At 34.0% G+C, this 132415-nt stretch overlaps 11 protein-coding genes, 2 non-coding genes and 1 pseudogene across 16 annotated transcripts; 7 read left to right on the top strand and 7 right to left on the bottom strand.

Annotated features, from left to right (window-relative positions):
• The first annotated feature begins 9156 nt into the window (after positions 1-9156).
• On the top strand, positions 9157-13900 carry LOC124921718 (high mobility group B protein 15-like). 2 transcript variants are annotated; one of them, XM_047462409.1, is made up of 8 exons: positions 9157-9277; positions 10017-10201; positions 11830-11908; positions 12060-12222; positions 12344-12421; positions 12489-12904; positions 12991-13408; positions 13758-13900. In XM_047462409.1, exons 2-8 carry the CDS (start codon positions 10059-10061, stop codon positions 13787-13789), a joined length of 1329 nt encoding a protein of 442 aa, XP_047318365.1. In that variant the 5' UTR covers positions 9157-9277; positions 10017-10058; the 3' UTR covers positions 13790-13900. The 2 variants fall into 2 exon arrangements, with proteins under 2 accessions (XP_047318365.1, XP_047318364.1); XM_047462408.1 differs by lacking the exon at positions 9157-9277 and adding an exon at positions 9336-9838.
• Positions 13830-14495, top strand: LOC124918781 (ubiquitin-conjugating enzyme E2 D1-like). Its single transcript, XM_047458827.1, has 2 exons — positions 13830-14180; positions 14256-14495. Exons 1-2 carry the CDS (start codon positions 13830-13832, stop codon positions 14493-14495), a joined length of 591 nt encoding a protein of 196 aa, XP_047314783.1.
• A 1335-nt stretch (positions 14496-15830) lies between these two features.
• Positions 15831-16942, top strand: LOC124918770 (xyloglucan endotransglucosylase/hydrolase protein 2-like). Its single transcript, XM_047458817.1, has 4 exons — positions 15831-16017; positions 16096-16196; positions 16282-16469; positions 16552-16942. Exons 1-4 carry the CDS (start codon positions 15831-15833, stop codon positions 16940-16942), a joined length of 867 nt encoding a protein of 288 aa, XP_047314773.1.
• Positions 16829-19314, bottom strand: LOC124919295 (elongation factor 1-alpha-like). The gene is made up of 3 exons (XM_047459518.1): positions 19173-19314; positions 18278-18755; positions 16829-17880 (listed from the first exon to the last, which is right to left on the bottom strand). The coding sequence occupies exons 2-3, from the start codon at positions 18737-18739 to the stop codon at positions 16993-16995; spliced, it is 1350 nt and encodes a 449-aa protein (XP_047315474.1). The 5' UTR covers positions 18740-18755; positions 19173-19314; the 3' UTR covers positions 16829-16992.
• Positions 19315-22978: 3664 nt separating this feature from the next.
• Positions 22979-26634, top strand: LOC124918761 (cysteine-rich receptor-like protein kinase 40). The gene is made up of 3 exons (XM_047458807.1): positions 22979-23097; positions 25814-25922; positions 26341-26634. Exons 1-3 carry the CDS (start codon positions 22979-22981, stop codon positions 26632-26634), a joined length of 522 nt encoding a protein of 173 aa, XP_047314763.1.
• Positions 26635-42288: 15654 nt separating this feature from the next.
• Positions 42289-45311, top strand: LOC124922105 (alkaline ceramidase-like). 3 transcript variants are annotated; one of them, XM_047462833.1, is made up of 4 exons: positions 42289-42561; positions 42690-42709; positions 43301-43604; positions 44447-45311. In XM_047462833.1, exons 3-4 carry the CDS (start codon positions 43351-43353, stop codon positions 44961-44963), a joined length of 771 nt encoding a protein of 256 aa, XP_047318789.1. In that variant the 5' UTR covers positions 42289-42561; positions 42690-42709; positions 43301-43350; the 3' UTR covers positions 44964-45311. The 3 variants fall into 3 exon arrangements, with proteins under 3 accessions (XP_047318789.1, XP_047318787.1, XP_047318788.1); XM_047462831.1 differs by lacking the exon at positions 42690-42709 and having other exon boundaries at positions 42290-42561; XM_047462832.1 differs by lacking the exons at positions 42289-42561; positions 42690-42709 and having other exon boundaries at positions 42831-43604.
• A 1068-nt stretch (positions 45312-46379) lies between these two features.
• LOC124918742 (protein NO VEIN-like) lies at positions 46380-58255 on the bottom strand. The gene is made up of 12 exons (XM_047458787.1): positions 57868-58255; positions 56421-57156; positions 56149-56253; positions 55663-55825; positions 52973-54609; positions 52164-52376; positions 49562-51832; positions 49128-49240; positions 48439-48838; positions 48032-48352; positions 47654-47908; positions 46380-47467 (listed from the first exon to the last, which is right to left on the bottom strand). Exons 2-12 carry the CDS (start codon positions 56706-56708, stop codon positions 46439-46441), a joined length of 6795 nt encoding a protein of 2264 aa, XP_047314743.1. The 5' UTR covers positions 56709-57156; positions 57868-58255; the 3' UTR covers positions 46380-46438.
• Positions 56749-58239, bottom strand: LOC124918730 (protein NO VEIN-LIKE). The gene is made up of 4 exons (XM_047458780.1): positions 57868-58239; positions 57368-57705; positions 56805-57156; positions 56749-56754 (listed from the first exon to the last, which is right to left on the bottom strand). Exons 1-4 carry the CDS (start codon positions 58237-58239, stop codon positions 56749-56751), a joined length of 1068 nt encoding a protein of 355 aa, XP_047314736.1.
• Positions 58256-65839: 7584 nt separating the features above from the next.
• Positions 65840-65931, bottom strand: TRNAY-GUA. Its single transcript is given in 2 exon segments — positions 65840-65875; positions 65895-65931. It is a non-coding gene; the product is annotated as a tRNA-Tyr (tRNA).
• An 865-nt stretch (positions 65932-66796) lies between these two features.
• Positions 66797-71191, bottom strand: LOC124921690 (TBC1 domain family member 13-like). Its single transcript, XM_047462381.1, has 9 exons — positions 70685-71191; positions 70348-70440; positions 70118-70222; positions 69180-69332; positions 68630-68728; positions 68424-68552; positions 67658-67837; positions 67316-67432; positions 66797-67190 (listed from the first exon to the last, which is right to left on the bottom strand). The coding sequence occupies exons 1-9, from the start codon at positions 71012-71014 to the stop codon at positions 67035-67037; spliced, it is 1362 nt and encodes a 453-aa protein (XP_047318337.1). The 5' UTR covers positions 71015-71191; the 3' UTR covers positions 66797-67034.
• A 3887-nt stretch (positions 71192-75078) lies between these two features.
• LOC124920068 (eEF1A lysine and N-terminal methyltransferase) lies at positions 75079-80497 on the top strand. Its single transcript, XM_047460470.1, has 16 exons — positions 75079-75524; positions 75629-75730; positions 75846-75912; positions 76085-76275; positions 76637-76897; positions 77547-77630; positions 77704-77748; positions 77841-77902; positions 78368-78416; positions 78781-79048; positions 79163-79284; positions 79380-79460; positions 79539-79613; positions 79715-79848; positions 79929-80079; positions 80168-80497. Exons 1-16 carry the CDS (start codon positions 75129-75131, stop codon positions 80366-80368), a joined length of 2289 nt encoding a protein of 762 aa, XP_047316426.1. The 5' UTR covers positions 75079-75128; the 3' UTR covers positions 80369-80497.
• A 585-nt stretch (positions 80498-81082) lies between these two features.
• On the bottom strand, positions 81083-83777 carry LOC124920800 (probable magnesium transporter NIPA2). The gene is made up of 8 exons (XM_047461363.1): positions 83298-83777; positions 82623-82679; positions 82428-82518; positions 82185-82345; positions 81988-82112; positions 81750-81887; positions 81547-81639; positions 81083-81453 (listed from the first exon to the last, which is right to left on the bottom strand). The coding sequence occupies exons 1-8, from the start codon at positions 83428-83430 to the stop codon at positions 81250-81252; spliced, it is 1002 nt and encodes a 333-aa protein (XP_047317319.1). The 5' UTR covers positions 83431-83777; the 3' UTR covers positions 81083-81249.
• A 3150-nt stretch (positions 83778-86927) lies between these two features.
• Positions 86928-87043, bottom strand: LOC124923258 (annotated as a pseudogene).
• Positions 87044-95094: 8051 nt separating this feature from the next.
• On the top strand, positions 95095-95165 carry TRNAG-GCC. The gene has a single exon. It is a non-coding gene; the product is annotated as a tRNA-Gly (tRNA).
• Positions 95166-132415: the final 37250 nt, after the last annotated feature.

The raw sequence follows: 132415 nt of genomic DNA, 5'->3' as shown, positions 1-132415 counted from the left end.
AATGTCGTCTTGAGTAACACAACCATTGGTGATAAAAATCTAAGGGTTTATGTCTAAAGGTGTAATTAAATGTTGAAAAATGCACCCTCGAATTTAGTTATTAAATAATCAAAATCATTATAGATATTATACAAACTTAAATGAGTTGGTTAGTTGATTTTTTTAATATTTTTATTTTTTAAATAAGTATATAATAATAAGTAATATTAGACCCCATTAGATAATTTATATAATAATTCAAAATTTAACTTACAAAATATATATACATACACAAAATTATAAAATTATTTCAACAATCATAAGCGGTCTAGCGGTTAAAGTGTTAACATTTCATACTAAAGATCGGTGTTCGAAAATATTGGTAGATGAATCGGAAGCGATAACGTTGGCTTGAGAAAACTTAAGGGTTTGTCCATGGAGGAAATGCGGGCTTGAGTAACGCAGATATTTATGAGAAACCTAAGGGTAATTTGTCCATGGAGGAAATGTCGGCTTGAGTAAATTTGGTTATTAAATAATCAAAATCATTATAGATATAAAAAATATAAAAACTTAAATGAATTGGTTAGATGATTTTTTTTAATATTCTTATCTTTTCAAATAAGTATATAATAATAAATAATATTAGACCGAATAGAACTTTATATTTGATTGATAATTTGATCCAAAAATTAATGTTTGAAGATTTATTTTATCGAAACTACTTTTATTTCCATCCAATGAATGTTTTCAATTTACATATTTTGGGTAGGTTTAAAAAAATAACAAAACAATTTTAAATAAAACGAGTGGATAAATGTAAGTTTTGTCATATTTTTTAATAATTAGATAAAAAAAACATATGAGTTAAATTATAAAGTCAAAACAATTTTAAATAAAATGAGTGGAGAAATGTAAGTTTTGTCATATTTTTTAATAATTAGATAAAAAAATATTGAGTTAAATTTTAAAGTCACATTTTTAACGTATTTTTTTTCTTATTTTTATATATCATTTCTCGTGCATATGCACGGGCTACATTTTAGTTATCTAATTTTGATAAGTGTTTAATTTTATCTTTGTACATATATTATTTGAAATATTTATCTTTGTACTTATATTATTTGAAATATGGTTGTAAATGAGGCGAGTCGAGCTCAAACTCGACTCGATTAAGTATTTATTAGTTCGACTTGAACTCGAACTAGTTTATAAATTTGAGTTCGAGCTCGGTTCAACTTGAAAGATTGAACAAAAAATAAATTTTCAAGCTCAAATTCAAGCTCGAATTCAAACCAATATTTATTTTCAAAATGAAAATATCAAACTTTCATATCTATTCAACATTAAAAACATGATATTTTAAAATGAAAACATGAACCATCATAACTATTCAAAATTTCAAAACATGATATATAAAAGAGTTTGTTTCCTTTTTGTCGCCAATTTCCTTAAAACAAAAAGAAATTTGAGTTATCTAAAAAAAGATAGTGATTTAAGAGAATACTACACTAGTGAATAAATGAAAGATAATATGAAAAAATGAAGCAACATCTTCTGAACGAGTGAGAGAAATAGTGTAAGTGAGAGATAATATGAAGAAATAAAGAAACTCTTATGAATGAGTGAGAGAAATTGTGTAAGTGAAAGATAATATGAATAAATGAATAAACTCTTGTGAATGAGTGAGAGAAATTGTGAAGAGGAATTAGAGTTTTGATTTTTAACTTTTGGATAATAAAATATAATAATGTGGATTATGGGCCTCATATATGGACATTGAAGAGAGAATAAAAAAATTTGTTTTAAGTTTTTAATATTAAAATAAATAAATAAAATATATTATATATTATCAGGCTCGAAAAAGTTCGACAAATCATCGAACAAATATTATATGAGTATTCTCTCTTCTAGTTTAGCAGAAATAATTAGGGATGTAAATGAGTCGAGCCAAGCCGAACAGTATCATGCTCGAGCTCGGCTCGTCTAGTATATATTCGGGCTCGAGCTCGGCTCGAGCTCGTTTCGAGTTTTTACAATCGAGCTCGAGCTCGGCTCGTATGGATTTATTTGAGCTCATGAGCCGCTCGTGCTCGGCTCGTTTAAAGCTCGTTTAGAAAGCTCGTTTAGAAAACTCTATTTATTAACCCTAAGTTTAATTATAGCTTTATAGGTTATTATTATATTAATATAAATATAATCATGTAATAATATTAATCATTATAATATATATTTATATATTACTGTTTTTTAATAATTTACAAATTATATTTAAACAATATTATAATCGAACGTGTTCGTGAGCCTATAAACGAACTTGTTCGCGAGTTTATAAGCGAGCCTATAAACGAACATGTTCGTGAGCTTACGAGCCGAATATCGAGAAGTTCAAGCTCACTCGTTTAAATTTTCGAGCTTTTAAACGAGCTTGAGCTCGGCTCGTTAAGACTAACGAACGAGCTCGAACGAGCTTTTTGTCGAGCCGAGATTCGAATAGCTCGCGAGCATCTCGGTTCATTTACATCCCAAACAATAATAAGTGGATATCCCCAGCCTCTTTGGGAGGTCCTAGGTTTAAGCCCGCTAGACAACAATATCTATGCCTAGTTAAATGATTAAGTGTGTTTGCGGGCTATGTGATTAACCCCTTGTGACCACATTTTTATCCCCTCTTCTAGTCTAGCGGCAATAAGAGGTGGATATTCTCACCCCTAAGATACTAGATTCGAGCCCGTCAAGAGGTAGGTTTTGTGCCTAGTTAAGTGTGTTTGTGGGATATGTGCTTAACCCCTTGTGACCACATTTATCTTTATTTCTAGCCTAGAGGCAAATAGAAATGGATATCCTCCGGTCTCCCTGAGTTTTTGGGTTCGAATCCGTCAAGCGGCAAGTTCTGCGTCTAGTTAAATGGTTAAGTGTATTTGTGGGTTATATGTTTAACCCGCGATGATTAGAATAGTAGATTTGAGCCCCTCTAAAAGACAAACTCACTAAAAATGTGGAAGAGGTGATCGATCTCAAATTCTAAGTCAAACTCTCGAAACATCATTCAAGCATTTAGAAAAAATCGGCTAACCTTTGTACATAATATTATAGGTGTACAAATGACTTTGTACAACACACATCATGTACTACCTCAAAATAATAGGGCGATGTGCCCAAGATCATAATCAATGCACGTAGAAAATAGAAAGACGAAGTTGGGTGATATACCATTTTTCGTCTTTATTTATTATTATTATTATTTTAATTTTTGATTTTTTTGGTTGAAGGTGTAAAACATTATTCTTAAGAATTGTCAAAAGTTTATTTCAAGTTAAACATTGATTACTCCCCATCATAGTCGCCAGAAAAGTTGTAACGCCACAAATCAATCATTTTTGTAAAGGGGTTTTAGAACTCGATATCCGTGTTCCATAACTCAAAGGGTGCTTGGTTCAAATAAGGGAATGAAAGTAGGATTGAGATTGATAGATGTGTGGAATGAGAATAAATATGATTGATAGAAGTGTAATGTTTGGTTAAGAGTTTTAATCATTCCCATTTTCATTGATAATGTTTGGATTTATAAAAGAAAAGTTATAAATATAATTTTGTTATTAAAAGTAGGATTAATATTTTAATTTTATTTTTATTTTTATTTTTATTAATAAAATATAAAATATTATTATTTTTATAGTATAATTGTTTAAAATATATAAAATATTTAAGTAGCATAATTTAATAAAATATAAACATCTAATATTTTATCATATTAATTATATTTTTTCAAAATAAAAATAAAAATACTTATAACAAAAAATGTTGAATGTTTCAAATTTTTTATTAATTATAAATAAATAATTATCTATTAAATATAAATAATATAAGACAAATTCATTAAAATATTATATACTAATAGTAGATAAATACATTTAAATTAAATATAATATTTTATTTAATAATATATTATAACATGGTGTAATTTTTTTAATAATAATTTTTATTAAAATATTTCATATTTAACTTTTTTAATATTTTTTATATAAAATTGTTATTTTATTTTTAGTTTTATATTTTATATTTTAATTTATTTATTTTAATTTTATTATTAATATATAATATTTAAAATTAATTATATTATTATTATTAGTGATTGTAATTATTACTAAAATTTTATTTTAAATGATTTATTAATATTATTTATATTATTTCTTTAATAAAAAAATATAAAAATATTATTATGTTAATTATAAAATAACGTATAATATAACTATTTATATATATATATATAATATTATAATTATAATTATAATTATAATTATAATTATAATTATAATTATAATTATAATTATAATTATGAGAGGAAGAAAATATGAGAGAAAATGTATATCGGGATACCTCCCAATTTAAAGAGGATTGAATGATTCAAGAGTATTCGGGAATCAAATTAATATCCTGAAATCAAAATCACCAACCAAACATTTTAATTCATTCCATTTCCCATTTCTGAGTACAAAAATCACATAACAAACATGCCCTCACATTTCTCTCAGTCTCGAGTGAGACAAGAAACCAGAATGGTAAGTTTAACTAGAGTGCATTTAAAAACGTCGATTTAGACTATCTTTGATTTTTTTATAGTCACCACCTAATTTACTTCTCAAGAAATTAAGAAAGAAAACATTTTGCGTGTTCAAATGCGTTACACGTGAGAAAAGACATCAAGCTATGTCTCACGTGCTCATCAACTGATGGTCTATATACTTTAAACTTTTGGTCATTTAAAAGAATATTATTTTATACCTTAATTATTTATCCAACCCTAGAGCAACCCTAGAGCATGTCTGTAAAGGTAAATCTAAGTTTAAATATTTGTCTAGTTTTGTATCATTTCGTTAATATAACATGCGTCTAAGTCATTGGTTCTAAATCTAAAAAATAAATACTAATAGTACTTGTAGATGAGTAGCGAAACTGGAAAAACGAAGATACCTACAAAAGAAAATAAAAAGAAGTTAGTTTTAAAAAAAATTAAATCCAAACAAATTCTTATTTAAGTTTTTTTATTCATATATATATATATATATATATATATATATATATATATATATATATATATATATATATATATATATATATATATATATATATATATATATATATATATATATATATATATATATATATACTTTTTTGTTTTTATTTAAAAATGTTTTTTTATATTTTATATTATATATATTTTTTAAAATTTTGTTTTAATAGAAATAGATGTAAAATTTAAAAAAAAAAAAAAGAACTAGACGGGTTCTAAAAAAAATATATTATGTTATGTGTTTTTGAAAATAATATTTTAGTGTTTTATAAAAAATATTTTAGAATTTTTTAATTTAACTAAAGCATTTAAATGGAAAAAAAAATGGAAAATATAATTCAATATGGCTTAAAGGCCAATTGGCTATGGGTGTTGATCAACTAAAACATAGGCTGGCGGGTTTAGAATCATGTGGGAACCTAGTTTAGTTGGCTAGGTAGTTTGAGTGTGGGGATTTAAAGCAACACTAGGTGTCAAATTCTTGGAGTTGCACTTTATCTTTTATGTTTTTTTTGGGCAGTGATTAAATTGTGCTTAGTGCATCACAATAAGGTCGGACATAAGGCAGATCATAAGCAGATCAGAGCAAACTCCAAGTTCGATTATGGATAGACACCCATATTTTACATCCTATTTATAATTTAAAATGAATTTTATCTATTTAATTATTTTTGTGTTTAAATCACCAAGATAGTCGAGGGATTAGAGTCGATTTAAGAGACCAAAAAATAACGGGTTCGATTCAATCTGGAAGCGCTTTGTATTGAAACGGATGCCATTCTAGTTCTCCTTAATTAAAAAAAAATTATTTTTGTGTTGGTGTGTTATTTTGTTTTGTAGATGAAAATAAAAGGAATTAAAAAAATGTACGCGAAGTATAGCGCGTGAGTCCTTTTTTACATGTAACCAAGCACGAACTAATAACAGAATCTCTAAAACGCGTTTGAACACGCAAATTTTTTTTCTTTTCTAATTTTTTGAGTAGTAAATTATGTGACGAATCTAAAAAGTCAAAACTAATCTAAATCGATGTTTTTAAATGCATTCTAGTCCAATCTATCATTTTGTTTTTCGTCTCACTCGAGACTCGAGAAGAATGTGAATATGGGGCGTGACTATCGAGTAATGAAAACCCCTTTTCGGGAAGAGTCAAGTTTTGTTTGGCGTTACACTATGAATATCTTTTATTTTAGCAGCCACACAGTAAAAATTATTTCAACAAACTTTTTTTTTTTTTTTTTGGCTTTTGTCAACCTTAGATCGACCCTAAACAATAACACAAAAGCCAAATACAACATTTCCAACGTGGTTTTAATCATCATACCAAGTATCAGCATAAACATCAAAATTTTCAAACAAACAAATATGAAACAACATATAACATTTGAATTCAAAATCAAACACTATGTCTCTCTAACAGTCACCCATATATTAAAAACTATTTCAGCAAACCTTTTTTCTTGCTTTTTCCAACCTTGGATCAGCCCTATATTATAACACAAAAGTCAAATAAAGCATTTTCAACATGGTTTCAATCATCATACCAAGTATCAACATTAACATCAAAAATTTCTAACAAACAAATATGAAACACATATAACAATTGTATTCAAAATCAAACAATATGTCTCTTTATTTAAACAGTAAAAACTATTTCAGCAAATCTTTTTTGCTTTTGTCAACCTTGGATCAACCTTAAACTATATCACAAAAGCCAAATACAACATTTTCAACATATTTTCAATCATCATATCAAGTATCAGCATAGGCATACAAAATCTCTAACAAACAAATATGAAACCACATCTAACATTATCTAACATTTTGTAGAAATTTGAGAAAGAAAATATGTAGAGAATTATATTGTTTGCCATTTTTACATAAGAAGTCTAGTGTTAAATAATAAAAATTATATTGACAGAAATGAAATAATTTAAACAATAAATTAAATAAAATCATATGAATTATAATTTATTTGACAACCAACAAAAAAAAATCTTTAATCAATTAGCAAATCAATTAATCACATAAATTTGCTACTGATAACATTCTATTCTCGAAATTGTTTAACTTTCCATATTTTTTTCAAAAAAAGATAGAAAGATAATTCTACGTATTTGTATTTAAAATCAAACCCTATAGCCAACCCAATCACAGACTGAAATCTTTCGAACAAACTAGAACTTTGTCAAGTTTATTTGAAACAGAAGTTTAACTCATTTTCTAAGCACACAAAACATTCCTAAAGTTAAACTAGAACATGCCTGGTTCATTAGGAACAAAGAAATATATCAAATATCAAATGGCCTAAGAACAAGACCTGCAATACCAAATTCTAAATGTTTTAAACAATTCTCATATCTTCAATTCATCATAAACGTTAAGATTAGTCTATAAAACTCATACATCATATATATGATTGAAATGGAATGCAGTATCAAAGACAACCATACATACAAAATATAGTTTTCTTTCATTATCGGGTTTTTGGAAATTTTTCCATTACATAAGTAATAACATTGGTGTAAGAACTTACATGACTTACCTAAAGGCTTAAAGACAGACCCCGACCCTCACCCAAGGAGAATCCCTGAAATAAGAAGCCAAAACAAAGAAAAAACCCTTCAAAATTTCCAAAGAACAAGACCTTCACTACCAAGTTTTTGTTTTTACCAACCTTGGATTTGCCCTAAACTATAACACTCAAATACAGCATTTTCAACATTTCTAACATGGTTTCAATCATCATACCAAGTATCAGAATGGACATCAAAATTCTCTAACAAACAAATATGAAACCACATATAATATTATTCAAAATCAACAACACTATAGCTAACCCAATCACATACTCATATTTTTCGAACAAGCTCGAACGTAATTATAACTTAAAAATTATTTTAATGTTATTATAATTATAATTTCAAATCCAATTCATTATTCGAGTTATCAAATAATGGACCCTAATTTTAATTTTAAATCCACAATAACCAAAAACATAACTAATAAAGGTGGTTATACTTAAATTACATTAGTAATATAAAGAAAATATAGTAAATATTGATATACTATTATATTATATACACAGAGTAATAATAAAAGTAACAAAAAAAAAATTATAAAAAATATTTCATAAAATAAATTAAACTTATCTAATGTAGTTACAAAAATAAATAAAATAAAATACTAAGCTTACTCTTTCTTTATTTTTTTATTAATAAAATAAGAGAATTTAAATTTTATTATTATTAAATATCTTAATATTTTAATTAAATAATATATTATATAACAAACTTAAATATATTTATTTATGTTTATAATTATTTTGAAATATATATATATATATATATATTAATTTATAATTTAGGCCTTATCTAACAGAATAATTTATTTTACAATTATTGTATAGAGAAATTAGGAAATGGAAATACCAAAGATCCTTGTATAGTCTAAATAAGGGATAATATTCACACCAAATCCATTCAAAATCAATTGAGATATACAAATTAATTGTAAGTTTGACAAAATGTGTTTAAATATTTAATATTTGACCCATGTATGAAACATGAGTCTTGACCAATTGATATAATTGAAATTTTGACTAATTAATGTTGTAAGACTTTATTTCATTTTACTAGAGAAATAATAATCATGAAACATGTATCAATTTAATGTCCCAAGTGCTGTTACAACACTTATATCTTTTCATTCTTTACTCCTTAACCACAAAAAAAAATCAAAAAATAATAATGTGATTAAAATGCCAAATAATAATAATAATAATAATAATAATAATAATAATAATAATAATAATAATAATAATAATAGAAACCCCTAAATGTAGGGAGTAAGATTAAAATGGGCCACTTGATATCTCTGCCATTAATTATTTTATAACTCAAAATGCGCTTCATATTTCAGAAGATTGAAAATGAATGATGATAGCTTAATGAGGTGAAATTTAGATTTTATTTATTTATTTGTATTTATTTATTTTAAGTATTGGGAATTTAATGTATGGGTGTAATATAAAGCTGAAAATGGGGAAAATGAAAGGTCAGTTAAATTGCATTTTCATTTATATCCAAGATTTGGGTGTTAGCTTTCATTCATTCATCAATATCATCTTCATCTTCTATTGTTTGTTCTTCAATAATATATATATTGAAATCCAAAGGAAATTAAAACAGTTGGGTTATCAAAAAGCTCCCTGCTTTATTAAGGGTTAGTTTTAAAGTTCCATTCTTTTATATTTTGTTTTCTCTGCATATGCATCTATTTGTCTATTTTATTATTCTTTTTCTATCTGGGTATGCTTTGTTTCATCCTTTTTCTTATATATCTAATTACATTTTATCATGTTACAATGTTACATTCATTCATTCATTAGTTTATATGTAAATAATATTCATCACCTCTTGTGTCCCATACCAGACAGAAGACAGAGTTGGATTGGGTTGTTTAGATCGGTTGATTTATTGAGGATGAACAGTAATAGTAGTGTATAATGCTTGTGCCCAACCGGATTTAGGGTTCATTTTAACTGATAAGTTTAGGGTTTCTTCTTGTTTCGCTTCCTCCCAGGCGCTGATGGTGATGTGTTCTCTGGAAGATAATGGATTTCCCATGTATGAGTATAATATTTTCTGGGTTCTTGAATACCTTCTACATTTGGCACTAGGAATTAATCATTCTTCAATGAGAGACAGAGTGGTTAACTTCAGACTCAGGATGGGGAAATCCTTATTCTTGTCTTCATCTGGTTCAAATAGGGCCGGTACTTAGGTTAGCTTTTTATGATGTATAACCTTTAGCCTTTTTATCTTCTTCTGACTGCTAATTTCTCTCATCTGAACAGCTTTGTATATGTATATTATAAATATGCATGTAATCTGTGAATCTTGCTTTTACATTTTATGGTCATCTTTGATTGAACTTTCACTTTCCATTTCTTTACACACAGTGATAAGTTAAATGATTTCTGTTTGTGCTCGAGAATTCAGCAATGGAGGTTTCTTCTTCTTCATCTGCATTACAGTGCCGGCCTTATCCACCACCTCTGGCTAGATATGAGGATGTCATGGTCGATAGGAATCTGTTTATGGATACATTAGAGAAACTCCATGTCACTATGGGAACTAAATTTATGTAAGTTTCATTTCCTTTTATTGTTTGTTTGATCTTGTGTATGGTAACAAATTTATGCTTGTTTTTTATGAAATCATGTTTGATCTCTTACCAAGAAGAAAAAAATGTAGTTTTTGTTTGTTTTGCAACAATGGGCATGTTTAATACCAGTTTTTAGGTTGATTCTGATAACCTAATTGATTCTATCATAGAGGGAAAAACAGAGGCTTATTGATGGATAAGAGTTATTGTGTATGAGTATCCTCATCCCTCTAGCTTACACTTCAACTTAGTTGAGTTGACTTCTCTCAACTTTCTACTCTCAAACATAATGGACAACTAACATCATAAATATTCATATATCTTTTCAGCCAATCTTTAATCTATAGCCATCTGTGAAAAGCCAAACAAAGTATGAACTGGTGTCTTGAGGCTATCTTTGTTAACCAAGCATTTTTTCAACACTCAACATCATTGTCACGATTTCGAATTTTCATGCTTGAGAAGTTATAAAGAAGTCAATTTGCTCAACTTTTCATTCCCAAACATTATGGAGTTGTCCATAGCTTTGTTCATGATCAATCCAAGCACTTTTTGACCTTCTCTTGCTACCGATGATGCCATGCCACTTCCCATTTCACGTCTGCAACTTTTGTTTCTTTGCAAATATATCTCATTTGAACATTTTTAATTTCATCTCTAAGAATAAGTGCCTATCTATCCCTTGTCATAGCAGGCCTCATCAGCTCGCCGAGAAGGATAGAGATACCCGGAGATTTGTTAAAATCGTAGGGAATCCGAATCCATTACACCAGCTGCAGCACGTGAAACTCTTTCATTTCATAGAAAGTTCATTCTTATTCTTACAAAGCAAATAGCATTTCCTATTGATTTGTCCGGACCTATTCTGATTCTGAATTATCCGTCGCTACGCTGTTCCCAAGGACTAGCAAAATCGAAATAGCGAAATTCTTGGGTCATCTCAATGGGTTCAGAAACTACACGTTTCTCTGGATCATCATAGCGTACTTCCACATATCCACTCAGAGGCGGAGGAGTCCCATATAATGGAATTGGGATACATCTTAGTAGTGGTAATCATTGTGAATTTGATACAAAGTTAGGATTAGTGTGCCATCACATGTGAATTCTAGAATATGAGGAGGCTTTGTGATGGACATATAAGATAGTTCGGCTAAAATCTTAATGAACTCGGTTATTAGGTTATATGGTGACCTGTTCGTAGGGCAATGTGTCCCATTTGCAAACACTTGTAATTTAGGTTTTCGGAAACAACCTATAAATTTGGACAAAGTTTAGTTTCTAAACATAATCTTATCGAGGTGTTTTCAAATCGAGTCATTAACAACTTAAAGTTGTTTGAATAATATTGTGTTGAGAACATGTTTGGCTTTTGGGATCTGGATGGTTTTATAATTATAGTCTTTAATGGCTTCCTCTCTATCTCAATCCTAAATTTTTAGGTTCTGTTTTTTTGCCCTCTACTCTTTTTTTTTTTTTTCCTTTTTCTGAGTTTCCATCTTAGTCAAGATTTTAAAACCTATAGAATTGATATTCTTTTACACCACATGAAAAAGAGTACCCAATTTATCTAAAGATTGACAATGTTCTCCGGGTCTTTAATGCAGGATCCCCATAATAGGTGGAAAGGACCTTGATTTGCATCGGCTTTTTGCAGAGGTTACTTTAAGAGGTGGATTTGAGAAGGTAATAGCATATTTTTGTACTAGGAATAGGAAATGAACCAATGTTTTTGTTTCATAACATGATTATAGATGTAAAAATCTTAAATAATGTTTGCAACTTGTACATATGTTCATTATGTTTATGGTTAGTTTCATTGTGGGTGGGCTGACAGATAATTAGAGAAAGAAAATGGAAAGAGGTAACAGCCATTTTCAGATTCCCAGCATCAGCTACAAACGCGTCCTTTGTGCTGCGCAAGTATTATTGCTCATTGCTTCATCATTACGAACAAATCTACTACTTTAAGGCCAAGAATTTCATTCCTATAGCTGTTGGTGCGTTTTCATTTCTTTTTTGTACAAACAAAAAGACTTGTTTTGTCAAATCAGATTATTTGAAAATAATCTTATTTTATGAAAAAAATAATTATTTTTCTTTTAATTTGTTCTTTTGCAGATGCTTCAATAAGGTCATATACTTCCTCACTTCTTCAACAGGGGTGGACTAGAGCAAATAATCAGCTGAATTCTCCAGGTTTCCGAATCTTTTTAACTGTCTGGTCTCGATGAACATTCATCATATATACATTTGATTGATGCAGATGTCGAAACATCTACTGAAGGCCCTCCGATATTTGGGGTGATCGATGGAAAATTTGACAGCGGTTATCTGATTACAGTTACAATTGGTTCAGAGAAACTAAAAGGTGTTCTTTACCAGCAGCAGATTAGACAGGAGCCAGTTACAAGCCAAACTCATCAACAGGGGATAGTGACTGCCGCCAGCAACTTGGGAAATCCGATTGAGGTGCCGCCTGTCGTGTGCAGACGAAGAAGGAGAAAGAAATGCGAGATGAGGAAACGCGATCCAGCTCACCCCAAACCCAACAGAAGCGGGTACAACTTCTTCTTTGCAGAACAGCATGCCAGGCTTAAACCGCTTTATCCCGGGAAGGATCGAGAGATTAGTAAAATAATAGGGGAATTATGGAACAAGATGAAGGAAGACGACAGAAAAGTATAAATAATAATAATGTTTTGTTTGTTTTTTTGCTGTTTCCTTGGTGTCTTGTCCCCAGATTAACTGGTTTGTTTTGGATTCAGGTTTATCAGGAAAAGGCAATGGAAGATAAAGAGAGATACAAGTTGGAAATGGAATGTTACAGGGATGGACAAAGAACGGGTAGTATCATAAGCTACGCTGTGCCAATCCAACAACGGCCTTTTGAGCCAGACAATGAAACAGAGGACCCGGAAGAGGAAAGTAGTTTAGGAAGCGAATCGAACGAGGATGAGTCAGAAGATGCGTTTCCTTTGGCTACTGATGAAGGAGTGTCTGAATTTCAGAACACAGTTTATAATTATGGAAATGCGAACAATTTGGGTGGTGGTGGTGATGGTGGCAGCTCGAGCAATTTTACAATGGAGATCGAGATGATGGAGAAACTGGTTAGGATGGATGGTGGTGAAAAAGAATCGAATTCTCGGGAAGGAATGGAATCAGAACCGATCGAAGCCCGAGGTGTATAGGAGTTCTCTACGAATGCTTTGATTTATGCAGAAGTTAATTTTTTTTTAACTGTTTTACTTCAATTTTAACGTTGGATTGGAGATCTTTCTATGTTTATAGGTGTTTTTCATAATTTAAACAAAAAAATGCTGACTTTTTGAACTAGTGACAAGTCTTCTTTTCACACTTGGAAGAAAATTCCACTAAAGTTCCCAATTTCCCACATTTGGATTCTTAAGTCTTCTTGGTCCTTCCGTCAAGTCTTCCACTAACAATCCAAGCCAGTTGCCTTTAAATCTGAAACCCATCAAACATAATTCAAAAGAGAAAGCCCACATTGACAATCTATCTTGTTGATCAGATGGAACATCAACCAGAAGTTGCAGAGACTGATCAATCATTACAAATTAGGGAGTCTCTGTTTAAGATCGACATGTTTGATGGTGATGATGATGATGATGATCAGAAGGAAAGTTTCGCGAGAGATCAATCATTACAAATTAGGCAGTCTCTGTTTAAGATCGACATGTTTGGCGATGAACAGAAGGAAGAGACAAGTGAGAGTTTTGCGAGAGAGAGGCTTGAGATGGAGATGAAAGATATAAACGATAATCCGCCTACCCATATCAGCTACGGTCCTGTTGATTCTGATGATTTGTTCAATTGGAAAGGAACCATTACAGGGGCATTGGATAGTCCTTATGAGGGTGGAATTTTCTATCTTTCTCTTCATTTCCCTCTTGATTATCCTTTCAATCCTCCAATTGTCAACTTCATCACCAAGGTTAAATTCATTTCAATAATCCTGTTGTTTATGATAATAATATCATTGCGATAATCGTCTTCAATTTGATTTCAGGTTTATCACCCATGTATTGATGAGAAAGATGGGAGAATTGATATGGATATTTTGTACGAGAAATGGAGTCCTGCACTAACAGTAGAGAAGCTGATGCTTTCTATCGCTTCATTCCTATCTCATCCCGATGTTACCAATGCAAATGCAAATGGCAATTACATTGCTCAAATCTATCTTAACGATATGAAAACTTTTCGAGAAAATGCAAGGAAATGGACTTTCCAGTATGCCATGAGTTAGAACAAATATTTTATATTTTTCATTGTTAACAAATGGGTGGTCTAATCCTTTTGTTTGTTTATTTTTTGGAATTATCTTTTTGTTTGTTGTAATTGCTTTATTATTCTACTTGTAATAAATAGTGTCTTGTATAAATGAATGAAAAAAAAAAATCAAAAGTATATATTATTAAAAAGCTCAAGCAATGAAAACTTTGGATTGAAAAGAGCAAAACCCAAATATGAACTTCTTCCTCTATGAAGGATTTCCATCTCCATATTGACATGAACTCATTTCATGAAGTAATTAATATAAAATTTTAATAGATAGCCTATTTTGATTACATAAAATAATAATAATAAAATGTTAGCTTCATTATAAACAATAAAAAAAATGCATAACCTAGCTTATTAAATTAGAATCTTTAAAGAAAGGATGTTAAGAATGGAATTATACAGACATCAAAATAAACCTTACCCAGATAAATCCTATATGGGGGCATAAATTTATGCCAAGAGGATTAGATGAAAATAATATATATTATTTAATTTGAGAAATTTAATATTATACTACTATTATATTAATCAGACTTATATAGGAAATAAAAAGTTAAATTGATTTATTAAGTTCCAGTAAATAATGTATAGAAGGAACTTTAATTATGAGTATTGATGTAAATATTTATTTCAATAATATTTTCATACATAAAAGTTAATAAGTAAAGCAAAAGTGATATGAACAACTAATTATGAAAGTGAAATAATTAATAAGAATAAAGAGTGATGAGAAATTTAAAGAATAGACCTTAAAAATATTTTTAAATGCGTTGGTGACCAGCGCATAAATTAAATTGCGTAAATGATTACTTCAAAATATTCTAACGAAATTACCCCTGTCTCACGCGAAGGGCAGGATCGTCACGCGAAGGGCAGGATTCTCACACGAAGGGCACGATCATTCTGGACTTCTCACATACTTTTCTTTCGCGAGACGATCCCGCAATTAGTAATACGCGACGAAGCTAATTTCGTAAATTTATGAGGAGTGACCAACGTATTTAAAGACCTTTTTAGGGTCATTCGTCAAATTTCTCTAAATAACTAGAGTTAGTCTGATCTACTCATTCACTACATTTTAGCTATAAATCTTGGAAAGAAAAAATAAAGTGGTCATGAAACTAACATTCCCTGTAATATAGGAAGATATCAAGGAAGGAGAACCATTAATTGGAGCTCGGTCACACTTTCAATAGACTGATTCAATATCTCAAATCACCATACTTTTTTACAGATCGATCAGAGAAATAATCATACTTAGATTAATTAAATAATGGGTTCAAATTATAATACCATTACCATGCTTCTTCTCATGTCAACTGTGACCATTCTCTTGTGGAAGAAAGGATTTGCCACAAAAGAAGAAGAAGGCTTCATATTCTATAGTCCCTCTTACGATGTCAACTACAAACTTGATTTCGGAGCTAAAAATGTTTTCATTTCTCGACAAGGCACAGATGTTCTCATCTCCCTAGACTCCTCCAATGGTAATAATTCATTTACCCATTTTCAAATAACCCATATTAATAATATATATGTCATTTTGATTTCTTCCTGCTTGCTAGGATCTGGGATTATATCCAAACTCAGTTATTATTCTGGGTTTTTTCACTTAAACATTAAGTTATCACCCAAAGACACTGCAGGAGTAGTCACAACATTCTATGTATGTTATTCTTTTCTCAATTTCCTTTCTGCTTATAAAAAATATGTATATCTAAGGTGGTTTAGTCTTTTTCGGGGTTACACAGATGACTTCGAACGAGGGCGATGAGTTAGATTTCGAGTTCCTTGGGAACAAAGAAGGGAAACCTATATTTTTACAAACAAATATCATTCTGAATGGAACAGCCGGGAGGGAGGAAAGGATTCGCCTATGGTTCGACCCAACCTCGAGTTTTCACACCTATCGAATTCTATGGAACTCGCACCAAATTGTGTAAGTAGTAAGTAAGTAAGCCTCTCTTTGTGTAATTTAGTATTCAACGCTTAATATTTGAAAATTATACCACATACCACAGATTCTACGTGGACTCGATTCCGATCCGTGTCCTGAAGAACTTGAACGACGGGCAGGTGAGGCAGCCGACAAGGGCGATGAAAATAAAAGGCAACATATGGAACGGAGACAGCTGGGCGACGGATGGTGGAATGACGAAGATCAACTGGACACATTCCCCTTTCGAAGCGAAACTGAGAAGCTTTGGCATAGACGGATGCTCTTCGGCTAGCTTTAGCCAGTGGTCGTGCAAAGCTACTAGGCTATGGTGGAACAGAGAAAGGTATTGGAAACTGTCGTCTGATGAGGAAATAAGCTATTGGAATGTTAGAAATCAGTTCATGGAGTATGACTATTGTACCGATAAATCTAGATATTTAACTCCGCCACCTGAATGTTTCGATTCGAATTAATATAGTTACTACATAAATTTTAGACACGAAAATAAGATGAGAAAATGAATTCACTTGGCGCCTTTTTTAACGGCAGCTTTGGTGACCTTAGCACCAGAAGCATCCTTCTTCTCGACGCTCTTAATAACACCGACAGCAACTGTTTGTCGCATGTCACGAACAGCGAATCTCCCTAGAGGAGGATATTCCGAGAAAGTCTCGACAACCATTGGCTTTGTGGGAATCATCTTCACGAAACCAGCATCCCCGTTCTTCAAAAACTTGGGCTCCTTCTCGATCTCTTTACCAGATCGACGGTCAATCTTCGTTAGGATCTCGCCAAACTTAACCGCAATGTGAGACGTGTGGCAGTCGAGGACCGGTGAGTAACCGTTTCCGATCTGACCAGGGTGGTTCATTATGATCACCTGCGCTGTGAAATTGGCAGCCTCCCTTGCAGGATCGTCTTTCGAGTTAGACGCGACGAAACCGCGTTTTAGATCTTTAACCGCGACATTCTTAACGTTGAACCCCACGTTGTCGCCTGGTAGGGCTTCCGGCAGAGCCTCGTGGTGCATCTCGACAGATTTTACTTCAGTTGTGAGACCGGTTGGGCCAAAAGTGACTAACATTCCGGGTTTTACTATACCGGTTTCGACCCTTCCAACTGGCACAGTTCCAATACCTCCGATTTTGTACACGTCTTGAAGTGGGAGACGGAGAGGCTTGTCGGTTGGTCTCTTAGGCTCTGAGATTAAGTCGAGAGCGTCGAGAAGAGTTGGGCCTTTGTACCAGTCGAGGTTTGCAGACCTCTCGATCATATTATCGCCTTCGAATCCAGAAATTGGAACGAATGGAATCTTGTCTGGGTTGTAACCAACTTTCTTCAGGTAGGAAGAGACCTCCTTGATGATTTCATCGTACCTTGCCTTGGAGTACTTGGGGGTGGTGGCGTCCATCTAGCATAATTGATAATCAAGCATCAGTGAATTTCCCAATTTCAAACATATACAAATAACTTGTTGATATATGAAATGTGATGTTAGATCTAAGATTGTCTTCGGTTTCAGATGTGGTTCAAGGAGGTTGCAGGTAGGTAGAGTCAGATTTGTTTCAAAATAGGTGGGAGTTTCATCTTCCACACCAGCGAAATGGAAGATCAATGACCCAATACAGATCTCACTCGGGTTTGGATTGGATTGGATTGGATTGGATGAAGCTTACAATTTGAATGGAAGTTCTTACAGGTGGGGCATCTTAGTTCAATATGTTTGGTTTAAACGCCAGTTGTTTACTTGTTAGATTGACTAAGAATGAAATGCAATTTGACATTAAAAAACAGAAGAGAGTGCAGACCTTGTTGCAGCAGCAAATCATCTGCTTGACACCAAGGGTGAATGCAAGAAGAGCATGCTCACGAGTCTGACCATCCTTCGATATTCCAGCTTCAAAACCTCCAGTAGTTGAATCAATGATAAGAACAGCACAGTCAGCCTGAGAAGTACCCGTGATCATGTTCTTGATAAAGTCGCGGTGACCAGGGGCATCAATAACAGTGCAATAGTACTTGTTGGTTTCAAACTTCCAAAGAGCAATATCAATTGTGATTCCACGTTCACGCTCTGCCTTAAGCTTGTCAAGAACCCAAGCATACTTGAATGACCTCTTGTTCATTTCCGCAGCTTCTTTTTCGAATCTCTCAATCACACGCTTGTCGATTCCTCCAAGCTTGTATATCAAGTGCCCAGTAGTTGTCGACTTGCCAGAGTCCACATGACCAATGACCACAATGTTAATATGAACCTTCTCCTTACCCATTGTAGCTTGGCTTCAACTGTAACACACCAACAAGACCAGAAAATCTATGTCAATCGATCCAATATCCTACAATTTTCACAAGTCAAATTGCTATTGCACTAACAAACAATGCTTCATCTCAAAATACTGCAAACAAAATGAAGCTAATAAAAAAAAATATCAACAGAAATGACAACAGATTAACAACAGAAGCTAAACTGGAACGAATCCAGAGCATAGTAACAGGCTTGCAATATAAGAAAATGATATCCGATCAATTGAAGCCTACAGAGCACATTAAACGACTCATCTATGCAGATTATTCACATAAAACACTACAAATTAAAGTGATAATCAGGTATTACAGATCTTAAGCGACTATTTTCTCCAAATATTAAAATGCTTGGTTTAGATTGATCCCAATCAACAAGTAAAAGGCAATCAAAATGAATACCTGCGTAGAAAGAGGCAGACGAAGCTAGGTCGGAGACAGACCAATTAGGCAGAACGACAGAAGTGATCAAACAAGGAGACTGATAAGTTGGATGAGAGAGAGAGAGTGAGAATCGTGTAATGTTTATTCAGAATTAGGGTTTCGGCGGTTCGCCCTAAGGAAGCAGATAAGTTTACGTAAATACCCATGCAACTTACCTTTTTTTTTTAAAAAAAAAAAATTAAAAACAATTTATTCAACTAGCCGTAGTTCTTGCATTTGCGGAAAAAAAAAATTATATACAAACCGAGAAAAAAAATTACGATAAAAATATGATAACATATTTAATTTGAAACATACTTATAGCATTTTTAATTTTATTTTAAACCGTTTTAAGTTTATGGGCGGGTCAACCTACAATCCGTTTACTCTCACATATATCCAAATTAACCATAGTTCTTGACCATACAATTCAGGCACTTTAAAAATTAAACATTATTATATATATATATATATATATATATATATATATATTAGTTAGATAAAAAATTGAACTTATATTTTTAAAATGTTCCGCGTTCATCTAGTTTTGTGTTAAATTTAAAATATAAAGTGTTATTATCCTTGTTGGTTAAAATGTTGTACTTATTTTTATTAGGTTACGAGTTCGAAACATACATTTTTTTTATTTTATTTTAAACCGTTTTAAGTTTATGGGCGGGTCAACCCACAATCCGATCCAAGTATACATTTATTCTCACATATATATCTAAATTAATTACAGCTCTCGATCTAGCAATCCGGACACTTTAAAATTATATATATATATATATATATATATATATATATATATATATATATGAGAGGGCGTGCAGTTAGGAAAGGGGACGATAGAAAGGGGGAAGTTGCCCCCACAACTGTTGAAGTCTATGCGGTCTATGCTCAAGGGGTTTGTGCGCAGATTTAAGGGACCGTTTTCAATCGAGAGACGTGTGGGAAACATTTAATATCGGTTAAGGTTGGCGACCAGAAGTGCACCCGATGCCGCGACGTGCAAGGGGGGAGGAATAGCGCTCATGGGACGCTAGAAAGAAGATCACCATGCACCGGTCTAAGGTCGTGCCGAGGACGGCCACGACTTAGGTGGGGGAGTATGTCACGGTCCATTTGTATGGGGTGCAAATGTCAAGCCACGAGGTGCATTTCCAGAATGCAATTCTATGCAATCTGTGCTCAAGAGGCTTGTGCACAGATACGAGGGACCGTGTGGGGAATGTTTCAAGGAAGAGGTTGAAGAGTATCAGGCCAATGTCGAACCGAGTACAGCCACGACTAAGGTGGGGGAGTATGTCACGGCCAATTAGAGTCACGACCCAATCCAGGGGATATCGAGGCTAATTAAAGTCTTGGCCTGATAGTGCGCTAATCTTCTTAGCCCAAGGGGAGACCCAATTGCTTATGTAGGCCCAATGAATCTTCTAATTAAGAAAGAGATTAGAAGATATTCTAATTAAAGAAGGAATTGGAAGATATATTTTAATCAAGGAAGGGATTAGAATATATATTCTAATTAAGGAAGAGATTACTAGAGATATTCTAAATTAGGTAGGAATATTCTTGTTTTTGAAGGATATCCTAAATTAGTGTAATTAAATTGTAATTAGAAGACAATTCCTAATTAAATACGTGTAAGTTCTATAAATACGATGAAGATATTTCATTGTAATTATTAAGTATTCTTTCAATATAATCTTATTCTTAAGAGTTTTCTCTCTCTAAGTCCGTTGTATTCTTCTTGCGTCGTTTAAAAAAGCTTTCTAAGTTAGAATTAGAGTCGATTTAGCTTAGTGGCGCACGGGTCGAATTTTAACCCGTATTTTTTTAGTTGATAAGATTAGGCTGGGGGATATTATAAACAAAATGTTGTAACAACTTACACCACTAACCAAATAAATAGAATAAGTCAACCTATATAATTGTAGACTTTCATATTTTATAATTTTTAAAAAATATAGTATTATTAATATTTATTATATATATATATTAATATATTTTTTAAATTCTATAATTATATATTTAATTTATGCATATATTTTAAGGGTAAGGAATAATGATAGTGGAATTTAAAAAATTTGAAACAAATAAATGGAATACTGATAATTAAGACTTGCTAACTAATAATAAAATTATAAAAAATCTTATTCTTTCCATTAATAATTATTCTTTCTTCCATACATTAACCATTTTTCACTTTTATCTGGTAAATATATATTTATATATTTTTATTAATTAACTTGTTTATTTATATATTTTTTGAAAGTAAAATAGGGAGGATGAACAAAATAAATAATAAAATATATGTTTTAAAATATATAATATAATTTTTAGAGTAATAAAAAGAGATAATAAATAAATCAAATAAAATATTATTATGTTTTGAAATGATGATTGAAAAAATAAAATGATTATACTCATAACTAGTTATTTATTTAGTGATAATTTCAAAATGCATCACAATTAAAACAATAATGATTAATTTTGATAGTTGAAGTATTAAAGTTTTTGCAATCTCTCAGTCTATTATTCCTATCATTTAGTATATTTTTTTTAAGCCACAAATTAATTTTTTTTCATACCTGTAAATATACTAGAGTCTAATGTTTTCTTACTATTTTGACCATAACTTTATTTTTCAAATAGTTATGATGTGAAGACTTTTGTAATATATTTTTTTCAATGGGGGAGACGATCTATAGAAGGTGAATGAGTTAGTCAACAATGTTTTTTACTCAAAATTACGGTCCACCTTGAGAAAGAGGATGAAGAGAATACAAACATTACTTACAATTGTGGTTAATGGTGTTAATTGGTTACTACTAGTTACTTAGTTAATTATTTTAAGTTTAGGGTCGGTTATTCAACTTATAAACTGGATTATGGGTAGGGATGACAATAGGTATATATATGTCTGGTACCCGTGGGAATGGACGGACCCAAGATTTGGTGGTGGGGTGGGCTTAAATTTTTTTTAGAGTGGGTTAAAGTAAAAAAAGGATTTTTTTGTATGGATAAAACGGGTAAATAAAAGTAAGTTTTACCATTTTTTAATAATTAAATAAATAAAATAGTGAATTTTATTGAGGTTTTTTAATAATTAAGGGGTAATGTCACATTTTAACTGTAAAAAAAATAAAAAATTTCGGGTTGAGTTTCAGCCCACCCGAGCCCCTACATAGATTCGTCCCTGCATGTGGGTACTTGATAGTCGGGTTTGGGTATTTTAAATCGGGTACGAGTTCGAATTGGGTATGAGGAGAGGAGAAGCTACCCGATCGGGTACGGAGTCGGGAATAGGGAGTGTGTGAAACCCAAATCCGATACTCAATACCCGACTCAATATATATATATATATATTTTTTTGCTAAATATGTGACATTTCACACCCCATCGTTATCTTTATCAAAATTATATAATTTAATTTGATCTTATGATCTACTCTTCACTCTTATCCATGTTTTATTATTTTTCGTAAATTTTTTTATTATAAAAAACTTATTTCTCTCCTTAATCACTCTTTATCCTTCTCTCTTTATCTTCAATTAAATTTTTTTATCAATCTCTCATCTTTTAGTATTTTTTAACATTTTCTCATCATTCCTTCTTCAATTATATTAAACAAATTTGTTAGGTTCTATATGGGTAAATAATGTTTATATTTTTTTATATTTCGATATTAATAGTTTAAAGTTATTTATTATTTAATTATTCATCAATGTTTTTTTATCTTCATTATAGTAAAATATATAAATTTACACTTTATTTGGGTAATGGGCTACCCGTCGAGATCGGGTACCCGACAAATTGGAGATGAAGAAGAAATGGAAATATCCGTCGGGTACGAGTCGAATAATAAAATGAAAATTGGGTTCACTACCCGTCGGGTAAGGTAACTGTTGTCATCCCTAATTATGAGTGTTAACCTAATAATATGTTAGAATAATTTTGCATAATAAACTAATGCAAATCTATCTAAGTCACTTTTTTGTTAGATTATCTAAGTGACATAATTTTACATTCTTCAACTTTAGCACTTATGCTTTCTAGAGAGATAACACACTCTTTTCACTTGTAGGTTAGATGCTCGCTATATTGCTTGTGTCCCGCAGAATCTCTCTTATGTCACTTGTTGTCCCACTTTTACTCTTCCTCAGCTGCTCCTTTTATAGGTGAAATATGCCAACGATCATATTTCACTCCCTTGAATCTGATTGGCTGAGCAGAGGTTCAGTGATTCAGACCCTGCGGTCATCTTTTCAGACCTGGCGGTCAACTCTACAGACTGTGCAATCTGTTCTTCCGGTGTGTAAGACAAACCTGCTAGGTTTGTCTTTTACTCAATGTGGTAACTGTTGGTTAGACAGTTGTTTGTACTTGGAAGATTGCCTCTGATTTATCTTGAAAGTGGAAAGATCCTGTGGGACTGTCTTCTGCAGCCTGCAGACTTTCCTCAGACTTGTATGGATATGGAAATGTTGAGTCTGTTCCTTTGGTATCATACTCAACAGATACCCGAATTGTCTTCTTATACTGGTCGGTCATTTGACTTAACCGAATGGCTTCCGGTGTGATTGGTTTAACCGGACAGCTTCCGGTTATTGCTTTGCCTTGTGGCTGATCGACTGTCTGGTGTTTCCGGTTTTTAGTTCTGGCCGATCCTTTCTTTGTGCGGTCATGTTCCGAATGTTCCTGGTCGGTTTGATAGCTTGACCGGTTAATCTTCTTAGCCGGTTCATTTGTTTAACCGGTCCGGTTCCTTGTTCCTGCATGGAAGGTTTATTTATGTTAAGTTCTGTGAACCGATCTGATTTTATCTAACAATTTCTCCCCTTTTGATTATTTTATTTAAAATTATCAAAACCATGTAAGTTTGCAAACGTAGGCCGGTTCTTTGTTTGACCAGATTTTTGAAACTAACTTGGGAGAATTTTTCAAGAAAAGAACTCGGAAAGATTTTGAGAAAAATTTTGGAAAATTTATTATCTTTTATCTTATCACTTTTTAATATTTATTTTTCATTCTATCATTTGTTTCATTTTTTTATTATTTTTAATTTATATAAAATTATTATAATAATAAATTTAAATTTAAATATATATACTCTTCTACATTTTTACACACAAGTATAAATTCACTTTATAAATTTTATTATATTTATATATTTTCTTCGCTTTATTTTTATTTTTTATTTCAAATATTATAATATATATTTTTTTTAATATTAATTATTATTTTTTTAGATAACACGTGATAAATAAACTATTAACAAAATAAAGATAAAAAAATGTATGCTAGAAATTTTACAACTTTATTATAATATATATTTTAATTTTATAATTATAATTTTTTATAAAGAATAAATTAAGGAATGAATAAAAAATAGACAATAAAAGAGAATATATAAAGAATATAAAAATAAAAAAAGTAATTTTATTTATTTACTTAATTTAATTTTTAAAAAGTATAAAATAAAAATGATATACTAAACAATTATTTATTTTAATTAAAATTTACAATTATATAATAAAAACTTGTAAAAATTAACATATTATATAATTTATTTTAAAATAGTATATTTTCTAATTAATATGTTGGTTTTCATTGCTGGTGCCTTTGATCAATTGTTTTTGGGAATATGTATGGTGAAGTGGAAGGAAAAAGAATTGTTGAAATTGTCAAGAGTGCATTGTATTGTATGAGCTATTTAATGAGTATAAGAGAATTCATTCTAATAATGTTAAGTCTTCATCGTCTGCTTTGGTTTTGAGTACTTATGCCTCAGTTCCAACTTCGCTTAAGATAGGTAGTGATATCGATCTTTTGCTGAGAATGAGAGAAAAAAATTGGCTTAATTGAAAAGGAGAAAGGCATCATCTGGTGCAATTAGTGATACAAAATTAGAGTTAGACAATTATTTAACTAAGGATAATGAGGAAGATAAACTTTGGTTTTGAGTACTTCTGCCTCAGTTCCAAGTTCGCTTAAGGTAGGTAGTGATATCGATCCTTTGATGAGAATGAATAAAAAAAATTTGGTTGAATTGAAAAGGAGAAAAGCATCATCTAGTGCAATTAGTGATACGTTAGACAAGTATTTAACTGAGGATAATGAGGAAGATAAGCGAATGCTTGAGGATCCTTCATTTAATATCTTAGATATTGGTGGAAGAAAAAAGCTCAACATTACCTATATTATCATTACTAACTCGAGATGTTTTGACTATTTCAGTTTATACTATTGCTTCAGAATCTGTTTTTAGTTCCGGAGGAAGAATTCTCGATTCATTTAGGAGTTCTTTAACTCCTATAATTGTAAGAGAGGATTGATATGCACTCAAAATTGGATTCGGCCTCATGAATATTTAGTAAATGTGGAAGAAAATATTAAGGAGCTAGAAAAATTTGAATAAGGTAACTTTTCATTATTTCTTTTAAATTAACAAATTCATTAAATTGTATATTTTTAATGTTCTTTAAGTGCGTTTATTTAAATTATAATTTCATTTTGTTGTAGAGTTGAAAGAATCTATGGTTGAATCCACTTTTATTGATGTTTAGAGAAACAAAATCCTAACATTTTTTGGTGAATTAGTGATGGAATATTAGGTTTTTGATTGATGATGGAATTGGCTGGAGCCTGGAATTTGAAATGGTGAACATTGATAGAATTGGAACTAGTGTTTCCATTTTTGTGAACTTGAGTGTGGAGTCTCAAGTTGGAGATAATCTTTTGTTGAAGATTTTATGCTTTTTCTAATTATTAGAAAATATGTATGTGTAAATTGTAATGATGGATGTAATTATTACAAGGCTGGAGATGAACTTTTGAATGATGGAAATATTCTTTTTGAATTTTTGATGTAAATGTAAAAAAAGGAAAAATGTAATTGCAAATTTATTCAAACCTAAAATTCAAATTCAAATTCGGTTCGATTTTTAAAAAATTATTCGAATTTGGTTTTCAAATTTAAGTTAAAATATTTTTATTCGAACAACCTGAACCGAGAAACCTGAATAACCCGTAAATCGACCCGTTGAAAATCCCTAGACACAGCCAGGGCTACGAGCAACGCATAGATCACTTCGACATAAAGTCCCATAACATTCTCTTGAACAGTAATTTAATCCCGAAGATCTCTGATTTTGGACAAGCAAAACTATGTTCGAAAGAACATGGCGCTGTTTCAATGAACACGGCAAAAGGCACGATTGGATACATTGCTCCAGAAGTGTTCTCTAGAAACTTTGGTAGTGTTTCTCACAAATCTGATGTGTATAGTTTTGGGATTATATTACTTGGGATGGTGGGAGGGAGGAGAAGAAGGACGATGTGGAATGAATATATTATCCGGAGTGGATTTACAACCATTTGGATGGTGGCAAAGAGATCGTTGGAGTCCAAGTTAAGGATGAAGGAGATGATTTGATCGTCAGAAAACTGGTTATCGTTGGACTTTGGTGCATTTAGTGGTATCCAATAGATCGACCATCGATGAATGTTATGGTGCAAATGTTGGAAGGGAATGTAGGGAGCTCACTTACCATACCTTCTAATCCTTTTATGCATAATAGGAGTCTTCGTTGATGTATTTATGTAATAACAATTTGATTAACCAGATCATAAATGCAAACGGTTGCACTCAATCAATGAAAAGAATCGTTAACTCCTTGGAGAATTACTCAAATCATAATTAGTGAATTTCATAAATGAACCATATCTTAGAATAAACTGATGACTGATTTCAATCAAATATAAAACAGAATCTAAACTTTAGAATTAGATGATTATACCCTATATATAATCCTATTATGCATCCATTTATTCAAACAGATATGTAATATCTTCATCAACTAAATATAATTTTTGACAAATGAGGTAACAAGTAATTTAAAATCAGTATCTAAGAGACGAGATAAATACATACATATGAGCCAGGTACGAGAAGAGGTCTTGCAGCTCTATACTGAATTTTGAAGAAGAATCCCGATTCTAGTGCAGTGACGATGAATCCCAAATCCCGTTTCTAGTGCAGCATCGAAGAATCCTAAATCTCAATTCTAGTGTAGTGGCAAACGAGAGACGGGTTATCAGATATATCTGAAGAAGAAGATCGAGTCTGGTGTAGTGGGGGACGGGAGACGGTTTAGCAAATTTAACTGAAGAAAAAAAGACTACACATGCGGGATAAAAAATTAATAATCTACCCCAGTTTAAACCTACTATGATGTAGTCAAATAAATATATAAACTTTGTTACTTATTCTTGGGTTTAAGAAGGGTCAATGGTTAAGACTAATGTTACACGTGGCAACAAATATATGGAGGGGCACTGCCTAAAGGGTAGCATCGAATTAACAAAGAGGGTTAATTTGACGCTACCCCTTTAGGCATTGCTCCCTCCATATATTTGTTGTTGTTATAACGGATGCGAGAACAATGATAATAATAATAGTAAAAGACAGAATGAAAGCGATACCCGATTTAACGTGGTATCCAGCAAAAGTGCTGATTAATCCACGGGCAGAGCCACTGAAAAATATTTCACTATAATCGTTAACACGGATTACAGATACTCAAAATAGTTCAAGAGAAAACTAATACCCAAGCCCTTTATTTATAGGGCCAGGTCAAGACATTTTTCTTGCTCACTTTCTATGTGGGACAAACACCCAAAAAGAATATTCTAGGCAAAAAAACTAACAAATCTCCACCTTGACTTGAATATTTTCCCAGATAGCCAGATGCAACAGATGTACTTTAAATACCAGATGTGCCAGATGCATTATACTGAATGCCTAGATAAACAAAACAGATGTATTACACTAAATGCCCAGATGTGACCTGCTCTACCTCAGGCCTTGCCCCTTCAAGGGCAATCAACGGCTTCTGACATTGAGCAAGTTCAAACAGTGTTGAAACTTGCTCTGCGGAAAAGTCTTGGTAAACATATCGGCTGGATTGTCTGCAGTCCCCACTTTGTTTATCTTGATCCTCTTCCCACTTCTCAGAAAATGGTACCTCACATCAATGTGTTTTGTTCTTTCATGGTGAACTTGATCATTGGTTAAGCATATTGCACTCAAACTGTCGCAGTACACTGAAGCCTGATCGTGGTGTAGACCCAAGTCACTAACCAATCCTTTCAACCAGATTCCCTCCTTAACAGCTTCTGTCAAAGCCATATATTCTGCCTCTGTAGTGGACAAGGTTACTGTCGGCTGCAGAGTAGCCTTCCAACTCACAACAGAACCACCAAGCGTGAATACATAACCGGTCATCGATCTTCTACTGTCTACATCTCCAGCATAGTTAGAATTTGAGTAACCAGATACTAGACACTGACTATCACCACCATAACTGAGACCAATATCAGATGTACCCCTGAGATAGCGAAAAATCCTCTTCACTACTTGCCAGTGTTCCTTACCAGGGTCTCCCATGAACCTACTGACAACACTAACATCATGTGCAAGATCCGGTCTAATGCAGACCATAACATACATCAAGCTTCCCACTACACTAGCATAAGGAACATGTGACATGTATTCCTTCTCCTGAGATGATTTAGGTGCAAATACTACAGACAAATGTGCATTTGAAGCACTAGGAGTATCAATGGGCTTAGCAGTAGCCATTCCAAACCTCGATAGAACTTTCTGAATATATCCCTTCTGTGACAAGAATAGCTTCTTATGACTTTTATTTCTGTAGATCTCTATTCCCAGAATTTTCTTAGCAGCACCTAAATCCTTCATTTCGAATTCTATACTGAGTAGTCCCTTCAACTTTTGAATTTCAGACTTCTTCTCAGCAACTAGAAACATATCATCTACATACAATACCAAATAGATGAAGGAACCATCTTTGAGCTTGTTGTAGTAGACACAATTGTCATACAGACTCCTTGAATAGCCAATCTTAAACATGTAGCTATCGAATCGCTTATACCACTGCCTCAGAGACTGTTTCAGTCCATATAAGGACTTCTTCAACTTGCAAACATATTCCTCTTTTCCAGATTCCTGAAAACCATCTGGCTGAGTCATGTATATCTCTTCTTCCAACTCTCCATGTAAGAAAGTTGTCTTCACGTCTAGCTGTTCGAGTTCTAGGTCCTGATATGCAACTATAGCAAGTAGCACCCTGATGGAAGTATGTCTGACTACTGGTGAAAATATCTCATTATAGTTCACTCCCTCTTTCTGACTGAACCCTCTTGCAACTAACCTAGCTTTATACTTGACCCCCTCAGCTGGTGACAACCCTTCCTTCTTCTTGAACAACCATTTACAAGTGACAACCTTTCTCCATGGTGGTCTTCTAGCTAATTCCAAAGTCTGATTATTTTGAAGTGACGCCATCTCATCTCCCATGGCAGCAAGCCATTGGACAGACTCAGTACCCGCAATAGCTTCCTTGTAGGTGGATGACTCATGAGGATCCACTTCCTCTGCACCTGTAAAGCATAGGAAACCATGTCCTCATAGCCATACATTATAGGAGGTACACCAAAATTAGCTCTTCTAGGGAGATTAAGAGCTAGATTTTGATGTTCTACAGATGATGATGGAGCAACTGAAAAATCTGCCGCTGAAAGTGGTTGAGAAAAACTCTCATTTGTTTCACAACTAGCCTTAGTCTTTTCCTGCTCCACCTGTTTCTCGACACCACAATCTACCGGAATGGTGAACTTCACAGTTGGGTTAAGCATGGAATTTTCATCAAAGACAACATTCTTACTCAGAATAACCCTCCTCTTAGAAGGGGACCAGATCCTATATCCTTTCACACCATTCCCTTAGCCTACAAATACTCCATTCTTTTCTCTTGGCTCCAACTTCCCCTCATTGACATGATAGTAGACCGTGCAACCAAAAGTTCTCAAAATAGAGTAATCAGCAAGCTTCCCAGACCACAGTTCATAAGGAGTTTTCAGATTTATACCCGTATGAGGTCCACGATTAATCAGATAGCATGTTGTGTTAACTGCTTCAGCCCAAAACATTTTGTTAACCCATCATTTGAGAGCATACACCGAGCTCTCTCTAGTAGTGTCTGATTCATACATTCTGCTACACCATTCTGCTGAGGTGTATTCTTAACCGTATGATGTCTGGCAATCCCCTTAGTCTTGCAAAACTCATTAAACTCAGACCAACATAATTTTAAACCATTATCAGTTCGTAACCACTTGACCTTCTTCCCAGTTTGATTCTCCACTAATGCCTTCCACTGCTTGAAGTTCTTGAAAGCATCACTCTTATGCTTCATTATGAATATTCATGTCATCCTTGAATAATCATCAATCAACGACAGAAAATACCTGTGACCCCCCAAAGACTCTACACGTGATGGCCCCCAACAATCAGAGTGAATGTAATCAAGTGTGCCTTTTGTTCTATGAATCGCTTTGGGGAACTTGCTGCGATGTAGTTTTCCAAAAACACAATGTTCACAAAACCCAAGATCCTTTATCTTATGCCCACATAGAAGATCATCTTTAGCCAGAATTTGCATCCCCCTCTCACTCATATGCCCAAGCCTCATGTGCCACAACTTCGTCATGTCTCATTGGTCAATCTCGGAGGAAGCAACAACATCAGAATCAGATATCGTAGTACCTTGTAGAAAATACAAAGTGCCCCGCTTCACACCTTTCAGAATCACACCTGAACCCTTGTAAACATGTAAGACTCCACTTTCACCTTTGAAACTAAACCCCTTCGTCATGTGTGGAACATGTCTAACTTCGTTCAGTGTACGGAATTTTCCATCATGAGTCCTAATATTGATCGAGCCCATCCCAACCACCTTGCAGGTAGAGCTATTGGTCATAGAAATATTTTCACCATCTACCTGCTCATAGGTTGAAAACCATTCCCTCATAGGATAAATATGGTAAGATGCTCTAGAATCCAGAACCCACACATCAGTGTAATGTGTGTGACCATCAGCAACTAAGGCAATATCCTCTTCGGAGTTTGTACCATCTTCAGCAACTGCAATAGTACCTGGTGCCTTTTCATGTTGACTTTGTCTTTTCTTTGGACATTCATTCTTCCAATGTCCCTTTTCCTTACAGTAATTGCACACATTTGTTGGTTTCGAACCCCTACTGACTGGTTTCTTGGGGAACTTCTTTTTCCCCAGTTTACCATATCCCTGATGGTTGTTTGCAACTAGCCCAACAGCCTGACTATCCGAAACATTGCCACTACAGCTATGTCGCAATTCTCTACTGTGAAGGGCAGATCTAATTTCTTCTAGAGCCAATGAATCTTTACCACTAATGAAAGACTCCCTAAAGTTTTCATATGATATTGGTAAAGAAACTAACAGAATCAAAGCAGCATCCTCATCATCTATCTTAATATCAATATTACACAGATCTAATAATATTGTATTTAATTGATCTAGATGGTCTCTAAGAGGTGTACCTTCCTGCATACGCAGACTGAACATACGTTGCTTAAAAAGCAACTTGTTGGTTAAGCTCTTCTTCATGTATAAGGTCTCCAGCTTAGACCATAAACCAGCAGCGGTTTCCTCCTCAGCCACCTCAGTAATGATATCGTCTTCCAGAGCCAAGAGCAATGTTGTGTGTGCCTTTTCTTCTAAATACTTCATATCAGCAGGTGGTGGGACAGGTGCAGGCTTCATCAAGGGAGTCCATAGGCCGTGTTGTTTCAACAATGCCCGGACCTTGATCTGCCACAGACTGAAACTATTCCTCCCAATAAACTTGTCGGCTTTCAAACTTTTACCTCCAACCATCGTTCTTGTCTGAGCAGATCTGAACAACCCTGCTCTGATACCAATTTGTTATAACAGATGCGAGAAAAATGATAATAATAATAGTAAAAGACAGAATGAAAGCGACACCCGATTTAACGTGGTATCCAGCAAAAGTGCTGACTAATCCACGGGAAGAGCCATTGAAAAATATTCCACTATAATCGTTAATACGGATTACAGATACTCAAAATAGTTCAAGAGAAAACTAACACCCAAGCCCTTTATTTATAGGGTCAGGTCAAGACCTTTTTCTTGCTCACTTCCTATGTGGGACAAACACCCAAAAAAAATATTCTAGGCAAAGAAACCAACAGTTGTCACGTGTAATATTAGCCTTATTCACTTTTTAATAAACCAAGAAGAAGTAATTATAGTTTATTTATTTATTTGATTGTAGCATAGTATGGTTTAAATTGAGATAGATTATTAATTTTTTATCCCACTTGTGTAGTCTTCTTCTTCAGTTAAATCTGCTAACCCAAAAAACTCACACGCCTAGAGAGAAAGAACAATTTTTGGCGAAAATCTCACTTCGGTCTCCCTCGGTCCGTCGCTCACCGCCGGTGGGATTTCGACGTCGGAATCGTCGAGGCTTAGTCTCTTTGGGTGCGTCTCTTTCTTCCCTGCGTTATGACTGAAGGATTTTCAAATCCGGTGGAGGAATCAATCGTTCTTGCAAAAATCAATTTATGGCGGAAAACTAAAAAATCGTTGCTCTAGTCGCGACCTTGCTCACTCGCTGGGAGCGGGTCTGGAACCTCTATTGCCTTTGGTCTGATTGCTTGTGCATCTTTGTAGATCGCTAAAGTGTGCATATCGCAATTGATCGTCACTTTGCTGGTTCGTTAGAAAACAGGATCATCAACCTCGGTCGGGACCGGCTGCTACTTGTAGTTTGATCAAACCTCACTCCTCGTCAATTATTTACAATTTAGGCTAAGATCTCGGTCTTGGAATTGGTCCTCACCATTGTGGTCGTAGGTCGGACTCTAGTATTACATCTACTTCGTCGTTTGATTTAGTGGTCGGTCCGGTGGAAGTTGTAATAGCTATAGATCGGTCCAAAGAGGATTATACTTGTTCTTGTCTGATCTTCTACATTCAAGCACTTGTTCAGGCATAGTAGAGATCCTTTCTACGTCTTATGACCTACCCTTACTGCTGCAGTACTCACACTACTGTTGTTCCTTTGTAGATTAGCCTAATTTGTGGTTAATCTATCATATGTTCGGCACACGCTCATTCAGAATTGTAACTTGGACAAGAAGGGCTCTTCTAAGTCATTCTACTAACCTAGACAAGGTGCCAATGGGTCCCATGACCGGCAACAAGACGGTGAGGGATAGAGCTTCACTGAAATGGGTCGGATGATCAAAGACAGTTCAACAGGTGATGGGGACATGAACCCTATGGATTTCAAACATAAACCGCCCTCAGATTTAATGATTAATGAGGATAAAAGTTTGGCATTTTACGGTGGAGTTGATGAGGAAACAAAGGCGCAGATTCACAACATTATGGGCATTAGAGAGGGTTCATTTCCGGTTCAATATTTGGAAATTCCTCTCACGGTTAGACAAATTCAGATCGTTCATTGTAGACCACTTATCGAAAAAGTTAATAATGTTATCGTGGGTTGGGCGATGAAGAAGCTTTCTTATGCGAGCATAATTGAGTTGGTGGGGAGTGTCGTTATGGGATTGATTGACTATTGGTCTCAACATATTGTTGAAGAAGGTTATGAAAGAGCTTGACACATTGATGCACAACTTTATATGGGGCAGTCAAGGGCATAGGGGTAAGAAAATTAAATTGATCGATGTTTGCAAGCCAAAAAACGAAGGGGGAATCAGATTGAGAAGTTACGTGGAATGGAACAAAGCGGTCATATATAAACACTTATGGACGATCCAAGGGAAGCAAGAGTTGTTGTGGGTAAAGTGAGTTCACTCGAGATTCATGAAAAGAGAACTTAGTATATGGACAAGTAAAATGAAGGATGACATGGCATGGTCTTTAAAGAAGATTTTGAAGTTAAAAAACAACGTTTCATCAATCTTCGACATACGATTTGTGAATGGACGGGTACTCTTTTCTGGCATGACCCGTGGTTTGAGAGGCGACCATTTATTGATAGAGAAGAGTTCTGAGGTTTGAGAATAAGGAGAGATTGTGAAGCTGCCACGTTTAAAGATATACATGACGGGCTTTAGGATTCTATCATTAGGCGGGTTCCGGTAGGTAGAAGGGTACTTGATCATTTGAGTGGCGTCTAATTAAATGATAGGGCCAATGTTCATTTATGGGATGCTGAGAATAGAAATTTAAAGTCTAGAAAAATTTGGAATGTCATCAGGTAGAGGAGTAAAGTTGTTGAATGGGTCACCCTTGTTTAGTTGTCTAAAGTCATCCTGAGGCATCGTTTCATACTTTGGTTGGCTTTTCATTGTAGACTTAGCACTCGGGGTCGAATTCAGGCTTATATGAATATTCCGGATGATAGTTGCTTACTTTGTGATGAAAATATGGAGTCAATTGATCACTTACTCGGGGATTGTCCATTTTTCAAGCTTGTGTAGAATAAGTTTACTTCGACTATAGGGATTGCGCATCTACTGGGAGTATGGGAGGAGATCAAGGCTTCTGCTCAAATCAAAGCCAAGGGTAGTAATTTTCCAACAAGCGTCTTCAAATGCGGGTTTGCATCTATTGTCTACCACATTTGGGCTAAGAGGAACGCACGGGTCTTTGGAAGAGTGCGTCGAAGTGTTGACAAAGTTTGGACCGATATTATTTTTTATTGTGGGGCGTTAATGAGAACTTGGAGACGAATTCCTCAAGGCAAAAGAGAATGGAATTGTGCTATGAGTGGAAGATCCCATATGAAGAAATCACGAGTTTTGAAAAGGTTAAAGCGAGATAAAACTTTAAGTGTTTGCGTTTCTCTATTGTAATTCATTGAACTTGTAAGTTTGGATGTATATTTTTCTTGTCTTTCATTTTTGAACTTTTCTATCTTTTTAGGTTGTTAGAAAGATAGAGAAAACTATGTCCGTTTTTCCCGTTTTGGGGATTTTTTTAATAAAATGACAATAAGTTGTTTTTTCCAATAAAAATATGTTAACCCGTCTCTCGTCCGTCGCTGCACCAGACTCGGTCTTCTTTTTCTTTAGTTATATCTGATAATCCGTCTCATGTCCGTCGCTGCACTAGAATCAGGATTCATAATTCTTAGTCGCTGCACTAGAATCAAGATTTATGATTCTTCGCCACTGCACCAATTGGGATTCAGAATTTTTCATCGTTGCACTAGAATCACCGCTGTACTAGAATCGAGATTCAAGATTCTTCTTTAGGATTCAGTATAGAGCTGTAAGACCTTCTCTCTTAATTAATTATTTGTTTTTTAATTAATTTTCCATTTTTCTTTATTTAATTTAATCTAACAGAATTGTTAACTTCTTAAAGAATTACTAAAATTATAACTAGTGAATTTCATAAATGAACCAGATCTCAGAGGAAACTGATGATTGATTTCAATTAAATGTAAAGCATAATCTAAACTTAAGAATTAGATGATTATACCTTATATATAATTATATCATGCATCATTTTAATCAAATAGATATGTAATATCTTCATAAGCTAAATATAATTGTTTGACATATGAGAAAACAAGTAATTCAGTATCTAAGAGACGAGATAAATACGTACATATGAATCAGAAAAGAGAGAAGGTCTTGCAGCTCTATACTGAAGAAGAATCATAAATCTCAATTCTAGTGCAGCAACGAAGAATCTTGAATCTTGATTTTGGTGTAACAACGAAGAATCTTGAATCTCGATTTTGGTGCAGCGGTGGACGGGAGATGGGTTATCCGATATAACTGAAGAAGAAGACCGAGTCTTGTGTAGCGGCGGACGTAAGACGGGTTAACAAATTTAACTAAATAAGAAGAAAATTACACATAAGGGTAAAAAATTGATAATCTACCTTAGTTTACACCCTACTAATGATGCAGTCAAATAAATAAATAAACTTTGGTTACTTCTTATTGGGTTTAAGAAAGATCAATGGTTAAGACTAATATTACACGTGTAAACAAATATATGGAGTGGGGGCACTGTTTGAAAGGGTAGCATCGAATTAATAGAGAGAGGAGAGTGATAAACTTTATTATTTTTTCAGCCAATTAGATTGCGTCTCGTTATTCCCTTATTCATTCTCTCTTCCAAATTTCCTCATTCTATCATTTCTCTTATTAATTATGATAATTATTATAATTTTTTTATTATTTATATTTTATTTTAAATAATTCTTTGATATTATTTAAATAATTAAAATAATACTTCGTTAATAAATAAACTATTAATTAATTTTATTATTATTTTAATCATAAAAGAATGAGTAATATAATTATAAAAAAATATATATTATAAAAGAGAAACCCATTAACCAAATACTTCAATTTATTTCATTTCCCATTCCTAAATATAAAAACTAAGTACCAAAAATTAATTAGTAAACAATACAAGATAAAGTCTATAAATTCAAAATTAATAATAATTTAGATATTAAATTGCATAAACAATTTACAAAAACAAAACTCACATTAGAAATTATCCAACGATTATGCGATTTGTTGATGATTTCTCTAAAGACGAACTCTTTTGAGTTTTGAATGATAATTATTGTAGTAGAGCAAGTCGAGCGAACCGATGAAATTGTGTCGAAAGAATCTCTGTCAAAGATTTTAAGCAGCAGATAATATTATCATAAGCCGATGAACAACGTCGGAAAAGATCATGCCAAACTAAATGGACTATATACATATATGGCCGAAATAGTGAGATATTCGTGCAAATCATGAGAGGATACGTGTAAGAGATCATCCATATGAAAGATCAAATTAAGTAACTTTTTATTGAAAAAATAAAAAATAACTTTAGATCCAATTATGTCGTTTTCTTTGCTGCACGGACTCGAAAAAAGATCACAAACACAATCGGAGGCTATGGACGGCAAACGACCCAAGACGATTGAAAGTATTATTCAGATGATAATAATTCGAAAAGAAAAAACTGATCCGACTAAAAAGGATGTCAAACCAAACCTAACGTAACATCAACTCAAAATTGAACGATGAAAAAAAAAATTACTATGTTAAAAAAGTCATTGAATGAGTCAATAAAATTTGAAATATCAATTTCTCTATAGATATTTGTTTTTTTAATAGAGGGAACACTTATAATTCTAGTTTGATACTTATATATTACTACTATCTATAATCCATATATATAAAAGTCGTTGAATTAATGACAAAGTGTGAAGATGACAATTATATGTATATTTTCTATTAAGATGACGTAATATAATATAGCATATAAGCAAAGCTTGAAGATGACAATGGATTTGTTGTTGTTTTATTTATAATATAACTAATTAATTATATCATTGGTTTGACAATGTAGTACTTATTATTTAATATTTTATTTGGTTGTACCAAATAAAATATTGGTGATACCAAATAAAATATTAAATAATAAGTATTACCAATCATTCTTAATAAATAAAAAAAGAGTTAGTTAGAATTTGTTAGAATGAATTATTTAAATATATTTATATTTAAAAGTAAAATTAAAGTAAATATATTTTAATTAATAAATTAGTTAAAAAATAGTAACATGATACAAATACTAAAAAAAAAAACTTTTAGAATTGAAAAAAAAAACTTAATTGGTTAGTGTGCAAATGAATACTTATGCCTCGTTCTAAATATTGGATAATTTTGTAATTAATCATTTGGAAAGAAAAAACATATGGGTAGATGACACACCACTGATTATAATTCAAATGACTAATATAGGCTTCTTCTTCAATTATAAAAATTGTAGGTCCAGTTTAACATTATATTATTAAAATATTTATTTATTTTTTAGAAATTAAATAAATAATCATTATACCCACCTAAACTCAAAAAAATATATTTAAATGTTAAAACATACTAAATTATAAAATAAATAAATAAATAAATAAAATAGAGAAATTAAGATGTTCTTTTATATTATTAAAAAAAAAACATAAGTCTAATACAACCTTAAGTTTTATAGAAAAAAAATTATGTTACGTTATTATTATTTTTAATGATTAAATCATTTATTTTATTAATTAAAATACTTTTATTTTTATTTTTTTAATTTTAAATACAAAAAAATATTTTAATAATTATAAACTCAAATAATATATTTTTTTTTGTTAAAAATAAAATATAACTTTTTGATAAAATAAATTATAAAAAAAACTAAAAACTAAAATCAAACAAGTTTATTATTATTTTATTGAAAATCTTATCTTCGTAAATATATTATATATATTTAAATGAGGAGTAGGTTTGTAAATTTTTTTGGTCTTAATATATACATGAATGGATACTTTCAAAATTTTAGATTTTCTTAATTCGTATTGAGTCAATAAAATAATGGAATTTTTCAATTAAATGTATTTCTCAATAGTTGATTTTTTTCTAAGAATAACAAATATACTTCATTATATTTAGAGTCAATTTTTTTTAGAAAACTAACATGACGGATACATATTATCAAATTAATTAAACTATATCTCTATATTAGAGTCAATAAGTTAATTTTATCATATGCATATATTTAGATATCTAACCACTGCTTACTTATGATGAATATTTTTAAATTTAATTTTAAAAATAATATCTTCCCAACCTAGTTAACTAGCCATTATATAATTATATCAAATATATTTATTATGTTTATCTAAAATTATAATGATATATATATAATAATTTTAAAAAATCTTAGTACTTCATGATTTAATTATTATATATATCATTACAATTATTTATAATGATATAGTAATTAATTAAGAAAAAAATACAAGGATATGAATCGCGATTCAATAAAGTAATTAATATATATATATATATATATATATATATATATATATATATATATATATATATATATATAAAATCTAATTCATGATTTATATACTAAATAAATAAAATAAAATAAAATTTATATCATAATCTATAATTTAAAAATTATCATAATATTTCTAATTTTATTAAAAAATTCTATTTATCAAGTCACTAATACTATTATTATAATTATTTAATTTATTAATTAAAATATTAAAATATCTTTACTTTACTTTTATTAAATTAAAAATTTTAAATATAAAAAATAATTTATCATTTTATTCTACAAAAATTGTAAATAACCTATTTTCATTAAATAAACTTTTTCAAAAAAACTCATAAAAATCCAAGATCAAACAAACCCCATTAATGTGATGTCTGACAATTTTTTTAAAAAAACATTATTTTGAACCAGTTTTCTTTGAATTTATTTGGTAAAAAGATCAAACTTTAATGTACAACCTTTCCTTATGTAATAAAAGAATTTGGCTTTTTTATAGATTGGTCAGTATTTGTTGGATTCAATTTTAGTAGTTTATTTGCATAAATTATCAATCAAGTATAGTCTTTTATATTTTTGTTTATCTATCTCACCACTTATTTTATAATTTATTTATTTTTTAAAATGATTTTTATTATATAATTAATATATTTTAAATTTTTTATCAAAAAAATTCACTTTTCCAAAATTTCTATTAAACAAATTTATTTAAATAAATTGTGATTTTCTCAAATAATTATACCGTTGTAACTATTTTTTTTATTACCTTTGTTCTTTAATACTATTCATTATATATTAGTGGAACATTTTAAGTTATAAACATTGACTTAATATTTTTTATTTTTTAATAAAAAAATACTAAGGGTGACAATTTGGGTGAGTTTTAGGTTAACAACTTCGGCTTGCAAAGTTAACGGGTTGAATGATTCTAATTTAAACTTAACTTGCTTAGTAATTTGGGTTAAAATCTCTAATCTGAACCTGACCTATTTATTTGTGATTGATCAAAACCTGACTAATTTAACATGATTTACCTAACTCAACTCGAACAAAACCCGATATAATTAATTAATATATCTCTTTTTCAAATTAATATGACATCAATATAAAACAAAAATGAAGTTAATTCACAAATTTGTTTATAAAAAATTTTACAAAAGAAAATGAGTGAATGAATAAGAAATAATAACACAAAGCTCAACAAAAAAAAACTTATAAACGAGTTATCGGATCTACTTTGGGTCATATTAGATCGACCCGATTTTGACTTATTTATTAATCAGGTTAAAAAGTCGACCTAATTTTTACCCGAACAAAAAAATACATGACCTAACTTGATTTTTTCATGTTCGGTCCGGGTCATATTTTTATATTGGATCCAAAATTGACAACCCTAAGAAAAACTAACTTCACACATTTAAAATTATTTAAATAATTCAACTTAATCAATTATCATTTTATTTCTAGTCAGATCCAATAAATTATTAAATTTATTAATCAAAATATTAAAATACTTTTTATTTTAAATTATTATTATTTTTATTTTATGATTATATATATATTTTTTACTAAAATAATAACTTCTCAAAATTATCACTTTTTAAATAACAAATATTATTTAAAAACCCTAATTCTAACAAGTCCTTTAATTATTGATGGTGATATTTTTTTTTTTATCAAGAACAATTTTAATTTCTCATTAAGACAATTGTTTTTTCAAACAATTAAATAACAAATATATGAAATAATGTTTTTTTAATATTATTTAAATAAAAAAATACATTTAAAAAATGAAGTTAAGAAAAGGGAAATTTGATGAAATGGTCATGATAAGACCCCTAATTCCAAAAAAGGACCCCGCCTAATAAACCTTGCAAAAGGGGCTTTTTCGCCTTGCGAAATGTCCGTCTTGCCCCTCTCGCTCCTACTTACAGCTCAAAGACGCGACATACCACTCTCGCGTTTTTATCTAAAACGCGTTTATGAACTCACACGTTTTAAATGAAACGCGTGAGTGATATTTCACATTAATGAAAAGATTTATGTTATTACATAACTCACGCATATTATAATATACGTGAGTTATGTTGTAATATGCGTGAGTTATGATATACCATACTACAACATAATTCATGCATATTACAACATAACTCATGTATGTTGTAATATGCGTAAATTATGTGAGTTATGTTGTAATATGGTGTATCATAACTCACGCATATTACAATATACGTGAGTTAGGTTGTAATATGCGTGAGTTATGATACATCATATGACAACATAACTCACACATATTACAATATACGTGAGTTAGTTGTAATATGCGTGAGTTATGATACACAATACTACAACATAACTCACGTATATTGTAATATGCGTGAGTTATGATACACCATATTACAACATAACTCACATAATTCATGCATATTACAATATGCGTGAGTTATGCTGTAGTATGCGTGAGTTATCAAAAAAAGGGAAATTTAATGAAATGGCCCTGATAAGACCCCTACTCCCGCTAGTGTTCAACATAAAATACGCATGAGTCACATCTATCTTTGTTCATATAACATAGTATTCATTCATATTCATTTAGGAGTTATCGAATCACTAACTAAGAATACAACCTAGCTATACTATACTATAACCAACCTAGTGTTCATAATCACTAAATAACATAAAATAAACATACCCATTTTGAGAACGAAGAGTAGTGGGTCTTCAAACGGAGAGGTCGTGGTCGTAGTCATCGTCGTCAGCTGTTGGTCGTGGTCTTCAGCTGCTGGTCGTGGTCTTCAGCTGCTGCTTATCGAATCACTAGCGGGAGTAGCTTGTCAAATCACTAGCGAGAGTAGGGTTTGAAAGTAGAGTCGGAGAGAGGGGGGAAATTGTGAATGTGTTTTTTTTTAAATTAGGGCAAAATAAAGTATATATACGATGAAAGACGTGAAATACCACTCTCACGTTTTCATCTAAAACGCGTGAGTTCATAAATGCGTCTTAGATAAAATGCGTGAGTGATATTTCACGTCTTTCTATTAACGTGAAATACCACTCACGCATTTCATCTAAAACGTGTGAGTTCATAAACGCATTTTAAATGAAAACTTGAGAGTGATATTTCGCGTCTTTGAGCGGTAAGTGGCGCGCGAGAGGGGCAAGACGGATATTTCGCATAGCGAAAATGCCCTTTTTGCAAAGTTTTTTAGGCATAGTCTTTTTTTGAAATTATGGTTCTTATCAGGTCAAATTTCAAAAAAAAAAAAAAAAAAAAAAAAAAAAAGCATATTACAAACAGAGCTTTGATAGATTCTCTCTCCTAATATAAAATCTATGGACGGAGAGATGAGGGCCCGAATCCCAAAATTCTGTTTGCAATAATCAAACTGCGGCATTCGTTTTCTCCTTCCTTCCATACTCGTCTCTCTGCTCCACCATTTTCACAACCTTACAAATCTCAGTAAAGAAGATAGAGATCACCGATTCATAGATCTGCTCTCTAATGTAATAATAATCAACTCCATACTTGTACCGGAAGAGTTCTCTAGAAAGAGAATTTCTCACTCACTAGGACCCCACCGCAACAACGCAGATCTATTCCTCTCAAGGTTTGTTGTTTTTTTCTTATTATTAAGCTTATCTCTTCCTAAATCATCACCGCTACTTGTATCTTCATCTGAATCGGATGCGTGAATCTTGCTGCAAATTCCAATTTATGTGCCTTCATGCTCTACAGTGTTTACGCGGCATCCATCGGTAAACATATTAGTTAATACCTTCTCATTTCTTCCTTATGCCTGTCTTCCTTTCATACGATTGCCGTTTTCATAGTGTAATTTGTAACTGCCGCCGCATCTTCTCACTTTTACTGTGCAAGTTTGAGCGAGGAAATTAGAGGATAACTATATGAGTAGATCTGAAAAGCGATGTTTGTTTACTTTCTTGATAAGAATTGGACTTCATTAGATGATCAAAACCTTTGACTTGACAAAAAATAGATATATATATGTAGTGGCTAATCCTCATTGACTTAGTTAAAGATAACTTCAACACAGATTTTGTCTTTACATTTTTAATCAGAGTAAGAAGAAGAACAGTGCAAGCTAAGATGTGTTAACTTCAGATGCATCAAGTCCCTATTGATAGATAACCTGATCAGGAACCAGAGAAACCTAGGGTTGAACTGAACTGGTTGCCAAACATGGACAATATTTCTATCTAGAGCATTATTATTACCGCATATTGCTATTTGGAAAATTGATTCCTGTTCTAAATATAAGTTTCTCTAAACTGTTGGATTCATGCTCCTGAATAGTTTTATCAATCTTGTAAGAATTTGGAATTCAGGTTGTTGAAACAGAATCATATAGCTTATTAGAGAATTGCATTGGAAAAGAATGGCAGACGGGGAACCGAGCTTTTGGGGTCCTGTCACATCAACTACTGACTGGTGTGAAAAGAACTATGTTTACTCTTTGTATGTTGCAGAGTTCTACAACTCTTTATCAAATATACCTGGTATTATCTTAGCATTTGTTGGTCTGTGGAATGCCTTGAGACAAGGCTTTGAGAAACGATTCAGTATCCTACATATGTCAAACCTTGCTCTTGCAATTGGAAGCATCATATTTCATGTTACATTGAACAGAGTGTAAGTCTTCTTTATCTATTAGCTAGTTCTCTTATAAACTCCTACTTTGTTTACTCATTTGCATTATGTCATCAATATTACTGTTACGTGCATGATCTTGTACGGATCAAATCTCCAATACAATTTAATATAGTTTCCGTTAATTTATAACAGTTTATTTTCCTTTTCTGCTGAAAACCAGAAGTGTCTATAAGTAACTTAGTCTTCATGTTATATAGGTATTAACAGCACCCAAATAAAATGATCTCAATCGAAAAGGCGTCTAACCTGAGATGTACTTAATTACTCAATACCATTCTATAAATCCCGTTTAACTGACAATTATTATTGAACCTGTCCAATTTTTAATGATAGGTGAGAAAATTAGGAAACAGTCATTAAGAAGAGTCTATTGTAAGCTTAGAGCTTGTTTGATCTTGGGTTTTAAAAAAAAAAAAACTCTTTAGCACATCACCTATCCTTTCAACAACTAAAATACTAAAAATTCTTACTTTATTTTTCTATAAATTTTAAATACAAAAAGACAATTTAGTAATTTAACCCAAATAATCCAAAAAACACTCCTTTTCATCTAAGAAGGTTTTGATTTCATAACCTAGTTTTGTTTTTCAAATAACCCCACATCACACAAGCTCTAATAACTTTTGTTTTTCTTTATTCGGATCCAGATGAGAAACAACCAATGAAAACATTGGTTCTGAAACTAAGTTTAGTTTCCAAGTATTATCTAACCAAACACGCTACTGGATCCCCAATTTTGTATCTTTGTGATACCAAATGATGGGGCCTCGTCACATTTGGAAATAGACACAGATTTAATATCCAAGTTTTGTTGTTTACAGGCTACAACAATGGGATGAAACACCAATGGTATGGGAAATGCTACTATACATCTACATACTATATTCACCAGATTGGCACTATCAAAGTACAATGCCTACATTCCTATGCCTATACGCAGCAGTATTTGCGGTTGTGCACTCTTTCGTCCATTTTGCAGTAATCTTCAAGATACACTATACGTTACTTTGTCTTCTATGCATACCTAGAATGTACAAGTATTATCTATACACAGAAGATAAATCTGCAAAATGGCTTGCAAGGTTATATATAATATCGTTACTGTCGGGAGGTGTTTGCTGCCTGTTTGATCGTCTCTTCTGCAAATGGATTTTGGGATGGTATTATTTCAATCCACAGGGACATGCTTTGTGGCATATCTTCATGGGTTTTAACTCATACGTAGCAAACGCGTTTCTGATGTATTGTCGTGCTCATCAACTCGGTTGGAATCCAAATGTCGCTTATTGGTTGGGTTATTTCCCATACGTGAAGATACAAAAACCCAAGATAGAGTAGTTGAAGGAAGGCTCTTTTTTATAATCCATTTTGATCTGATCTGACAAGAAGACGATGAAGGGTGGGATGGTGTAAATGGTGGTTATCTATGCAGTCAGTAGTAGATAAAAAGGAAGTTATGGTAAGGGCTTTTTTTTTTTACTTTTACTTTTTTTCATTTTTAGGAATGAATGATGGTTTTATTCAATTGTAACATAATTTTGTGGAGTTGGTTGGTACTATAATGATTTGCTTATGTCAATGTGTGCCACAATTTGGATCTCTCAATTTAGAACACCTCGTTTGGAATGGTGTGAAACTTTTGAATTTTAAGTATTCATTAAAGAAAGGTACAAAACAAATTACTGCAATTTCAATTTTGTGAGATATTTACTAACAACTTTGTGAAAAATCTCAATAGCACTAACAAAATAATGATAAACTTGGTATGAAAAACAGTCATATACTCTAAGATTCAAATATAAATTCGATTTTATTACGTTTTGTTATATTATATAGGGACTCTATATTCATATCCGACCTTGTTCATCAAATAATCTATAGGGACTCTATTCATATCATTTGCATTCGACACCTAATATAATAACAATTTTAGGATTGCAAATTCTTAACACTTGCGAAACTTCTGGTTAAGTTGGTCTGTAAAATTCACTAGGATAAACGGTATTATTTGTCTAGCAACGAGCAATAAACCACGACAACGAATCACACGTAGAGATATATTGATTATACAAAGAGAGTTACATGTTCTTTCATAACTAATTGATTGATCCGTCTACGAAAATGAAACCATTCATTTTGAACAAACAAAGGGCCATTCATAATATGTGTTCCTAAGAAAATGAATTTGTCCATTTTTCGGGAGTGAAAACACATAAGATCTGTAAATGGACCAGAACAATTGAGAAATATTCAAATACCCGAAAAAGCAATTCGAATATTCAATTCAGATCCTCTTTTTCTTTGGAATTTTGATGAAAGAAATCCAAATCACGTCTTTATAATACATTCTTTTATGATGAATCAAATCGAATACCTTGATTGTTACAAATTAATAAATTACAATTTTGAAAAAATAAAAGAGATGAACTTGACATTGTTCTCCTAGTTAGGCAATCATCGTGATGGAAAGAATCAATAATAAATTATTGATTAAAAAATCATAATTGTATTATAGATTGGGTGATACTAAAAAGAAAAAAATGTAATACTTTAATAACATGAATTGGCAATAGAATTGACACTAAAGTATCACATTTTTAGAAAATAAATAAATGAACCAATTCTTAACATAACATAATAAGAACAATGTTACCTAAAAAAATTGTTTTGAATAAGATATGATTCTAAATATCAAAACTATACAATTTCCTAAAAGTAATTGATTAAAATCTAATTGATTCCCAAAGAGCTCCTTAAATGTGGTAAATCAATCACCTGTATATGGTACATACATCCTATCCTCTCTTATCAATTCAAGTAACGGAAGATCCTCCTTCCTGCTTTGCCATTACAACTGCAAGCTGCAGCTGCTGTTTCAGCTTACACATTTTCACAGGATTCTTAAACAACTTTATTTGCGGCTTTTCATTCGGAGGCAAAACAACGAAAGCAATACTAAATGATTCTCCTTTCTCGAAAGCACATTGCCATTCATTAACCGAAACCGTAAACCAATTCTTCCACTTAGATCTAGTTGCTTTAACTTCAATATACTCTTTGGAGCTACTTCCTTCTTCTCCTATAACAATATCATAAGGCAATCCAGTCTCTTCCTCCTTATTTACCCATGTCACTGTTCTTCCACCCGATCGCATCACAAAGTGGTTAAACGCCTCAGATTCTCCTAACCGACCCGTTTCCCATGTTTGGGGCGTAGTGGTAGGAAGGTTAAGAATCAATGGACCCCCGAATTCATTTCGATTAATTCGTTTCTCTGCAGCATTAGTATGATCACCAGTAGAGGGAACTATCAAGACTCGATCCTCTGAACCTTTATGAGATTCGGGCAGATTAATATCAGCAGGCAGAGGAGAAGGCTTTTCTACTTCTTCGGGAACAACATCGTTTTCTGATTTGTTGGAAACCCCAACTCCCCTGCTCTTTCTGCTGGTTGAGATTGGAACGCTAGAAAAACCCGGGGCAGTGTTCCAGTCAACCGGGGGCCAGATTGAGTTGATACCAGGTTTCTTTTTCTTTTTTGCAGTAAGTTCATCCATGGTGGTTGAGACCTCTATGTTTTTTGGCATTGATAATGGCGTGTGGTTGTTGTCAGAGAGAGACCATAATGTTTCTTCGTCGGGAAGTTTTGACACCTGTTTTGAAACGAAAGATTCGATTTTTCGTTCGGTGTATCCAGAATTAACCAATGTCATAATCAAAAGAAGAAAATTGGCTAAGTTTGTGCCTTCTTGAGAGTCGTCAGTAAAAACGCGAGCAAGTTCCTTGAATAAAGAACAAAATGTGGCTTCTTTGGTAGAATTACTAGAATAAAAGGAATTTCCCTACAAAAGAATTATAAAGAAGATGGTATTAAGAGAGAATACCCTAGTGTCAATTTACACAAGGTTATTTGAAAATAATCATTTGGTTATTCAAAGGCCGGATTTTTAATAAAAATAACACAAGACGATAGGAAAAGGAAAAGGGACAAGTGTCAAATAAAATGGGGGGGATAAGTAATGTGTTACCTCTAGAAGACAATCGCATGTATGTTTCTTCGATTCAATGTTGTGTCCTTTAATGACATTCTTGTAATGTAGTTTCTCAACGACAACAATTTGTAAATGACTTAACTTCTCAATTATTAATTCCTTCAATTGGACATATTTGACACTGTCCAAACTATAGATGTATCGCTGAGCATAAGGAATCATCCATTTCACCAATGATGCCTTGAAGCTAGGATCTTCGAAACCAGAATATACTGCCTCTCGAGTTACAACCTGCAAAATAAAGCACAAACTTAAAATTTCCTTCACATTATTCATGATGAAATTGATCAATCTTTTCATTCTTAAGATTCTTGTGTTTGTGTGTGTGACCGAGGGAGAGAAAGAGAGATTTACCTCGGAAAGAGCTGGGATTCCTAAGGCCTGAAGCAGAGGAGACAGTTTATTCTTGAGCAGAGTTTCTTCATCGTTGCCGTCATGTGCACCAAAGTATAAGAAGTAAATATTCTCTAAATTCTTAAACTCTTTCTTCAGTTTTTCATCATCACACCAACAGACAATGCCAAAGGATGAGTGAAGTGAAACCCATTTATCTAGCACAGTGGGTAGAACTGAACATTCGGGTTTCGCTAGACACTCTTTCAGATATTGAATATCACCCAAGGTCAATTCTCCATTATTAAGTCCTTCAGCCCATTTCAAAAAGATTTGGAAAACCTGAAAAGGTTTCCAAAAGTAAGTGAGTTAAATAAAATAAAATAAAAACTGAGTTAGACAATAAGCACTTAAACCGCGCAACTTACAATATTAGCAGATTGTGATGGTAAAGCAACAGAAGTCAACTTCTGTAAAATTTGAAGGTAGTCACGGAAATTAGGAATCGTATTTACTCCACAATCCTTCACAAAAAAGGTATAAAGGCTTGGATAGATATTATGCAGAATCTTGCAGAAAGAATTATCGGTAAATCCCGAGTCAAGGCTTCTATTTATCTCCTTGATTTGGTTCACAGAACCTGTTGAGTCTTCCCAATAAACTTCTGTCGCAGACAAAAGGAGGCCAGGAACAATATCATGTATACTAGAATAACCGGAATATGGGACAAAAATGAAAGGCAGTGGCTTCAATTCATCAAGAATCTGGTGCCTTGATGAAGTAGACATTTCGCTCCAAATGGAGTAAAAATTTGTCATCTGTGCTATGCTGGCAACAACAACAAAAAAGAAACAAACAAGTGATATTTCACATGAGACTTGCACATAATAGTCAAAGATGCTTGCACAAAAGTCGTAAAGGTGTATGTATAGTTGGAAGTTCATGATTCTCCATAAAAAAACATGAACGGATTTGAGAAAAGTATTTCTCTTTTCTGTCAAACTATTGTATGTATAGCTTTATTATATGTGTAACTATGCATCTATTTTACCTTCACTGAAGAAGAATAAAATGAAAAAGATCAAAATATCTGTCAAAGAGTAGAAAAAAAACATACCTAGCATTAAATGTGGTATTGGATTTCCTCCAGGCTCGAACAACTTCCAAGATGTCTTGAAGATCAACTTTAGTTTTCAATCCAATATCAAGCAAAAGCTTCTCACTTTTCACCTATTCCAACAAAAGAGTCAAAAGTGAATAAAAAGAAAACAAAACATTAATAGTTTGATGGCCAACTCCAAATGGAACAAAAATAACTCTGGATGTAGAAAAGTCACTTTGGGATAGGAAACTAGGCAAAAAGCTACTTTATACAGGACAATAGGAGCATTGATCATAGTTCAACAATGACAAGACATAACTAAGGTATTAACATGAGAATGATAACGAAAAAGTAAGCTATGAAACAGTCCTAATCTACAACAAGAATGATAATGATTTTAATTAGTAATTTGCTAGCATGACTATATAGCTAAGGAAATGGACACGAACCTTTGGAACTGCATATGGAGCAAAGGCACCTAGAATGGAGCGTACTGCATCACAGTCACAAAATATGTTTTTTGCATAATGAAGCTCATTGTCCAGACTTGATACCAACCATTTAGTCCCACAAAGGCTACGTAAGAAAGAAGAATTGAACATTTTCTTCTTGTCACTGGAATCACCCATCATGCAATAACCCATTGTTTTATCACCAAGACACTGATCCCAAAGAATATCAAGTGACTCAAGCAAGAATTGACATCTAATTCTATCACCATTTGATGACAAATAAGACAACAACTGCACCAATTCTGGTGATTCCCAATCTTTAATAATTGCTCTATCAGATATCAGATTATGTTCCCCTATGAGATCTGTCAGGACATGGGGAGATATATCAACAATGCGTTTCTCAACTGAAACTACCTGGAAGAAGTCGGAAACACCCAATTTTTTAAAGAATTCTCGCCACTTCATTATTCCATCAGGTAATAAAACAGTTACAGGATGATTCAGGTAGGCTACATCAACCTCGTGCCAATTCAAAACTATGCCTTCAATTAAGATATTCAAGTCAATGTGATTCCCAAATTCTTTACCGAAGTGAAGTGGCACTTCTGTAGGGCGTTTGTAGCCATAATTCGTTGAAATGAGGGCTTTGTTGTATAAAACAGAAGTGATTTCACTGTCCTCAGCTAGACAGTTGGGGCAACTTGATTGCAGATGGAACATCAAAAAGGCAAGGTGTTCTATCATCAAACCTGTACTTAATGTAGAAACGTTATCATCAGAAATTGTTGGCAAGACATGTAGCTTCACAATATCATGTGCTGACAACCGTTGGGCACCAAGTTTCTGAAGCATTCTAGTCACATTATCCAAGACAGATGTTTCCAAACAAGAAGAATCAATACTAGCAGCAGTAGAAAAAAGTGCAGGGCTCACTGTCCGAAGTTTAGAATACAGTAGTGAAAAAGTTGCTGAAACATCCTCATTTTCTGATCCAGGATGTAAGACATCAGAATGTATCCAAATTGTACCTTCATCCATGCAGCTATAGGTCCCATCTGAAAGAGGAATCAAGGGCATTCCTTTTAGGTTGCTTATAAGATCTAAAGCTGTCATCTGGTTTTCAGAATTTTGACTAGTACTGAACACCATCATATAGAGGGAACTAAGCAAAGAAGATAACCAGACTAGCCCCATAGATGAGATGCCACTCTTTGAGTAGCACAAAGAAGATATAATCTTGAGTAAGACTTTGGGTCCATAGTCCTCAATCCCCAGACATCTTGCTAATGAATCTGACAACTTTATATTTTTATCCAGGAATCCAAGACCAAGGTGCTCATGAAGCAACCTATTGGGTAAAAGATGACAGGCTTGTTCGTTCCAATTTCTTATAACTTTGCATGGAGGAAACCAGTCATCACTATTACCTTCCAGAAGTAAACAGTTTGATGAACGTAACTTGGATATAATTAGCCTTGGAAGGCTTGAAAAGAAACCTTGAACATCGCCTGGAAGAGGAACAAAACTCATAAAGGCAGTAACAGCCTCCCCTAAATTCTGACGATAACATGGCAAGGAACAAAAAGAATGCTCTGCCTTAACAAATAGATCAGGGAAGTTTGATCGCAACCATTGATTCCAGGGACTATTCCCATCAACTTCTTCTCTTGACGAGGGGAGGGTGAAATCTCCCTGTATAATGAATTTTAGACCATATTGTCGCAAGGGAAGAAAAGCAAACACAGGCTGCTGATCCAGACAGGGGATGTATGTTCCAACATCTGATTCATGCAGTGTAAACGCTATTGAGATTTCTGTTGTTAGAACATCAGGGCGAATATTCATAGGTTGCAATTTTTGAGATGCAACGAACCAAGTCATTTTGTCTTTGCCTAGACAAACATTTACAAGACCCTGCCCAACAATTTCTTTCCTCATCACGGTTAAGGAATCATCAAGAAAGTTTCTAAATCGGATACATTTAAGACGGTGAAGAAAAAGCAACAAGGATGGATGAAGAACAGAAAACATAGATTTGATGTTGTTCATGGAAGAAGATCCAGATGTTATTGATTTGAAGGGAAGCACAATGCAAGTTTTCCAGTAATTGTTGTCCGTTTCATCAGTGTCACAGAAGGCCATTCTCTTAAATAAGTTAACATCACAAGGAGGTATAACAGTAGGTAGAACAAAGCCAATCTGCCCCTCACTTATATCAAACTTGATATGAAACCCGTTAGAATGTATTTCTGGGGCATCAGTAATCTGCAATAAAAGCAACAATAGTCACATGAAAATAGTACGAACAGCTCATGTATGAATCAAGTAATACAGTCTCTCAAATGAAAGGCGTGCATAAAACTTCTTATGACTCCAAACAATTTCTTGAGTCAGGAAAACTATTTAGCATATATTCTCGAGGCCCAGAAATGTTAGCCATAATAGAGTACAGAGGTCTTTCTGAGAGCAGATCCCATAAGGTGGCTTTATGGAGTAAATGGTGAAGCATGCAGAGATATAGCAGAGAAGAATTCTTGTCAACCCAGTAAAATAAAAGCAATGAACTATTCTCTCAAACTCTTAAAAATAAACATACCCGAAAGACAGATTTGAATCCAATGCCTTTCTTCCCAATATATCCAGCATTTGAGCCCTTTTTCGTTGAATTGCCAACATCACAAAGAGCTCTAATATTTTCAGCAGAAAATCCCTTCTCATTGTTCATAATGACGATGCCCTTTTCCTGTAGAATAACTGTCAAAGTTGGTTCCACATTTTCTGGGTAGGCGTTGTCATCCGCATTTTGAACCTGAAGAAAATGCATTAGAGCACAATTGCAGATGCATAAAAATATGAAACTATATTAAAAGATATATATTAGCAGTTTCTCCATAACCTGCAACCAAACATTTCTAGGGAAATAATGAATGAAAATGGTTTTCACCCTCATCTACTATGCAAAAGATAGTTTAAAAATGGTTATCAATTAATCTATTACTTGGAAATATAGATACATGTAGTATCCTTACTAGCCGCTTTTCATGTATTTTTCTCTTCCTGCAACATTGCACGAAGTAGTTATCGACTTTCCACACATTTTGATGTAAATGCTGCAAAATCATTTTGGGACAGCTTGGGAACATGACAAAAACATATCATTTTCAAGCATGAGGACAAAATTGGAAACTAAATGTGACAAGAAAAGGATGGAAGAACTATATGTTCTGATCTCTTTTTCAAGGTAGGATGAATAGTGTCTATATTATGGACACACATAAAATTCAATCAATATGACAATATCATCTAACACGACAGTATACAAATCACAAAGAAATATATAAGCTCGGTAAGAGTTCAAGAAACATGCTAGATATTGTAAAAAAAAAGATCAAATACTAAACTTACAAGCTCAAGCAGAAAATGTGAATCCTGAGAGTACAATTCCTGTGAAAGGCATTGCAGTGCTCTGCCTAAACGAGCATGTTGCTTCTTCAACATGCAAATCTCCATGTCAGAGAGACTTGGATCCAACCCAAATTCTTTTCGGCGTATAGACTCAACAAAACCAACTGCCCCATTTTCATTTCCGACCTCATTTACTTGTTGATTAACCTGACGAGGACAGTCTTCAGAAGTCTCCTTGTAATTCACCTTGTCTTCAACCTCATTTTGTTGTAGGTTATGCTTATCTGAATCAAGTGGAGAAGTAGGATTCATGACTGTCTCAGAACCAGCCAAGCGAGTAGTTACAGAAGAACAAAACACATGGTAATCATCAATCCACTCTACTATACCCAAAGAAAGTCCTATATCATGAAGCATTACTCTCTGCCCTATTTGCCTACATTCACACAATAAGGTTGTATAAGAATCTTTGGCAATAGACTGCAGTTCAGACAGCAATACTTCTGCAGCAAAGTTACGGAACTCTGTAGGTAGATAACCTAGACAGTTGATGACAAAACTTGATGCAATGTTAATGGATTTGGTATCGTCGTTTTTGCTCTTATGTACACTCTGCAAATCAAGGGCAGGCATTCCTTGCCCAAACGAGGAGTATCCTTGCATGAGAAAAGATGGATCATCATTCACTACATACTCCGTATGGTTCTTCATAAGTACTTCAAATGCTTGATGTGCATGGAATTTGAGAAGACGCAAAGGAATGTGACCTTCACCTCCATATATTGCAAACAAAGACAGCAATGAAACAGCAGTTTTGTAAGCAGATCCCTCAAGAAGGGATTTTAAGAACGAATCTAAGGTGGCTGCCGGATCAATTCGAATTACTTTTCCATCCTTAGTAACCAAAAACATAAGCTCCTTGCTATTGACTTCATTCAACACCCATTCCAAGAGATGACCAAGTGAGGGAGCATACATCATATCCCAGTGTGTCCATAAAGCCAGATCCAGCAACATTGGTGACTTTAGTATCACTTTCATTACATCTTTTGTAGTAAGACGACCAAATACTTCAGCTTCATGGTCTATACTGGTATCCAATCCGGATTTCTGTAAATCTTTCTCATTTGTAGAGACCTTATGGCAATCTCCTAACAAACAAGCAGAAAATAGAACACATGACGAATTGCTGTTACCACTGTTCCCTTTCCCACTATCAGAAGATTCATTGAAGTCACCTTTAATAGTTAAACTCACTGAAGGAAACTGCCTCCGAAGCAGCACAGAGACCATCTCATTGGTAATTTTCTCGTTTCCAAAATTATTTGTAGCTTGTGACAATAACAGAGACAGTTGACTCTCAAGCACACTAACCTCCAAATGATTGACACATATATCTTGAGTAAAGAGTTTCTGTAACACATTAGGTAGAAGAGATAAATTCTTCTCTATAAACATGAAGAAATCCTGGTAACCAAGTATTGCAAAATTCTGAACAGAGAACTGCTTCATCAGCCACAATTTACAATTGCACAGTTCCTTCAATAGATTCAAAAATGAAGTGGTACTTGTTATGGCACCATTATGAAGCTGAAAGTATTCTAAAACTTTTTTTGATAGGTCTTTCACTGAGATACCTGAAGTACATATATTGCATCATAGTTAGCTATATATTACTTAATGGTATCCAAGGGGGCAAGAAGTACATATAATGCATCATAGTATTAAAATGAATGTTTCATGGAGATAGCAGTGTTTGACTTAATTTTCCAACAATAATAGTCTGATACTTTGAACTAAAATCTTAAAGAGAAGAAAAAAGGGAAGTAGTAGAAAACTCCACCAACATCCCAGCTGGTTGAAAACTTTACAATAAACTAGTAGCAGACTCTAGCATGATTCTGAATTAAGGAACTGCTGGGAAGATACTTTAGTTTATTTATTAATAAGGAACAATACGGAAAATAATTACAAACAGTTACAATAATGCAAATCAAGATATACTGCCCCCGAATCCAGTTCACTTTCACGTAAGTCTATGGGAATGAGATTACTGTCTTAGCCAGTAAACAAGGTCTAGTCGCGTAACCTTTACATGCTTGAGAGAGGCTTCACATACAAATAGGAAAAAGGGCATCAAAATGTTAATGAAAATGAAACAACTTCTAAGGCCAATCTAATATAGACCCGAGCAAGTAAAAGAATCACACACAATGTCAGGCTCAGAGCATTAAGAAATTGGCTGATCATGAGTACTTTAAAGCCTTGTGGAGGCAATAAGGCTTATTTTTCATTCTCCTTCAAAAAAATTATTACCCAAAAAAAGCAGGAAACTGGACTACTGCTATGACCAGTCTGGTGCATAAATGATGATGATAAGAAGCATTATATCTGTTATCACACAGCTTTATCAAGATATTCTGTTTAGCTAAATGTGAAAAGATTGTAGATATAACAGCTCATTCCACTGATACATAACTACCCAAAGTACTCATGAGTTCAGGTGGTCCATTATCCTATACGATGTTTAGTAATTCAGCTCAAAAACAATGTTTACAGTTTCTACAGGTTTGTTTTCTTAGGATATATTGCATTACGGGGCCGGCCCCTGAGTGATACTCATCATACGAGGATTAACACTATACATAGAATTCTATGACTCTACAATTCTTCAGTAAACAAAAACTTACTGTGTTCATTCTCCACCTTACTAGTGACCCTATCTTTTTCATCTGATTCGACCTCAATATTTTCATATTCTGTTGCAGAAGGCTCTTGAGCAACTTCTGATAGGTTAAGAGCTTGCAAAGTGTCATACATGCTATCCCACATGCCACTTCTGATAGATGCTACCTGCAACAAGACCACATGCTTGGTGAAAACAATTTTTTAATGATACAACAATTTCAATAAAATGTTTCAGAAAACAAGTTACTCTTGAGTAAAACCTTCATCATTTAATAATTCAATTCTATCCTGAGACTATAATAATCTCCAACAGTACTTTTGCTTCATCAATAAGACATGTTTCTTAAAACAACCACACATGATGAGTAGACAGCTTCGTTAACCTTGATGAATCCCTATAAATTCTAAACATTGATTTTCTTCCTTTCTTCAATAAGTACAACAATAATGAGCAAGTATCAGGGATATATAAACAGAAATCAACTTACAGCAACATTTAGTAACCCAACAAATGGATATGCTGACAATATCAACTTGACTTTCTTCCTTTCTTTATCAGACATATTACCCCATTTGGACATTTCTTTCAAAACCTACGAGGATAAAATATCAGATAAGAAAATCCTACTATTGACAACAATCATAGAGAACCTGAAGAGGAATGAGCACAACCTCTTAAGCATGAAGATATAAGTTTTAAATGAGAGGAAAGATGTCTCGGAAATATTTAATATAATTTTAAAAATCAAAATATATGTACCCCAGTTACAGTATTGTCCGCACACGTCTGCTTCCACATTGTGACGAATGTCCTCAATGATTCACTAGAAAGCTCGATACCTTCTCCATCACAATTAATGAACTTCGTCATCCTATCATCAGCTATAAGAGGTTGACACTTCTGCATCTTGTGTTTTGTTTGGCCTGTTGGTTTAAGCAATTTTTTTCTTTTCTTCTGTGATTTCTCATTAGTTTCATTTTGTTTATTTTTCCTGAAAGCAGGAGAAGCACTAGCATCCGTTTCATTACTCAACCCAAGCCGTGTCATCTCTTCAGCTGCTGATGGGTATGGACATCTACTTTGTCGGTCAGCGCTGCTTGCAATCGGTGATGACAATTTGTTAGGAGTTTGTGCATTAGTAACAGTGTTGTCCTCATATTGTTCATAATCACTATCATCTTCCTCGGAACTTGATGAAATAAACCTTGTATGCTTCCCAGTGAAAATATCATTGGACAATGAAAAGGATTTGAGTCTCGCTTCTAAACGAGGATCAATCTGCTTTTTATTGGATGTAAATAGGGGGCGTTTTCGGCCTTTCTGGTTTGCTTTCAGCTTTAATTCCTTCAAACTTTCCACAGATAGAGGTCGTTTTTGTGTTTCTGTGCTCGAAATGTCAGCAGGTACAGGGCATTTTTGTGTTTTCGTGCTCAAACTTTTCTCTAGTGAACCATTCTCAAATTTTATAGCTCTACGGATATGAACGATGTACTTCCTGTGCACAAAAATATCAGACAAACATTTAAAACCCTTTGCGAAAACCTTGGTTATATTAAGGCAATATCTTGGAGGTTACCTAGGACATACTGCATAATATCTTAATCATATGAGCTTACATGAAGTAGAATAATAAATACAGCACCTAATCAACTATGTAAAACTAATGTCTTCTAACAAACAATCCCAGCAGAAGATCATAAACATACCCCAAATTCTGCACACGAATTGTAAGATTTTCTTTGCAAGATAATGATTTCTTCATGGCAATAAAATCCAAAAGTTCTTCAACCTTAATTTCTATACCTTCTTGAGTATCCAAAAACTCACGAAGGCAAGAAATTACTTCTTCACTTGTTATCTTTACTATCTCTTTCGTATTACAACTTGCAGAAAAGTAATGCATTACAAGTGGATGCCGTAGTAAAGGACCCAGTTTTAGTTCTTCAAAGTTTTGAACACCCTCATTCTTGCAAATAGACTGTTCCAAATCATACAAGGAAGTAATACCTTGGACTGCTACAAAGCAATGGATAAAATCATTGACCTAAACAAAAACATCCCAAGAGAAACTTATTTATTTATAACCCTCTTATGATAGTAACTTGTAGTTTAATAAAAATCAAAACTTTAACGCAGTAAAATCACTGCAAATTTACAGTGTTTCAAAAGAAAAAAGTTCCAGAATGACATAGTGATGTTAGCTTACCTTTCCTTCTGTCAGTATAAGGTGGTGAAGAGCAGGTATTTGTTGTAAATGAACTCCCAATGCTTCCCACGATTCCACTCGAAGGGAAACCAGGGCAGCCTGAGAGACCTTCCATGCCGACACGTTTTCTCTGGCGTTTATTAAGTTGTGTTGTGCGTTTGTAACAGCACGGTGTATATTATCGTTCACTAAATTCGATGCCGATGATTGAGGTTGAAACCTTTGATTAGGATATTGACTATGAAAATCGGGGTTTTGGGACATGCCATTGAACGGATATGGGTTCGATGGATACTGAGGTTGTTGCTGCCTTGACGGCGGAGCCCCATAAGGGTTGCCGCCATGAGGGAAGCGCGGCGGCTGTCCATACATTGTGTTGGGTACGTGGGAAGAAGAAGAAGAGAGAAAGATACGTTTTATAATTTCAAGCTTTATATAGGAATCAACTTTTATAAATATTTTAGCGGTAAATAATAAATATATAATAACTCTATATTTAGGGTTATTTTATTTTAGCTAGGTTAAAAGGGTTTTTTTAAACAATTTTAAAACTTGATTCTTAATGATATATCATATTATTCTTAACATCTTGTATATTTATTATTGAACAATTGGTCAATTTCCTAGTAAAAAAAAGCACATACAAAATATAATAATAATAATCCAACTTACTGAATTCAAACCAGCTATATATGTAACATATATATATATATAATATATTATTGGGTTTATAAAATTAGATGGGTAAGAATATAGATATTTCAAAAGCCTCTAAATCACCATTATTCCAGTTTAATTGAAAAGAATTTTAAAAATATTTAGGCTGTCTTTATGATAAATTTGATTGGTAAACCCTGAATTTTAAATATTGAATGATTTAAATATTTAGAGATAAAAATTAATTAACAAATAGAAATTTAAGTATAAAAGATTTGAATTGATTTTATAATATTTTTTAACTGATATAATTAATATATATATATATATATATATATATATATATATATATATATATATATATATATATATATGAGATACTAACGAATATTTCTCATTTTAGTTTTATGTATTTTAAAATTAATTGAAAATTTGTAATGAAAAATAAATTAAAAATCTAATACAACTTTATATATAAAAAAACTTTATATTTAACAGAAATTTTATTAAATTTAAAATGAAAAAGTGGTTTTTGTGATTTTTTTAATAATAGCACTGTTTAGTTTTTTTCAATTTATAAAGTAAATTTAATATTTTAACTTATTATATTTAACATATTTTAATTTAAGTCGGTAAAATAAGTGATTATGTGTTATCAAATAAACAGATTTTTATTAAACTCTTTAATATATTAAATTAAATGATAAGTCAAGTTATCAAATGTTTTAATCTCTTAGATAAAATTATTTGTACGACATGATAAATATAAATTTGGTAACTTATTTATTTTCATCAAAGTATTTTCTCTTAATTCAAAATGCTCTGCTTTATGTACAAATTATGTTGAAATATTTGAGTTATTTTTATATTTTATTCACTTACAATTTCCAAAGATAATATTGTTTTGCAGATTGGGATTTTCGGAATAATTCATGAATATATAGTTAATATTGTGCCTATTTATTTCCACCAAATTATAGAATCTTTGATATAGTTATATCAGTTTTTTATGACTTTAAAATTTTGTATATACTTTCGAAACAGTTTTTAAATAATCTTTATTAGAGAAACATGTAATAACTTCAATTTATTTACAAAAATAAATTCTAAACACAAAAAGAAATAATAAAAAGTCCGACCCACCGGATTCGAACTAGTGAAGTTAATATTGTGCCTATTTATTTCTACCAAATTATAGAATCTTATTGACATAGTTATATCAGTTTTGTATGACTTTAAAATTTTGTATACACTTCCGAAACAGTTTTTTCCTGAACACAAAAAAATAATAATAAAAAAAAAATCCGAATTCGAACCAGTGACCTAAGGATTAATTGTGGCTATGCCAACTACAGTCGTCCACTCTACCAACTGAGCTAAGATCAGTTTGTGTTTAAAGTTATAATTCGACATGTGGTTTTCTATCGAAATTGTACTAATTGTCCCGTTATTTTTTGGGTTTGACTGGTAGTTGGATGGGCGAAATGATATTTGTGTTCCTCTTCCCGATCTCATTTCATTCTGATATGACCCGAACACTAATAAACATGGGTGGATCTATGTTAGGGTGGACTGAAACCCACCCTAAAAAATATAATAATAATTTACGGTAAAAATGTGACATAACCCTTAATTTCTTAAAAATTTTAAATTAATTCAATAATTTTTTAACTCATAGAAAATGGGTAAAATTTACGTTTATTTAGTTATTCATTTTATTCATAATTTTTTTTATTATGTTTTTAAGTCAACTACAAATTTTATAAACCTACCCCGACTTGAATTCGTGTATTCGTTTATAATGATAAACACAATTAAAAATATAACATCACCAATATATTTATTTATTTTTCATATTTTATAAGAGTTTTAAGTTTATATTTATATATAATATATATTTTATATTCAAAAATTTGTTTATATAATATTATTATATACAAAAATATATATATATATATATTATAGAGAATATGATATAAATGGTGCACAACGAGGATTCTCCGAAAACTGACGAAGATGGTAGTAAAAAATCTCTAAAGTAAAACGGACTGGAGATGATACATGCATTATTCGTTTCGATCCGCCTCGTTGTCATCCATACACTCTAGGGTTCAATTCAAGTTAACGTTAACATGTATATTTTTTAAGACATTTAATATTTTAACTGGGTTAAAAGGTTGTTTAAATAATTTTAAAACATTTTAGTACAAAATATTAGGAATATTTATTGAATAATTTCCTAGTAAAAACACAAATACAAAATAAAAATAATAATAATAATCCTTTCTTTTTTGAAAAACGATCTAGTGTCATTTCATTATAAAACCCAAAAAATAGAAAAAAAACCTACATGAGTTCATAAATTAGAGCAAAACAAACATTTACTAGATTTTTTTTAAAATAGAAATAACAAACCAAATGAATGAACACAAACAAAACATTCAAACAAATGAATTACAACTTTTCAAACAAACAATAATAAATTTATAATCTCGCCTTGAAGTTGTTATTGAGTGACTTTATCATAATCAATGCCCCAATTTTGACATAAACACCAATTTTGCTCACTTTTAGGAATTCGCCTCCAAGTAAGAACAAGGGAAATGCAATCAAACTTAATGCTCTTCTAAACGTCATCAACAACACATCTCACCCTTTTTGAAGAGTCTTGGGTTTCTTTCCATCCAAACATGGTAAACTATAGAAGTAAAACCACATTTAAACATATTTGAATGAAATAGATTACCTTTAGCTTTCAAAATGGCCAATTTCTTGATATCAATCCAATCTGAAGGGAAGAAAGTTAACTACATAACTTTTGTAAATCGCCTCCATAACTCGAATGTAAACGGACAACCACCAAATAAATGGTCCATCGTCTCTTCATTGCCATCACAAAGTAGACATTTAGAGTCCAAAATATCAATAAAACGCTTGAGACGATCCCTAGTTGAAATCCTCTTCCTAAACAACAACTACAACACGAATTGTTGTCTTAGAATGATTTTGGAGGACCATACACCATGAGACCAACCCACATTGTTCCCCCTCTCGTGAATAGACTCTTAAGCTAGGTTAGAATTGAACTTTTCGTCTCTTTTCACCTTCCAAACCCGTGAGTCGGTAGTGTCATTAAAGTGCATCGTTTTTATGAAGTTGAGAATCCTTACATCTTCCGGAATACGCCTCAAAAGTGCATTCCATTCTCCATCATGAATGTCACAAATTGAGGAATTAAGACAGTCCCTTCGTATATACACCCCACCAAATTCTGCCTTAAGAACGATATACAGATTTTCAAACTATGGGTCATGCCAAAACAAGGTTCATCGACCATTCCTTAACTGGATATCGAACAAAGGTATAACCTTGTCCTTAAGTTTGAGAATCTTCTTAAGCGACCATGTCATTTCCGGTTTAATCTTGGAAGTCCAAATACTCACTTCATTCTTCATAAATCTTGGGTGTACCCAACTTACCCACAACGAGTCCTGCTTCTTTTCTAACGCCCAAAGATGCCTTAATATTGTGAGAGTCTTATTCCATTCAATGTAATTTTTCAATTCGATTTCACTTTCCTCTTTCGGCTTACACACATCAGCCCACTTCAATTTTTCTCACATTGTCCTTGGTTCCCCAAATAAAGCTTCTCATAAGACAATCAAGATCCTTCATAATCTTCTTTGGGAGAATGATTTGTTGTGCACAATTTCCAATGATTCCCATTATGACCTTCATAACAAGCTCGATCTAACCCGCATATGATAATTTTTTTGTTGCCCAACCATTCATCGAGTTCTTGACTTTCTCATAAGACCAGGTAAAAGATATTTTCTAAGTAATTAATTGTTTGTCAAAGATTTGAGGTATGTTATTAGTCTATTTTGTATTTGTTAATGTTGATTGTTTTTTATTGATTTTGTAGATTGTAATTAAATGTGTTGAAGAAGTGTATTCATGAAGGATGTTTTTTGTGAGAACTAATTTAATAATTTTTGAAGTTTTTGTGTTTATTTAAGAATTATGTTCTATCACTTTTAAGTTTATTTGTAATTTTGTAGTATGGATGAATTTATATTATGTAGCATGAATGAATTTATATTTTATAGCGTGGATGATTTTCTATTTAAAGATATAATATTTATTAATAGTTTTAGGTTAATTATATTTTGTAGTAACATATTATATTTAATTTATATAATTTTAGTTAAATAAAATATAATTTTTTAATATTTATTATCGGGTAATGGGGTATCCGTCGGGGATCGGGTACCCGATGAATCAGAGATGGGGATATAAATAGAGATACCCGTCAAGTTCGGGATCGGGGTTGGGTAGTAATTTGAAAATTAGGTTTGGGGATGGGTACTTCACTACCCGGCGGGTAGGGTACCCGGCGGGTAGGGTACCCGTTGCCATCCCTAATTATCTACAATGGTTAACACATGTATGGATAATCAATGAATGATGTTTCTTTATATGGAAACCAAATATTCCTATGAATGAGTTCAAAATAGTAAGCAGTTTTTGATGTACTAGTGCTAAAAGGAAGTCTTTGTATTTTAGGAATAGGACAAATATCACAATAAAACTTCTCATCTTTATTAAAATTTAAAGCATACTTAAGAGAAATATCTGTTGGATGTCTTAATCTCTTATGTAAAATGTCAAAGTATGTATGCATCGTGTATTTTATTAACAAATGTAGTAGGTTTATTAACAGATACATGATGAGACTTATCAACATAGACAAAAAAATTTCTAACTCTTCTAGCAAATACAAATTCGGTAATAGTTGTCCTCTTTCTATAATGCTTTCATCATTAAGGTCATGCAACAAAAAAATTTATCCTTAGCAAATTTTGACACAAACATTAAGTTGTAAGTGAAGTTAGGTAAATGTAAGACATCAATGAGTTCTAATTTATTAGACAACTTAACATTTCCTATTTGTTGAACATGCTTTATTGAATTATCATGTAAGAACAACAGATATTTTCCTAACATGTCATAACTAATAAATTTGAGCATATGTGTCTACTAACTCCACTATCAATAATCCAAATTAGTTTATCTTTATGACTAATTTGAATATTTAAACTATATGCATTGGTATAAAAAAAATTATGTGCAGAGTGTGAATTAGAAATAACTACAAAATACTTTTTTTTTTTTTTTTGAGAGACAACTTTTTACCATTTTCTTATTAGTCATCATGTCAGCATTTATAAATTTACCAGAAGACTCATACTACTCTTTGTAGTTACTGAAGGGTGTGTTGGCAAGGTTGGCTGAATTTTTAATTATTTTCATATCTCTTTGTCCCTTAAACCAATCCGGGTAGCCAATGATCTTGAAACAAGAAGACTTGTAGATGTCCAATTGATTTACAATAATGACAAAATAAGTCTTTGTTATTGTTTCTGCCTCATTTTCCTGAACTTTGACCCTTTCCTTTGCTTTTAGAATCATTTTGATGTCTTTATTGTTGGTCTAAATTATCTTTCATAAGTATAGCAAAATTTTCATTTTGCATTACCATCAAACTTTGAACTTCTCTTGTCTCCCATTGCTTAACAACATTGAATATATTTATTTATACTTGGTTCTCTATCCATAAGAAGGATTTGTTGTCGAGCGTTATCATAGTACTCATTCAATCCCATTAAGAATTGCGTGAGTTTGTTAGATATGTCTGAACTACCAGATTCCTCATCTTATTACAACAGTTTTCTTTAGGCTCAAAGTCACAAAATGCTAATGGTTTGAGAACCATTAATTCATCCCAAAGTTTCTTGATTTTAGAGAAATATTTCTTTAGTGTCATTGTGGCTTGCCTAAGATTAGGCATAGCCTTTTGGATTTGAAAGGCTTGAGGTCCATTATTTTCTTGATATACTTTTTTGATGTCAATCCAAAAATCGATAGTAATTGTCGTCGATGAGTAGTTGGCCTTTATTTATTCTGAAAGATTATTCAAGATTTAAGATTTAACTAAATAATCGGCTTTCCTCCATCGTATAAGTTTTTTAGGTTCAATTGGAGCCACACAAGATCCATCAATAAAACTTAATTTGGATTTTGCCTCAAGTGTTAAACGAATCCCGCTACTCCATCCAATATAATTCGTACCATTAAAAATTGTAGTACAAATAATTCCACCTGGATTGTCTAATGCATGTATCGTTGTTGAATCGTTATCCTTGTCCTTCTTCTTCTTTTCCTTCATTCTTGTTTCAGATTGATTACTTTCTATACTCGAATCGTTATTTGAACTAGATGAATCTGAACTGGAGTCGCTTTCTCACTTTGAATTGTTTCTTGAATTGGATGAATCACTTCTTTCTTCGGCTTTCTGTTGGTAGACCAACTTGCTCCGATACCATGAAATTGCAGCTTAGTATAGATTCATTTAGAGTTTCTATATAATGTAGAAAATAGAAAGAAAAAAAAAAGACTTAGTGACATATAATGCCACCTATCTCTCATTTATATATATAACTGAAAAGACAATTTATCCTTTTACTTATTTTATAAATGAACACTTTTCACTATTAATACTCAATGATTTATTCATTTAATTCTATCAACATTTACTTTCTTCAATGAAAATCATTGAATAAAAACTTAGCTATTGGTTAATCAAATCGAATGTGTAAAGAATATTGATATATTAGAAGGATCGAAAATGAAATATTTAGTCTCTTAGGTAAAATATTTGTACGACTTTACGAGAAATATAAATTTTGTAATTTATTTATTTTTATCAAAGTATTTTTTTCTCAATTGAATTGTTTTGCCTATTATTATTATGTACAAATTGTGTTTTCAAATTTTAGATATTTTATTCACTTGCAAAGGTCATATGTTTTTTTCAGATTGAGATTCTTTGAATAATCCATAATAAGTATAGTTAATATTGCACCAAATTATAGAATCTTCTTCCATTATGCAGTTTTTAAATAATCTTTATAAAAGAAACATGTAATAATTTCAATTTATTTTGATTGAATAATCCATAATAAGTATAGTTAATATTGCACCAAATTATAGAATCTTCTTCCATTATGCAGTTTTTAAATAATCTTTATAAAAGAAACATGTAATAATTTCAATTTATTTTGATTGAATAATCCATAATAAGTATAGTTAATATTGCACCAAATTATAGAATCTTCTTCCATTATGCAGTTTTTAAATAATCTTTATAAAAGAAACATGTAATAATTTCAATTTATTTTGATTGAATAATCCATAATAAGTATAGTTAATATTGCACCAAATTATAGAATCTTTTGAAAAAAAAAATTAAAAATCCGACCTACCGGATTCGAACCAGTGACCTAAGGATTAGCTGTGGCTAGTGCCGACTACAGTCCTCCGCTCTACCAACTGAGCTAAGGTCGGTTTGTGTTTAGACTTATAAAATTTATTCTTAAAAGATATTAGTTAATAACTTCAATTAAATTTAAAAAAATTCTGACCTATCAGATTCTAACCAATGACCTAAGGATTAACTGTGGCTATTGTCGACTACAGTCCTCCGCTCTACCAACTAAGCTAAGGTTAATTTTGGGTTAAATTGATAAAAGTATAATGAAAGATATAAAATGTAGAGCTCCAATGATGCAACCCATCTTGAATGGAAGAATTGCATCATTTGTCATTAAATACAAATATACATTCAAATATACATTGTAAACATTAATTTTGATTAATCCAATTTCTCATTTTTGATTGGGTTGAATTCACAACCACGTGTATAAAAGAAAGTTTTATTATAGTAAGTTGTTGTCGTATGTGTTACGAGAGAATGTAAAATTGACGACTCACTTATTTTTATATTGTCTAAGAGTATTAGTATTTAGAGACTTTTGTCTTTAAAGAGTTGCTAAAAAATTTGAATTACTATCCTGATAATTAAATATGAATTATCTAGTTAGAGAGAAATCGTCAAATATTGATAATTAAATATGAATTATCTAGTTAGAGAGAAATCGTCAAATATTCAGTCCGATGTAGGCCAGAGAGATCGATAACATATTGAATAATATGTGTATTATTTTTATCTTGTAACTTTTTTATTTTATTATCTCATATCATGTTTTATTATTGTACTTTAATAATTTTTTATCTCTTAAACAATATTCTTTAAAATTAATTCTCTTTAAAATTAAGCTATCCTATTAGGTTAATAGTCTAGTGGAGTCTGGAAAAAGATTAATATAAATATATTATATCTTCTACAATCTAAACTCCAAACAACAAAAACAAAAAATAAAAATCCTAAAAGTTTCACTTTTCCATAATCCATATCCATACGTGTAAGATATAAAAAAAAAAAATAACAGTTACAGACCTACAAAGTGCATCACCAAAACATATCACAAGGGTACAAACTTCCTGCAAATAAATGATTGACAGCAGCTGTTCTGATTTCAAGACATTTACAATCCCTTTTTTTGTTGTTATTTTGTGGATAAATTTTACAAAGCAAATATTTATGAAACTCAATGTGTCCGAAGCTTGTTGGCTACATAGAGCAAGTGGCTGATGTTCGATGGAGGATAATTCTGCAGTAATTTGAGGTTAGAGGTGAAGTCGCCAGCTAGTAAACGTCTTCTAACAATTATCAGCATAGCACAACAAACTCGAAGTAGAGTTTCCTTGAACCCAAAAATTAGAAGAAGAAGAAGAATATCAGCATAAGAAGACCAAACACAATGCGAGACAGTTAAAGTTGTGTTTTGACATAAAAATAAGTAAGTGAAATGTTAAAAATGATACTCACAAGTGGACCCTCAGGATCGATTAAAAGTGTGTCCCAGATGAGGATACTGTCGGCGAAATTGAACTCTTGAGTCAGGAGAAGAGTTATCCATCTGAATGCGTAAAACTGAGGATTGACCTGCAAAATCCAGAGGTAGAACCGACCAGGTTTAAAGGTAAAAAATAATAAATTATAGTTTTTTTCTGTTTTTTAAACCAGGGTTTTTTCCCTCCCTGGAGAAGGCTAGCACATTAACAAAAGGCCAGAGTCATATTAAATTAATAAGAACAATCATTAGAAAATATAACTTATATCAAATCTATAAACTGCCAGATACTTAATTACATAAAGGTGCATTCATACCTTTGTTGTGATCTCAAGATGACGCCAAAGCTCCTCATCATGTTCTTTCACAAGTTTAGACAAATTGGTAATTGTAGCACGGATCCCAACAACACTGTTATCCAACTGTTGACAGAAATGATCCCGGAATCCACTTAACAACTCAACAAAGCAAAAGAACGTGTCTGCTTCTGCAGAGAGCTGCAACATTTGAGGGACACCCGTAAATAAGATGCAAGAGAAGAAATAACATATAATGACCTAATCAGATGATTGTACCACAATATTCAACATTGGAAAATTACTGTTCTTAGTTTGAATCAAGCTTGAGACCTCAACCTCTTAGTTCAACACTCTTACTACTTGAGCCACCCTGAGTGGGTCACTGAATATCTTTGTTGTGCCTGACTATATTGACAAAGATTGTCTTCTACTGAGTGAGTATAAATGTCACTGCATTTTAATTATGCCACTTCATTATGTGGTCAAAGCAATCTTGTCTAGTGAAGTAGTTATTTTCTTGCATTTCACTTTGGGAAAGCATAGTGGAGTCAATGAAACACCTAAAACCAATATATTAGTTCAATTAACATTTCTCCTAGTAAGCATTTTGCAGAATCTTATGCCCAAACAAGAACATTTCAAATTTATTCTTGGGTTTAGAAAAGGGAAGGCCAGAGTTGTGTCTATGTGATAACTAACATAACCAAACCAAAGAAGATAAAACAAATACCATTGAGAACCCCCGATCAACCCTGGAAAGAACCTATGTTCATATCATCCTTACCGAGTTTTCCTCATTAGGGTCATTTTTGAAGACGTAGAATAAAGGTGCCAGAATTTCATTCATTCCTTGCACATATCTTATGCCTGGATTCAACTTTGCAAAGATTATCAATATGCTTCTCAAAGATTCCTGAAATGAAATAGAATGTTGGCCCAATATACTTTGCCTCTTTGGAACATGTCAACAATTCAGCATTTGAAGTTTACCTGGTTTGATTTTGCAAATTCGGTGTCCCCACAAAAAAAATTCAAGTCAGGATGAGTACGTTTTACATCTCTGTCTATCTGCTCTATGATCTCTGAATCCTGTAATTTACCCATCAGGGAATCAGGCCATGAAGGATAGCTTCTAACCAGTATGAACACAAAAAATTATGTTTAGTTTTGCATATGCACAGAATCAGGGTCAATAATTTATCAGAAGCATCCTTGTACATTATTTTAAAGTCTGTGCATAGTTGTTGATTTACATTTAACGAGGAATTTATTTCGAGATTTACTCCTAATGGACTTTTTCCTAGTAAAAGTAACCAGTTGGACTTAGACAAAAGAGCAAAAGTAAACTCTAAAACAGTTCAAAGTCATTCTTATGTTTGCATTATTAATAGTTATAATTTAAATCTTTTTCTCTTGTTTTGTCAGCAGTTTCATTTTTTATGCATGGAATGAAAATCCTTTAATTTGTATAAAAGAAATCAAACATATAAACAGGGACAAATTACACTGAAGATAAAGTTCAAACCACATTTCCTAATACCTGAAAGAACTTATTCCATACGCTGGTCGTCCCAAGACTCAAAGGGTGTTCTCCATGAGATATATCTGATCTTGAGAGTAAGCCACCATTTTCACATTTTGCTTCCTCTTTCCCAAGATTTGTCTTCTCCACCCTCCTCGTGATAATCTCTGACTAACGGAAACAATTAGAAATTCAAGAATTCTTCATGGATTGCAAATAGAAGAGGCCAACAAGCATACAAACCATAATATCCTACAGCCTCTATGACTTGACCACAAGGTAGTTCGGCATAATTCCATATTATTAACCACCACACATAATGCTAGACTAATCAAGGAGATTAATATGAACACATCAGATGACCATGGAGGACTGAATAATCCGGTTTAGAGAGAACGAATATACATAATTCTGTCAAATTTATGTCATCGAGAAGATAATTTGTGGTTTCAAGAAGAAAAATTACATTTGGTAATTGATATCATACAAAAAAGTAAATAACATGCAAGTCATAGCAGTTACTCCATGAAACCAATGAAAAAAAATAATCTTGAATCCTCAATGTACAGATAACTTAATATCAGGAGGTTTCATTTCAGCCTGTTATCTTTCCTCAATGGGTTTTTAAATGTGGCATGAATCAATATTGATTTCGCTTCACTCTCCAGTCTCCACTTGGAGGAAGAAGGCTGGTGACACAAATCTAACATCAGGCAAGTCAGTTTTTTTATTGAGCTTCATGCCCAAGTGGTGGTTTCTTGTGTGATTGTGCTTCATCACTAAATGCATGTATCATACAACCTTCAAAGATTACCATATTTCTTGACTACCCACATTATTGATAAAGAAATATCCAATTAAAATATGGTCAGTATATTTACCACCATCGTCTCTTTTGTTCAATAGGAAAAGCAAAATTTGACTGACAATTGTACTACAACATATTTCTAACTTACAGGATTCATCAAAAGTTCTTCCTTGAAATGTTTGTACTGAGACCTCTTTTTGGCTAGTTCAGATGCCCAGATCCCTCGATCAGGTGGTAAATATCCCAATAAAAGCTAGATCTCATGCAAAGAAATAAGTCTCAAAGTCAAGATATTTAAAACGATAACTTATCTTGATAAAGAATTTACTTATTTGAACACATTTCTCCATCACTTTAAGCAATAAACTCGGACCACACCTTCCACACTGTTGCTCTGATTCCAGCACCATCTGGTATACCCTGTGATGCAATTCTTCGCAATTCGCCCATATTTATCACTTTCCTTGAAAGCTAATGAAAACAATACTCTCATCAGGCAACATGGGTAGAATACAAGCATCTATTGAACACACGCGAAATGAATGCGCTTAAGTATGCAAAAACCCTAATGAACAAAACAATGAACAGTGCAGCAGCATAACAACCGAACAAATTAAGGAATCAAGAAAGTAAAATTACATGAACATAAATTTGGCGATTAGTACATTGTTAAGGAATAATTCAATAATGCAATAATATATACACGGCGGCTAACCTCTTGCATGAGCTGAGCTTGTCGAGACAATTCCTCGGCAGATGAAGTGACAGAGCTAGTACCATTATCACCGCCATAACTCGATTGATCCCTAGCTTCCACCTTCTGAGTCTCCGGCTTGATCATTACCGGCGGAGGGACAATCACCGGTGCAGATTCTCGAACCGGCGACTGAGAGGGAGTTGAATATTCAGTAGAAGCGGTAGATTTTCCTGCGGTTGTGACGATGCGATTACGGTCTTCGTCGTTGTTTTGATCTTGGTCCGGAGTTGGAGGGGGAGCAGACCAGAGAGAACTGTTCATCCAATCGGGAATCCGGTTTTTCACCATCTCGATCTCGGAAGGGAAAAAGAAGAAGGTCCGGGAGAGAGTAAAGTGGCCTCCGTTGGAGTCGTTTAGGGTTTCCAGTGTCGAAGTGACCTTAGATTGATCAAACCATTGTAGAGACGGAGAAGAGAGAATTGATCTTCAGAGAAGTTTTGACAGGAAGGAAGGTGAGAAGAATGAATGAATGAATTTGCAAATGGATTCTAATGGAGATGACACGTAGATAGACCAAGAGGTTACCGTCGTAATTTACAAGGTACATTTCCATTATTATTATTATTATTATTATTATTATTAAAGAGTACCGATAACATCTTCTTTGTTTCAAATCTGTTTATTTGGATTTAATTAAATCTAAATAATTCTTTATTATTTGTATTTTTCAAATAATTATTTGAGTCTAGTATGTTTTAAAATTATATAACAATTTATTATTTATGTTAAAAGTTCATTGAGAATGACCTATAATCTATCATAATTTAAGGAATTACGTTAGAATTGAATATAATGTTTTTATATTTTAGTCATTAATTTTTATTATCTCAACTAGGAAATTATTATTTAAATTAAATCATATAAACAAACTAACCACAAATGTTATTATATGAAATAATGTGTATAGTACTTTAATCATTCATTCATTTCTAAAATCTAGAATCCCCTACCCTCTATTCATAACCACCTTTATATTAAGGACTATATCCCTCTATTCACAACTACCATTAAATTAGGGAAATTGGATGAAATGACACTAATAATGGACGATTTTGAGAAATGACCCAAGTCTAATAAACATTGTAAAAATGATCTTTTCGGCTTGTTTAAAGACGAAAATACTATTTCGCGTCACGCGACGGAAATGTCCAAAATGCCCTTATATATATATTCCCCATTTTTTCATTTCTTTCTTTCTCGTTCTCTTTTTTTCGGTCTTCTCTGCCTTCTCTCTAAACCCTAAACAACGACCAACCATCGCGAACAACGAACACAACGACGGACAAAACCTTGTATAGGGAAATTTCATTTGAATGCAACCATCGCAAGACTTCCTGAATTGAAAGTTTTTCATATATATTTGATCGAAGTTTGAATGTTTTGTGTTTAATTGAATAGATTCGAGACTACATTCATGTGATGGATTTGGCAGATGGTCATATCGAGCAATGTTCATGTGAGGTTGGATTTGTGATGGTTGGTCGCGTGATAGGTGGTCGCGTGATGGCTGGTCGTGTGATAGTTGGTCGCATGATAGTTGGATCCACGATGGTTGGTCATGGCACGCGGTCGCGACACAAATCTTAATGTAGTCTCCTACAATGTCATGAGGCCAAAGAATTGATTAAGAAGGTTATTCCGGTTCAAATACCAAAACCCCAAAAGCTACCGATCTAATAATCATCATCCAGTCAGCACTATAAACAATATGCAACATAAGCGGACAAGTCTCCTTCGAGGTCGGATCAACTAAAGTAATGGTTTCAAGTCTGTTAAAGATACAAGCATCCAAATCTTGACCATGTATTTGATAATCTATATATATATATAATGATGCTTAATTTTTAAAGTGTCTGGATTGGCGGGTCGAGAGCTGTGGTTATTTTGGATATATGTGAGAGTAAATGGATATATGGGTCGGATTGTGGGTTCACCCGCCCATAAACTTAAAACGATTAAAAATAAAATTAAAAATGCTATAGGTATGGTTCGAACTTGGAATCTAACAAAACAAATACAACCTTTTAACCAACTAGGTTAATAACACTTTATATTTTAAATTCAACCCAAAATTTATTGAATTCAGAACATTTTAACAATATAAGTTCAACTTTTTAACTAACTAATCTATATATTTATATATAATGATGCTTAATTTTTAAAGTGTCCGGATTGACGGATCGAGATATGTGGTTAATTTGGATATATGTGAGAGTAAATGAATATTTGGGTCGGATTGTAGGTTGACCCGCCCATAAAATTTTTACCGTAATATTTTTTTTCACGGTTTTTTATATTATTACTCGTGCAAATGCACGGGATACATGCTAGTACATATTAAACACATAAGTCGCATTTCCAAACTCATCATAGTTATTCTAATAACCACCATAATTCAACTGCGTACAATCCGCAATTTCACATGCAACCGCCAAATTATCACGCCTTCCACGCTTTGCGTGTCGCGACCACGTGGTGGTTCCAAGAAATGGATGTCGATGAGTTTCGTTCTAAATCGACAGCTTCGGTCTGCTCGGTGGTGGCCGGAGAGACTCTATTGTTTGCACAGAAGTTTCACTTGTAACTTAAACCTGTTGAAGAATATATTGGAAATAAAGCGAAATAATCACCACACTTGTGATAATAAATTATTCTCCATTTGATTGGATATTTAAGAGAGAGAAACAACAAACATAAAATGAAATATAAATGAAACAAAACACCAAAAATTTAACGTGAAAACTTTCTCAAATCAAGGAGTAAAACCACGAGACTTTTGTCCAAAAATAGATTCACTATAATCAAATGTTAAACACGAAATAAATAAAGATAATAGTTAAACAAAAAAGATATATCACTATCTCTCTGCAAGTGTATGCTAGATGACTTTCAAATGTGTTTTGATAAGGTCACTTCCTCCGCCTTTTATATTAGAACGAGGACAACTCAAGAGTCTTTTTCCAATAAGACAACCCTGCCCTTCTAGGATTCTGAGTTTCTGAACTTTTGGACTTTTAGCATCTAGACTAGGATTTTTATTTCATAGTTGGAAGTCCAATCAAATAACCCAACAAACTCTCTCATCACAACTATGGAAGGGTTGTTGTCAAACCCGCGGTTGAACAACAAAACTCGAACTTGTCTTTTGGTAGTGCTTTGGTCAACATATCAGCGCCATTATTATCTGTATGCACTTTCTCTAAAACCAACAACATTTTTCATCTAGAACATCACATATCTAATGATATTTCACATCAATGTGCTTCAATTTAGAGTGAAATGTTGATTTTTAGCAAGATAAATCACACTTTGACTATCACAATAAAACACGTATTTATCCCGCACAAACTCAAGTTCAGATAATAATTTCTTAACCCAATAGAATATTGCCAGAATTAGGGGTTTATAACTTATTTCCTAGATCCGGATGAGTAGAGTCGAGCCGACAGTAAAGTCGAGCCGACAGTAGAGTCGAGGCAACAGTAGTGATGAGCCTCTTCGTCTTCCTCGTACAAGTCGTTGTGCAGTGTCGTTTTGTTCGTCGTTAAGTTCGCTGCTTAGGGTTTAGAGAGAAGGAATAAAAGACCGAGAAAAAAGAAAATTTTAGGAGAAGAGAGAGAAAAGAAAGTGAAAAAAAATATATATAATCGCGTAACATTTTTGTCCGAAATGATCATTTTTGCAAACTTTATCAGGGTTGGGTCATCATTTCATCCTATTTCTCTTAAATTAAGGATTATGGAGTCATAGTTCCATTATAACTATATTTATTATTGTTATTATTATTTTTAGATAGTTTTTATAAAACAACAATTTTTAATAGTTATATTGTCAAAATGGGTCTTTTTACCGAGTTCAATTGTGATTTTAGACTTTTTCTCTAAGGTTACTTATTGTTAAAATTATACAAAAATGAAGTTTAACTAAATTTCAACTATTTATGTGTTTTGACTATCAAATTTCAGATAATCGGCAGTTAAAATCATCGATTCGCTGAAATTTAATAGTTAAATTAATAACATTTATATTTTGTTTATTTATTTATAAATGTAAAATATATAATAAGTTAACCACGTTTCAAATCGTTAAGACAAAATCTCGAAACTCAGATTAAAAAAATAATGTCTGAATTCTTTAAAATTCGGCCGATTATAGATAAAGGTCATTGTTTTTGTTGCTATTTTACAAGGATTGATTAATTTACAATTAGTGACGGATTTAGTGGCGTACTTCTTAATAAAATTTTCAATGGCAATAGTAATTATATTTTATATTTCAGTTCAGTTAAACCCCCACAGTATTTAAAAGAACAAAAGAACCCGTTCATATATAAGTGACTGACTTCCTAAACCCTACTTGCTGGTATACAGTTTGAAGTAAGAAGGAGCGAGAGAGAAAGAGAATGGGGAAGAAAAACCAGCAAAAGAAGCTCCAGAGTACGGTCGAGAAAGAAGATCGAGAAGAGCTCCTGAATACTCTTGGAGATTTCACGAGCAAGGAGAACTGGGACAACTTCTACAAAATCAAAGACGCTTTCGAGTGGTACGCCGAGTGGCATGAGCTCCGAGCTCCTCTACTATCTCATTTACCTTCCCTCGACGACGGATCCTCAGCTTCCTTGCAAATTCTTGTCCCTGGTTGCGGCAATTCCCGTCTTTCTGAAGACCTCTATGACGCCGGATTCAAGGCTATAACAAATATTGACTTCTCCAAGGTCGCTATCACCGAGATGCTGCGACGAAACGTTCGTTCCCGTCCCATTATGCGATGGCGCGTCATGGACATGGCCGATATGCAGGTTTCTGATTCAAGGCTATAACATATATTGACTTCTCCAAGTTCTTTTGTTTCTGATAATTTTTTAGCAAGGAATAGACAGTCAGTAATGGTTAACTTCTCCAGTTTGCAGATGAGACTTTCGATATTGTTCTTGACAAAGGAGGATTAGATGCTCTGATGGAGCCTGGGAAGGGAACTGTGCTGGGGAGTCAATATTTGTCAGAGGTGCCTTGTGTTTTTACTTTTTATTGCTATTTCACACTAAGGCCATATGTTTGCTCATATAAAAAGTTCATGACATTTTTAACTTTTATTCATATGATTATCGTGTCAACACTAGGTGAAAAGAGTGTTAACTTCTACGGGGAAGTTTATCTGTCTCACCTTGGCTGAACCTAATATTATAGGTATGGTTTTGTAAGACCCATGTTTCTGTTTAAAATACTAATTGCCTGTATTCTACAATTTTGCACAAAGAGAAGCATGCCATTAGAAGTACTTGCATTTGCATATTATTTTGTTGGATTTGTTTAGTATTCAACAACAATTTTAATCCATTTATTACTTGCTTCATACCAGGTTTTCTCTTTTTCAAGTTCCGTCATGGGTGGAATGTAACTGTTTATTCCATACGACCCATATCTCAGAAGTCAATGAATAAATTTGACTTGTACACTTTTATGGTGGTTGTTGAGAAAGACAAATCAGCTATATTGCCTCAGATCTCATCAAGACTTGACGATTCTTATCTAAATCATAATGTCATTCAGGTAAAGTATTATCTCCTAACTGGTGACAAGTGAATATGCATTTCTGGTTGTTCATTTAATTTGTTTAGGTATCTAATATCTTATTACTCCGCATTCCTGCCTAAAAACAAGTCATTAGTTGTCTTAGCTACTTTCAGATTCATATTTATCCTGTCAGATTATGCAACTGCTCTTTGTGTTTTGAAGATCTGACTTCATCTTTGTTATACTTTCATTCTTTAAGTGACGGCTTCTATGCACATTTTTAGCTGATAAAATTGCTTTGTTAGTTTGATATTCAACTTGAGATAATAGTTGAAGTATGTGGACTATTGAATACAAGTATCTAGAAGTTTGATCTGAAGTGGCTTTCTGTCTTTAGGCTCGTGGACTTCTTGAGGTGCTTGAAAATGAGAATAAATTCCGTACAGAATATTCAAATAGCCCTGATTTAGTGTATGCATTTGAAGACTTGCGATTGGGAGTAAAAGGGAACTTGGCAGAACTTAACCCAGGACAACGCATCAAGCTTAATTTGGGTGAACCTGGTAAATCTTGTTTCTGTTACAAAGCTGTACTCCTTGATGCTCAAGAGCCGTCTCCATCTTTTGAATATGTTTGTGGCGTATTCATTGTACCAAAGGTTAGTCAATTTCATCTTTATCTATGTCTGCGTGTAACTTTGAACTAAACAAGCTACCCTAATCATTTGCTCACTATTTTTAGAAGATACAACACTGCAACAAAACTTTATCCTGTTTGTATACAACTCAGTCTTTTCAAAAGTTAGCTTTGCGTTGCAATCCTGGAATTATATGCGTTTGTTTTTTAGCAGTGCATTGCTAGATCACAGGATTCTCTGGCGAAGGGTATCGAGATCTGCGTTGACATTGGCCCACTGTAAAGGAGTTTTGTTATTTTTTACTCTCATTGATTTTTTCCTTTGTTTTTCCGTCTTCTGGATGTTTCTTAATTGCATTATAATTGTTTTATCCTTTCACCAAAAATACCGGGTCATTATCTAGGAAAATAATCAGGAATACAACTGTGTTTAAACTGACTTTAATCTTGTCTACTCTTACACTTGTGTTGCTTTTGATTTGCATTTACATTTTCTAATCAGCCACAAATGTGCCTCATTTTCTACTTCTAGAGTGAGATTTTTTAAGCTTTCCTTTCACTTTTCGGATATAAAGAAGCCGACATTATGAAGTGTTGGATGTTCATGATCTCTCATACATGTCGTTTTGTTCCTTGTTTCAATTGGAATACTAACTCATTTTATACTTCAGTCTAGGAGTCATGAGTGGCTTTTTGCTTCAGAAGAAGGTCAATGGATGATTGTTATAAGCTCAAAAGCTGCTCGCCTTATAATGGTATCTTTCCTCCCTGATTTACTGTTTCCTTTTTTCTCAATTTCCTCTAATCTTGCTGTTATGCTTCAATCAGGTATTTTTAGATGCCTCTCACACTTTAGGCATGGAAGACATTCAGGTAATTCCTCCCTCATTCTGGATTTTATGTTGTAAGGCCCCTCAAATTTAGCCGTAAAAGGAGCTTTATGTGTTGAGTATTCTGCTCTTCAGATCGATCTTTCTCCTCTGGTAAAGCCACTGGCACCTGGTGTTGCTGATGCTTTTCAAATTCCGTAAGTCACAAATATTTTTCCTATGCTTTTTGTTGTTGTTTTTCATATTTATTCTTGATCCTCATGTTCACTGTTGTCCTGTTTTTCTGTGAAGATCAGCTTAGTCTTTGGACTTGTTTGTGGATTTCTGTAATTGGAAGTAGACTTTGCTTAAAAAAATTGGATCTCCTATGATTGACTTATCGGACCAATTTCATGTGTTTGTTATTTAGAAAAGTTAGTTTTATGATTTCTTCTTTGGTAGATAAAGAACAATAAACTCCATGAGGTGAGTGAAGCTGTCAATCTTTCCAGAGAGGCTCGGTTCTGTTCAAATACTATTATTAATTTTATATGATATAAACATGAACTGCTACTGATTGCACCTTATCTTAATTAAGGTCTTCATTTTCTGCTGCAAGTAGCGTCTATTTTGCAATATGACCGGTGTCGTGATTTTGCTTTGATAAATTCATTTTGATGCAGGTTTTTGGGAGCAGGAGATGGTATTAAGCAACGTAAAGTGATTTATAAGGTTCAGTAATGATGTTCCATATTCCTCTTGGTTTATTAACATTATATTATCAAATTTTAATTGCACCAGTTGATTAGAGGGGAAAAGGAAACCTGATCTGTCAGTCTCATTATGCATTTCAGTGTATCATGCAAGTCTAAGATACCCCATATTCTTTTTACCCCCAATAGAATATGATGCATTGTTTTGACTTCTCATTATTATTAGAAATTCTCATATTCCCAAGTGATGTCAAGGTTTCCAAGACTTACATATCAACAAAACAATGTGTGAAATTTGCATCTTGCAACCTTTTATTGTTTTCTATTTTCTTCTGCTAAGTAGATTGCCCTTAGTTGACTCTAATTGTTGCTTTGATATATAGGTTAAATCTCCCTTGACTGGAACAATTGTCATTGAAGATGTGTTGTATGCGAAGAATTGTGACAAGAACAACTTGGAGCCCACAGATTTAGTATTCCGTCGCCTTGTTTTTGAAAGAATGGAGAATCTGGTGCAGTCTGAAGCTTTGTTAATAAAAAATTCTGCGGAGGTTCTTGACGAGTTAAATGAGAAGAAAGCCAACACATCATCCAAAACTGGTAGAAAAGGAAGGCAAGCGCAAAATGATGATCAAGATTTAAATATTGACGGTATATATTATATTATGTAAAGTTAGCTCCATATAACATGGTTTAATATTTTGTGCTTTCCAAGCCCCACAATTATTTCTCTTACTTGGGAGATCTTTCCTGTTCATGAAACAGATTGGAGCAATAATAACAATGTTGACCTGAACTACTTGGCAAGTGATTATCATACTGGAATAATATCTGGTTTAGCATTGATTTGTCCATTGCTGGAAAGTGCAGCCTCAAATGGAAGAATGGTAAGTAATCGGTATAGTTAAGATTTGTATTTATTTCACATTAGGACACTAGTCATTTGATAAACAAACTTGTAATTGTAATTGGGCCTTGTCAGGTTAAAGCCATTGTAATTGGGCTTGGAGCTGGCCTGCTTCCTATGTTCCTACATAAAACATTGCCCTGCTTGCACATAGAGGTAACATAAAGTTTATTATTCATGACATCAAGATTAGAAGTTAAGGTTGATATATTTTCATTTTCATGTTATGAATAGGTTGTAGAGCTGGATATTGTGGTTTATGATGTTGCAAAAGGCTTCTTCCAATTCAAAGAAGATGCAAAACTTAAGGTGATTTATCAAAAGAACTTTCAATAACAGTTTCTGCTATAAGGCTGTGCTAAGACAAGACCCCTTTGGCTAAATATTAATTGTGTATATTTGCATGGTAGGTACATATTACAGATGGTATCGAGTTTGTTAGGGAATTGGCAAATTCCGGAAAAGGTGAAGAAGGAAAAGACTCTTCAAATGAAAACAATAAGACGGATATACTTATTGTGGATGTCGACTCTGCAGATTTAAGGTAAACAAATGCCAACACACTTTGTTTTGCGCAAGTACACAATGGGGATTAATGATTATGTTTTAATGTTGTCTGTACAGTACTGGAATGACTTGCCCAGCGGCTGATTTTGTGGAGGAATCTTTCTTATTAGCTGCTAAAAGATCTCTTTCTGAGCAAGGTCTCCTCGTGATCAACTTGGTTTCAAGGTCGCCGTCCATGAAAGAGATGGTTGTGTCGAGGATGACTAAGGTGAGAGATCATTTCATATTTTTTGTCAAAAGTCTCTTAACTGTATTTTTCAATTTTTTTCTGACGATGATTTATGTGTTTTTGTCAGATTTTCAAGCACTTATTCTGCATTCAGCTAGACGAAGACGTGAATGAAGTTCTATTTGCTATAAACTCAGAGGAAGAGGATGTCACGGAGGATCGCTTGGAGAAAGCCTCGGCCCGTATGCAGGAACTCTTGAATATTGAAAACGAGGAAATCAGTCAAACCATTATCGAAGCTGCACAGAAGATCAAGCGCCTTCATTAAAAAAGGTGATCCCTATACCAACGGTGCGGTTTGGGATTCGGAAAATTTGTGCAATTCTATACGTTAGTTTGCTTTGTTTTGCTACAAATGTGTTCTTTTTGTACTATTGAAATTTATTTCATTCTGTTATGGGTGATCTTGGAGTATCAATCAGATGTATAATTACAAATGTAATCAACATTAAAAATGAAACTGTTTGGAGATGTGGATTTTAAATGAAATTCATTTCTCCCAAAAATTATTTTTTCTTAATCTCTATTTTGATCTTTTATGAAATTATTATTTAAATGTGCATTTTATTCTGTAAAATAATTTTTAAAATTCAGGTAAAAAGATGTGTTGACTTTTTATCTTAATAGACAGCAAGAAAGGTCAAATTTCACAGGAAAGTTCCCAATGTATATAAAATTATTAATACTTGGATTATTTTTAATTAACATGTAGATGCCTCTATCAATCGAAATATTATTTCTAATTCAAATTTTAAATACAAAATAACATTTTATTAATTAAAAACTCAAACAATTTATTTCTTTATTAAATAAAATATTTTTCAAGAACCTAATAAAAATCCCATATAACCCAACAACAAACAAGCTCAAGTTGGTTTCATTTTCATTTTGTTTTCATTTACTTGCATGTATCTGCAACACTTCTTTTTTAATGTGAAAATTGTATTTTGTAAGCAAAAATTAAAATTGCTTTAAATTGAGAGGATTAAAATGAACTTGTCAAACATTTTTCTATATACTTCTTCAAATAATCTTCTGTGTTCTGATTGACATTTTCAAACTCTTTTTTTTTTTGTTGCTGGATATTCATTTCTGTAAATATGAAAATTGCCAAAATCTAGCTAGACTAGACACATGAAATAGAAAGTTCTACAAATCTGAATGCCTGGGATGTTGAGGGCTAAGGTTCGGGGTAGTGGACACGAAAACCGGCGTTTCACCTGCCCTCTCGCTGCTACCTCCTCCTCCTTCTCCCATGTCCATTGTTCGGTGAAGAAGAAAAGTCCCCGACAAAATCGTAACAAAACCACAAAGTTCTGTCACTATCTGTGAAGCATTTTGCGAGTCCCAATCCTGAAACAACAACCAACAACAGACAGGACCACACATTTTAAAAAAACAAAGTTTGTAGTAGAAAGGAAAGGTGGACTGAAGTCGAACCATCACCTTGAACATAATGACGCTGGCTAAAATAGTTAAAGTAGTGAACATCACATAATAGAAAGGAGAAACAACGGCTGTTTTGAATGTGTCCAAGGCCTGCATGCATACAACAATAAACAACCAAGCTTAATTAATTAATCAAATGGAAGAAGAAACAACATCCATACTATTCTATTCTATTCAATTCAATTAGATTATATACTTACCTTGTTCAAATAGTTTATTTGCAAAACACAACAAATTATCACAACAACACTGAAAAACCATGTCTGAAAGTATACGAATTGATTAGACCCCGAAAAAGACAACTTTAAAGCTATTCCCACTGCTTTCGCACACATAACCTGTCTCACACCAAACAAATTACAAGAATATTTATAACTACTATTTCAAAATTTAAATTTTGGCAAAAATAAAAAGGCTCAGGTGTAAATGTAACCCAACCGTAAGTGATCCAGTAAGTGAACATATTCCAATGTACACAGTCATATGCTTCGTCCCATAACGTGGTGCAAAAACAACTAAGACCACAACAAGAACCAAAACCACCGCAGCATAAACCAAGAAACCTGTCAAAAATAGCAGCCAAACCTTAATTCTAGACAATGAACACTAGTATTATCCTTAAGCTCGGTCATCACCTGGTTCAGTGGCGAGGTTCCACACTTCCTTAACAGATTCAATTATTCTCTCTTGTGGAGCGTGTAAGACTATAGTGGTTGAACCCACTAAGCAAAGAGCACAACCGACAATACCAAAGATGTGGAGTTTCTCGTCCAAAATGAGATGGGCCAGCACTGCACTGTGTAAGCAAGAAGCATCAACAACCCTTACAAAAATAATTCATTTTTTTCCGATAAAATCCTTCTTCTTTTCTTTTTTACCTAAAGATAATGCTTAGAGCTCCCAATGGGGTTACTAGAATTGCAGGAGCAAAAGCATATGCAGCAAAGTTAGCTATTTCCCCAACTATCACTGCAAAATAACTCATCTAATTTTAATACCACAAATTTCATTAAAACTCAAATGTTAATGTCACAAAAACTAGGATAAATTTTCATTTGGTAATGAATACTTACTAGTTATCATGCCAGCCCACCACCAAGGTTCCAACAAATATGAGTACCCTCCAGAACCTAACAAAATTCACAATTTATACTATCGCTGAAGATTTATTCACATAAAAAATTAAGCCTTATATCATTCTCCTACTAAGGCTTGACTTGGAAACACTTTTCTAGTTGAATCTGGATTCAAATCTTGCAGAAAACCCCAAATTTCTGAATACAGATATAGATACATTTGGTATGAAAGTTGTAGCTTATTGGATATCGAAAATCATATCATGAAATTAGGACAATCTCATTTCCGATACAACCTATTTTCAAATAGGATTCAAGTTTGGATGAGATATCAGACTGAAATGGGTTTCCAAATGAAATCTTGATAATCATTTCAATAACTTCTGTCCTTTTCGTATTGAGACAAAAAGGAAGAGAACAAAGTCCCCAAATAAAAGAAAAGGACAACATTATTACAACCTATCTCTTATTTTCCTCGACCTCTTCCAGTCCAAAACTAAACTAAGTTAACTTATAAGATCATCATGAAAAATGAAGTTCATTTCACAAACCCCACAACAATCAAACAAACAAACAAACCAAAAGAATACCCATTTGTAGAAAGCAGCAAGAAGGATAGATCATGGATGGATACAAAGATGAAGATGATAATGAAAAGAAAAGAGAATAAACCTGCTCTGGTTCCAGTTAAGCCAGCTTTCTTGAGACCCTTCTTCTTGATAATGAAACTCGACCCAATAAACACACTGGATGAAAGAGCTAGAATGAGTCCATGGACGTTGTCCGCAGACATTCCTCCCATCATTCAATCTTTAGCTAATGATAAATGGGAAAGAGAAAGAAACGACACAAAGACAAGAAGAACCCTAAACAGCTTTAATAGTTCACTTTCTCTGTTTCTCGATATTATCACAAGTAAGAATACTTGGGATTAACAAGTGGACAAACAAAAGCAAAGAAATCGATCCAATGGGAGGAATAAGGACTCGTTTTCCCCCAAATGTTCTCTTCCTCTTGGACCCAAAAATGATCTTGTTTTTTCAGCTTTTTTTCCTTTTTGGCTTCACCCTTTGGCTTTAGGGTTCGATCCCTCTTCAATGGAGTAGAGAAGATTGAAAGAAATCAAGAAAAAGACGAGATTTTTATGACGAAAACAGTAGTGGTGGTAGTGTACGACGGTCCGTTACATATTGCGTTTTATCAAAGGATTTAAAAAGAGTCCTCCGAATCGCGCGCTAGGTATATTCCTTCATTTTTTTATTTTAATAACGTTGAATTTTATAAAGTCAAAATTATTTTTTTATTTTTTATTATATTTATACTTTTAACCCTTTTATTTATTTATTTTTATCAACTTATCACCACTCCCAAGTCCCGTCAAGGCGTCATGTTCTCCCATAGATGTGTTTGCGGAACTATATAATTCATTCGGGAAATTAATCGCACTACAAAATAAAAGTGAAACGAAAAGTTTAAAAAAAAATTTATCACCACTAATAGTCAAAAACAAATTCATTCACCCCTCTTAATTTAGTCAAAAACTAGTCATTAAACTTTGATTATATTTTTTATTTTTTAAAATTTAAATAAAAATAAAAATGAATAAAATATCATATTAATTGTTTGAGTATTCTAATTGTTTATATAAAAAGTACTTATACTTTGTTTTAAAATATAATAATTATTTTTTATTTTGTAAAAGTTAGTGTCCAAGATTCTAGTAACCTTGTTAGTGAAAATTCTTAAATGACAAATTATATTTAATTATATACTTTATTCATAAATAAATAAATAATCAAATTCATAATGAATTTCAAAAATATGTCATTATAGAAGAAATCCCTAATGAATATGCAGCATACATTATATAATTGTTGATTTTTTTTTAAAAAAATAACATAATAATTAGTATTATTATTGAACCTAGTTAATAATACCTCATGGTAAATATACATTTGATATTAAACATTTTTTTTTATTAGAAAATCAAGCATGCTATATCTAGTATATCTTTTTATTTAATTTAATTAACCAGATTTCCACAATGTGCATTAAGAAAAATACTAATTATGAACATGTCCAAATTGAATGGTTTGTTTTTATGAACAAAATAGTTTAGACAAATATATAAAGTGAACTAAATTATTTTATTTAATTTCCATAATTTTTTTTTGTCATTCTTATCCACTCTTCTAACATTAAATATGAACAATATAATTTTATCGTTTTGTTAATTTTTTTACTATATCTATTTTATCTAGCCATATTTCATTTATTCAACCTATGGTTATTAATTTGACCTATTTCATTATTTTACATATATTATATTGTCATAATTAATGTGAAAAAGTGCTTTAAAACATTGAAAGTAGCTTTGAAGATGCATGTAACAATATAATTCTACTTCATGATTAATTTATTATTATTATTTTGTCAGATTCACTGTTATGCAAATATTTCACAAATGTGATTTGTTAGTATAATTAGTGATAGTTTGACTCAGTTTATTTTTTTTTTAAACTTATTTATTAAGCATTCAAATACATTTAATAGCATTCAATTTATTTTATTTATATGTCATATTTTATACTATAAAACTATTTTAACAACTTATTAAACAATTGCCACTTATAAGTTGAATCAAACTTAACCTTAGTATATCAAATTAGGACAAATGAATGATGAGAACCTCATTTACAATGGTTAAATCCTTGGAATTCATCAAATTCTTATTTTAATCAAATTAACCATCCGACTTACTGAGTTCATGCCAGACCAAATATTTCATGTTAATTTTTATTGTATTTTTACAAAACACACAAGAAAATGTCAAGAAAAATACCGAAACAACTAAGTTGTTGATTGGATCGCTAATCACTTTGCTCATTTAAGTATGAAAACGAACGATGATGGATTATATATTTGCTATTATTATTATGTCTAATTGTCTATAATCACAAAACCAAACATCCCTTATAATCAATTGATGACAGTTTTTCTTTCTCGTGACATCCATCACATGAAAGTGATTTATTTATAGCGCTAGACATTTTGGTCTAATTATTAATTAGTTGAGGACCTCATTAATTTCTTCTGTTTTATAGATGAGTCATGAAAGTTGTTTCTTAGGGGAAACAATATTTTGTTGATATGATCTTAATTTTAATTGAGAAAATAATGTCTATTTTGAAAAGCATCATTTATTTTCAATAAAAAGTTATCGTGGTCTCACAACAACCATATCATATAAAATCTTTGATCACATTAGAAATTATCTTTGATTTGATTGGAGATTTGTTTTATCTATAAACCAAACAACAATTCTAAACAAATTCATTTTATATTTTAACTTAATATGTTCTTACAATTCCAGTCTTTTGTATTAAATAATATTAGTTAACTTTTGTTAGACTAATTAAGATTCAAGATTCATCAATTTGTCCCATAACATTGACAATGGACATATTAAACAAGTTCAATATAAATCAACTTATATTAAAAATAATTGAACTGATGGACTGATAAATTACTTCAGATCTGATATTAACCAATGAACTTTTCTTAAACCAGTTCTTACAATATGATTCTTTTAAAAGCAACCATAAATTAATAATTATATAGACATGAAAATAATAATAATCACACTGTAAAAATATTTTTTTTCATTAAAAGGGCAATAGTATTACTTAAATTTAAAAAACAACTCCCCATAAAAAAAAATTAATTTAATATTGTGTGTAAAGATGCAATTTGAAACCGTTCCATGAAAACCGAACCGAGTTGCCCCGTTTGGAACGGTTTTTCCCCGAAACCGAACGGAGATGGGGCGATAATGATATTTGTGTCTCCCACCCTGATCTCACCCGATTATGCCCCGAACACTATAAAACATAATTAAATACATTAAATCATCAATATATTTTTTTATAAACTATATTTTATAAGAGGAGTAAGTTTATTTTTTATAATAATATAAATTTTTAATATATTATAATATATATTATATTAAAAAATTATTTGTGTCTCCCACCCTGATCTCACCCGATTATGCCCCGAACACTATAAAACATAATTAAATACATTAAATCATCAATATATTTTTTTATAAACTATATTTTATAAGAGGAGTAAGTTTATTTTTTATAATAATATAAATTTTTAATATATTATAATATATATTATATTAAAAATTTTGTTTATATAATATTATTTAATAATTTTTTTTTTTAAATATTTTATTAATGGTGTTCGCAGAAAACAGAAATAATATTAAAAAAATCCCCAAAATAATAACAGGCATAAAAATATTTACCTCTACCATCCCGCATGCATTGTCATCGGCCTTGGACCAATGTATCAAATATTAAACTGATAAGAACAAATACACTTCATCCTGGTCAAAAGTCAGAGAAAGTTATGGTTCATAAATACAATCAGCTAGACTTTTAGGATTGGGATTTTTAAAAAAACCTAGAGAGGGAAAAATGTAATGATTGGTGATGATTTTGAGGAGGTGATGATTATTTTTGATAAATAGACTTAAAGGGTATTGATATATATGAATAAAATAAAAAATAATAATTTAAAATAGAGGATATTTTAGTATTTTGGTTAATGAAATGAGTGATGTGATTGTTGAGAAGTGATTGATTGGAAAATTGATTTGGGATGGGTTTTTTAAAAAACCCAAAGAGAAGAAGGCCTTATACAATATCTGTCATTTTTGTTCACAAGCGATGTAGGAAGGTTTCGTACCATATATTTTGCTTTAAAGAAGCACAAGCATAGATTAGCTGAAAATGATCTGTACGTAAATATTCTTTGGATCAACCCATTTTTCGAGACAATTTAATAATTTCCTTTTTTCTTGTCAATTTGGCTTTCAAATTTAAAACAGACATAAGAATGGAATTATTGAGGACTAGAAAACTCATATTTCATATATATATATATATATATATTCTGATATTTATACTTTCAGATTCTAATTAATTTATTCTGTTATTATTTGACACATGTGAATATATGATATGTTATGGTTTGACAAAATAAAATAAAATTCTCTTAATTTGAGTTGGATGAACATTAATATAATCAAATATATAATAATTTAATATTGATTTGGGTGAGATGTGCCAGACCTAAACAGCAGTGCAATGCATAAGCGAGGCTTGAGTAACCACAGTAGCAAGCTACTATAATGGGCAAAAATAAAACTACTCAACATGATAATTCAATCAATTAATACATATGTAATTCAACACAAATCAAAGAAACCAAAGTTAACGAGATATTTGAATAAGAAAACGCAAATTATAAAATTCAAATAAATAAAAAGAGTAGACGTGAGTGTGAGCCATAAGTTAAATCTCAACCAATTAACAATGATATCACATTCAATGAAAGTGTACTTGCACATGAGTTTTTCTTTGTCTTCAGATATTTAAATGGGCCTGCTGCTAAGGAGAAAAACAAGAACAATTATTTTGGTTGTCTTCTTATAATCATTTGATAATTTACTTACAACCCATGTGAAGTTCATCATTTGGTAATAGATTCCATTCATCTCCTTAAAATCACAGTAAAACAGATTATTAGGTATAAATAAATAATGTAAACTTTTGGATTTTTCATATGAATAAGATTAAAAGGAAAATATTAACAATGATGTATAGTCATATAAAGATATTAAACATTCAAAGATAGTGAAAATGTTACAATTTTTTTGAGTAAGTATGACATTACAAGCCTAGATGATCCACAAATGCGATCAACAATTCTCACACTTGTTATGATAATTGGTAATATGTATTGACAAACAAAAACAAAAATAAAAAATCTAATGAGAGAATGTATTAAATTTATATATTAAATATTTTGCTCTTAACATCACGCACCAGTGGTCTAGTGGTAGAATAGTACCCTGCCACGGTACAGACCCGGGTACAATTCCCGACTGGTGCATTTATGCGGGAGTGACAGTGATGAAATTGTCTTCTTGTGGCTTACTAGGGTCTGCCATACACCATCTTTTCTTGTGGCTTACTAGGGTCTGCCATACACCATCTTTAAAAGATGATATAATAGGCTTCTGAGTTCTTCCCATCCTTTTTTTAACTTTAAAATGTATAAATACCACTTACATTTATCCATAATCCATCCACACATCATATTCAAAATGTGGTATCCATAATCCATCCACACATCATAGTTTGGTTTTTGTTATAAGTTGTGTTGTTATTTACATTCTGGTTATATTTTATTTTTGTCTGTATATAATTCTTTTATTGAATACAAAATAATCAACATAACTCAATATCAAATAAGCTCTAACTATTTGAACTTGAAAATGTATAAAATAAACTTGATAAGAATAGTCAATTAACTAGAAATCACTTATAATTGTTGATGATAGAAATAATTGAATGATGTTTGATTATATTGAGATTTTATAAAATTCAAACACAAAAAAGCCTAGCTCATTCATACACATATATATATGTGTGAACATTTTTTCAGTGCTGTATTAAAAACAAAGCAAGACCAACTACATTAACTCAATTTGAAGACAGAATATTTTCATGTAACCCTTTGTCCAAATTTAACCTTGTTGCCAAATGCACTATTTAGCACCATCGATAATAATTTTGTATTATTTTGTCAAACAGTTAATGTTCTAATTTTCTACATCCAAATTAAAATCTGAACAATTTGGTGGGCTATGAATTAATGTATAGGTAGCCTCATTAGATTGTTTACTTTTCTTTCACTCTCCACTATATTTGATCTAAAGGAATACTCTTACAATATTTTTACAAATCCTATAGGTTATATTTTTATTCTCTAACAATGTCATTCTATGTTTTCTATTACTTATTTTTATTTTGTCATAACTTTTTAGGTTTATCTTAGTTGACAACTACATGGATAGTCGAGATCGTATTGATTTGTTAAATTATGGTAAATTTAGTGTAGAGTTCTTGAATGGAATAAATTTTTTTCTAGAATTTGCATTTCGAGAGGGTGGCAATGGTGGAAAAGTTTGTTGTCCTTGTAAGAAATGCTTGTTGAATAAGTTAAGTTCGTGTTGAGATATATGTGAAATGTCAACATGGATGGTCCAATCAATCATTTGATATATTGATGAAAATTTTGAAAGATGCATTTCCTAATAGTGACACATTTCCAAGTTCATAAAAAGAAACAAAAAAGATTGTTGATACTTGGGTCTTAAGTATGAAAAAATCGATGCGTGTCCAAATAATTGTATGCTATTTTGGAAAGAACGCAAAGACACCAAGGTGGAGAATGTGAAACTTCTCAATGGAAAAATAATGAAGCAATCACCTAACAAATTCTTTGAAATATAGTGGAGTGAAGAAGAAAAAAGTCGCTTCTAAAATATTGAGGCACTTTCCTTTGATAGCCAGATTACAACGTCTCTTTATGTCATCAAAGACTTCAAACTTGATGGTTTGGCACGATAAGGAACACATTAAAGATGAAAAAATACAACATCCATCTGACTCAAAAGCATGAAAATCTTTTGATTCTATTTATTCAAATTTTGCTAAAGATTCTCGTAACGTGAGGTTGGGACTCACAGTTGATGGATTTAATCCATTTAGAACAATGCGAGTTAATCATAGTACATGGTCTGTGATCTTGATGCCTTACAATTTTCCTCATTGGTTGTGCAGGAAGGAAGCTTATATGATGTTGTCATTGCTTATTCTCGGGAAATGACATTATTGTTTATTTACAACCTCTTATTGAAGAGTTGAAGAAACTTTGAGAGTTTGGTGGGGAGAGTTTTGATGCTTCAAAGAAAGAAACTTTCAAACTATATGCAATTTTTTTTGAAAAAACGGTTAATATCATTTCATTAAAAATTCTAAAAGTGGGAGGGTCAAAAATCATAGCTAAACATACCCTATCTATGATTAAAGGATGAAAATTAACGGACCCTAAAGTATCTGATTAGTAACATTCACACAACCATACAACAAATGTTATAAACTAAAAGATTACAATTAATAGCAACTCCTAATTATCCCAATAAGAGTGTTTATTTTCATATAAGCATACTACGCTATGTGACTTTATTCCCCTTCCCCTTGCAATGAAAGGAGATTGAATTGAAGAGGATGATGAAGCTTGTTTTTTTTCATTGTGTAATCTTTCTTTGAAGGTACCCGTGCTAATATGATATTCTCAACTTCAACTTCAGTTTAAGGATTCTTGTCTTTGTTTCATTCAACTTCATCTATGGTATCCTCTGCAACAGCCTTAGTAACCTCTAATTCAACTTGATTATTCCTAAATATCCTCCTCTCTAGTTTCCTATATTACATCTTGACTTGTTTGATAGTTAACTTCCATCACCTTCTTCATCTCTATTTCATCGCTACCTTTATTCTTTCATTCAACATAAACCCCTTTAATATCTTTCATTTAATTTCATTGATTTCTTCATTTTTAGAGTCCTCATTGGTTTCTGCTTCTTTTTCTTCCTCCACATTTTCAATTTTCTTTTAGACTCTTCTACTTATTTTTCTTGATTTCTTATCTTCTTGGCCTTTCAGTATCTTATTCTATTCTTCCATAGCTTGAGCACATTTCTTGCTAGTATATTAGAAAGTATTATAGAATGCACACCTATCTGGTCTCCACTCATAAGTAATTATCATGACATTAGATTTTCTTTTCTATCGACCACTATCATATTATTCGGCAATGTGCTATGAGGATTCACCTCTATGCTAATTTTAGCAAAGGATAGATGCTCTCCTCCTTCTGCTTTTGGGCCCATGTATAATAGTTTTCCCAATAACCCTACAAAATGACTAATAACTTCTGCTTTGTACATGTATGTAGGAATATTTTAAAGCTTGAACCATAACTATACTATCTCCTTAATGTGGATTATTAATGATTTTCTAACCTATGGTAATTTGTTTGGATGGAGTACATTTGAATTTTTTACATGTCCTTGTTGTAACGAAGATACTTTTCGAAATATTTGTTAGATAACAAAATATTTTGTTATATGGGTCATCGACGTTTTTTAGATTGATGTCACAATTATCGATTTGACTTAAAATCTTTTGATAGTGAAGAGGAATTAAGACCATCCTCTTTTATGCTGCGTTGATCAAAATTCTTAGATCAATTGCAAAATATTAAGTTTAATTATGGAAAACTTAATAACAAAGTTACGGGCGTTATTAAAAAGACATGAAAAAAGAAGAGCATTTATTTGAACTTCCATATTGGAAGCACAATCTGTTTCGTCACAATCTTGATATTATGCATATCAAAAAGAATGTTTGTGATAACATTGTGAATACTTTATTAAAAGTTAACAAGAAGTCAAAAGATAATGCAAATGTCCGTCTTAATTTGCAAAAGATGAATATCATAAAAGATTTGTGGCTTGAACAACAAGGTCAAAATAGATATTATGTCCCTCTAGCATGCTTTACTAAGTTTTCGGATGAGATGAACAAATTTTTAGAAGTATTAGGAATATCAAACTTCCAGACACTTATGCAACAAATATTTCACGTTGTATTCGTAGTCAACGTAAGCTTTATAGAATTAAAAGTCATGTTTTAATGCAAGAGCTTCTCCCTATTGCATTACGAAATACTTTGCCATTGAAATTGTCTTCAATATTGATAGAGTTGTGCAACTACTTTAAACCTGTATGTGAAAAATCTCTATCAAGTTCGGAGGTAAAATAACTTCAAGACAAGACACCAATTATAATATTATACCACTTAGAAAAAATATTTCTACCATCTTTCTTCACAATTATGGTGCATTTGGTCGTCCATTTAGCAGATGAGGTCGAACTTGCAAATCTAGTATTTTTCAGATGGATGTATCCAATTGAGAGGTAATGAGTTTGTATTTTTATTAATAATCTAAGAATATATTAGTATTAATCTTAACTTAAAGGTACTTGGGAAAATTGAAATAATATGTACGCAACCGAGCACTCCGAAATGCTCAATAGCTGAAGGATATATTGCGGACGAGTGTTTAGCATTTTAGTGCTCGATATCTTGATGGTAGTAAAATGATAGGAGAAAAATCAGTGAGAAATCATGCACATCAACAATCAAATGAGCAAATATGTTTAGTTCATAATGTGAGACAACATTATGGAGCGATACAAACTTTGGATGAGTTGATCATCGACATGATCTATTCAATTGTGGTACAATTGAATTTTTTTGAAAGTAAGTATATATTTTTCTAAAGATAAAATATTTTATAACTACCAATACCATAATTAATTATTTATAGAGATAATTGTTGGGTGTGAATGCGATTGAAGTTTGACTCATTTTCTGTTGTTTATCGATTCCGTTGTACCACTAACTCACCAAAGGCTTCTCTAGTCTCCAAACACCACAAAAGAATTTGACGTATGCCTCCCACCAAGAGAGTAATATCTATTTATATTATTAGGTCAAGTCCAGTAAGTGGGTTACTAGAGATTGGGCCACAATGTTGGGCCCACCAATACCCAACAATCATCATACTACAATCAAAAGATTACACCGTCATCGTCTTTTATCACCACGTGAGATTGATTTTTTTTTTGTGTGAAAATTTCCAAAAGTGGCTTAAAGAAAAGGTCAATAACTCGTCATTATCATTTAATGGGGGAATAACTCCAGAAACTAAAATTATTGCTCGAGGTCCACATCGAATTATGAAAAGGTTTAAAGCATATAATGTGAAAAATGAATATATATTTCGTATTAAAGATTCTGAAGCAAATTTAAGCACTCAAAATTGTGGAGGGATGGTTATTTCAAAAACTAATAGTTATGCAAGTACGAGTGATCAACTATGAAATAAAAGCCTAGTCCGTTTAAGAGGTCCAGAAGCCCTGAAGTTCAGAAGCCCAAAAGCCATAAGTCTAGAAGCTCAAAAGTCCTTTTGTATTAAATGGGGGAAGAGTTGTCTTATTGGAAAAAGACTTTTGAGGTGTCCTTGTTTTACTATAAAAGGTGAAGGAAGTGACCTTATCACATCTGAAAGTCATCTAACATACACTTGTAGAGATAGTGAGATCTCCTTTTTGTTTAGCTATTATCTTCATTTGTTTCGTGTTTAACATTTGATTATAGTGAAGTTTATTTTGGACAAAAGTCCCGTGATTTTTACTCCTTTTTTGAGGAGGTTTTCCACGTTAAATTCTTAGTGTTCTTGTTTCATTTTTATTTCCTTTTATATTTGTTGTTTCTCTCCTAAAGATCTAATCAAGCGAGGAATAATTTATTATAACAAAGGTTGTGATTATTACGTTTTATTCCCAACATAGAGGAGATGAGGTGGATTAGTTGAGTTAGAAGTTAAAAGGCTGAGGTAAATTTAAAAAAATAATTAATAATTTTGTCAAATTTATATATATATATATATATATATATATATATATATATATATATATATATATAATTTTACAACTTAATAACCAAATTAGACCCTATATCTTACTTGATATATAAAATTTACATTTCTCCCGTATTAGAATAGACATTTGATATTTTGATACTCACACGGTAACTATTTAGGTTTATATGACCTAACTTGTAATGATGACTTATTTAAAAACATATATATAGTTTGAAGTTGAAACTGAATTTAACTAATAAATATTATTAAATTTGTTAATATATACATAATTAAAATATATTTTAAAACATTATTTGTTCTAAATTAACACCTAAAATTGAAAATTGTAAAAAAATCCCACAAACCCAGCTTTAGTTCTGGAGCTGAGCAAACCAAACATGGCTTAGTTTTCCATGTATATTTTAATTTTTGTTAAGTCATCTTACCAATGATGAATTTACGTTAGGCTGAAGGGTGGACCCTGAAAAAGAAGAAGGGCAAAACCCACTTTTATAAAAAAATTCAATTTAATTTAATATTTACTTATTTAATCCTAAAAAAATGACCAAACTCATTTTCATTTTATTTTTTTCAAGTCACACACAATTTTCTTTTCAAGCTCACCGATCTATCCCTACCCGTTAGTAAGGAAGTCGAGTCTTGAGAGAAAACAACACTAATAAATAACATGTCATACATTATTATTTGGTTGAATAATTTATTTTTGTTAAATTGTTATTAGATGAAACAGTAAAAAACACTCAGGAACTAAACAAACGAATTGCATAATTTAACTAAATTAACAATAAAAACTAAAAAGAGTAATACAATTTATAACACATATTTTGCAAGACAACTCTATAAATAAAACCATAATCTGTGATTAAATTCGGTACATACACAAATGCGATCAACCATTCTCAGGATAGTTGACTTGTTATGATCATTGGTAATATGTATTGACAAACAAAAACAAAAACAAAAACAAAAACAAAATAAAAATCTAATGAGAGAATGTATTAAGTTTATATATTAAATATTTTATTGTTAACATCAAGCACCAGTGGTCTAGTGGTAGAATAGTACCCTGCCACGGTACAGACCCGGGTTCAATTCCCGGCTGGTGCATTTATACGGGTGACAATGATGAAATTGCCTTCTTGTGGCTTACTAGGGTCTGCCATACACCATCTTCAAAAGATGATATAATAGGCTTCAGAGTTCTTCCCATCTTTTTTTTAACTTCAAAATGTATAAATACCACTTACATTTATCCATAATCCATCCACACATGATAGGCTTCAGAGTTCTTCCCATCTTTTTTTTAACTTCAAAATGTATAAATACCACTTACATTTATCCATAATCCATCCACACATGATAGTTTGGTTTTTGTTATAAGTTGTGTTGTTATTTGCATTCTGGTTATATTTTATTTTTTATCTGTATATACTTCTTTTATTTAATACAAAATAATCAACATAACTCAATATCAAATAAGCTCTAACTATTTGAATTTGAAAATGTATAAAATAAACTTGATAAGAATAGTCAATTAACTAGAAATCACTTATAATTGTTAATGTTAGAAATAATTGAATGATGTTTGATTATATTGAGATTTTATAAAATTCAAACATAAAAAAGCCTAGCTCATTCATCCACATATATATGTGTGTGAACATTTTTTCAGTGCTGTATTAAAAACAAAGCAAGACCAACTACATTAACTCAATTTGAAGACAGAATATTTTCATGTAACCTTTTGTCCAAATTTAACCTTGTTTCCAAATGCATTATTTAGCACCATCGATAATAATTTTGTATTATTTTGTCAAACAATTAATGTTCTAATTTTCTACATCCAAATTAAATCTTAGCAATTTGGTGTGCTATGAATTAATGTATAGGTAGCCTCATTAGATTGTTTACTTTTCTTTCACTCTCCACTATATTTGATCTAAAAGAATACTCTTACAACATTTTTACAAGTCCTATAGGTTATATTTTTATTCTCTAACAATATCATTCTACGTTTTCTATTACTTATTTTTATTTTGTCATAACTTTTTAGGTTTATCTTAGTTGACAACTAAATGGATAGTCGAGAACATATTGATTTGTTAAATTATGGTAGATTTAGTGTAGAGTTCTTGAATGGAATAGAAAATTTTCTAGAATTTGCATTTCGAGAGGGTGGCAATGGTGGAAAAGTTTGTTGTCCTTGTAAGAAATGCTTGTTGAATTAGTTAAGAATTCATGGAGAGATATATGTGAAATGTCAACATGGATGGTCCAATCAATCATTTGATATATTGATGAAAATTTTGAAAGATGCATTTCCTAATAGTGACACATTTCCAAGTTCATAAAAAGAAACAAAGAAGATTGTTGATACTTGGGTCTTAAGTATGAAAAAATCGATGCGTGTCCAAATAATTGTATGCTATTTTGGAAAGAACGCAAAGACACCAAGGTGGAGAATGTGAAACTTCTCAATGGAAAAATAACGAAGCAAGCACCTAATAAATTCTTTGAAATATAGTGGAGTGAAGAAGAAAAAAGTCGCTGCTAAAATATTGAGGCACTTTCCTTTGATACCCAGATTACAACGTCTCTTGTTGTCATCAAAGACTTCAAACTTGATGGTTTGGCACGATAAGGAACACATTAAAGATGGAAAAATACAACATCCATCTGACTAAAAAGCATGAAAATCTTTTGATTCTATTTATTCAAATTTTGCTAAAGATTCTCGTAACGTGAGGTTGGGACTCACAGTTGATGGATTTAATCCATTTAGAACAATGCGAGTTAATCATAGTACATGGTCTGTGATCTTGATGCCTTACAATTTTCCTCATTGGTTGTGCAGGAAGGAAGCTTATATGATGTTGTCATTGTTTATTCTCGGGAAATGACATTATTGTTTATTTACAACCTCTTATTGAAGAGTTGAAGCAACTTTGAGAGTTTGGTGGAGAGAGTTTTGATGTTTCAAAGAAAGAAACTTTCAAACTATATGCAATTTTTTTATGAAAAAACGGTTAATATCATTTCATTAAAAATTCTAAAAGTGGGAGAGTCAAAAATCATAGCTAAACATACCCTATCTATGATTAAAGGATGACAATTAACGGACCCTAAAGCATCTGATTAGTAACATTCACACAACCATACAACAAATGTTATAAATTAAAAGATTACAATTAATAGCAACTCCTAATTATCCCAATAAGAGTGTTTATTTTCATATAACATACTACGTTATGTGACTTTATTCCCCTTCCCCTTGCAATGAAAGGAGATTGAATTGAAGAGGATGATGAAGCTTGTTTATTTTTATTGTGTAATCTTTCTTTGAACGTACCCGTGCTAATATGATATTCTCAACTTCAACTTTAGTTTCAGGATTCTTGTCTTTGCTTCATTCAACTTCATCTATGGTATCCTCTGCAACAGCCTTAGTAACCTCTAATTCAACTTGATTATTCCTAAGTATCCTCCTCTCTAGTTTCCTATATTACATCTTGACTTGTTTGATAGTTAACTTCCTTCACCTTCTTCATCTATATTTCATCGCTACCTTTATTCTTTCATTCAACATAGACCCCTTTAACATCTTTCATTTAATTTCATTGATTTCTTCATTTTTAGAGTCCTCATTGGTTTCTGCTTCTTTTTCTTCCTCCACATTTTCTATTTGCTTTTAGACTCTTCTACTTATTTTACTTGATTTCTTATCTTCCCGGCCTTTCAGTATCTTATTCTATTCTTCCATAGCTTAAGCACATTTATTGCTAGTATATTAGAAAGTATTATAGAATGCACACCTATCTGGTCTCCACTCATAAGTAATTATCATGACATTATATTTTCTTTTCTATCGACCACTATCATATTATTCGGTAATGTGCTATGACGATTCACCTCTATGCTAATTTTAGCAAAGGATAGATGCTCTCCTTCTTCTGCTTTTGGGCCCATGTATAATTCCTACAAAATGACTAATAACTTCTGCTTTGTACATGTATGTAGGAATATTTTAAAGCTTGAACCATAACTATACTATCTCCTTAATGTGGATTATTAATGATTTTCTAACCTATGGTAATTTGTTTGGATGGAGTACTTTTGAATTTTTTACATGTCCTTGTTGTAACGAAGATACTTTTCGAAATATTTGTTAGATAACAAAAAGTTTTGTTATATGGGTCATCGATGTTTTTTAGATTGATGTCACAATTATCGATTTGACTTAAAAATCTTTTGATAGTGAAGATGAATTAAGACCATCCTCTTTTATGCTGCGTTGATCAAAATTCTTAGATCAATTGCAAAATATTAAGTTTGATTATGGAAAACTTAATAACAAAGTTACGGGCGTTATTAAAAAGACATGAAAAAAGAAGAGCATTTATTTGAACTTCCATATTGGAAGCACAATCTGTTTCGTCACAATCTTGATATTATGCATATCAAAAAGAATGTTTGTGATAACATTGTGAATACTTTATTAAAAGTTAACAAGAAGTCAAAAAATAATGCAAATGTCCGTCTTAATTAGCAAAAGATGAATATCATAAAAGATTTGTGGCTTGAACAACAAGGTCAAAATAGATATTATGTCCCTCTAGCATGCTTTACTATGTTTTCGGATGAGATGAACAAATTTTTAGAAGTATTAGGAATATCAAACTTCCAGACACTTATACAACAAATATTTCACGTTGTATTCGTAGTCAACGTAAGCTTTATAGAATTAAAAGTCATGATTGTCATGTTTTAATGCAAGAGCTCCTTCCTATTGCATTACGAAATACTTTGCCATTTAAATTGTCTTCAATATTGATAGAGTTGTGCAACTACTTTAAACCTGTATGTGAAAAATCTCTATCAAGTTCGGAGGTAAAATAACTTCAAGACAAGACACCAATTATAATATTATACCACTTAGAAAAAATATTTCTACCATCTTTCTTCACAATTTTGGTGCATTTGGTCGTCCATTTAGCAGATGAGGTCGAACTAGCAAATCTAGTATTTTTCAGATGGATGTATCCAATTGAGAGGTAATGAGTTTGTATTTTTATTAATAATCTAAGAATATATTATTATTAATCTTAACTTAAATGTACTTGGGAAAATTGAAATAATATGTACGCAACCGAGCACTCCCGGAATGCTCAATAGCTGACGGATATATTGCGGACGAGTGTTTAGCATTTTAGTGCTCGATATCTTGATGGTAGTAAAATGATAGGAGAAAAATCAGTGAGAAATCATGCACATCAACAATCAAATGAGCAAATATGTTTAGTTCATAATGTGAGACAACATTATGGAGCGATACAAACTTTGGATGAGTTGATCATCGACATGATCTATTCAATTGTGGTACAATTGAATTTTTTTGAAAGTAAGTATATATTTTTCTAAAGATAAAATATTTTATAACTACCAATACCATAATTAATTATTTATAGAGATAATTGTTGGGTGTGAATGCGATTGAAGTTTGACTCATTTTCTGTTGTTTATCGATTCCGTTGTACCACTAACTCACCAAAGGCTTCTCTAGTCTCCAAACACCACAAAGAATTTGACGTATGCCTCCCACCAAGAGAGTAATATCTATTTATATTATTAGGTCAAGTCCAGTAAGTGGGTTACTAGAGATTGAGCCACAATGTTGGGCCCACCAATACCCAACAATCATCATACTACAATCAAAAGATTACACCGTCATCGTCTTTTATCACCACGTGAGATTGAATTTTTTTTGTGTGAAAATTTCCAAAAGTGGCTTAAAGAAAAGGTCAACAACTCGTCATTATCATTTAATGGGGGAATAACTCCAGAAACTAAAGTTATTGCTCGAGGTCCACATCGAATTATGAAAAGGTTTAGAGCATATAATGTGAAAAATGAATATATATTTCGTATTAAAGATTCTGAAGCAAATTTAAGCACTCAAAATTGTGGAGGGATGGTTATTTCAAAAACTAATAGTTATGCAAGTACGAGTGATCGAACTATGAAATAAAAGCCTAGTCCGTTTAAGAGGTCCAGAAGCCCTGAAGTTCAGAAGCCCAAAAGCCATAAGTCTAGAAGCTCAAAAGTCCTTTTGTATTAAATGGGGGAAGGGTTGTCTTATTGGAAAAAGAGTTTTTAGGTGTCCTTGTTTTACTATAAAAGGTGAAGGAAGTGACCTTATCACATCTGAAAGTCATCTAGCATACACTTGTAGAGTTAGAGAGATCTCCTTTTTGTTTAGCTATTATCTTCATTTGTTTCGTGTTTAACATTTGATTATAGTGAAGTTTATTTTGGACAAAAGTCCCGTGGTTTTTACTCCTTTTTTGAGGAGGTTTTCCACGTTAAATTCTTAGTGTTCTTGTTTCATTTTTATTTCGTTTTATATTTGTTGTTTCTCTCTCCTAAAGATCTAATCAAGCGAGGAATAATTTATTATAACAAAGGTTGTGATTATTGCGTTTTATTCCCAACATAGAGGAAATGAGGTGGATTAGTTGAGTTAGAAGTTAAAAGGCTGAGGTAGATTTAAAAAATAATTAATAATTTTGTTAAATATATATATATATATATATATAATTTTACACCTTAATAATCAAATTTGACCCTCTATCTAACTTGATATATAAAATTTACATTTCTCCCATATTATAATAGACATTTGATATTTTGACTACTCAAACGGTAACTATTTAGGTTATATGACCTAACTTGTAACTATTTAGGCTACATGATGATGACTTATTTAAAAACATATATATAGTTTGGAGTTGAAACTGAAATTAACTAATAAATATTATTAAATTTGTTAATATATACATAATTAAAATATATTTTAGAACATTACTTGGTCTAAATTAACACCTCAATTGAAAATTGTAAAAAAATCCCACAAACCCAGCTTTAGCTCTGGAGCTGAGCAAACCAAACATGGCTAAGTTTTCCATGTATATTTTAATTTTTGTTAAGTCATCTTACCAATGATGAATTTACGTTAGGCTGAAGGGTGGACCCTGAAAAAGAAGAAGGGCAAAACCTACTTTTATAAAAAATTTCAATTTAATTTAATATTTACTTATTTAATCCTAAAAAAATGACGAAACTCATTTTCATTTTATTTTTTTCAAGTCACACACAATTTTCTTTTCAAGCTCACTGATCTATCCCAACCCCTTAGTAAGGAAGTCGAGTCTCGAGAGAAAACAACACTAATAAATAACATGTCATACATTATTATTTGGTTGAATAATTTATTTTTGTTAAATTGTTATTAGATGAAACAGTAAAAAACACTCAGGAACTAAACAAACGAATTGCATAATTTAACTAAATTAACAATAAAAACTAAAAAGAGTAATACAATTTATAACACATATTTTGCAAGACAACTCTATAAATAAAACCATAATCTGTGATTAAATTCGGTACATACACAAATGCGATCAACCATTCTCAGGATAGTTGACTTGTTATGATCATTGGTAATATGTATTGACAAACAAAAACAAAAACAAAAACAAAAACAAAATAAAAATCTAATGAGAGAATGTATTAAGTTTATATATTAAATATTTTATTGTTAACATCAAGCATCAGTGGTCTAGTGGTAGAATAGTACCCTGCCACGGTACATATCCGGGTTCAATTCCCGGCGTCTGCCATACACTATCTTTAAAAGATGATATAATAGGCTTTAGAGTTCTTCCCATCTTTTTTTTAACTTCTAAATGTATAAATACCACTTACATTTATCCATAATCCATCCACACATGATAGTTTGGTTTTTGTTATAAGTTGTGTTGTTATTTGCATTCTGGTTATATTTTATTTTTTATCTGTATATACTTCTTTTATTTAATACAAAATAATCAACATAACTCAATATCAAATAAGCTCTAACTATTTGAATTTGAAAATGTATAAAATAAACTTGATAAGAATAGTCAATTAACTAGAAATCACTTATAATGGTTGATGTTAGAAATAATTGAATGATGTTTGATTATATTGAGATTTTATAAAATTCAAACACAAAAAAGCCTAGCTCATTCATACACATATATATGTGTGTGAACATTTTTTCAGTGCTGTATTAAAAACAAAGCAAGACCAACTACATTAACACAATTTGAAGACAGAATATTTTCATGTAACCTTTTGTCCAAATTTAACCTTGTTGCCAAATGCATTATTTAGCACCATCGATAATAATTTTGTATTATTTTGTCAAACAATTAATGTTCTAATTTTCTACATCCAAATTAAATCTTAGCAATTTGGTGTGCTATGAATTAATGTATAGGTAGTCTCATTAGATTGTTTACTTTTCTTTCACTCTCCACTATATTTGATCTAAAAGAATACTCTTACAACATTTTTACAAGTCCTATAGGTTATATTTTTATTCTCTAACAATGTCATTCTACGTTTTCTATTACTTATTTTTATTTTGTCATAACTTTTTAGGTTTATCTTAGTTGAAAACTACATGGATAGTGGAGAACATATTGATTTGTTAAATTATGGTAGATTTAGTGTAGAGTTCTTGAATGGAATAGAAAATTTTCTAGAATTTGCATTTCGAGAGGGTGGCAATGGTGGAAAAGTTTGTTGTCCTTGTAAGAAATGCTTGTTGAATTAGTTAAGAATTCGTGGAGAGATATATGTGAAATGTCAACATGGATGGTCCAATCAATCATTTGATATATCGATGACAATTTTGAAAGATGCATTTCCTAATAGTCACATATTTCCAAGTTCATACAAAGAAACAAAGAAGATTGTGGATAATTTGGGTCTTAAGTATGAAAAAATCGATGCGTGTCCAAATAATTGTATGCTATTTTGTAAAGAACGCAAAGACACCAAGGTGAAGATTGTGAAACTTCTCAATGGAAAAATAAAGAAGCAAGCAACCTAACAAATTCTTTGAAATCTAGTGGAGTGAAGAAGAAAAAAGTCGTTGCACTTTCCTTTGATACCCAGATTACTACGTCTCTTTATGTCATCAAAGACTTCAAACTTGATGGTTTGGCACGATAAGGAACACATTAAAGATGGAATAATACGACATCCATCTGACTCAAAAGCATGAAATCTTTTGATTCTATTTATTCAGATTTTGATAAAGATTCTCAACGTGAGGTTGGGACTCATTGTTGATGAATTTAATCCATTTAGAACAATGCGAGTAAATCATAGTACATGGTTTGTGATCTTGATGCCTTACAATTTGCTTCATTGGTTGTGCAGGAAGGAAGCTTCACTAGTAGGAAAAAGGTCATTTGTAACGACTGCTAGTAACGGCGCTCGAATGCCCTTACTATTAATTTTTTTCAGTAACGGTTAATGAAAACCGTTACAAACAATATATTATCAGTAACGGTTGAAATAACCGTTACAGATAAGGTGTCAGTTACAGTCTTTGGTTACTGTTATCTGTAACAGTTTAGGCGAAAACCGTTACTTATATTATATCTGTAACGGTTATATTGAATCCGTTACAGATAGTTAACGTCTTTTCTTATTTGCTACAAGTATCTGTAACGGTTATGTATTAAACCGTTACAGATATTGACTCAAATTAATCATTTGGTAAGAGATATCAGTAACGGTATTTTTGAATGCCGTTACCAATTTCTATCTGTAACGGTTATTAACAAAACCGTTACTGATATTGAGCCGTCTTTTCTTATTCTTTGCTAGCTTCTGTAACGGTTTTGTTAATAACCGTTACAGATGAACTTTGTATATCTGTAACGGTTTTACTTAACCGTTACAGATAAGTCTAATAACTCCCGCGCGCGTTCCTTCTTTCTTTCTTTCCTTTCTTTCTTTCTTTCTTCTTTCTTCTTTCTTCTTCCGCGCTCCCGTTCTTCTCCTCCCTGCCGTAATCCACCGTAATCCGCCGCCGCTAGTAGAAGACGCCCGCCGATCATCCGCCGCCGCTTGTAGAAGACGCCCGCCGATCATCCGCAGCGCTAACAGGTAAGTTTCTCTTCTATCTGTTCTTCCTCCCATTCTTGCCGGTTGATTGATTTCTCCGGTCGACACCCTTTGCCGCCGCGCCGCCGCATACATTTCCTTTCACTCAGGTAATATTTCTTCTTCTATCTGTTATCTGTTTGCTTAATTTGTTTACTGGTTTATTATCTTCTCTGTTTTTTGGTTTAATTTGTCTATCATTCATGATTTATTATCTTCTCTGTTATATATGGCTGATATGTGGTTTATTATCTTCTCTGATGTGATTAGCTATGTGATTAGCTATGGTGTCTGAAAAAAATTAAATCCATTTTGTTCTTCTTTCAAGTTAAGTTAGCTTTATTGGCAAATTTATTGCTTGCTGCTGATGTTAACTACTCTAGACTTGTCTCATAAGTACTGTACAAATGCTAGAGATTGTTTATTTGAGCAGTTATATGTATGCCCTCCATGTTCTAGGAGTGTGATTTGCAAATTGTGTTGTATGGTATGATTCACACTCTGTTGGGGCAGTAGCAGGCCTTGCTGTGGCAATACTGTTTACTTGGAGAGTATATTAGTATGCAGTTAAACTGGTTTCCTGCACAATATTGTACTTGTGATTTTGACCTCGTCTATTCATGATTTCAGTGTTAATCTTGTTTATTTTTGTTCTTTAGGTGTACTTATTGATTGTAATTTGTCTTCTTTATAGACTGCAGAGCTATAGTAGTTAGAAAACTTCCTTATTAGTTCTTCAGAAGTAGACAGTTTTAATTGCACTTTAGATCAAAGGAAAATTTCCTTATTATGCAAATTTCCTTATTAGTATTGCATTGATTAATATATTCCAGTAGGCGAGGTTTCTTCATTCATTAATTTAATGATTCGTTTAAATCAACATTTATGCATAACCTTTTTATCATGACTGGAGTCAGATGATGATCATGATTATACACAATTTTTGTTTCTCCTGCTGTGCTGTGCTGATTATTCATCGAGATTGGAGATTAAATTTTTATGTGTATTTGTTCTTCCAGATCAGCGCCTCCCATTCTCGAGAGCTCTGCCAGTTGATCGTCCGTCCCATTTGCCGCCGCACTCTATCGATTAAGGTATTTCGCTGCAACAATCTTAATTATAGTTTTGGTGTATTGTTTTAGATAGATGGATGACTTCTTTGCGTTTGAATTGTTGAATCAGGTTGCATATAAATTTCAATTCTTACTGTTTCAAATTGCCATTGTCTTTGCTGCCGCGTATTGTAGTTTACACTTCAAAATCCAGGTTAGTTCTTATTTACAATCAATGTTGAATGTTAGGTTAGTGGATAATTTGTATGTTAGGTTAGTGGATAATTTGTATGTTAGGTTAGTGGATATAATGTATGTTAGGTTAGTGGATAATTTGTATGTTAGGTTAGTGGATAATTTGTATGTTAGGTTAGTGGATATAATGTATGTTAGGTTAGTGGATAATTTGTATGTTAGGTTAGTGGATAATTTGTATGTTAGGTTAGTGGATAATTTGTATGTTAGGTTAGTGTATAATTTGTATGTTAGGTAAATTATTTGAATGTTAGATTATTGGATTGGTAGATTAATAAATGATTTGTATGTTTGATTATTGATGTTAGGTTGTTGGATTATTAATTTGTATGTTAGGTTAGATGGAAATCCCAGACAAAACATGGATGACTATACTTCGTACTGATCCTAAATATAGTGAGGGGGTTGACAAATTCATAGAATTTGCTGAAAAGTCTACGGGTAGATCATCGATTGCATGTCCTTGTGTAAGGTGTGCAAATCGAGTATATGAGAATAAGAGTGTGGTTAGATCCCATCTAATTGTATACGGCATAAGACAAAATTATGGTTTTTGGTATTTTCACGGTGAAAAGAGATCAATTGGACGTCAACTTGTAAATGCTGTTACCGAGAATGTGGAGGAAGATGAATCAGATGATGGAATTGAAGACGAACCGATCAATGAACCACCGACTAACGAGACTAATATCATGGAAGACGAACCTGTTGAAGTTTGTGAGGATCATCTAATGGAAGATATTATTGCTGAGGATCATCTAATGGAAGATATTATTGCTGATTTGTACCATAATGTCAACATTGATAATGAACGGCCGAGTGAAAATGAGCCTCCCGTTGATGATGCTAATACGTTTTACAAATTGTTGGACGATTCGAAACTACCTTTGTATGAAGGTTCTCGCATTTCCAAAGCCTCAACTCTTCTTAAACTTCTTCACATCAAGAATGTAGGTCAGTGGACAAACACGTCATTTGATTTATTGTTGAGTTTATTGAAGGAGGAAATACTGCCAAGTCATAATCAACTACCTAATTCGTATTATGAGTGCAAGAAATTCATTAAAGACATGAGCCTATCGTACGAAACAATTGACGCGTGTAAGAATGATTGCATGCTTTTTCGTAAAGAGGATAAGGATTTGCAGCAATGTAAAGTTTGTGGGCTTTCTAGGTGGAATGTCAATAAATCTAATGGTGCAATTCGAACGAAGGTGAATGGTAAGTATATACCCAACAAGTCTCTGCGCTATTTTCCATTAAAACCGAGGTTGCAAAGATTATACATGTGTTCCAAAACTGCTCCACACATGACTTGGCATAAAGATAACAATCCCGAAGATGATGTGTTGAGGCATCCTGCTAATTCAATGACATGGAAGACCTTTGATAGCTTGTACCCAAATTTCTCAACAGAACCTCGAAATGTGCGACTTGGTTTGGCTAGTGATGGTTTTCAACCTTTTGCTAGCGGAAAAACATCGTACAGCATTTGGCCAGTTATTCTCATCCCTTACAACGTCTCTCCTACCACATGTATGGATAAAAACAATTTTCTTCTTTCAATGCTCATTCCAGGTCCAAAAAGTCCCGGTGACTGTATTGACGTATTTCTAGAGCCACTTATTGAAGAGTTGACGGAATTGTGGAATACCAGTGTGAAGACATACGATGCAAGCAGAAAACAATATTTTAATTTACGGGCAGCTCTTATGTGGACTATTAATGATTTCCCAGCTTATGCAAATTTGTCTGGATGGAGTACAAAGGGTAAATTGGCATGTCCGTCTTGTAATCAGAACACCGCGTCTTTGAGGTTAACAAATTGCCAGAAGGAGTGTTACATGAATCATCGACGATTCCTCCCGTCTAATCATCGATGGCGCAAAGAGACCGATACGTTTGACGGGCATACGGAGCATAGAGATCCTCCTGTACTATTATCGGGTTCCGAAATTCAATTGCAAGCGCGAGATCTAAAGGAAATTTGTTTGACAAAGTACCTACCTAAGAAAACGAAAGTTATACATGAATCCCGAGGTGATAATTGGAACAAATTCAGTATATTCTTTCAATTGCCTTACTGGAAATCTTTGATGTTGAGACATAATTTGGATGTAATGCATATTGAGAAGAATATATGTGATAGTTTGTTGGGAACTTTAATGAATTTCAAAGAAAAGACCAAGGATGGAATTAAAGCAAGAAAAGATTTGGTCATAATGAACATAAAACATTCCTTACATCCGGTTGAAGTTGATGGTGTTCTTCGGTGTCCGCCGGCCCCCTATGCATTGTCCTCAGAACATAAGAAACGTTTATGTCAGTTTTTGAAAGATATTAAAATGCCCGACGGTTTTTGTTCAAATATAGGGGCGTGTGTAAACATGGAGGAGAAAAAAATATCAGGATTGAAGAGTCACGATTGTCACATTCTATTACAATATCTCCTTCCACTAGCTACACGTGGCCTACTTCCCGATGATGTGTACGATGCCGTGGTGAATTTAGCAAGGTTCTTTCGGTTGCTTTGCCAAAAAAGTTTACAACGTGGGCAATTGGAAACATTACATGACGACATTGTCTTGACACTTTGCAAATTGGAGAAGATCTTTCCACCTTCTTTCTTTGATATAATGGTGCATTTGCCAGTTCATTTAGCTTTTGAAGCTTGTCTTGGAGGGCCCGTTCAGTATCGATGGATGTATCCAGTTGAACAATATATGAGCACACTCAAGAAATACCTTAGGAACAGGAACTTTCCAGAAGGTTCAATCAGCGAGAGTTACCTTTTGAATGAGAGTATGAGCATGTGTGCCCGATATTTGGACGATCAAGAGTCAAATGATGAATCCATAAATACAAGTACAACATTCTCCATTTTCATCACTATGGAAGACTTATCTAATGGCACATCCTACACATATGAACCGGGTGATCGTGAGCGTGCTCATTGGTACATTTTAAAAAATTGTCGCGAAGCTGAAGAATATTATAAGTAAGTCCATTAATTTCATATGAGGTATGATTTAAGAAAGTACTAATTTAATCTGTCATTTGCGCAGCGATTTCGTTCAATCATGCCCTCCTAATATTTCCAATGAGGCTCGGGATAAACAATACGTTAGATATTTCCAAGAAAGAGTAAGTAATCGTCTCAACAATTTTCTTTTTTAGTATATGACAATTAGTTTAACAATAATTTATAATGAATATATAGGTGGAGCAACTAACCGATCAATCCGATAGGACAACGAATCTTAAGATTTTAGGACGTGGGCCTACATTGTATGCAAAGAAATATAACTCGTGCAAAATAAATGGGTACAAGTTTAACACTGAAAAACATGACGAGAGCTTGACTACCCAAAATAGCGGGGTTTTGGTTGTTGGTAATAATGGGACCGAGACTATTAACTACTATGGAGTGATCAATGAAATCATAGAAGTGATATTCTTTTGTGGAAGACGAGTGATTCTCTTCAAATGCAAATGGTTTGATGTTTATCACAAAGATCGGGGCATTAAAGTTGATAAGTATGGTTATGTTAGTATAAATATCAATAGGATTCTACAGACTCAATTAAATGAACCATTCATAATAGCAAGCCAAGCACAACAAGTCTTTTACTCTACAGATATGGCATCAAGGCTTGAATGGAAAATTGTGACACCAATAAATCCCCGTTATTCTAATTAAGGTTGAATTATTTTCTATGAAGGGTTACTTGTAAATTTGTCTTATAAACATTACATTCAATATTTGCAGCTATCATGGCACCTAAAAGAATGCAAGGTAAGAGTTTAAACAGCGCGCTACACGACCTTATACAAAGGACCGAGGAGCATTCAGAAGATCCCGTGCAATTGTGTACCTCTATCGGGGAAATAGATTTGGACCTTGATGATGTCATGAATGTTGATAGTGTACCAAACACTATCCCCGGTGATGATGATGATGATGAGACACAGCCCCCGTCTGAGGAGCAAGATGGAGGTACTTGTGTTTTTGCTTAAGTTAGTTGTTGTGATCCTATATAATTTTTTGTTTAATTTTAGGATCTATTTCGAGAAGGAGACGGGGCAAGAACAAGAATAAAGCTGTTGGTAGATTGCAAGCGGGGCAAAAGATGACTCTTCAATTTAACCATGTTGATGGTAAACCAATGTGCGAGAATAGGACAGCTTGGTCGAGGCATATTGGGAGTGTCATTCGAGACTCCAATGCACTACCTCATAGGACTTTGCGTTGGTCGGACCTGAGCTCCACACAGCTAGATCACATATGGATGGCTATCATGGTATATAACTTTTTATATAATTGAGTCCATTATGTATTCAACACAATCTATAATCGTATTTTAATGTTAACTATTTAGGATCCTTTCGTGGCTGTGGGGGATGACATCAACAAATATCGAAGACAAAGTTTATTTCAAGCCAACAAATTATGGGATAGATGGAGATGTCATTGGAACACCATGCACATTAAATCCCGTGAAGGTGACGAACAAGCGATTAGGGCAAATCCCCTTCCCGAGATCGAAATTAGTGATTGGAATTATCTACTTGATCGTCGCTTTCTCACGCCGGAATTCAAGGTAAATTAATGTGTTTATAAATAGCTCTTACATTAATCATTCATTAAACACAAATGTTTTCTTATTTGCAGAAAACAAGTGCTGTGAATGCGCAAAATAGGTCGCATGTTGTTTACAAGAATCATGCGGGCAGCATCTCATTTTCGCAAGTGGAGAAGCAAATAGTTCGTTTTATCATTGAATAACAAAGTTTATAATGTTATTACGTTTTTATTAATAATTAAATTTGTACAGGAGAAGACTACCGGTACGTCGCCTAATTTTGCAGAATTATTTCTGCACACTCACACAAAGAAACCGACTCTGCAAGATCCAAATCCGGAGGTTCCCCCTATTATTCAAGAAAAAGTGGTAAGTCGTGTTTATTAGTTATATTTCTTTTATTTCTTTTATGTATGTATGTAATCGAATGTAATTTGTGTTTGCAGACTGCCTTGCGAACTGCTATAGAAGAAGACCCGAATAGAAATGAATTGAAGTTGGCTGAGTGCGCATTCGGGTCTCAGGGACATGGGCGAGTTGTGGGTTTGGGCTCCGGTGTCACACCTAGATCTTTTAGACCTGATGCTCGTGGTGGTACTAGCACACAGCGCGGTGACACGCAAAACGCACTTTTACTTGAGGAGATACATAGGATGCGAGAGGAGCGTGAAGCTGAGAAGCTTCAGTCACGGAGAGAGCGCGAAGAAGCCTTAGTCGAGCGTCAAATGGAGCGTGAGGAAGCACAAAGGCAGCGTGAAATGGAGCGCGAAGAGTTATTGATGCAGCGTGAAGATGAACGTGAAGAAGCTCGAAGAGAGCGTGAGAGAATGCGGGATGAGATGCTTGAGATGAGAGCGACAATGAACTTCTTATTATCCAGGATTCCCCGTGATCAACTTCCACCTGCCCCTCCCACTCAAGATGATGCCCCTCCTACTTAGAGATGATCCCCTTCCTCGTGATCGTCGCTTTCCCACTTCAATTCTGGTCAGTTGAAATGTAATTTGAATTACGTTAATTAATGGTTTTTGTGAATTTGTGATATGATTGTAGTTTTTGGATGGATTGTAGTTTGTGGATGATTATTGTTTTGAATTAATGATTGTATTTTTGGGTTTTTCGTTATTGATGATTGTAGTTTTTGGTTTTTGGTTATTGGTTATTGGTTATTAATGATTGAGGTTTTAAATAGGTAAAAATTTCTAAAAAAAAAAAACTATTAGGGTTTAGTAACGGTTAAATAATTACAAAAACCGTTAATAAAAATCTAACTGTAACGGTTTAAGAAATAAAAAACCGTCACAGAAACAACACGAGAATCTGTAACGGTTTTCGAAAACCGTTACAGATAAAATAAGTCTTTTAGTAACGGTTTTTAGCCGGCTAAAACCGTTACTGTTGTGCCATTACTATCTGTAACGGTTATATAAAACCGTTACAGATACTCGGTTGTTTCTGTGACGGTTTTTACACGGCTAGAACCGTTACTATTGTTCAATGACTATCAGTAACGGCGTTCGAAAACCGTTACTGATACCTGTGAAGTTTCTGTAACGTAATTTTTTGTAACGATTGGTAACGGTTTTATGTGCCGTTACAAATAAGTTTCAGTAACGGCGTTCGATGCTTTCAGTAACGGTTTTAGCCCTTACTAATACCCTTTTTTCTACTAGTGCTTATATGATGTTGTCATTGCTTATTCTCGGTCCATCTAGACCGGGAAATGACATTGATGTTTATTTACAACCTCTTATTGAAGAGTTGAAGCAACTTTGTGAGTTTGGTGTTGAGAGTTTTGATGCTTCAAAGAAATAAATTTTCAAACTACATGCAATTTTTAATAGAAAACGGTTAATATCATTTCATTAAAAATTACAAAAGTGGGAGGGTCAAGAATCATAGCTAGACATACCCTGGCTATGATTAAAGGATGACAATGAACAAACCCTAAAGTATCTGATTAGTAACATTCACACAATCATACAACAAATATTACAAACTAAAAGATTACAATTAGTAGCAACTCCTAATTATGCCAATAAGAGTGTTTATTTTCATATAAGTCTACTACGTCATGTGATCTTCTTCTCATTCCCCTTGAAATAAAAGGAGATTTAATTAAAGAAGATGATGAAACTTGTTTATTCTCATTATGTAATATTTTTTGAATGAACCTGTGCTAATCTGATAAAAAAAAAATTCTTTTTTAGGATTTTAGGATTCTTATCTTTGGTGTTCTCAACTTCAGTTTCATGATTCTTGTCTTTGCTTCCTTCTACTTCATCTATGTTATCCTCTGCAACAGCCTTGGTAACCTCTAATTCAACTTGATTATTTTGAGTATCCTCCTATCTAGTTTCCTATATTACAACTTGACTTGTTTGATAATCAACTTCCTTCACCTTCTTCATTCTCTCTTTCGTCGCTACCTTTATTCTCTCATTCAACATAAACCCCTTTAACATCTTTCATTCAATTTCATTGCCTTCTTCATTTTTAGAGTCCTCCTTAGTTTCTTCTTCTTTTTCTTCCTCTAAATTTTTCTCTTTGCTTTTAGACCTTTCTATTTCTTTTTCTTGATTTTTTTGCTTCTTGGCCTTTTAGTATCTTATTCTCTTCTTCCATAGCTTGAGCACATTTCTTTCTAGTATATTAGAAAGTATTGTAGAATGCACACTTATCTGGTCTCCACTCATAAGTGATTCCCATGACATTAGATTTTATTTTCTATCGACCACTATCATATTATTCGGCAATGTGCTACGAGGATTCACCTTTATGCTAATTTTAGCAAATGATATATGCTTTCCTCTTTCTGTTATTGGGCCCATGTATAATGGTTTTTTCAATAACCCTGCAAAATGACTAATAACTACTGCTTTGTACATGTGTGTAGGAATATTCCAAAGCTTGAACCATAATTAAACTGTCTCCTTAATGTGGACTATAAATGATTTTCTAGTCTGTGGTAATCTGTCTGGATGGAGTACTTTTGGATTTTTTACATGTCCTTGTTGTAACGAAGATACTTGTTCGAAATATTTGTTAGATAACATAAAGTTTTGTTATATGGGTCATCGACATTTTTTAGATTGAAGTAACAATTATTGATTTGACTTAAAATCTTTTGATAGTGAAGAGGAATTAAGACCATCCTCTTTTATGCTGTGTGGATCAATAGTCTTAGATCAATTGCAAAATATTAAGTTTGATTATGGAAAACTTAATAAGAAAGTTACAGGTGCAATTAAAAAGACATGAAAAATGAAGAGCATTTATTTGAACTTCCATATTGAAAGCACAATCTGTTTCGTCACAATCTTGATGTTATGCATATCAAAAAGAATGTTTGTGATAACATTGCGAATACTTTATTAAAAGTTAACAAGAAGTCAAAAGATAATGCAAATGCCCGTCTTGATTTGCAAAAGATGAATATCATAAAATATTTGTGGCTTGAACAACAAGGTCAAAATAGATATTATGTCCCCCCATTATTGTTTACTATATTTTCGGATGAGATGAACAAGTTTTTAGATGTATTAGAAAATATCAAACTTCCAGTCGGTTATGCAACAAATATTTCACGTTGTATTCGTAGTCAATGTAAGCTTTATGGATTTAAAAGTCATGATTGTCATATTTTAATACAAGAGCTCCTCCCTATTGCATTACGAAATAATTTGCCATCGAAAGTGTCTTCAATATTGATAGAGTTGTGCAACTACTTTAAACCTGTATGTGAAAAATCTCTATCAAGTTCGGAGGTAAAATAACTTCAAGACAAGACAACAATTATAATATTATACCACTTACAAAAAATATTTCTAAAATCTTTCTTCACAGTTACGGTGCATTTGGTACTTGGGAAAATTGAAATAATATGTATGCAACCGAGCACTCCCAGAATGCTCAATATCTGAAGAATATATTGCGGACGAGTGTTTAACATTTTAGTGCTCGATATCTTGATGGTAGTAAAATGATAGGAGAAAAATCGGTGAGAAATCATGCACATCAACAATCAAATGAGCAAATATGTTTAGTTCATAATGTGAGACAATATTATGGAGCGATACAAACTTTGGATGAGTTGATCAACGACATGTTCTATTCAACTGTGGTACAATTGAAATTGTTTTAAGGTAAGTATATCTTTTTCTAAAAATAAAATATTTTATAACTACCAATACCATAATTATTGTTTTTTAGAGACCATCGTACTAGAATCAAAAGATTACACCGTCATCGTCTTTTATCACCACGTGAGATTGAATTTTTTTTTGAAAATTTCCAAGAGTGGCTTTAAGAAAAGGTCAACAACTCGTCATTATCATTCAATGGAGGAATAACTACAGAAACTAAAGTTATTGCTCGAGGTCCACATCGAATTATGAAAAGGTTTAGAGCATATGATGTGAAAATGGATATAGATTTCGTACTAAAGATTCTGAAGCAAATTTAAGCACTCAAAATTGTGGAGTGATGGTTATTTCAAAAACTAATAGTTAGGCAAGTACGAGTGATCGAACTATGAAATAAAAGCCCAGTCCGTTTAAGAGGTCCAGAAGCCAGAAGCCCTGAAGTTCAGAATCCCAAAAGCCCATAAGTCTAGAAGCTCAAGAGTTCTTTTGTATTAAATGGGGGCAATGTTGTCTTATTGGAAAAAGACTCTTGAGCTATCCTCGTTCTACTATAAAAAGGTGGAGGAAGTGCCCTTATCATATCTGAAAGTCATCTAACATACACTTGTATAGAAATAGTGAGATCTCTTTTTTATTTAGCTATTATCTTCATTTGTATCGTGTTTAACATTGGATTATAGTGAAGTTTATATTGTACAAAAGTCCTGTGGTTTTACTCATTTATTTGTGGAGGTTTTCCACCTTAAATTCTTGGTGTTCTTGTTTCATTTTTATTTCCTTTGATGTTTGTTGTTTCTCGCTCCTAAAGATTTAATCAAGTGAGGAATAGTTTATTATCACAAAGGTTGTGATTATTCCGCTTTATGCCCATATTTTTATTGGTCTTAATCCAATTATATTTGCTTATTGACGTTATTTAGTCAACACTACCATTCTTTTGTTAGGATGAGTTTATTTTCAGGTGTTGTTTTCTATTCTGTTAGATAAATTCAGATCGGTTCAAATAAACCTAACTTAAACAAACTTTCCATGCAGGAACAAGGAACCGGACCGGATGAACAAGAGAACCAACTGAAGAAACCTAACCGGTCAAGCTACCAAACCGATCAAGAGTATTCGGAACGTGACCGCACAAAGGAAGGATCGGCCAAAGCTGAAAACCGGAACCATCAAACAGCCGATCATCCACAAGACAAGAATAACCGGAAGAAGTCCGGTTACTTCACTACCAAAAGACATTCGGCCAAGTCAAGCGGCCGACCAGTACAAGAAGACAATTTGGGTACCTGTTGAGAATGATACCAAAGAAACAGACTGAATACTTCCATATCCATGCAAGTCTGAGGAAAGACTGTAGGCTGCAGAAAACAGTACTACCGGATCCTTCTACTTCGGGATAAGCCAGAAAGGAAATCCTCAAAGTACAGACAACTGTCCAAACAGACAGTGCCTACATCAAGTAAAAGACAAACCCGACAGGTTTGCCTTACAGACCGGCAGGTCTGAGACAGGATACCAGGTCTGAGGAGACGACCGCAGGTCTGAGACACTGAATCACTGCACCTCTGATCAGCCAATCAAATTCAAGGTAGTGAAATATGACCGTTGGCATATTTCACCTATAAAAGGAGGCAGTTGCAGAAGAGTAAATGCGGGACATACATTGGGATAACGAAGCTAAGAGCATTTATTACAAGTGATAACAGTGTGCTATTCTAGAAAGCCTAAGTGTTGAAAGTTAAAGTGTGTTCTACAATTTCGGTGTAAATTGTAAGAGTATTATCGGCAGAAAATAAGTCTCGATCGGCTTGTACTTGTATTCCTTAGTGAATATCCTTCTCGCGGTTTCGAGAGGAAGGGGTGACGTAGGAGTTTTATCTCCGAACATCCATAAAATCTGTTGTGTCATTTACTTTCTGCAGGCTTCATTATATAACCGACTAACTTAACCATACCGCTCCAAACCGAATCTATACTAACCATACCGAATATCCAGATTACCGAAACCGACCCACCATCTCCAAATCTTCATCATCCGAAACCGACCGCGCCTATCATACAAGTGTACCGCTTCAACCTGAAAGCAAACCTCTTCCGCGCTTGAACCTAGTTCAAGGGTTTGTGACAGGTTGTGTAGTATTGAAACCCCGGTGTTAATCTCTAACCGGATTAACCACCACCCTACGAGTGAGAACCGCTAACCGGTCCAACCCCCGGTCCACCAGCGGCGACCTAGATCCTAACAATTGGTATCAGAGCAGTTAGTTTCAATACTCAAGCAAACATGTATCAGGATAGACCTCCAATGCTAGAAGGTGATGACTTTGCCAACTGGAAGGCACGCATGCACCTGCACCTAGTCACCTTGGATGATGAAATGGAATCCATTCTAACCGAAGGACCGATATTCATTGATAAAGATAGAAAAGAATGGACGACTGAAGATAGGAGAAGGAACAATCTGGACAATCATGCAAGAAACCGGATCTCCAACAGCGTAGACAGAAACACTTATTGCAAGATCAGAGATTGCACAACTGCGAAGGAGACATGGAACACGGTCATCCAGATCTTTGAAGGAAACGAAAGAACAAGGGAAAACAAAATAATGATGGCCACACAGAAGTTCGAAAGTATCAAAATGAAACCAGGAGAAACTATGAAGGAATACAGTGACCGGTTCACTGGTGTGTTAGATGAACTAGCAACTCTGGGCAAGAAGTATGACAACAAAGAGGTAGTTATGAAGGCTTTGAGATCTCTTCCAAGTGCCTGGGATATAAAGACAATGGTAATGAGGGAATCAAAGAGCCTACGTAAGATGAAACTATACGATGTATTCGAAGATCTAAAGGCATACGAATTCGAAATGAAATCTAGAACCGAAGAGGAAGTCTCAGCCTCAACATCAACCAGAGCACTAATCACATCTACAGAACCGGTTGTACCTGCTTCTGTACCCACACCTGCACCGATACCGGTTCCTGCACCCGCACCTATCAGAACAGCCGAACAGTTTACTGAGGACGCCATGGCCATGCTCGCACAAAAGTTTGGGAGGTTCATGAAAAGGAGCCAACCGACAAACAACTACTATGGTGACAAATCCAATGTAAGATGCTATAACTGTAACTGTATGGGACATTTTAAGTGGGAATGCAGGAAACCAATGAGGGATACCCAGAAACCGGACTATCAGAATGACAGAAACAATTATCAACAAACCGGTGAAGGAAGTGAGGTACCGAAAGCACTGATAGCCGACGATGGAGGAAGTTTGTGGGCTCGCAGTGACAACGACGATGAACTCACGTGCCTCATGGCCAATGAGGAACAGGTATTCGATTCTCCCTATGATGAATTTACTAAAGATGAGTTATATGAAGCATTGAATGACATGGTAGAAGAATATAAGAACCTACTGACCATGCTACCTAAACACCTCAACATCAGAACCGATCCCATAGTACCTATTCCAATAGAACCAGAGGTACCCATCATAACCGAACCGGAAGTCATACAACCTGATGATACCCACACCCTAGAAACCGAGTTAGATCTTAAGATCGAACAACCTAGTGAACCGACTGGAGAACTAACCGAGGAAGAAAATGCCCGATTTCAATATACGATGGCCGCCTATAAGAGATCTAGCGATATAGTAAAGAATATGAATAAACACTATAGGCAACCTCGTTGTAAGCGTGGTCTAGGATACACGGGGAATAGCTCCAAAGACCGAAAACCCATAGAGAAAGCAAGGCTTACAAAAGGAAACCTTCCCTTTATAAAATTTCTTAAGAGCACCTGGACAGCCGAAGAAGAGGAAACCGCATATTATAGGGAAGAGAAGCTAAAATACGATTATGTTGGCCCAACCGATTCATGGCTTGACCTTGAGAAAAGAAAAGCCGAAATTCTCAAATATAAGAAAGACTTTCCTGAACCGCGTAGGTCAAACCATAGATCATCAAACCAAAGACCGCCACCATTTAGGACATCTGAAGGAAAACCGAAATACACGAGACCGAGTGCCAAAAGGATAGTTAAAACCCTAGCAAAGAAGACTGTCCGGTTCATCAAGGTTTGGATACCTAAGAGACTAATCGCATGTGGACCCAAGTAAATGTGGGTACCAAACAGTTGTAAATATGTACATTTTGCAGGATCCAAAGAAACGGCTAGGAAACTCCGAATGGTTCTTGGACAGCGGTTGCTCCAGGCACATGACCGGAAATAGCAATTTGCTAATCGACATCAGATCAGTAACCGGTGCTCTAATTACCTTCGGTGACAACTCAAAGGGTAAAACTGTGGGCAAGGGTAAGATTGTCCATGGAAATCTAACTATTGATAATGTACTTCTAGTTGAAAACCTACGTTTTAATCTACTCAGTATTAGTCAGATGTGTGATGCCGGATACACGGTAGAATTCCTTAAACATGCATGCTTAGTTAAGGACTCTCAAGGTATTGTATTACTAACCGGAAATAGGATAGGTAACATCTATAAGGTAGACTAGAAAACAAGAGTAGAACATCCTATATGCATGATAGCTAAGACTGATCAAACCTGGCTATGGCACAAGAGACTAAACCATCTAAACATGAAAACCTTAAACTACATTCGCGGTAAAAAGCTAGTTGAAGGTATTCCTGATATAGTATTTAACCAGGATAAGGTCTGTTCAGCATGCCAAATGGGTAAACAAACTAGGTCATCTTTTAAGAGTAATGGAAATATTCAATCTAGCCGATGCCTAGATCTTCTTCACATGGATTTATTTGGACCAATTCAGGTCATTAGCCTAGGAGGCATGCTTTACACCATGGTAGTTATTGATGATTATTCTAGATATACATGGGTAATATTTCTACCATCTAAACGTGAAACTGTATCAAACCTGATCACACTTCTTAAGCGGTTGCAAAATGAAAAATCAACTCGTATCAATAGCATTCGAAGTGATCGAGGTACCGAATTTACCAATAGTACATTAACTGCATATCTTGATGAATCCGGCATTCGACACGAGTTGTCTAGTGCTAGGACTCCTCAACAAAATGGCCTGGCCGAGAGAAGAAATCGGACTCTCAAGGAAGCCGCACGGTCCATGATAGCCGACTCTGGCATTGCTCAGAAATTTTGGGCTGAGGCTATCAACACTGCATGCCATACACAAAACCGGTCTCTGATAAACAGATTTCACAACAAAACACCATATGAGGTTTATTTTAACAGAGTTCCTAAACTCAAGTACCTCAGGATTTTCGGTTGTAAATGTTATATTCATATAAATGGTAAAACCCAACTCATCGCTTTTGATGCAAAGACCGATACCGGCATCATGCTTGGATACTCGGCAGTAAGTAAAGCATATAGAGTATATAATAATAGAACTGCAACCATGGAGGAAACAATTCACGTTGTTTTCGATGAATCGGTTGAAAGCAATACTGCTTCATGCTTTGATCTACACAACAGACTGGAAAATAACGATATTCATTCTGATAGTGAAGATGAGACTCCGGTCTTCAGGCGGTTTGTCCATGACCTAATGGGTAACATTGATACCCAGCCGGATCAAGCTGTTCCACAACAGGAAGCTGACACTTCGGTCCAATCCGAGGGAATCGGTCGGTCTGACAATCTCGTTCAGCCTACCGACAAGTCTAGCCTTGATCAAACAAACGGCAACCTGGTAGACACTCCTGAACTGAATCTCAGAAGAAATAGTAAACATCCTCCTGAGCAAATTATAGGTGACCCTTCAGAACCTGTTCGAACTAGGAGTCAACTTCTGGAAGGATATTTTAACTCAGCTTTCATATCCCAGATTGAACCGAAAAGGATAGATGAAGCATTGTCAGATCCGGATTAGATCTTGGGAATGCAAGAAGAGCTAAACCAGTTCGAGAGTAGTAAAGTCTGGTACTTAGTTCCCAGACCGAAAGATCAATCGGTCATAGGAACAAGATGGGTATTCAGAAACAAACTCAATGAGGACGGTTTGGTCACAAGGAACAAAGCCAGATTAGTGGCTCAAGGTTACAAACAGGAAGAAGGCATTGATTTTGAAGAGTCATTTGCTCCTGTAGCCAGAATTGAAGCCATTAGGATTTTTCTAGCTTTTGCGGCTTTCAAAAACATTAAGGTTTTTCAAATGGATGTTAAAAGTGCATTTCTGAACGGTGATCTACGTGAAGAAGTGTACGTTGAACAACCACCCGGTTTCAAAAATGCTGCATTTCCAAACCATGTATACCGGCTGAACAAAGCTTTATACGGTCTAAAGCAAGCACCTAGAGCCTGGTATGACACGCTAACCGCATTTCTATTAGAGCATGATTTCACCATCGGTTCGGTGGATAAAACTTTGTTTAAGTTTGAAAAGAAGGAACATATCCTACTTGTTCAAATTTATGTAGATGATATTATTTTCGGTTCCACCGATCCAAAGCTTTGTGACAAGTTCTCAAAAATGATGACTGACAAATTTGAAATGAGTATGATGGGAGAATTAAGTTTCTTCCTAGGTCTTCAGGTTAAACAACTCAAGGAAGGAACATTCATCAGTCAACCTAAGTATACTAAGGAGCTTCTGAAGAAATTCGGCATGGACACTTGCTCCTCGGCGGCTACTCCAATGAGCTCATCAGTTAAATTGGACAGAGATGATGAGGGCCAATCAGTAGATCAGATCGCATACCGGGGCATGATCGGCTCCCTACTGTACCTGACAGCGAGTAGACCGGACATCTTGTTTGCAGTTGGTGTGTGTGGGAGATTTCAAGCAAATCCAAAACAATCCCATTACACAGCCGCAAAGAGGATACTGAAGTATCTGAAAGGCACTCCTGATGTCGGTCTGTGGTACCCAAAAGACTCATCCTTTAATCTAACAAGCTACTCAGACGCAGATTATGCAGGGTGCAAGATCGACAGGAAAAGCACCAGTGGAACATGTCAGTTCCTAGGTGACCGACTGGTTTCATGGCACAGCAAGAAGCAGACATCGGTGGCTACATCAACTGCGGAGGCTGAATACTTGGCGGCCGGAAGTTGTTGTTCTCAACTCCTGTGGATCCAACAACAGCTGAAGGACTTCGGTATTATAGCCGAAGAGTCACCGATCTTCTGTGACAACATAAGTGCCATTGCGATCACCTACAATCCGGTTCTCCACTCCAGAACCAAGCACATCGACATCAGACATCACTTCATCCGAGAGCATGTCACGCTGAAGCATATCCGGCTGGAATACGTATCGACCGATCAACAAGTAGCCGATATTTTCACGAAGCCGCTGCAGGAAGCTAAGTTTTCTCAATTCAGACTTACTCTCGGCTTAACCGATATTAGCCAAATCCTTCCAAAGGATACTTAAAGGGAAATCGGTTCAGACAGACAAACCGGTAATTCTTCCTAAGATGTTGAACTTCGAATCTTCAGGGTGTTTGCGGAAGAACCGCCCAGTTTATCAGATAGAGTAAACCGACCGGCTACTTGGTGCATGCACCATGTAACCGCATTGGGATGAACAACTGATACCTGACCGGTTCGGAAGCACGCTACCCCAGATTATTTGAATTTCAAACAGAAGAGGAATAGTTATCAGAGGTTAAAGGTATCTGTTCTGCATCATTGCCTTTTCAGAGTAAACCTGGTCGCGCCTAAAAAGACGTGAAGATCTTTTAATATATTTCACAGTCCAGGCCTATGACCGACACCTAGAACTGCAAAACTGCCTATTTCATGCAAAGTTTCTTATCCTGCGGTTAATACATACCATCTCATTTAATGCCCGGATAATAGGTTAGCCCCAAAAACAGTATTTAAAGGAAGCACTCACTCACCAAAACACTCACAAAAACAAAACACCCTCTTTATCACTAAGGCAAAAATGTCTCTCTTCACAAACATTCTCCAAGTCGACTTTGAATCTTGCTCCGATACCGATCATTATGAGGTGTATCGGATGATCAAACAACTGGAAGATACTGGCCTCCAGCATTTTCTGGATGACAGGCAAACAATCTACCCTGAATCAGTCTTGGAATTTTACTACAATGCCAGGGTATACCGGGGGACACCCCACTTTGATACCCACATCCAATCAAAGGTTGGGGGTATTCTCTTTGACTTCACCGAGCAGGACTTCGCTCGGTGCTTCGGTCTGCCCAAACAAGGGCTAACAAACCTAAACCCTCCGGCCGATATTAAGGCTGAGGTCTCTCTCTCCCTTGCCCGGTCGGACGAGCCTGTTGATGATCATGGCTCTAAATCTCTCTTGAGGGCTGAGTATCAGCTCCTCAATGACATAATAGGAAGGGGCATCCTTGGAAAAGATGTCACCAACACCTATTGCGCGGCAACTTTCAACATGATGGCGGCCATCATCACCAGAACGCCGGTCAACTGGTCTAGGGTACTGTTTGACGTCCTTATTTGGATAATCGGCACCCGGTCAGTGGCCTTTGTTCCCCAGATAAGCCGACTTTTTGAGGAGCTTGGAGTCCCAACCTGTCCCGGCGAAGGTTTGAACCATGGTCAGGTGTTCACCAGAGAAGTAATCGACTCATTCTACGATCGGTTTGAAAGAGAGTGGAGGAGGAGGAACTTCAACCTTTCTCAAGATTTCAATCCCCGCGCCCGCTAAGTCACTCCTTCCTGCATCCGGTCGTTTTGCTTCATGAACCGGATGTATTCTTGTCCTACTCAAATTTGATCACATCGGCTTCATCCATTTCTCTTTCGGCTTTGTTTGTATTTCTATTAATTTCATGTTTCCTTCGCCGCTCTTTAGGCCATTTTCGGCATTGTTTCTATTATCTTCAGATTAAATCAAATTTATCTCGGTTATGTCTAAATGCATACCTAATTAAATAGGATAATGCCCAACCAACTGAATAATCAATATCCAACTAATCTGGTCAGTTTCCAACTAACACTTACCTAGGGCCATGCAATTTGTTCCTTCCCCATGCGCCTTGAAAAGGTAAAGATTCATTTCCATAATAAAACAAAAACTGACCATCAATGCTCAGATTTTTCCCTCCAAAACCGATCCTATATAAGGAGCCATCCTCCTCTCATTCTATCACATCCAAAAGTACAAAATCACTTGTATTCTTCTTGAATCTCTCTCTCAATACCATAATCATGCCGAGCCGAACTTTGGGAAATTTTCTAAGCATCGATTTCAACTCATGTATGGCAGAATGGGACGGTAACCATCCAAAGAAAAACATGTTTGAATGTCTTATTGATACCGGCCTTCAAATCTTCCTCGAAGAATCCGGTCCTGTACTGATTGAGGATGTCAAGGCATTCTTCAGAAGTGCCTGCATCAGGGGCGACTACATTGTCTCTACGGTAAGGGACCACACCTTCTGGCTTGATGAAGCCGAATTTGCCATCCTTTTCAATCTGCCCAAAGAAGGGTTCTCTGATTTCCCGACTATGGAGGGACTTGATGCATTCTACTATGGATTACTCTGCTCTGCAACTCTTGATCCGGTGGAAACTTATGGGTTAAAAACCCGCCTCGGTCGTAGTGCTCAGCTCCTTCTTGAGATTGTCACTCGGTCCATTCTGTGTCAATCCCCAAATCAGCGGTATTCAAAGAGCACCTACAACATCATGACCCACATTTTCCACAAAACGACCATCAATTGGTCAGCGGTCTTCTTTCAAAACTTGAAGAATATGGTGCTGACCAAGAAAGGTCTCGGTTATGCACCTCACATCAGTAAGTTGATTCTCAAGTACCGGCCAGAGTTTGGACCGGGTACACCGGCATCCCCCTCAAACATTCTTGATGCAGATGCGGTGGAAGAGAAGTTCTCCAGAATGGTGTTTACTTCTTAAGTGCCTATTTTTCGTATCATTCTTTCGGTTCTCCCTCTGTATTGTCTCTTGAATAAAATATCATTTTAGTTTCAATGACCGTATTTCTTTATTCTTTGAACAGTCATCTAAGTAACCGATTCACATCTTCAAATAATCTCGTTCTTATCCGGTATCATAAAATCTGATTAAAACCGTTAACACTTTGATCAATCAGAATGTCTGATTAGACTTAGAAACCGCTCAATCATTCGGTCTCAAAGAAAAGAATGCGTCATCCATGACATAGGCAAAAGGTTTTGGAGGGAAATCTCCCGCCCAATATTGCCGCCCACAGTTTAAGCTTTACCGCCCATAGTTTGGCGATCTTTCATCTTGGAGGGAAAATTCCCGCCCATTCATGATGGGACGGTTGGGCTTCCAAACCGCGTCTATAAAAGGGACTTCGGTCATTTTCTTTCATTCTCACGCAAATTCACTTTATCTCTCTAAGTTTTCTAAACTCTTTGAAGCGGTTCTCTCTCATTCTCAAACTCTTTCAACATGGGTCGTGATTCGGCATTGTTCAAACTCTACTCTCAAGTGGATTTCGAAGAGATCCGGCAGAATGGGACGACCGAGGCAAAAGAAGTTATTGACCGGCTGATTAAAACCGGTCTGGGAAATTTCCTAGGCGGTCCTCACGTGATTTACAAAGAGGCGGTCGAAGAATTCTTCAACACCGCAACCATCGCCTACGACAAAATCATCGCGACGGTTTGCGGTTCCCAAATCGAGATCACCGTAGCATTGGTGGCCGAAAGCTTGCATCTCCCTACAACTGGCCAGGATGCAACGGAAGAAATAGAGCAGGACACCTTTGAGGCGGCTTGCCACATTTTATCGGCAACCACTGAGCCGATCACAACATCCGGAAGTAAAAATATGCTGAAGCCGGAATATATCCCGGCATGTGACGTTTTCGCCAGGGCGATACTGGAAAGGGGAGGAAACTTCAGCAACCTCACCAAAGACAAAATCAAGATGATAATCGGTCTGTTGGAAGGAAAAGAGGTTAACTGGGCAAGATCAGTGTTCGGCAACCTCATGGACATGGTGAAACCGGATTCATCCCGGTCGTGGGGATATGCCGTGCCCCTCGGTAAAATCTTCCTCCACTTAAACCTCAACGTCGGTCCCGGTGTTGCGGTAGCAAACCGTTGCCTCATTAGATCAAGGCAATTCCTTCCAAGAACGCAGCCGGCCTCCAGTTCCACAGGTGGCCGAAAGAAAAAAGCCGCAAAGAAAGATGCCCCGGCAAAAGCAAAGACCGGAGGAAAAAGGAAAGAAAAGATAACTTTCGTAGACCCACCACAACAAACAGAAAATGAGGAGTGGGCCCCTGAGGAAACCGACACGGAGAGGACCGATGATAGAACGGTCAATGACGACGATCATTCGGCTCGGAGTCCGAACGATGCCGAACAAAGCGCCAATCCTGAGACCACCGAGGGTGAAGAAGGGGTTGATGAAGGGGCCAATGATGAAGGATACACCAAGGAAGAGGCCCACGAGGCCGAGGCCGAAAGATTAGCCCAGCAAATCTTTCAGGGCATTAACAAGCGAGACGAGGACGTTATAGACCTATATTTGGAGTGGCATGAGCACCGGTTCAATACAAAATATAAAGAAATCCTACCGAGCTTTCCGCAACAGGATTGCATCGACAGATTGGAGGAAGTAGAGGACATGATCTTACGCCTCACAAAGTCCAATACAATTCAGGAGGTACAATGCCGAACTTGTCTCCTGATACCGAGAAGCCATCTTCGGAAACTAAAAAAGCGCATCCGGAAAATTACGGAAGAATATAACGAGGGCGGATCGGTAGACACCATAGCACCGCGGGTGTTAGCAAAGCTTGCAAAAGGCAAACTGGAGATACGTCAAGAAATAGAGCGGCTGGAAGCAATATGCAACCAAAAGCAAGTACCGGTCTATACTGCTCCGGTAATCGAAGAATTTCCAGTTAACTGTCAAACACCTCCAAGGGAGGATGAGGAACCGATATTGGAAGTTGAGGAACCGATACCGACATTGGGAGTTGAGGTTCCAAACTTAGAAGTTGGGGTACCGAACTTAGAGGATGCGGCACAATTAGAACCTCCAAATGAAGAGGATGCACCGTTAAATCTCGATGAAAGAGCCGATCCTGACCCCACCGAGCACGCGCCTCCCTCACCACCGGAAGTCATCGCCTCGGTTCCTACTAAAGAATGGGCTGCTAAAGAATGGGTTGAGGACCGACTTCAGCAGCTTGAAGCATCCATTTCAGAGCGGATCGATGACCGCGTACAAGAACACGACGTGTCCAAGCTTCAACCATTCAAGGATAGATTCAACAGCATAGCTGACTCGGCCATGAAGTTCACCGACGTGACAAAGCAGCTGCTGAATCAACATCAAAAACGTCTCTCAGAACTCAGCACCGGACTGTGGGAAGAGGCCGGTGAGCGCGAAAAATGTGTTCAGCGAACCGCAACTCTGGAGGATGTGACCTCCAACTTAAAGAAGGATTTCGAACGGGTCGACACGACAATCGACCGGGTCTCGGTACTGGAAAAGAAAAACGAAGATCTCGTGGCCGAAGTAAAGGCACTTACCGAACAGATGGCCGAAATTCTAAAGGCTAAGGAGAACGCAGATGCCGCGGCTATAGAGGCTGATGCTCTAGTGGCTAAAAGGGTCTAGGATGCGCTGGACGCCGAAGCTAGCAAAAATAAAGAGGCGCCGCGATCGTCTCAACTGACCGAAGCAGAATTGGAAGCCGCAAGAATAAGAAGAGCCGAGGCCTTATACCCAGGGTATGCCGAGAAAGTGGTCAGTCAGGCTGCGGAGGATGCCGCACGATTGGAAGAGCAAAAACGGAAGCTGGACGAATTTGCAAAGGCAAACGAGAAGAAGAAGAAGGCGGCCGCCTCCGCTTCAGCACCGACAAAGAGAAAGAGGGTGGCTCCTAAGAAAGTTCGGATAGTCGAGATGCTCAATGAAATCTCTGAACCGGTCACTACAGGTACTTCGCAGCAAGCCGACCTAGTCGAGGACGAAATCGAGGAACAACTACGGTCCCGATCTAAAAGACAACGATCCTCCCCACAGACCAGGCAACCGCAACCGACGAAAAAGAAGAGTGCCTATGACTTCACAGATTCTGAATAGAGACTATCCTTCCTTTTCTTACTTGCCTTAGTATTTATGCTTTGTCTTTTCCGGTCATCTATAAATATATATAAAGTTATTTTTGAATCCGGCCTTATTTTGCATTTCTACTTAGTTTTGATAATTTTAAATAAAATAATCAAAAAGGGAGAAATTGTTAGATAAAAGATAAAGACTCTTCCAAAACTTCTCTCTCAAAATTTTTCGAAAATTTTCTAAGTCTTTTTCAAAAATCGGCCAAACAAAACAACCGGCCTACGGTTGCAAACTTACATGATTTTGATAATTTTAAATAAAATAATTAAAAAGGGAGAAATTGTTAGATAAATTCAGATCGGTTCAAATAAACCTAACTTAAACAAACTTTCCATGCAGGAACAAGGAACCAGACCGGATGAACAAGAGAACCAACTGAAGAAACTTAACCGGTCAAGCTACCAAACCGATCAAGAGTATTCGGAACGTGACCGCACAAAGGAAGGATCGGCCAAAGCTGAAAACCGGAACCATCAAACAGCCGATCATCCACAAGACAAGAATAACCGGAAGAAGTCCGGTTACTTCACTACCAAAAGACATTCGGCCGACCAGTACAAGAAGACAATTTGGGTATCTGTTGAGAATGATACCAAAGGAACAGACTGAATACTTCCATATCCATGCAAGTCTGAGGAAAGACTGTAGGCTGCAGAAAACAGTACTACCGGATCCTTCTACTTCGGGATAAGCCAGAAAGGAAATCCTCAAAGTACAGACAACTGTCCAAACAGACAGTGCCTACATCAAGTAAAAGACAAACCCGGCAGGTTTGCCTTACAGACCGGCAGGTCTGAGACAGGATACCAGGTCTGAGGAGACGACCGCAGGTCTGAGACACTGAATCACTGCACCTCTGATCAGCCAATCAAATTCAAGGTAGTGAAATATGACCGTTGGCATATTTCACCTATAAAAGGAGGCAGTTGCAGAAGAGTAAATGCGGGACATACATTGGGATAACGAAAGCTAAGAGCATTTATTACAAGTGATAACAGTGTGCTATTCTAGAAAGCCTAAGTGTTGAAAGTTAAAGTGTGTTCTACAATTTCGGTGTAAATTGTAAGAGTATTATCGAGCAGAAAATAAGTCTCGATCGGCTTGTACTTGTATTCCTTAGTGAATATCCTTCTCGCGGTTTCGAGAGGAAGGGGTGACGTAGGAGTTTTATCTCCGAACATCCATAAAATCTGTTGTGTCATTTACTTTCTGCAGGCTTCATTATATAACCGACTAACTTAACCATACCGCTCCAAACCGAATCTATACTAACCATACCGAATATCTAGATTACCGAAACCGACCCACCATCTCCAAATCTTCATCATCCGAAACCGACCGCGCCTATCATACAAGTGTACCGCTTCAACCTGAAAGCAAACCTCTTCCGCGCTTGAACCTAGTTCAAGGGTTTGTGACAGGTTGTGTAGTATTGAAACCCCGGTGTTAATCTCTAACCGGATTAACCACCACCCTACGAGTGAGAACCGCTAACCGGTCCAACCCCCGGTCCACCAGCGGCGACCTAGATCCTAACATATTCCCATGGGACTACCTTCTTCATTGGTTTTTAATTTTAGGCAACACAATGTTATCCTGTTGTTGGATGAATATCTTGAGACTCACGAGTAATTTCGGAGTTTCTTTTCGGTTTTTGTTTCACCCAACATTCAAAGGTCATGGGATTCTACTTACTTCGCTGGTTTTTTTCAATCAACACACTGTCGTCATGTAGTTTGATGGATTTAAACAGCTCACGAGTTTCTGAAGCTTGAAGAATACATCATCAATAGTTCAATATCTCGATCGTCTTCAACCTCAAGTTGTTCAAACGTTTTTTCATCTTGAGTTTGAGTAGGGATGTAGAATATAATATAATATATCTGTAAGATATTATTACAATATAATAAATTGTGATAATATCAATATTATATTATATTATTAATTTCCTTGTAAGTTTAATTATGTAAGATATTATCACAATATGATAAATTGTAATAATATCAATATTATATTATATTAGTTTTTATAAGTTTAATGTAATGTCTATATATTAGATATAACTTATATAACTCTGTGACACATCATTCCTACATCATTAATAACATTCTAATACAATCTTCTGATGCGGTGCGAGTCGAAGAGGCGTTTATGCGAAAGTTGCAGCATCCGAAAATATCTCGCAAGTGTCAGATTTCGACGATTGCCTAGTGTTTTTCGGGCGGAAACGTTTAGGGGCTCAAAATCGCATTTTTATTAATTTCGGGTGTTTTTTTGCAATTTATTAAAAGTTGTTTATTTCTTTTGCAAGCTAGGGTTTGAGTATTTAAAAGGATCTTAAAACACTTTGTTAGGGGAAGATTATTAATCAGAAAACGAGGTTTCCTCAATATCTATCACTTTCGGTATTCGTAAGAATCAACGAATCTTGATAAAGGTTCATCCTAGCCACGCACGCTGCATCAGTTGGTATCAGTTTCCAGTCGACCCTGAGGTATGCCGCCCCGAAGACAGCCGCGCAACCCTACCCCTGGTGCTGATGATGGTGACCTTGCTGAGTTGCGACGTGAAAACGCTGAGTTTCGCCGTGATAACGACGATTTGAGGCGGCAGGTTGAATGGTTGACGCAACGGATGGATGCATCTATGCACATGCACCACCCTGAAGATGATGTTACGATGACAGATGAAAACCCTCTCGGTGGTCTTCGGAATCGATCCCCTGAACGCCCCAATCATCGCTGGGAGCAGGCTTTCAGGGTGGACATCCCTAAGTTCGATGGTAGTCTATCACCGGAAGAGTTTATTGATTGGCTTTCTCAGGTTGAAGAGATTCTGGATTTCAAGGAAGTTCCTGCAGATCGTCGTGTACCCCTTGTTACGATCCGCTTACATGGTCGTGCACAAGCATGGTGGCAGCAGTTGAAACAGACACGTGTTCGTCATGGTAAGGCAAAGCTCACGAATTGGGACAAATTCAGGAAGCATATTGGGGCTGCGTTTCTACCATATAATTACGAACGTAACCTGTACCAGCGGTTCCAGAATCTTCGTCAGGGTTCTCGTTCCGTGGATGACTATTCCACTGAGTTTTACACCTTTGTGGCTCGTGTTGACCTGTCTGAGTCCCCTCTCCAGTTGGTTTCTCGCTATATTGGTGGCCTTCGCCTCCAGTTGCAAGATATTTTGAATATGTTTGATCCCTTGACTGTTTCTGAGGCACATCAGCGTGCTTCACAGGCTGAGAAACAGCTAGCCAGGCGCGGTTCGGGTAGCTTTGGAAAACAGGTTGTCCCCACTAGTGGCATTGGTTCTTCTTCCCAGCCGGCCCATCCCACTACAGCCCCCCCGCAGGGACGTCCCGGTGGCTTGCGTTGTTTCAATTGTGGTAAAGTTGGCCATCGCCAAGCAGAGTGTCGCAACCCAAAGTCCACCAATCGTGGTCTTTTTACTGAGGTGGATGATCCTGACTCTGCTCTTCCTTCAGATTCAGCGCCAGTGTATGATGTTTATGATGATGAGGCAGCGGAGGAGTATGTTTCTGGTGATGTTGGCCCCCTTTTGGTGATTCGTCGATCATGTTTAACCCCTCGTGCTCCTGACAACGAGTGGTTACGTAATAATCTGTTCCACTTGTACCATCGGTGGCAAAGTTTGCACCTTCATCATTGATGCTGGGAGTTGTGAGAATGTGATTTCTGAGGTTGCAGTTTCGAAGCTGGGTCTGTCCACTGAACCTCACCCCAAACCTTATCGTCTGTCCTGGCTGAGTCAAGGTACGGATGTTACAGTTTCCAAGCGCGTACTTGTTAATTTTTCCATTGGTTCCCATTATCGTGATGCTGTATATTGTGATGTGGTTCCTATGGATGCTTGTCACCTTTTACTTGGTCGCCCTTGGCAGTTTGATCATTCTGTTATACATGATGGGCGTGCTAATACCTACACGTTCTTATTTCATGGTACCAAGATTGTGTTGATGCCAAATCAGCCCAAGAAGGGTGCTGCCCCCACTCATCATGCGTCCCCCCTACCACCTTGTTGTCTCGGGGTCCTTTTCAGACCGCCATGGTCGAATCGGGCATGGTGTTTGCTCTATTTTGTTCGTTGATTACCTGTGGTGCTAGTTCTGAGGTGCCTATTCCAGTGCAGCCGCTGTTACAGGAGTTTGCAGATGTTTTTCCTGAGAATCTGCCTTGTGCCTTGCCTCCTTTGCGTGATATCCAGCATCACATTGACTTGGTTTCAGGTGCTGCCCTACCCAACCATCCTCATTACCGCATGAGTCCCAAAGAACATGAAGAGTTGCGTAGACAGGTGGAGGACTTGCTGGCTAAGGGACACATTCGAGAGAGCCTTAGTCCCTGTGCTGTCCCGGCCCTTCTTACCCCAAAAAAGGATGGATCTTGGCGTATGTGCATTGATAGTCGTGTTATCAACAAGATTACAGTGCGTTATCGGTTTCCTATTCCCCGGTTGGATGACTTGTTGGATCAGTTGGGTGGTGCTTCTGTGTTTAGCAAACTGGATCTCAAGACTGGATACCATCAGATTCGTATTCGCATGGGTGATGAGTGGAAGACTGCCTTTAAGACTCGTGAGGGCTTATATGAGTGGCTGGTTATGCCGTTTGGTCTGTCGAATGCTCCTAGCACCTTTATACGTGTGATGAACCAGGCTCTTCGCCCTTTCATTGGGAAGTTTGTAGTCGTTTACTTCGACGACATCTTGATTTACAGTGACAGCGAGGTAGCACACCTCTCCCATCTTCGTGAGGTGTTATCTGTTCTCCGGCGTGACAAGTTCTATGCTGCTTCCTCGAAGTGCACATTTCTTACTGATTCTACCCAGTTCCTCGGTTATGTGGTGTCTCGGGAGGGCCTGAAAGTGGACCCGAGTAAGGTACTGGCTGTCAATCAGTGGCCCCGCCCCTCTTCGATCACTGAAGTTCGCAGTTTTCATGGCTTGGCTTCCTTCTATCGGCGTTTTATTCCTCACTTCAGTAGTGTTACGGCTCCTATCACTGATTGTATGAAGGGGGTTAAGTTCTTCTGGACGGATGATGCCGAGGCTGCCTTTGTTGAGATCAAGCACCGACTCACTTCAGCCCCTATTTTGGTTCTTCCTGATTTTTCCCAGCCATTTGAACTACATTGTGATGCTTCGAAATTGGGTATTGGGGCTGTACTTAGCCAATCTGGGCGTCCTGTTGCTTATTTTAGTGAGAAACTGTCTAGCG

Source organism: Impatiens glandulifera, chromosome 1, assembly GCF_907164915.1.
Source record: "Impatiens glandulifera chromosome 1, dImpGla2.1, whole genome shotgun sequence".
NCBI lineage: Eukaryota > Viridiplantae > Streptophyta > Magnoliopsida > Ericales > Balsaminaceae > Impatiens > Impatiens glandulifera.
The sequence above is the reverse complement of the archived record's forward strand: the minus strand, read 5'-3'. Positions and strand labels throughout refer to the sequence as shown.

What these genes read in the sequence shown, in the direction of transcription:
- LOC124921718 (XM_047462409.1), top strand. Translation starts at nt 10,059, where the DNA reads ATGGAGGTTTCTTCTTCTTCATCTGCATTACAGTGCCGGCCTTATCCA. An exon ending in ACTATGGGAACTAAATTTAT is followed by an intron (nt 10,202 to 11,829) that starts GTAAGTTTCATT and finishes TCTTTAATGCAG; the next exon opens with GATCCCCATAATAGGTGGAA. An exon ending in TTTCATTCCTATAGCTGTTG is followed by an intron (nt 12,223 to 12,343) that starts GTGCGTTTTCAT and finishes GTTCTTTTGCAG; the next exon opens with ATGCTTCAATAAGGTCATAT.
- LOC124918781 (XM_047458827.1), top strand. Translation starts at nt 13,830, where the DNA reads ATGTTTGATGGTGATGATGATGATGATGATCAGAAGGAAAGTTTCGCG. An exon ending in TTGTCAACTTCATCACCAAG is followed by an intron (nt 14,181 to 14,255) that starts GTTAAATTCATT and finishes ATTTGATTTCAG; the next exon opens with GTTTATCACCCATGTATTGA.
- LOC124918770 (XM_047458817.1), top strand. Translation starts at nt 15,831, where the DNA reads ATGCTTCTTCTCATGTCAACTGTGACCATTCTCTTGTGGAAGAAAGGA. An exon ending in CTCCCTAGACTCCTCCAATG is followed by an intron (nt 16,018 to 16,095) that starts GTAATAATTCAT and finishes CCTGCTTGCTAG; the next exon opens with GATCTGGGATTATATCCAAA. An exon ending in GAGTAGTCACAACATTCTAT is followed by an intron (nt 16,197 to 16,281) that starts GTATGTTATTCT and finishes GGGGTTACACAG; the next exon opens with ATGACTTCGAACGAGGGCGA.
- LOC124919295 (XM_047459518.1), bottom strand. Translation starts at nt 18,739, where the DNA reads ATGGGTAAGGAGAAGGTTCATATTAACATTGTGGTCATTGGTCATGTG. An exon ending in TGATTTGCTGCTGCAACAAG is followed by an intron (nt 17,881 to 18,277) that starts GTCTGCACTCTC and finishes CAATTATGCTAG; the next exon opens with ATGGACGCCACCACCCCCAA.
- LOC124918761 (XM_047458807.1), top strand. Translation starts at nt 22,979, where the DNA reads ATGGGCTACCCGTCGAGATCGGGTACCCGACAAATTGGAGATGAAGAA. An exon ending in TTCACTACCCGTCGGGTAAG is followed by an intron (nt 23,098 to 25,813) that starts GTAACTGTTGTC and finishes ATGGAATATTAG; the next exon opens with GTTTTTGATTGATGATGGAA. An exon ending in ACTTGAGTGTGGAGTCTCAA is followed by an intron (nt 25,923 to 26,340) that starts GTTGGAGATAAT and finishes TTAATCCCGAAG; the next exon opens with ATCTCTGATTTTGGACAAGC.
- LOC124922105 (XM_047462833.1), top strand. Translation starts at nt 43,351, where the DNA reads ATGGCAGACGGGGAACCGAGCTTTTGGGGTCCTGTCACATCAACTACT. An exon ending in CATGTTACATTGAACAGAGT is followed by an intron (nt 43,605 to 44,446) that starts GTAAGTCTTCTT and finishes TGTTGTTTACAG; the next exon opens with GCTACAACAATGGGATGAAA.
- LOC124918742 (XM_047458787.1), bottom strand. Translation starts at nt 56,708, where the DNA reads ATGACACGGCTTGGGTTGAGTAATGAAACGGATGCTAGTGCTTCTCCT. An exon ending in TTGGGTTACTAAATGTTGCT is followed by an intron (nt 55,826 to 56,148) that starts GTAAGTTGATTT and finishes GTCTTGTTGCAG; the next exon opens with GTAGCATCTATCAGAAGTGG. An exon ending in GATTCAAATCTGTCTTTCGG is followed by an intron (nt 51,833 to 52,163) that starts GTATGTTTATTT and finishes CTTTTATTGCAG; the next exon opens with ATTACTGATGCCCCAGAAAT.
- LOC124918730 (XM_047458780.1), bottom strand. Translation starts at nt 58,239, where the DNA reads ATGTATGGACAGCCGCCGCGCTTCCCTCATGGCGGCAACCCTTATGGG. An exon ending in TTATACTGACAGAAGGAAAG is followed by an intron (nt 57,706 to 57,867) that starts GTAAGCTAACAT and finishes GTTTTTGTTTAG; the next exon opens with GTCAATGATTTTATCCATTG. An exon ending in ATTCGTGTGCAGAATTTGGG is followed by an intron (nt 57,157 to 57,367) that starts GTATGTTTATGA and finishes TTTTGTGCACAG; the next exon opens with GAAGTACATCGTTCATATCC.
- LOC124921690 (XM_047462381.1), bottom strand. Translation starts at nt 71,014, where the DNA reads ATGGTGAAAAACCGGATTCCCGATTGGATGAACAGTTCTCTCTGGTCT. An exon ending in TCAGAGCAACAGTGTGGAAG is followed by an intron (nt 70,223 to 70,347) that starts GTGTGGTCCGAG and finishes CATGAGATCTAG; the next exon opens with CTTTTATTGGGATATTTACC. An exon ending in AAGAACTTTTGATGAATCCT is followed by an intron (nt 69,333 to 70,117) that starts GTAAGTTAGAAA and finishes TGTTTCCGTTAG; the next exon opens with TCAGAGATTATCACGAGGAG.
- LOC124920068 (XM_047460470.1), top strand. Translation starts at nt 75,129, where the DNA reads ATGGGGAAGAAAAACCAGCAAAAGAAGCTCCAGAGTACGGTCGAGAAA. An exon ending in AACGTAAAGTGATTTATAAG is followed by an intron (nt 78,417 to 78,780) that starts GTTCAGTAATGA and finishes TTTGATATATAG; the next exon opens with GTTAAATCTCCCTTGACTGG. An exon ending in TTGTGTCGAGGATGACTAAG is followed by an intron (nt 80,080 to 80,167) that starts GTGAGAGATCAT and finishes TGTTTTTGTCAG; the next exon opens with ATTTTCAAGCACTTATTCTG.
- LOC124920800 (XM_047461363.1), bottom strand. Translation starts at nt 83,430, where the DNA reads ATGATGGGAGGAATGTCTGCGGACAACGTCCATGGACTCATTCTAGCT. An exon ending in GAACCTCGCCACTGAACCAG is followed by an intron (nt 82,113 to 82,184) that starts GTGATGACCGAG and finishes TATTTTTGACAG; the next exon opens with GTTTCTTGGTTTATGCTGCG. An exon ending in AAATAAACTATTTGAACAAG is followed by an intron (nt 81,640 to 81,749) that starts GTAAGTATATAA and finishes GTATGCATGCAG; the next exon opens with GCCTTGGACACATTCAAAAC.